The sequence below is a fragment of the Ixodes scapularis genome, unplaced genomic scaffold, assembly GCF_016920785.2.
Source record: "Ixodes scapularis isolate PalLabHiFi unplaced genomic scaffold, ASM1692078v2 PGA_scaffold2__306_contigs__length_199485367, whole genome shotgun sequence".
NCBI lineage: Eukaryota > Metazoa > Arthropoda > Arachnida > Ixodida > Ixodidae > Ixodes > Ixodes scapularis.
This window is the reverse complement of record NW_024609857.1, coordinates 138,233,259-138,377,437: the sequence shown is the minus strand read 5'-3', so window position 1 is coordinate 138,377,437 and position 144,179 is coordinate 138,233,259. Positions and strand designations below refer to the sequence as shown.

The following is a 144,179-nucleotide window of genomic DNA, read 5'->3' as shown; positions in this document are numbered from 1 at the left end:
TTACACGTTCCTCGGTTTCTCTAATAATTTGTTCTATTGAAATGCTAATGCTAGACAGCCGTTTTATAATAAACGGTTTAAAGTAGACCGAGATATCCAAAGACGGGACATTCACAATAGCAAGAACTGAAAAACTTTTTGTGCTTCTAATTGATCAAAGGTTGCACTCGTTTCTAGATCCGACACATGTTCACTACATCTATTTGCATTCATTCATTTATTCATTCATTCATTTGTTGATTTTTTGGGATCATGAACAGCTTGAAGCCTTGATAACGATGCACAATTAGCATACAGCAAAAAGAAGAATAATTTTACAAATTGACAATAAAAAACTTGAACGCTGCAAAATATGGTTATAGATTTGTAAGAGAAAACTTGAACGCTGCAAAAGATGGGTTAAAAATGTCAATGCAAGAATCATTGAAAGTATTATACAAGGTCTGAATACGTGTCATGGGGCAGGTTCGGAAGAATTCATTAACATAAAATGGAAGAAAAATTCGGAAAAATCTTCTCGGAACATTAATATTTATCGATGAAGTTAGGTAAGGGCAATCAATGACTCCGTGAAGGTATTTGAACAAAAATATGAGATCTCTGTCGCGTCGTCTGGCACTCAAAGTAGAACAATTGTATCGCTCTAAAAGTCTTCTATATTCAAAGTAAACAGTGCAGCCAACATAGCGGTCGTAAAAAATTCGAATTCGAAAAAAACGTTTCTGGACATTTTCAATCGACTCTTGGTGCGTACGCCCAATAGAATTCCACACAACTGAGGAAACCTCTAGCTTAGACCTAATTAATGAAAAGTATAGCTGCATAATACAGGCCGACATGGAAAACTCACGTGTAATTCTGAATATGACACCTAACGTACGGAAAGACGCGTTGACAATGTTATTGACATGTGTATTAAATGACAAAGAGTCTATATAAACCACAAGATCACGAGTGCAATCCACCCTTTGCAATGGGGCATTGCCGAGTTGGTGACAGAAATGAAAAGGCTTTAGCTTCTTAGCTAATAACGTAACAACAGTCTTAGTGGGATTAAGTGTCAGCCTGTTGAGACTACAACAATTACTCACTGATTTTACATCATCCATTAGTTTCACACAGTCCTCTACAGATACTATCTGCCTAAATAACTTGTTGTCATCGGCGTATTGCAGGATTTCTGAGTGTAGAACACATGAGCGAAGGTCGTTTTCTGAAAACATTAAAAAGAACTGGCCCAAGAATGGACCCCTGCGGAACACCAGACAGGGTGACAAAAGGCCGGGAGAGATGACCGAGGATCCGTACAAAGTTCTGTCTATCGGACAAATTATTGTGAAGCAATGCGCATAGTGTAGTACTCATACCGTACGATTTCAGCATTTGTAAAAGTAGCGAGTGGTCAACCAAATCAAATGCCTTACACATGTCAAAATATAGTGTCAACCTGACCCCGCTGGTAAACAATAAGCGAAACGAAATTAAGAAAAGACACAAAGTTTGATTCCACTTTTCTTCCGCGCACAAAACTATGTTGTGAGGGCAAATCTTATGTTTAAAAAAGATCGAAATATGTTCCGAAAGTACTATTTCGTAAACCTTTGCAAATGGACATAATAATGAAATGGGTCTATAATTTTTTGGATCATCTGTTCTTTCTTTCTTATGTATCAGCACGGTTATCGCGTATTTCCAAATCGGAGGAAAAGTGCAAGTCAATAATGAAAGGTTAAAAATATGCGTTAGAATGGGTGTGAAAATGGAAGAGCATCCTTTGACAATAAAACTCGGGATACCGTCAAATGCGACCGATAACTTAGGTTTTAGTTTTTGAATTGCAAGTTTAATGTCAGCGTTTTCAAATAATTGAGTTGATAGGCAATCGCTAGTACTGTCACCAACGTCAGGCGCAGACAAACCATTCCGGCTGCAAGAATATACAGGGTGTCACAAATGAAAATTTACACGGTCTTTTTTACCGCAAAAATAAACTAGGCGTCGCCGAACGCTTATTCTTCACCCATAGGCAGAGGTGGAGGTCACAACCAGGTGCCAAAGTTTCAGCCCGATCCGATAACTTAATCAGAAGTTATGTGATTTTCTGAAATTTTCAATGGGAAAATGGCGGCCGACGGAGTTTTCAAACACATGGGGCTCTATGGCACCAGAAACTAAAAACGGGCAAAAATGGGCTCCATTTTTCCATTAAAATTTTCAGAAAATCACTTATAACTTTTGATTGAGTTGTCGGATCGGGCTGAAACTTTGGAATTTGGTTGTGACCTCTAGCTCTACCTTTGGGCGGAGAATGAGCGTTCGGCGATGCCTAGTTTATTTTTGCGGTGAAAAAGACAGTGTAAATTTTCTTTTGTGACACCTTGTACAGAGGCAAAATAGCTTGCAAAAACGTTCGCTACATCTTCGGGTTCACTTATCGGAATTCCAGATGAGTCAGCGATGTTTGTTGTCGATGAAGTTGTGGCTGTACGGTTCTTGACGTACCTCCAGAACTGCAATGGGTCACGATATAAACTGCGCTCTGCAGACTCATGGTGCACTCTCTTATCGCTCTGCAACAACGACTTTGTCTGCGCAAGTGATTCGGTAAATTTGGCGTACCAGAACGCAGAGTCAGAAGCCTTATATTTTCTATGATAATGCAATTTGGGTCTTAAAGCTGATCTCAGTGTGATACCCAAGAATACATGATACCCCCGCTACTCGGGAATCATCGCATTCTATATAATAAAATTAAAATAAACATCACTATTTTGTTTCTTAGCAGTGTTTGTAAACAACCCTCAGAACGTCCCCGCGTTGTGCTGGAAGAACCAGTCACACATTCTCGTCGCTATAGTTTCTTGCAACGTAAGACATGCAAAAGAAACTTCGCCCACACTGAAGAAAGAAGCAGAACAATAGCCCTCCTTTAGTAAAATACTGCTAAGTGGAAGAAAGTAACAAAATGGAGAGCTGCACTAGCTGGTCAAGTCAAGGATAATGTAGATTCAACAGCGGAAAACAAGGAACACTAAGGAGACCGTATTGGAAAGACCAGTTCAAACTGGTACCAGTTTCAAACTTGGTTACTGCTCCAGTTTGACCAGTTCCATAATGGTTAAACTGGCCAAGGTGGTTCGACCTGGTCACACTGGTTGACTGGTCATGGCGGTTGAACTGGTCATACTGGTTGACTGGTCATGATGGTTCAACTGGTCATGGTGGTTAAACTGGTCACACTGGTTCGACAAAAATATTTTCGTTTGGTCACACCACCACTGCGCTTGGGAGATCTTTATTATACACAAAGGTAGACACAATACGCCTACTACAGGCATCAGCTGAACATATATTGAGCGCATATACATACACGGCACATACAAACATCAACACAACAGCACACTAACCCGATCACTACTACCGATCTCTGCGTTTCCGTCTTTTATACTGGTTGTTTTGAACGTACGGAATTTGTCGGTGACCGCCTAAGTAATAAAAATATTCCCAGCATGTCGATTTTTTTCAGCAATGATCTACCTCTGAGAGTATTTTAAACGGCTCAGGGGATTAATCTCTTAGTAAAAAGTAAATGCTCGATCATGCCGTAATTATTTAAAAGTAAAAAAAACAAAGTGAGAAAGCTAATAAATAAAGTGAGAAAGAGGAATCAAACTGGTAACCAGTTTGGTCAATCTGGTTACCAGTTCGACCAGTTCGGCCAGTATGGTGACCAGTTCGGCGTCTGGTTACCAGTTCGGCCAGTTCGCTGACCAGTTCGGCGAATCTGGTGACCAGTTCGGCCAATCTGGTGACCAGTTAGATCAATATGGTTATCAGTTAGACCAGTCTGGCTACCAGTTGCACCAGTTTGATTTCCTGTTAGACCAGTATGACCAATCCAAATACCAGATTCACCAGTCCAAATACCAGTCTGACCAGTTAGATTTTCAAACCGGTCTTTCCAATAGGGATGGCCAAACCCAAACGAAGACCCGGAACAATTGCTCCCGAACCTTGCCAGCACCACACACTGGATCCTAGCGGCGAGGCCCATGGGTAAGAACAGTAAGACGGCCCTGGTTACCTTTGAGGGCAATAGAATTCCACGGCGCGTCTGGTACCACAACATCGTGAGGCGGGTCTTCCCGTACCGGCCCAAAGCGGTCGTATGTACCCACTGTCATAGGATCGGCCACAAATCTGACATCTGCCCCAACACACAAGAGCAGCGATGCCCGGATTGCGGACGCGAACATATAATTACCGACGGTGGTTGTGAACAGACTACCCCACAATGCCGAAACTGCGGGAAAGCTCTCCTGGCCACCGATTCCTCCTGTCAAAAATGGAAAGATGCAAACAAGCAACTTCGAATCAAGGCTAAGCCAAAGCGCAAGTCCACGAATACCAAGGCACCAGCAGGGCAGACGAGAAAATCGCAGACCACCCCGACGCCGAAGGAGAATACTGCGGAACAAAGTCGGCCCAAATCAACAACCAAGAGGAAGGCGACAAACTTGGGCCCTCCGCCTCCACCTCTAACGGACGAACAGTTCCCAGCGCTGCCACAGCACGTAGGAAGTGAATCAAAACCAAGCAAAGGCCAGGGGATCATCGGGTAGACCAACTGGCCGACGAGATGAGGGAGGCCCTTAAGGCACCAAGAAAGCAGACGCCGCCTCAGCATCAAGATAAGCCGGCACCAGGGCGACAACCGGGCCGAACCACACACACCGATCAACAACAGGAGCGAAACCAGAGCCCAGCCAAACAGACCACGAAGAACCGAAACAAAGCCGTAGCATTTACCTCGCAATCAAGCCAGGCAGATATCAGACCTAACTTCACCCTGGACGACATCAGGGACATCATAAGACAGGAGATCAAAGAAATTCTTCGGAAAGAACTCCCGAACATGATCAACCCTATTGTACAGGAGGTTGTCCTTTCCTTACTGCAAAGGCAGACGACTAGCCTGGCAACAACCAACATTAATCCACCAAGCAGTACTAATCAACATGGGCACAGCTAAGCCCAAGATGGTGATCCGGGGCCCCGCTCCACGGCCCCCTTGTGTTGTACAGTGGAACTGCCATGGACTCGCTGGCAAAGTGAGTTAAACAAAAGACACAAAACCCGCGGCACTGTTACTGCAGGAAGTCGGGGGGATAGACAGGACTATCATGGGGTATAAAGCATATATGACACCGACCATTAAGCATGCTGTGCGAGGGAAAGTTAATCGTTTAGCGGGCACTTCGGTGGGCAAAAGTCAGGCGGTAGTACTCGTGGACTCTTACCACAGGCGGAGATAGACATGTCTCACTGGTGTAACAATTATCATGAAATAGTTGCGGTACTAATAACGATCGGTACACGAAGACTGGTGGTAGCATCCGTGTATAAGCGTCCAGGCTACCAGGTGTGAGGCAATGTAGCAGCATGGGTACCATACCTCAAACTTGCGGCGGGATCAATTCCCATCATAATCGGAGGAGATTTTAACGCTCCACACACGATGTGGGGTTACGATCGAGACACTCCGAAAGGTGATGAGATAGCTGCTGCGATGAAAGTGAACGGCTTTCGTCTCGCGAACGATATCAACGTGCCCACGCGCATTGGCATGCATGCGCGGCAAAGAGACACTACACCGGATTTGACCTGGACTACCCGAAATATGGACCTCCAATGGCAGCTTGGTAACGACTGTATGGGCAGCGACCATCTCCCGATAACTTTCTGGCTCACGCAATTCGTGGGAGTACGCAAGCGTGTGTACAAAAGAGTAAAATGGGATGACTTCAGGAGGGCCCTCCAGGAAAGCACACTGGAACACGGGGGACTCACTGAGAGGTTTCAAGCAGCTCTTAGAGGTGCAACCCAGGACATTAAGGTCAAGGAAGGGGACCCGAACCCGAAATCCCCCCTTCTTAACTTATGGGCCTCCAGAGTCGATGCCTTGGAGAAGTACAAGAAAGGAGGAAAGACCCCTACACTGCGAGCCAAGCTCAATCGGGCATCGGCAAAAGCAAAACTTTACACGAATACCCTAGCAAGGCAGGAGTGGCAGGACTATACAAGCTCCTTCGACGGCAAGACTGGCCTGGACAAGGTATGGCGAACTTTTCAAACCATGCAGGGCAGAAAGAAGACACGGACGGCGGCGCAGAACATCGCGCTGGCGCTACAGGTGTGCGAAGACAAGGTGGCAGCCGACGCCGGTGACCTCTTCTTCCCGCCCCCAGCGAACCCAACACCCGCCGAGTGCTACGAGATTCTAGATCACGATCCTGCGGACCCAGCTGGTGCTCCTTTTACCATGGGGGAGTTGATCTCAGCACTCAGCAAATGCAAGACCCGAAGTGCTCCCGGCCCAGACGGCATTACATATTCGTTACTGTGGAACCTTCCCGACAAGCTCACAGCAAAACTTTTAGACTGGATAAATCAAATCTGGAGTACGGGTCAGATCCCAGAAGACTGGAAAACATCATGGGTGATCCCCATTTCCAAACCAGGCAAACCCATGACGACATTCGCCAACATACGGCCCATTTCGCTTACGTCACACGTCTGCAAACTGACGGAACGAATGGCACTGCACAGAATCCAAACCACCCTTGAGAATAACGGGACCTTTCACTACACACAGACGGGATTCCGGCGGCACCTCGGTACCCAGGACAGCCTCTTAATGATCTACAACGACGTGCTGGAGACACCTTCACGAGTCGATCCACGAGTCATCGTCGCTGTGGACGTAAAAAAGGCGTTCGACTCTGCGTCGCACAAATCTATCATCGAAAGTGCAGCGTCTCATGGCATCCGGGGTGCACCGCTGAACTTCATCAAATCTTTCCTCCGAGAAAGGATATTCACCGTCAAAGTCGGGAAGACCGAAGGCCCGAAGTCGCCATGCGGCGTCGGGGTCCCGCAAGGTGCAGTCCTTTCCCCAACACTGTTCAATCTCGTCATGGCTGACCTACCGCGCCACCTTGCCGAGATCGAAGGTCTCGGCTTTACCACCTATGCAGATGATATTACCATCTGGACAAAAGGTGGAGCGGTGGGAAGGCAAGAGGAGGTACTACAAAAAGCTCTTGATACCATCACCAACTACCTCGACTCCGTGGGGATGGCTCCGGCGACCGAAAAAACACAATATATCGTTGTAGGGAACTGGCGGATCCAGGCTCAGTCAGAGACCGAGAACATCCGACTGACGATGGAGGGTGAGGAAATCCAGAGGGTCAAGAACATTCGTATTCTGGGCTTGTTCATTGATGAAAACGGAAAGGCGTCGACTTGCATGAAAGGACTGTCCAAACCTGGAAAAACACACTCCAGCTCATTCGCCGGGTAGCCACCAAGAGATGGGGAGCCGCAGAGGGAGTGACACGTGCCCTAACTCTGGCACTCCTTGCCTCAAAGGTGCTATATGCCTATAACTACAACCTACCTACGCAGACTCAAGAACTCCAGCTAGAGCGGCTTAACCGAGAAGCAATGCGCGTAGTCAGTAGGCTGAATAACGGTTACGAGTTGAGCTTGTTGGTACATACTTGTAAATATATCAGCTTGAACTTTAGAAATAACTAGAACACAAAGACAGAAAGGACAGGATATGACACACGGCTGACTACCAACGATATTTTAGAGTAAACTTCTTCCTTGCGCTTTTGCTCCTTCCTTATGAGTCCCAAGTGGAGCGCGATAAACCTATTATATAAATGGCCCTATTCCACTAATACAGATCCCTTCCGATATTTACACTTATACAAAAAATATACAAATCATTTACACAGTATTCCTAGCAAATTATTGTTTTTGAACTAACCCGCCACATGCTCGTGCTGTTGTTAGGGCGTGACAATAACTACGGAATGTCACGCCCCAAATAACAACAGCACGAGCATGTGGCGGGTTATTTCAAAAACAATAATTTGCTAGGAATACTGTGTAAATGATTTGTATATTTTTTGTACAAGTGTAAATATCGGAAGGGATCTTTATTAGTGGAATAGGGCCATATATATAATAGGTTTATCGCGCTCCACTTAGGACTCATAAGGAAGGAGCAAAAGTGCAAGGAAGAAGTTTACTCTAAAATATCGTTGGTAGTCAGCTGTGTGTCATATCCTGTCCTTTCTGTCTGTGTGCTCTAGTTATTTCTAAAGTTAGAGCTGATATATTTACAAGTCAGTGGGCTTCCGAAATTCACAAAAATTGAAGACTTACATATTCACTCCAGACTTAACACCCTTAAAGAACGAGCGGAAATGCTGAAAATGGCCCAACTCGATCGTCTTAGTTCCACGGAACCGGGAAGGGCTATCCTCCGCCACGTCGGCTACGACACGGACAGCCTCCCTCAGATTCCGCTTCTCAGCCTCGAAGAAACAACAATCCAGCTCACCACACTCGCCCCGCTGCCCCGGAACATGGGCAAGGATTACGAAGCGCGGCGACAACATCGGGCTAGGGAACATGAAGTCTTTGTCAAAGACTGTACAGTCGACACAACTAACTTGTTCGTCTACACGGACGCAGCAATTGGCAAAGACGACCAAGCGAGCATTGGAATACATATATTAAATACCATGACCACATCAAGCCGCCGAATCAATGCAGTCAGCTAACGCTTTCTGCTTTTTCTTCGTACAGGTTGGTCTGTTTCCCTCTTTGCATTGTAAAAAGTCCAACAACCTCTGTCTGCTGGTGTTCCCATGCCCACAAGTGCTCTTTTTATGTTCTTGCGAATGTATTTCGGGTCTGAAGCTTCTCCTGTCTGGTGATATTGAACTTAATCCTGGCCCAGATAAGAAAGAAGTTCAGACAAAAGAGATGAGTGAGATGCTTGTTTTACTGAGAGGCTTAAACGCTCGTCAGGCAAATTTTGAAGCTGGACAGAACCGAATCATGGGGGATATTCAAGCTATCAAGACTGGGCAAGAGTCAATTGAATTAATGGTAACCGATATTCAAGGGAGGCTTAGTACTGTGGAAGCAAAGATAGCCAGTTTAGACATTTTGGAGCGTGAGTTGACAGATGTAAAAGAAACTGTAACCTTCCCGTCACGCGAGAACGCCAGTCTGCGAACACGTCTTGATGAATTTGAGGACAGGTCTCGAAGAGATAATCTAATATTTTACGGTGTTCCCGACTCAAACTCTGAGACCTGGGCTGTATCTGAAAGCAAAGTGCGTGACATCATTGCAAACGAAATGAAGATCATCGTTCCCCCTGAGGGTATCATCCGTGCACATAGGCTCGGTCGTGTTTTTAACCCCAGTAAATGTCGGCCAATTTTAGTGAAATTCTCATTATTCAAAACGAAAGACCATGTTTTTTCCTCCAGAGGCGAACTGCGCGGTAGTGCCACTTCCGTCGCAGAGGATTTTTCCCCTGCCACTCGTCTTGCTAGAAGAAAGCTGCTCGAATTTGCTAAGGCTCACACACAGTCTTTTAGTCTACGCTATAACAAAGTGTTTTTTGATGACAAATGTTTTTCTTACTGCGCGGCCAGCGATGCCGTTTGTGAGGTCCGCGATTTTATCACGCCGAGCACGAGTTCCATTCGTGTTAATGCTGACCCTGTGGTTGATTTGTCAACGTCATCACAATAACATAACCTGATACGGAACAATCCTAGTCCTTATCTTTCAGTGCTTTTCACCAACATTCGAAGTGTTCTTCGCAATCGTGATGACTTGTCTTCAGCCATCGATTCTTCACTCGCCGACATTGTTGTACTCACTGAAACTTGGCTATCTAGTGTTGTACGCGACAGCGAAATTTTTTGTTGCGACAAGCGTTTCTCTTTTTATCGATGCGATAGGCTATCTAGGCGTGGTGGTGGTGTCATAATCGCGGTAAATGATTGCATTGAGTCTTGTCTTATCAACATTGTGACATCTCTTGAGTTTATTGGCGTGCGCTTGCGTTTTAGCCATAAACAGGTTATTTTGTGCGCGTGCTACCGTCCTCCCAATGCCACAGCAAACTTTTTTTATAGATTTACACGATGCTCTGAATACAATTCGTACAAGGTTTCCTGCCTTGCCTTTGTTTCTTTTGGGCGATTTTAATCTCCCCGGCATTGACTGGTCTGGTCTATATCCTACCATATCTTCAAATTCTGCTGCGTGTTCCGAGTTTTTAAGTCTCTGCTCCGATTTTTCGTTAGCGCAGATAGTTACTAGGCCGACTCGTGTTACGGCAACTTCTGAGAACGTGCTGGACCTTATTCTTTCTACCGCGCCTGATCTTGCATCCTCTCTTACGTATCTACCTGCCATCAGCGATCACTGTTTACTTCACTTTCACCTAAGCGCTCCTGTATCTGCCTTTGCAAAAGCGAAGAATAACTCTTTTCTTGATTATGGCAAAGCTGATTTTGAGGGTATAAACCGCGAGTTAGCGCAATTTCTTGACTTCTTCCTATCCAATTTTTCCGAACGCTCTGTCGAGGTTAATTGGACAATGTTCAAAAATAAAGTCAATTCCCTTATCAATTCTTTCGTCCCACGTCGCTTTCTTACTAATAGCTCCACGTCCCCATGGTTTAATAATGCCTTGAAAAGACTTTCAAATAAAAAGAAACGCCTGTTCCGCACTGCTAAGCGTGCAGACACTGTTGAGAGCTGGACGGTTTACCACAACGCAGAAAATTTATACAAAAATGCAATTAAGGACGCCAAACAAACTTTCTTCAGCCAAACCTTGCCCCGTCTGCTATCAACTAGTGTCAAAATGTTTTGGAGTGTTATTAATGGCAAGAAAGACAAGGCTATTTTGCTTTATAACTCTGATGGCCTTGTTATGTCTGACGATGACTCTGCGAAAATCCTTAATGAGGTGTTTGTTCAATCGTTTTCTAGAGATGTAAACTGCTCTATTGTTACTTACCCTAATCATGATTTCTTTCCAATGGACCCGCTTGTGTTTGAGTTTGATGGCATTGTTAAGCTGATTGACAACCTCAAAGTGTCTTCATCATGTGGTATTGATAATATTAACACTAAGTTTCTAAAGCATACTAAAATTTACAGTGCAATTTTTCTTACTAAGATTTTTGAGCAATCTATTATTACTGGTGTCCTTCCTGAAGATTGGAAAACTGGCAAGGTGGTTCCACTTCATAAATCAGGCGACAAACACTGCCCCGACAATTATAGACCCATTTCCATAACCAGTACTCCTTGTAAAATGTTAGAGCATATTATTTATTCACATCTTGTTAAATATCTCGAATCCAACTCTTTTTTCTCGTCCTCACAGCATGGCTTTCGTAAATTTCTTTCTTGCGAAGCACAACTTCTCGTCTTTACTAACGATTTATTTTCATTACTTGATCATGGATCCCAGGTTGACTGTATTTTTCTTGATTTCAGCAAAGCATTTGATAAAGTTTCTCACCAACTACTACTCTTCAAGCTTAGCAAACTCAACCTCGACCCTCAGATACTAACTTGGATTGAGTGTTTTCTTACAAATCGTTCGCAGTTTGTTCATGTAAATAACTCTAATTCTTCAGTGTCTTCTGTTACTTCTGGCGTCCCTCAAGGCTCCGTTCTCGGTCCTTTGTTATTCCTCATATACATCAATGACTTGCCGTTGTGTGTCTCATCATCGCTTAGTTTATTCGCGGATGACTGCGTTATTTATCGTAAGATTACTAATGATTCTGACTCTCTCCTTCTTCAAAACGACTTAAATGCTGTTCTTGATTGGTGCAAGCTGTGGTCCATGACACTTAATACTAAAAAATGTAAAACAATGAAAGTGTCTCGCCGTAACACTACGCCTTTTATCTATCATCTTGATAACGTTTCTTTAGAATGTGTGACCTCATATAAATACCTCGGTGTGCATATTACTTCTAACCTCTCCTGGCATATTCATATTAACCACATCATTGCTAATGCCAATTCTATGTTAGGCTACCTAAAACGTAACTTTTCTCTAGCACCAGTTTCTCTCAAACTAATATTATTCAAATCTTTGGTTCGCTCAAAATTAGAGTATGCAGCTTCAATCTGGGATCCTGGTCAGACGACGCTCACTTCTCATCTCGAGTCAGTTCAGAACCGCGGCGCTCGTTTCATACTTAACAATTATCACCGTAGAGCTAGTGTATCATTCATGAAATCTCTTCTCTCCTTGCCACTGCTTTCTTTGCGCCGCAACTGTTCTCGTCTATGTCTTTTCTATAAAATATATAATTCTAACCCCATTCTTAAAGAAAAGCTCTTCCTCGTCCCACCTTACGTTTCTCCACGCATTGATCATCAGTACAAAGTCGGCATTCCTCATTCTCGAACCTTAGCCTATCACGAATCTTTCATTCCTAGGACATCACCAGAGTGGAACCACCTTCCGGCGTCATTAATATTATTACCCTCGTTAGATGTGTTTAAAAGTGCTGTTACTAATTATTTTTGCGAAAGTGACCCGTGACCTATTCCATGTCTTCTATTACTGTTTGTTGTTGTTTTTTCACTCAGTCCCCTCTGTAACGCCCCCAGGGCCTTGAGGGTATGTAAATAAATAAGTAAGTAAATAAATAAATAAAGAACAGAGTACGAAGGAAGCAGAACCACAGGCAATCCTTGAGGGTGCACGTGAGGCCGTGTGTCAACAGAATGCATACACGGATCTGTTCGATTTTATATGGGTCTTCACCGATTCCAGAGACGCCTACGCTGAGTGCCAGGACGTCAGCTCATACAACACGACGGTCCGCCAGCTGAGGACACTCGCTCAGCTTCTCGCACTCGATGGGCGAACACTTCAGGTTGGGTGGGTGCCGGGTCATTCCGGCATCCACGGAAACGAAGAGGCCCCGAACGCGGCCAAAGCAGCGCTAGAATCTGCGCCGGTGCTTCCAAATCAGGACCAACAGGGTGTCAGTCCTGAAGGAGAAAATAATGTCCTACCCTTCAACCCAGGCGCATTTCTGTCCCTGAAAAGGAAGCATCGAAGGGAAACCCTCGCTGCCCAAATACCACCAGACCCTCACGGAACCCTACCGACACGCTTCAGTCGGGCCGATAGGGAAATCCTGCGGCGTATTAGAACCCGCACCGCCATGACTCCGGCTCTTCGGTATAAGTTTGGCCTCACAAGACGACGAGGACACCCAAACGACCCGCCACCCGTTGTCGCAGGGGAGTGCGACCGGTGTAAGTCCGGACAGCAAGCTACGCTGGGGGGGGGGGGGGGGGGGGGGGAGGGGGGGGGGGAGCACCTTGTCTGGGGATGCACAGCGACAGAGCATATTCGCCGAAGTGTCATCCGCGGACTACCACATCAGCTTCGTCCCACAAACTTCCAAGAATGGACGACTCCCGACGGCGAACAAGCAGACTGAGAGGCAGTGCTTCAATCCCTCCTGAAATTCATTCGGGAGGCAGGCATTCGCCACCGATTTTAACATATTTTCATCCGACATCATCCCCATCGCTCATCTCCTCCCACAAATGATCTGAGATCAAGGTGGTGAGGGCATCAATAGAAACAAAACGTGAACAACAACAACTTATGATATGTTCCATGGCTAGAGAGACACCGTAAAGCTCTGCAGAGAAAATGCTTGCCCTACCATCCATTCGCAAAGCTTTCGCGAAGGCACCAGAATATACGGCACAACCAACAAAAGATTAAGATTTCGACCCATAAGTATGGAATTAAGTATAATCTCTATGTCTCCTGCAATGACTGTAACTCCTGCTGCAGGGCTTGAGGGGAAATAGCCCTTTTATTATACTTTGTGAGTGACAAGTCGCAGAAGATCGGCCCTTCGTCCAACGGAGCAACTTTTTCTTTGTGCTTTAGTACGGCAACATCATTGAGTTGAAACTGGAGGGAGGCACAAAGGCTTTGAATGCGGAAGTTAATAGGACGTACAATAATGGTTTGTTTTCAAAAAGTTGCGAGAATCGACAGGTAGGGATGGTACTGTAGGATGGATGTTGCGGGTTAGAATAGACCCTGAAAGCGTAAGAAAGGCTAAGGTACTCTCTACGCTTCTCAAGAGACATCTGAAAGGTGTCTGCATACAAACTCAACACAGGTGATGTGCGAAATACACCCGTAGCCAGTCGGAGCCCCACGCGGTGAACCGGATCCAGCATCTTTAGTATAGATAGACGTGCAGATCCATACACAATTGCACCATAGCTGAGGCGAGACCGAACTAAAGAATTGTAGAGTCGCAGGAGGCAGCGCCTGTCAGACCCCCACGAGTTGTGGGACAACACCTTGAGAATGTTTGATGGCTTTAAGCATTTGCGCTTCAATTCCTCTGAAATGAGGTACAAAAGTGAGTTTCTTGTCAAGAATTATGCCCAGAAATTTGTGTTCCTGGTGAACAGGCATGTTAATGTGGTTTAAATGCAAGGAAAGATCAAGGGACAATCCCAGGCGGGGCGAAAAGGAAACGCAGACGGTTTTTTTAAGAGAAAAGTGAAGCCGTTTTCATCTGCCCATTTGCTCATCCTACTGACTGTAAGTTGTAGTTGTCGTTCACAGCTGCAGAGGTTGTAAGACGAAACAGAGATCTGCACATCATCCACATACAACGAGTAAAACACAGATGGTGGTATCACACTCGCAAGACTGTTAATTTTTACAGTAAACAGAGTAACACTTAATACTCCTCCCTGAGGGACTCCTCCCAGAGCGTGTAGAACCCAAGCGGACCTGAAACGTCTCGTCGTTTAAAAAAATTCTGTATACACTGGAGCATGCGGCCTCGTCATAGTTGTGCAGATCCCGAAGAATTCCATACCTCCATGTGGTATAATAGGCCTTTTGCAGATCGAAGAATACCGAGACACAATGCTGCAGATGTACTTGTACAAATGCTTCACGGATAAAAGTCTCCAAACGAACCAAAGGGTCTGTGGCTGATCGTCCCTCCTGAAATCTACACTGATTAATGTCGAAAATATTTTCTTCCTCCAGAACATACACCAGGCGCTGGTTGATGACCCTTTCATAAGTCTTCCCAAGACAACTAGTGAGCGCAATGGGACAGTAACTCGCTGGAAGAGAGGAGTCTTTACCAGGCTTCAGAAGAGTAATAATCTGGACGCTTTTCCAGCATCGAGGGAAAGCAGCTACTTTCCATAGAGGATTAAAAAACATCAGAAAATTACTTAATGATGCTGGAGACAAGTGCCTCAGCATTTCGTAATGAATCCTGTCTGGACCTGGTGCAGACTGCTTTTTTACACCAAGCGCCACTTCCAGTTCGCACATATTGAACGGTCTATTGTAAGCTGCCCGGTCATATCCTGACATCGAGATTGATTGATTTTCAGCAGTAGACTGAAACTTCTTAAGCCTTACACTAAAGTTGAAAGAACTAGATACATGTTGGAAGTGGATACCAAGAACATTTGCCTGATATTTGAGAGATACGGCAGGCAAGGGAAAAAGACGGATCCAGAAGGGTTTGTAGTCTCCTCGGACTTTTCGCAGGCGGTCCCACACTTCCTTTGATGGAACGAGGCTTTTTATTGAAGAGGCATATTTGGTTTATGAAACCCCTTTAGCTTGTATTCGTGTCAAATTCGCGTTAGCCCTAATTTTCTTGAATGCAATTAGGTTTCGATTGGTAGGGTACCGACGAAAAACTCCCCGGGCTTTATTCTGGTCCTTGCGAGTGGTTGTGCACTCCTTAGTCCACCACAGTTTGCGCCTCTTAGGAAGATGTTCAGATGTTTGAGGAATAGAATTCGAAGCTACACTAATTATACATTAATTGACATAAACTGTCGCATTGTCGGGGCTCATAGTACGAAGCAAAGATGGATCAATCCCAGCCTCTAATTCAAAAATAGACCAGTCGGCATTTTCTAACTTCCACCCGGGAAGGCGAATCGGATGGAATCGGTTTAACGCTTTCTTAAGTAAAGGAAAAATAATCGCTGCCAAAAGGGTTGTTGAAACCTTTCCATGAAAAACATGGGAGTAACGATGGTGATGATAGGGAGAAATCAATAGCTGTAAAAGTGTTATGGGCGGTACTAAAAGATGTTGCTTCTTTTTGGTTCAAAAGGTATAAACCGGAGATAATAAAAGTTGTTCAATGACTCCACCGCGAGAGTCCTGTCAAGGACTACCTTGCAAGGGTGGTTGGAATTAAAATCGCCAAGAATTAAGAAGGGCTCGGGCAACTGACCGACGAGTCCCTGAAGTTCTTGCAAACGCAGCGGAGTGTTGGGTGACAAGTAGAGCGATACAAGGGTAATGAGGTGGTCACGAAGAATTCGAACTGCAACTGCCTCAAGTGGAGCCTGTAGAGGGACTGGAGCCCAGGCAACTCCACTCTGTACTACCACTGCTACACCACCCGAAGGGTTTGAGGAAATGCGGTCCTTTCAGAAAACCTGATGACAATGTAGCACTTTTGTGTGGGTGTCCCTTAGATAAGTCTCCTGTAGGCACAAGACCACAGGACGGAGCTTATCAAGAAAAATATGTGTGCCGTCAATGTTACGAAAAAGGCCGCGACAATTCGACTGCAGAATTCTAAAATCGTGGACCATTGTAAAGTTTTTAATAAAAATAAAAATAACTGTCAAGTGTAAGCAAAGTTTCTATGACTTAAAGTCTATCTTTAGACGCGGAGCTTTGTTTGTTTTTGGTGGTATCATTTGGCCTACCTGTGGGGCCACCATAGGCCGGAAGTAGAGATTTGCAACTCGAGTGGGGGTCTGTCCTCGTCGGACCTTGACCCACTGTCGTCCATTGGCTCAGCTAGAGCAAAAAGGGGCTCCTCCTTGGAGGCCTGTAACCTTGACGGCTCCTCCGGTTTTCGGGATCCACCAGGGGCGGAGGGACCAAGTCCCCGACCTCGCGGTGGCTGGAACGGAGAAGCAGGGGGCGCAGAACCCTGTGCAGGGAACGCAGACCCCTGTGCTCGGGTGGATCCCGACGGACCGGCATCCACCCTGTCATCCCGCGATGGAGCAGTCTGCACTGCTCCAGAGGTACTTTTCTTCTGCGACGGGGTGGCCTCCGTCTGCTCGGTTGATGAATCCGAGCCTTTCGCACGGTTGGGGAGGGCACCTGCCTGGGCAGCTGAGATAGCACGCCCTGGAAGTTGTACCCTTAGCTTGAGACCAAAGGACTTAAGTGGTTGTGCAAGGTCCCCATAAGACACTTGCTTTCCCACAAACGCCATAGGCGGTACAGGTCCCTGGAGCAACACCTCGGCAAAAGAGCTTCTCCGAAAACCCAAGCGGTGAGTCATTGCTTCGGGATAGGAGATGTTTTCCATCACCTTCAGAGTCAGAAATTCCTTTTTTCTTTTAAAGTGCTCACATGGCCTAGAATATGCAGGGTGCTTGCCTTTACAATTTACACATTTCAGGTCTTCATGACAGTCGTCGCCGTTCTGCTCAGAGCTACCGCATCTGGCACAAGTCTCACGGCCACGGCAGGACCGTGAACCGTGCCCACAGTTTTGACAACGGAAACAACGGACAGGGTTAGGTATGTAAGGCCAGACCCTAAAATTCAAGCAGCCCGCTTTCACGGAAGAAGGCAGACTGTTAAGCTCAAAGGTAAGGACCAGGTGTCGCGTAGGAAGATCTTTGTCATCCCTACGGATGGTGATGCGCTTTACAGCAACAACACCCTGGCTGCATATGCCTTCAAGAATCTCTTCCTCCTGACTCTCCGTCATGTCCTCCTCAGATATTACACCCCGAATCGTGTTGAGTGTACGGTGTGCAGAGACGCTCACTTTCGTGTCAAGGATATGGTTGAGGCAGAGCAGCGCTGCTGCCTGATTTTTCTAAAATACTTCTACCAAAAGGACTCCAGAAAAAGTCGTTTTTTGCATTAAACTATTCTCCTACCAAGTCTTTTAAGACCTTTGCCACAAGGAAAGTTGAGAGTTTCGACATCGATTTCGTCTCAACTTCGAAATGTACAATGAAAAACTTAGTAACATAGTCAGTGTTGCTCTTGTTTAAAGGTGGTAGATGTGCATCGGTGCGGACCCTTTTGGAGACCCGATCCGATATGGAACCCATAAGACGGGAATGGTGTTCGTAAACTGTGGTGCACCGCCCACCACCGAGCCCAACAAGGGAATAGGTAGCGCTTCATAACAAGAATGGCTTGGCTGAAGACGTTACTCTATTACCGCTCATTCACATTGGAAGCGGATCCGCGTTCGCAGAGCGGTTGTAAACGTGGTTGTATAAAGATCCAGTACAATTGCACGCTCACTCGATGACATCAAGTGCGCATGCAATTGTACTGAATCTTTATACAACCGCGTTCGCAACCGCTTTGCGAACGCGGATCCGCTTCCAGTGTGATTGAGCGATTAGTGCTGCCAAGTCTCTATAACCGAGTGTGGTTCTGGACAAGCGGCCTGTCGCCACCCAAGGTTAGCCCTTGCCGCCAAAGGAGTTGAAGAAGGAAAGGGAAATGAGAAGAGTGAAAAGAAGTTGAAGACAAGGGTGAAAGGAGGGAGGGGATAGCTAAAAGAAGTGGCGACTAGACTGAATTATCCTGGCCGGGCCTTACCAGGACCCCCGTCTACGGGAAGCGGGGGCCGAAGTGGTGTATTGCCTCACCCGGGGGGCCCCGAATGGTCCAAACCTGCCCTGGGCTCGGCTCAACCACCAGGATGCCTTTTTCCTCAGACACGGGAAAGTCACGCACAGCCAGGGCAAACCCGCATGGCTTGGGGTCTTTGTAGACGACCCGTTCCACGTGGCAGCTGTTATATACCAAACGGATCTAGTTCGTATATTATGCACGTGTCATCTCTTGTATTTGTGGGCTCATCGTTGACGAATTGTTCCAAGAATAATGTCAATGAATTTACGCACATATTTTATACTTCGCGGAATTTAAGCGAAGAAACTAGTATTTTCCCGTTCTCAAATAATTGAAGTTAGATAAATAAAAAAGTGAGCTCATTTGTTGCGTGAATGAATTATTTATCAGAATATTAAACAACTCATTAGACCAAAGAAATGCACAAAAAAAAGTTGAGAGTGTGTAAAGGTTTAAAATTAAGATGTACTGAGTGACAAACACAACAGTATTAACACACAAGGTTCTATTTTCAATATGTACAGGAAAGCTCAGAACTAGTCTGCGCCTCTGAGCCACGGCGACTCCAAACACGAGCGTCACGTGTTTGGGACTAGGATGCCTGAGGAGAGGATGCGCCTGGTTTCCCGGTGTCCCACGCCTCGCCCGCGTCAGCTCCCTGCTCTCTGGTCACGTCTGTAACGTGACCCGAGGGGGAAGAGGGCACCGGCCTCGCGCGACTGTAGCGCCTGCTAACGCTACACGCTGATAAGCATGAACTCTGAGAGCCGGAAGCGTCCGTGCCGGCAGTCGCTTGTTTCTTTCTTTGCTTATGTCCGTTGCTGCTCAAACTTTGTTCTTCCTCCGATCAGCCGCCTTACCCTGCGGTCTTATTACAATGTCTCTTGACAACGTATTCCTAGTGTAACAAAGCTTTCAGTGTTCGAAAGGTCCTACGCGCCTATCGGCAACCAGCAACTTTTCAAAGAAGTCAGAGAAATTCTCGTGGTTTTATTCGGTTCGGCAAATGACAGCTTGTGCGCCCCATCGTGTTGAATCTTGACGGAGGCCTTCCTTCTCGTTTTTGTGCTTGTGTAGTTGTCCTGCAGTGTCCGTGTCACCACATATCTCGGATTACATATTTCAAGTCCACTATTATTATAGTAAGTGCACTGCAGCCTACCTGGTAGCAAGATTGACCGTTCTTTTATGGGTACTCTTCCAGAATATCTATAGAATTAGGCAGTGTCAATTATCCCGGCAGTGGCCTCCCATTAGATGTGTAAAATGATGTCAGAACTACCGGTAGGATACTGACTATCTTGTTCTCTCGGCATTTCGTGGAAACATGTTTCAAAAACAGCGTTTCCTGGATACACGTTTCATTCATAGGCGTAGACTATGGGGGGGGGGGGGGGGGGGGGGCAACGGGGCTCGTGACCCCCCTGGTGAAATCTGGGGGGAGCAGAGCCACCCCCCCCCCCCCCCCCCCTCCGGGCCCGGGTCAGGGTCCTTACCGAGACGCTGTTTACGTGCCATGTAACGAGCTTCTCGTAGCGTCATGTAAACAAAATAACGCGCACATTGCCTTTATTGACAAAATAAATGGGAAATGGAATTCCAGCGTGTGGTCGTTAGCTACAATCTCCAGTTGTCGCAAAAAAAATAACGCGCAGCCCCCCCCCCCCCCCCCCCCCCCCCCCCGGGAAGATGGAAAGTCTACGCTACTGGTTTGATTCACACGTTTCATCAACATTAACATACCACCGACACTAGTTAAACGAGTTGGAGGCTGTAGGGACATTTCGTCGCGCTTGTATCACTGGCCGGCGGACCCGTTCACTCAGTTTGACTGCGACAGTCTGCGACGGCTCATTACAAAAATGTTATCCTACCTGGCAACCCGTATATGTCATTTGCGGCGACAGTCTGGGGTGACTTATTACAAAAAAAAGCAAATGATAGCTCTCTATAAAATAAGCTTTGAATGAAACAGCGTGTCAATGAAACGATCTGTCGATGTAACATCCTTCGGTGAACTGATTACCACCGCCAATCAGAGGCACCTTCCGGTAGAGTTTCGGGGAAATTATTTTCCTAGCTGCCGGGAGCATAAACACTAAGCCTAGATTTACTTTTTTTGGAGTCTTCTCGTTTTTATAAAAGCTTAGTAGTGCCTCTTCACAGTTCACAGATCGCTTGCACGTCTGTACTTGTTTACACTCTTAAGGCGCATTCCCACCGGCGATGTAAGCAGTCGCGCGATGCGACTAGATCGCATCGCAAAAAAAGCTAGATGGTCACACCGGCGTGCGCGATGAGCGAGTCCAACGCCTTCGTTGGCGAGTCGTTTCTCGAAAACTCTCGCTCCGAACGCCGTTCATTGGCTCAGCCGCTCCGCAACTAGATCGCATCGCAAAAAAGTCGGGTCGAGTAGCTACTGCTCAAATCGCGTCGCTTTTTGCCCGCGATAGTCGCTTTTGCGATGAAAGTTATCGCGCGACTAGATCGCATCGCGGGTGGGAACGCGCCTTTAGTCCGGTAACGGCTATTTTGGCGTGAAAAAGTGCCTCTTTTTTAACGGCTACTCGCAGCGTTACATGTCACGCCAACATTGGCGTTACAAAAGTCACGGCAATATTGACGTGACTTCTGTGGCGCCGTTTAGGCGTTACAATTTTACTTCGGTAACGGCTATGTTGGCGTGAAAAGGTGCCACCTTTTTACCGGCTACTGGCGGCGTTACATGTCCACGCAGATATCTGCATTACAAAAGTCACGCCAATATTGACGTGACTTTTTTTGACGCCGTTCAGGCGTGAAAGGTGGCTGACGCTTTTAGGCTTAAATTGACGTAAAAAATGTGACCCCTCGCAACAGCTAATAGCCAAGCGGTCGCAACAAAAATTGGTGTTACAATCGAAAATATCGCTGTGCGTATATAGCTCATCCAAAAAGCAAGACGGCGGCATTCGATGTCCAATCTGTTCAAAAATGCTGATGTCGCTAAACGCTTTCGAACCCGAAATGCGAACTGCAAAGGGACAAATGACTAAGTATTATCCCCGCATGCTTTGCGCTTCTTGAGCAAAAAGACATCACAGTGTCTTGCAATTGCTTGTTTTTTTGTTTTGTTTTACGGCGGTCGGAGCACAAATAAGATACTATACCAGTCTAAAACAAAGCCCGTGCGTCAACTTTCCCGCACAACACTCAGAGAGCCAATTACCGCAACTTACGGAGGCGGCTCAGCGAATGACGATGCCGAAACACATGTTTAAAGCAAAAAAAAAAAAAGAACAAAAAAAAAAGCGCAGTCTGAGTTGTGACATTAAGCAATGCAAAACGTCACGCTTGCATTGCTTAAAGGGACCATGAAATGATTTTAAAATCTAATTTCATCCACCGCACGTCGTAAAAGGTGTGAAAAGAAACACAAAAACAAAACTAGGGAGCCAAAAAAAATTATTTGCCATAGAACTTTTAAAAGAAAACTGGACTCTTTTGCGATTTCTTTCCTTCGAAAGTTCTGCCTTTTCACTACGATGCATCCGCAGAAATGGAGCACGTCAGCCGAATCCACGTCGCCTATTGGGTAAGAGCCTACCTCCCCAGCACCGCGATCGTAAACAATAAATAGCCGGCGAATGTTTCCTAAAAGTTTTGTTAAATAATATTCAGACCCACATTCTGCAGCATAATTAGAGATGTGTGGCGAAAATTGCCAGATTTGATAATGCTGAGAGCCAAGCGCCATCTATCGTGTGGTAAACGAAGCAACTACTGCGCGTGCGCAGTAGGGCAGGGCTGGCAGGGCCGACTTCAGAACGGTTATTTCCTTTGGTTTCCTTCCTCTCAAAACTCTGACTGACTGAACGTTTATTTTTCTACGGATTCATCTCGCGCGTGCCGACTTCAAGCAGCAAGAAAAAAATGTACTTAAAACAGACCACGACGAACAAGAACGCTGGATCCACAAACACCCGAGAAGAGCGACAACTGCCGCGAATCGCGCTCCGACGAAGCTCTCAGAATATAGGCCTAGCAGGCACTCCGACTCGGCGCAGCGTTGCTTCGTCGCAAGACCGTCTGTCTGCCTGCGACCGGCTGGCGTGCTGAATGGAATATGCCCGCGCTACCGTTGTGGGGTACCCTTGTGGACCCTTCCCGTATAATAGTTTGATCGCTGACCTCAATTTTACGTTAAGAGGTGAGGTCAATCTCTTCCCCTTGTTTTTCGAGGCAGTGTTGACGAACACTCGTCGAAAAGGGACCCTCGTCGATTCTCTCTTCTTGTTTTGTGTGATATAGAGCTGCAATAAACGCTGTATGGATTACCTTCGTAACACGGTATGTACACTTTGTTATTGGTATGCCATTTTTATCCTGACAGACTGCACGTCACTGTCGAGCTGTAACAGTTCGTGAGAGGTATACGTGCAATACCGGTCCAACCTTTCTTTGCCGAGTGTCGCGTCAGTATCGAGTTGCAATCGTAAAAGATCGGTCCCGAAGCGCTTACCAACAGCGCGAATACAGCACTTCCATCAAACGCGCCCGTCCGCTCCGAGTGTTAACAGGTATTTACGTGGCTCTTGCTGACACTCGTAGTTCAAACGTATCTTTTTTAACGTCGGCTCGCTCCTGCATCTCCGAGACCGCCAAAAACGCCGCGGCAATTCGTTTCCATCTACGTCGCTTTGCAAACGACTGACACTGGCCGCCTTTTGCCAACAATGACAGTTGGGTTGACTTCTGGAGTCTTCACCGGAAGACTCGCTGCTCTTCCCAACAGGCATACCGGTGTATGGGACTAGTCCCATGCTGTCGCTGTAGCGCAACATATCTCGTTGAATTTCGCTCAGCTGCGATGCGGCGATGAGAGGCGCCGATTCAGAAAATACATCGGTGACATCGGCGCAGTAAAACCTACCGGCGCACCCCAACTCGTCGCCGCTAATGCTCCCATCTCCTACTGCCGAGAGAAGTTCCGGTTCCGGAAATAGCGTACGTCACGGCTTGTTTTGCGGTCAAGAAAAAGTCGATATTTCATTAATTATTTGTGTAGAAGTTAATAAACCGAGACGAAAACGGATGCCTGTTCGGCATTCAGTGAACATTGACGGTTTAATGTAAAAGTTATCTGGAAAAAGTAAAAAAGTCATTTCATGGTCCCTTTAATGTCACAACTCGGACTACGTTTTTTGGTCTTAACATATGTTTCAGCATCGTCATTCGCTGAGTTGCCTCCGTAAGTTGCGGTAATTGGCTCTCTGAAGTGTTGTGCGGGAAAGTTCACGCACAGGATTTTTTTAGAGTTGATATGCAAAAATCGTATGGTCCACTCGAAATAAATTAACAAGAGTCGAAAACCAGAATAACTGAGTTTCAACAGTTTATTACAAACGTTAAAAAAGTTTTAATTCCATGATTAGTGGTGACAGTGGGGCACATCAAGGCAGTTTCGTTCTTTATATGTATGAGATGCATACGCCTTTTGTTTTTAAGGGTGAACAGAACGCAAACAGGAAACGGCGTTCTATTTCTGAAGAAGGTGGAGTTTCTGAAGGATGTTGCGGAGCCTCAAATTAATCCAACGAGGTTCAAAGTCTTCGGCGTGTTTAAGGACAATTTGTAAATTTTAAAAACGGCCAAGCGCTCACCTAAAAACTCAAGACGCCCATGGCTTGCAGGCGCGTGACCACAGTATAAGCACCAGCCGAGCGGAGATGGAACGTTCCCATTTCCACTGGGGCCACCTCTCTCTCTCATAAACTCCTGACGGTCGGAACCTTCATGGCAACAATGGCAGCGCACTACGCCACGAATGATTGCGGACGTGTACATCGGAGTGCAACTCTTCCTTCCGGTCCGTAAGTTCGGAGACAAAGACAATGGCGAGGCCGCGAGGCACCGAATCTGAGTCCGACACTCCGTTGCGCGCCTTGTCGTGGCGAAAAAAGAAGCCGTGGGCTAGTCCAAAAATCGCGGAGTTGCCGACTCCACCGCCACCTCCTTCCCCCTGTAAAAGGTATAATGGAGAGGTCCCTCTTAACACGTTTCGTCATGATAGCCGTCGTTAAACCGTGTGCTCTCGCGCCAGACCTTCAAGGTCAACCGTGCTCGGGCCCCGGGGCCGGTGCTTTATGGGTTTGTTTTGCTCGTAGCACCGCCAATGCACGCTGCCTCCGGCGTGACTCGAACTTTGAAATTGTACGTTTATTATTTTTGTGCTCTGAATTTAGCCGTTACTCGTTCTATCGGCGTTACATTATCAGCGTGACAAACAGCTTGTAACGCCAATGATGTGAGGAGCTCTTAATGTCACGGCTATAAATGATGTTGTAACGCCTAAGTGGTCTAAGATGACGTGGAAACGCTGGACCGTCATGGCTACTTTCAGGGTCACTCTCTTTTCATGCCGAAATACACTGTATGTCACGCCTAAATAGGCTGTAGCCGTTTCATTAGCCGTTACCGCACTAAGAGTGTACAGAATAGGTTGTATGTAATAAACTTTTAGGAGAATTGAAAACAATTTTTTGTGTCCGTTTTCCTGCCTATTTGTAATCACATGTGCGAGTACATTTTAGAGCGCAACTCTTAGGCGCCCGTTTCTGGCATGAGCGGCGTCGGCGTAACCGCGCGGTGCATTATGGGCAAATTTCCCCGCTAACCTAGGGGAAATTTTCCCCGCTAAATATAGCAGAAATTTTTTCCCGTTAAATTTAGCGGTAAAAATTCCCCGATATGTATAGCGGAAAGATTTCCCGCCAAACTTCACGGAAATGCTTCCCCGCCAAATTTAGCGGAAAATATTTCCCCGCTCAATTTAGCGGAACAATTCCCCGCTAAAATTAGCGTAAACATTTCCCCGCCCAGTTCAGCCGAAAATTTTCCCCGCCAAATTGAGCGGAACGAATTTTCCCGCTAAAGTTAGCGAGAAATATTTCCCGTTAAACTTAGCAGAAAAAATACCCGCTAAATGTAGCGGAAAAATTTTGCGCTAAATTTAGCGCAAAAAATTCCCCGGTTAATGCAGCGGAATATTTTCCCCACTAAATTTAGCAAAGAAAAAATAAATATATTCCCCGCTAAATTTAGCGGAAAAAGCTCCCGGCTAAATTTAGCGGAAATATTTTCCGCTAGATGGGAGGAAAAGAGGAGGGGACTGTAGAGGGAGGAAAAGAGGAGGGGACCTTCCCCTTTTCCTCCTCAAGAGCTGCGCTCTAATTCGGTGTTACAGGGGACTGTAGACGTCTTTCATTTTTTTTCCTGCAAGTTTCTTACATGTTATAAATATGTTTATCAATTTCGGGACGCCTTAAATAAATTCAAGATATCCACTCTTCCAGACGATAACCATTCAGGGCTAACTAAGAATTTGCCGGAATATCCGAAGGGCGCTTTCAAATGTGTGGTTACGTGCCAGGTCGAATGGGCAAGCGCATCAAACGGGTACCGCATCAAACGGGTACCGTTTCAAACGGACACCGTTTCAAATGAGAACCGTTTTGAACGGCTACCCATATCTCATGATCACGTTTGATCTGAAAGGGTCGACAAGTTTGCAACCCGTTTGATTAAACGGTTTTCCCAGTTTGCCTCCCGTTCAAATTTCGAATGTTTTTTTTTTTTTTTTTTTTTTTTTCAGTAGGGCAGGCCACTTTTGCCCCTTCGTTCCTCTACCTTTCTAGAAAAACAAGCTATTTCTTTTTCTGGTGCTCAGGGTGTCCCTTATAACAAGCCATTTACACGGTGTGAGCTTGAATTGGCTCTTGGCGTCAAAAAAGAATCTGCGGCTGGGCCGGATAGGATTCAATACGAGATGCTAAGGAGACTGTCGCCTGAATCTTTAAACAATTTACTCACATTTTTCAACTAACTGTGGGATGCTGCTTGTTCTCCTGACTGTTGGAAAAAGGCACATATAATCCCTCTACTGAAACCTAACAAAGACCCCTCCTTACCGACGAGCAACCGCCCAATTCCATTGACCAGCTGCAAGGGCGAAACATATTAGAGGCTCGTTAATCGCCGTCTTGTACATTTTTTAGAGGCGGAGGGTGTGTTTGATAGAAATCAATGTATCTTCCGAGCGGGCGGCTCCGCGGTAGATCACCTTGTCCGCTTGGAAACTTTTATTCGGGAAGCATTTGTCCATCGCCAGCTCTGTGTTTCTGTCTTTTTTGACCTACGAAACGCTTAAGACATGAGATCCTTCGAGACTTCTACTCATATAGTGTCCGAGGTCGCATGCTTCGCTGCATTCAAAGTTTCTTGACGGGTTGAACCTTCCAAGTGCGTTTGGGCTCCGTCCTGTCAAATGTTTTTCTCCAGGAGAATGGCGTCCCCCTAGGGTGGAGTATTAAGCGTTACACTCTTTGCTGTGAATATTAATAGTCTGGCTCAAGTTATACCAGTATCTGTATCCTATTTTCTGTATGTGAATGATGCGCAGATATAGGTTTCCTCTTGTAAATTGTCCAGCTCTGAACGGCAATTGCAGCTCACAATCAATAAGATGTACAGGTGGGCTGATCAAAATGGCTTCAGGCTCTTTCCCGAAAAGACAGTCTATGTTCCCTATTCACTCCTACGTGGCCTGTCTCCAGATCCAGTATTGCACTTAAATGATTTTGCTATATCTGTAAAGGAGGAACACAAGTTTCTAAGAATAGTATTTGATAAAAAAACTTACTTATCTGCTTTTTTTAATTTTTATTGAAACTGTATTTCGATTTGTTGGTGACAACAATTATAAAATAATTTTAGGTGGTGATTTCAATATTATTATGAATTTTGTTTCTGCTCGTCAAGTTGAATTTTCTACTTTGTTTCAGTCTTTTGGTTTATTTTATATAATCACTTGTCCTACTTGTGTTACTTCATTCGGTGAAAGGTTCCTGGACTTACGTATCACAAACATAACTTAGACTCGACTCTCTACTGGTGTAGTGTATTCTGATATCAGTCACCATCTTCAATTTTATTTTTTGCTGATTTAGATTATTTCGGGAAGGCCCCTGAAGTCGTTAACGTTCAAACACTAGATATTTTCAGGTACTGCGTGGCATCTAAAATTTATATTGTGGTGCTCTCAAGGAACTCGGCTGATGAAGCGGACTATTGCTTTATTAATCAGTTCGATTCTATATATAAATATTGTTTTAATCCCAGAAAGGTAATATATCTAAAACGTCTACGAAACCATGGTTAACCAAAAATATACTATGAATTATAACCAATAGAAACAAGCTCCCTGCGCGTTTTTGAACACTATATAAAGACCTATGTGTGTTTCAAACTTTTAAAAACTGTCGAAACAAGATAATCAGCATGCTAAGGAGAGCGAAATGTTCATATTATTACAGAATGTTTCGTAATGAAAATAGAAGTAACGTAATTTGTAAAAACACAACATCAGGGGTTTCCCCAGGAATTGAAGTCAGGGGGGGGGGGGGGGGGGTCCAGCAAGTACGAGAGCGATATACACTCGGCGTTTTCACACCTCAAAACAATAAGTGCACCAATTTTGTTGAAATGCAGGTGCAACCAATAAGATACGTTCTTGAAATCATTTTACCTTGTCTCACACACATCTTCAATTTGTCGTTCTCGACTGGTGCTTTTCCTAAAGTTATGCAGATTGCAATGGTGTCTGTTTTATACTAGTACGGGGACAAAGACTTTTGATAAGAATACACGGCATGAAATATTATCCTCATATTAACATATTTCTTGGTGTGGTGCATAAATGTTTTTTCTTCTGTTTTAAATATTGTAATTATATCCCGCTGACTGATCTGCCTGTAGAGTAAAGGGCTTCGTCAAGCTGCACTTTCGCAAGCTTTATATCCTAGCAAATCGTCCATTTTCTATATGGGAGTAAACGAAATGGATTTAACAGTTGAAGTAAATTTTTTCCCAGATTCCACCATGATCATTCAGAGCTCCGTTTAAGGGTTCTCTCAGAAATGCAGTTAGAAACATTTTGCTCAAAATAAATGAACTATTTTTGATGAAGTCAATCTGGAGAATAGCGCACCATCTGCATGACAGCAACTCATTGCTACCCGGACGGGGTTGCCGTTCTCTTCTATGTTCCGCGATTTAGCCAATTACGGGTCGTGGATTGCCCACGAAAATACTGGCCCACGTTCCCCGGAGAGACATACAGGAAGGAGGTAAGAACGAAAGAGCAGAGAGAAGCCAACCGCCAAGGTAGCGAGCTCACGAAGAAAGCTTTCGGCGCTGCCATCGCTCTGTCTAACGCAAATCAGCCGAATGTCCTGCATTCCACCTATACTCCGTGTCACTGCTTGTGTGCAGTGCAGGCGAAGGCGACGCCAGGCGAAGCGAGAGAGGGCGCGCACTCGGAGGGCGGGACGGGAGAGGAAACCAACGAAGAGCGAGAGGAGAAAGGTGGAGCACTAGGAACTAGGCTGTCAGAACAAAAATTGAATCCTTAATTAGGTTTGAATAAAAAACAAAATGCCCTACGTTTCGGGACCAGCTCCGTTCCTTGGTCACGCGTTACTATAGGTTGGACGAATCTTCTTTGTCGTCTTCATCGATGTCATCTTAATGGTCTTTATCTTGATCTCCACAAAGAATATCTAGCGCTGGAACCCTGTTCGGAAGGTTGCGCCCGTGTTTTTCCAAGAAGCGACGAAATCCTGAGATATATACGCTTGGGAGAGTGGCCGATGACTTGTTGGCGTTTTCTTTTGTTGCTTGGATATACCAAGGTTCCAGGTGCAGACGTCGACGTCAGTGTTTTTCCGTGGCCAGAATCTCGCTCTCGTCGAAAGACACGCTGCTGTGACGAAGTTTTTCGGCGTGTTCAACGAGGGCACTGGTTTGGACGTCGTTCTTCTTCACGACTTATTTGTGGAGGCGGATGCGTTCGAGGAAGCTCTTCGTTTCTCCCACATAGGCTGCAGGAGACTCCGCACATGGGATGCGGTAGACGAGAGCTTGAGACTTCTCCTTTCCCGGTCTGTCTTTGGGAAGTGGAAGTCGGAGACGGAGGGTTGTCAATGGTCTGTGAGTGACCGCGATTCCATACTTGCGAAGGTTGCGTCCGATGGTCTCGCTAACGTTCCTTATGTATGGCAGGCAAATACGGCTCGAAGGGGCCGGGACCGGGCAGAGACCGGGACGGTGCAGCTTCTTGTATATTGGGTTGATACATCGCATAGTGTATCCGTTGTTTTGAAGATCGGCCTTGATCTTGCACACCTCCTTTGGAGAGATTCTTCTGTCGAGCATACAGGCATGGTTCGTGCCAAAACCGACTATCTTTCTACGCTACGTTGACGACTACTTTTACGTCATTAAGACGACTGAAATCGACCGTCTTTACCAACACCTAAATTCGGTCGAACCCGCGATCCAGTTTAAAGTTGAGCGCGAGAAAGATAGCGCTCTCCCGTTTTCGGATGTCAGTGTGAACAACAATTTAAACAAGCGTACTTTCTAGATGTACAACAAGCCTACGCACACCAGCAGGTGCCTTGACTTCAAGTCTTACCATCCTACATCACACAAAGTGTCAGTGGTCAAAAAAGTAAACGTCAACAGATCATTGGGCGCTCTCCCAAGCGTGTATGTCTCAGGACGTCGTCGCTTCACGGAAAAACACGGGCGCAACCTTCCAAACCGGGTTCCACAGCTAGATATTCTTGATGGAAATGAAGATGAGGATCATTAGGATGATATAGATGACGACGACAAAGAAGATTCGCCCAAACCATATATAGCCACCCATGACCAAGGGAGAGAGAGAGCTGGTCCCGAAACGTGGGGTATTTTGCTTTTATTCTAACTTGGTTAAATATCAAATTTTTCAGTCAGCCTATTTATTTTCTAACCAGACAGATCTTTATCGAACAAGTTTACATTCAAGCACTAGGAACGTTAGAGAAGACAGGTTTCTCTCCTCGTCACCAGCCTTCCTAGTGCTTGCGCTTTCTCCCCACGCCTGGCGTTGCTGCCCCTCGTGCCGCACGATACTACTGTTGATGTTCTCGTCCCCGCGCGCTCTCGTCTCATTCTCTATCCCTCTGTTGCTACCCGTATATGAGTTGTTGGCTGTAATCGACACCCCCTTTTTGCTGGCGCACGTGCACACGACGATCCGATCTGACGAACTTGCACGCCGTATGGTTAGACTCGGGAAAGTGCGCAGTCAGTCCGAAGAGCGCGAGTTTCATTGCGCGCTGAGGCAATATCTCCTAGAAGACAAGCCGTTTCTTCTTTATTCCCCAACCGTCATCACTAGTGATCCATGCAGCGCCGCCTACAGGTATCGTCAGCATCGCCGCCAGTGCCTACTTCGCGGCGTCACGGAGCGAGCACCACGCCAACATACGGCAACGCCAAGCCTCTTCCGGTCTTGCGGCGACACTCGTCGAGGTTTAGCGGGCTTGCCGCTTCGGGCGGGTCGGAGATTCACTAACGATGTCGTCATACGCAGACCTTGCCTCTGAGGTGGTATTGACTGAGAACGTTCGTCGGAGACGAAATGCGAACAAGGCACGGGTGCGGAATCGATAGAGAGCGGAAAACACCATAAAAACCTTAAGGATCGAGCTCATGAGGCTGTGCAGTAACGACAACGACGCAACAATAATAGCGAAGTACGCAATCTGCAAGCTGCTGCGGCTATAACACACGTTACAAAAGTAGGCTTAGGAGGAAGTCGGCTCAAAAAAAAAGAAAAAAAAGAAAAAGAATTTGTTTTTCTTTTATGTTTTGATCCAGATAATGTTTTTGAACTTTCGCATTCTGTCCCCATCCCCGGTGGAACAGGTGTTCCAGCTTTCTCCGATTCGTAGTTTATTTACGCTGGCCAGAATTCGGGTTTCATTTGTTTGATCGAACATGGTACATCAGTTTCCGCCTCGGCCTCTTTGCTGGTACACACATTAAGAACAACAAAATGCAACGGAACTTGTTTTTTCCTAAATTTCGGACGCAAGTCCGCATTTTAGGGCAGCATCTGATAAACAAAAATATTCGTTATGTTAAAAGGAAAGCTTTTAATTTTTGTATTACTCGTATGTTTTTGCCGAAGAGAGGATATCGCCAACGCAACATATTTCGAATACGCGGCTTTTTTTACGACGACATGAAGACAAGGAAAATGCGTATAAGGGTTTCAAGCTGACTTTGACGGGCTTTGAAGAAAAAAATTCTGGATTGTTGTTTTGAAAGTTCACTCCCTGGTGAGTGTCACTCAAACACCTGCGGTTTCCTTGTCACTAATGACAAGGTTTCGAAACAAAGAATAACAGAGGAAACTGAAAGGTTACTGGAGCGAACTTGTGGCCAAAACAAGAGGAAAAGAAACAGAAAATAACAACAAAGCGTCGCGGGCGTCGAAGTCGGCGTAACAACAGGATCGAACGCTGGGGCGGGACTGACTGTGGCTTCCCTTGGTGAAAAGTCGTTCAAAATTAGTATACTAGAAGTGCATTGAAGTATACTAAAAGTATGCTTTCAGTGTGGTCTTCGTAATGAATTTATATTTCAATTGTACTTAAAGTATACCTTCTGTAAAAATAGCGGTGGACTGAAAGTATACTCGTCCGTAAAAAACTAGTATATATGCAGTAGAATTGCAGTGCTCGGGGTAAAAAAGTAGTTCAAAATCAGTATACAGGAAGTGCACTTAAGTATACTAAAGGTCTACTTTCAGTGCTTGCAGTAGGCGTACTCAAATGATAGTAACGGGTATATGTATATATATATATTTATATCTATGTTGTGCACTTTTCGACATCAGCACAATAATAACGCGATAGATAGGCCGATGTCATTTTCACAGAATATTTGAGGGAGCTTGGCGGACATTAGATGAGTAGATGACCGTTACAGTACGTTGTCTGATTAGCTTTTTTAATTAGGGATAAATTTTACATTTATCGCACACACTCTATTATCTCATTTAAATCTCTGTAGACTTTTAACGCCACCATTTTTGGACACTTGTACGTATGAAATGCAGTTGTCAGCATACAACCTGATACTCGATGGAATTTCATGCGTGATATCATTATTACATATTATTAAATAGTAGAGGGCCTAAAACATAGCCGTATGAAACACTTGAAGTTATTTCTACATACGATGAAGGAGCTCCATTTATGATGACACGCTGTTTCCTTGCGTCGAGATAATTGGCTATTCACTGCACAACATTTGCATCGATTTTTAGACTACATAGTGTATGCAGTAAAAGGATGTGACTACCTACATCAAAAGCTTTCCTGAAATCCAGAAAACCACAATTAGTTTGACAACGTTTATCAAATGCACAGGCAAGGTCGTAAAAAATTTCAAACAGTTGCGTGTTACATAATATCCCTGCGCGGATGCCGTGCTGAACTGAGGATCAAAAGTGATTGCTATTTAAATGACTTATAAGGTTAGAATAAATTATGTGTTTCATGTTTTTTGCACCTTTGACTCGCTAGGGAAATGGGGCTGTAGGTGTCCACACTATTGCTGCCGTTCTTATGTTAGGAAACTACATTTCTCAATTTCAAATCATCAGGCACACGTCCACTTTCTAGCGAATTCGTAAATATCAATACGCACGCCGCTATAATATCAGTAGAAGGTTTCTTTATAATATTTACAATTCCATCCGGTCCATGAGTTTTTTTAAAATATTGTATTGTCTAGTATTTTTTTTACGCCGTTATGATCCAAGGTAAGATAATTCATTTTACTGCTAACTTTATCAAAATTCTAAGGTAGGGATGTAGCCGCAAAAAATTAAAACAGACGTTAAGTGTCTACCGAAAGCGGCTGCCTTAACGTCATCGTCTGTTACGAGATTATCATCAACCAGACGGGCAAGGACGCCAGCCAGATGTTTACGTTGTGATGTTACATACTTCCAGAACTCTCCGTGACAGTGCTAAAGGTCCGTTCACACTCTTGCGACCTCTTAAACCTGGGTTCCTTAAAACTTCTTAAACCAGAGAACACACCGGCGCCATCTATTGGGAAGCAATGTAAACTCGGCGGTCCGGCATATTTTTTTTTTTTTTTATTTCTCGCGCATTATTCTTTTTTTCTTGGCTCGAAAATCTTTTGTCAATGTTATAAACGAGCCTTTCTATGGATATTACGCACATTTGACCTCGGAAATCCCGCAAAACCTTCGCTCTTGTGAAATGCAGTTCCAGGGTCACCGCATAGATGGCACCACAATGCCAGTGTGTTCCCTCGTTCTAAAAAAAAAAGTTTTTTTTTTTTAAATAGCCTAATTGGGACAAGCATGTCAAAGAACAATTTTTCCGCGAGAAAAAACATTTTTTACAGCAATATTTATTGCGTGACACTCATTTTAGTTTGCGGCTATTTCGTCCGTTTTAAATCGCGCGCCACGAAGTTGTGATTATGTGACGTCAATCCCAAAAGGTTCTCATTGGCTAAGAGTTTGATTGACAGCTTAGATCTTGGTTGTTAAGCCTTTGTTATATGTTTTACAATTTCCTTTTGAGCGGCATATTTTTACGTTTAAAGAATAACCCATGTGATGAGAGTTATTATTCTTTACAAAAGGTTTACAAGACGGGCACTTCCGTTTGGATTCATACAAACAGAAGCTTCGCCATTCTTTCATGGCCGCCGAAGCCTCTGCTCCCGCCTGTCTCGCCTACCTCGACTAATCGTTTCGCCGAAGTGATCAGTGTTTCGTCGTTTCGTACTGACCCAGGTACTTCTTGAAGTGAAGTAGTGTGTGTTTAGCAGCTGTCGCAGGTGTTAGTGATAGGAAGCGACGCGGGGTTTTGGCTTTCATAGCGCGGTTCTTTCGTCTTCCTCTTTGCTTGCTTAGCGTGCTTTTTTTTTTTTTTTTTTTGTTTGTTTTGCTTGTTTGCGCGTGCAAATGCTGACTTTTCGGAGATGTCAGATGCGTGATCCCGACAGTGAGCCTCCCAGCAGCCATGTCGCCCCGAAAGGAATGCTATTTGGCTGGAGGCAATCGGGCGTTCGCGTAGCGACCAGCGTGTCTAGTTACGTTCTCGTCATATCGCTCTGGAGGCCGTCGAGATTCGCCCCGTGTGCACCTAACGTCCGCGACTAGACAGAAAATAAAAAAGCACTATGTCCACTACGTAAAAATGGTCTCAGTTCATGCATCTGTAGGCAGGTACGAAATCGTGCCCAAATTTATTCGCACCGCACGATGCAACACGAAGCATAAAAACGGCAGATTTAGGACAACTATTCGGAGTCCATTGTTCAATTAAAACGACGTAATTTTGTTGAAAACGCCCGCAGCTTTTCACTCACGGTATGCGTCGGGAAACTTCCACATTTTGAAACAGAACGAGGCAGATTTACTTTTAAAAACGCTCCCAGCGTCCTCCCGGACCAGTTTGACTGGATCAGCTGACGACGACGGGACTTATCTGGTTGAACGTCAACCCCACAACAACCAATTTGCGCTCCGTGTTAGCACCGCACACACCACGAACGTTTCAGCTCTGTCGCATCGCCGTGTTGCACCAAACAGAACGAGATCGCCGAAACCAACGCAGCGCTGTCGTGAACCTTGGCTTGTGGTTGCGCACTCGTGGATTCTGTGACTCCCTTCGCTTTCAAAGCGCGCATGACGATTACGAACGATACTTTCCGTCTTCCGGGAACGTCACAGGGGCACTTCTCCGGTCACGTCTTCGCTACATGTGCTCGCAAACCGCGTCAAACCATAACAACCAAAACAATACCGCGGCCTGGCGTAGTTGCCAGATCTTGCCGGAAGTCGAGTCGCTGCGCCGTTCAACTCCGCAACGCAAGGAGAGTGAGGGGCGGGGCGTACTCCTCTTCCGCGGGGGTCGAAAGAGCGGGAGTTTCAAATGTGGAGAGGTTCTGACTCTACTAAATTACGTCCTGTGGCGTAAATATTGATAAAAAAAAATCATTTTTTTCGCGGAACATTTGTTTTGTGACATGCTTGTCCCAAGTAGGCTGTTTAAAAAAAAACTTTTTTTTCTTTGCAGTTACCCTTTAAGAGATCTCGTCTCTCTCAGTCGTAATCGGTCGCAAGAGTGTGAACGGGCCTTAAGGTTTATTATCATGTTTTAAAAAAAGTATTCAAATTCTGCCTTCTTTTATTTTTGCTCTGGCTATCTTTGACAATATGTAAGCTGCTTTAGGATCAGTGAATCGTGATTGCTTTTATATCGTGCCAAAACACATTTTTTCCTGTTTATTCACCGCCTGATTTCCGAATTCATCCAAGGCTTATCTTGCTTACATTTCGAGCTGAATATATTCGTTGGAACATAAATATCTACCAATTCCTGTATTTGTTTTAATGATATTCAACATGGTGGTCAATCAATAGACACACTCTGCACTTCAAAATCAGACAGAAATCAATTCTATCAAAACCGATACAAGCGTAATCCTCTCTCTTGAACATGTATGTCTGTTTCGGTGGGCTTTCGTATCTGGGCACTTCCGAACATTTCAGGGACGCTACAACTGCTTTATGGTCGCTTCTTCCTCCAACAATTCAAAGATATGTTATCGATCTGATTATATCACAAAGAAGGATATCTAAAACATTTGAAGGACTGCCGCCATCTTTTGTGGGTTCAAGGGGCCCTGCAATTACTTGTTTTACTGGTTTTTAATTTGCACCGAACCTGAGCGCACTAAACGTAGTAACTTAGTGAATTTTTTTTTCTGCAATTTCGCTTATTTTCAAAGATATAGGCAAATTAGAATTACAAAAACAAGCAAAAAATAACCTCCTTCATGACATCCGTGGTTGCTTGAATGGCCGGGAACTAGAAGAGGGTTGGTGAGCTCAGCAAGTGCTCACGGCTGCCGCACTTCGTGTCGACGGCTCGAAAGGGCGCCACTAAATCATGTTCTGGATAGGCTGTATGAAGCGGGCAGCCAGGGCAGCTCGCATTGCATTTGCGGCGCAGTGAAACACTAATACGGCATGACACTTCATTGGCCAGAAACAACAGCAAACACGGGGAAAAGATCAGTTCAGAACGGAAGCCACTTCGCGCTGCCATGCTGCGAAAAGGCTAAACTGTAAGCCAAACCTGCGTCGAAGACCTTCGGAACGCTCGGAACCGGTTGGATCCTCGAGTTCGTAAACGACCGCAGCGCCGCCGCGTACAGAAGGGACCTTTCACACGCTCGCCGCTTCTCGGAGCCTGATCCCACTATTCCTTTCTAGTATGCGCCGCCTGTTTTACCGCTTGGTGGCGGGTATGTCGATGGGTCGTTTCTGTTTTCTGGACTTTATAAACTGCATTTATTTCTTTTCTGATCTAAAATACTGAACGAAAACTACTTTCATATGTAACTGAAACGGCTCGCACCACTTATATTTTGTATTTCGACTAAAAACAAGCTTTTAGAGGCTCTGACCAGTAGTAAGCCCTCGACCAAATACCTCACATTTCGGGCACTTTCGGTGCCGTAGGTCGCCCCCGTAGGTGCAAGATGTTTCCGCGTCGTCCGGTTAAAATATAACGCACTGATATTTAGTTACTCTCTCCATGCCCACCAGCTTGCCGGAACCCCAAGAGACGTGGAAACCGCAAAAGAAGTAGACGCTTAAATATGATTGCAGGCCTTTAAGTAACAAAACATCGAAAACACTTGAACGACTAACGCCAACTTTTGTGGGTTCAGTAACAAACTGACACAAATCGGAGTCATTGATATTCTCCAAAAGTGTTGCATAGAGCGACGACAATTTATTAATCACGGGACGGTGATCTCTCCAAGAAACATCTGGTAGATTAAAATCGCCACCCATAGAAACATAACACGGCGCAAACAACAGAAAGTTCATTAAACACTGTGGTTAGGGGTTGAGCAGTGCACGAGGGGGCTTATAAAATGAATTAACAGGTAAGTATTCTGATCAGGAAAGGAAAATTTTAGATTACACCATTTCACAAGACACGCTGGTAATATCTACAGGAATGCTCTGCAAGCTTTGACAAACAAGCGAAAATACACCACCCCTGTGTAATATCTATCGTTGCGGTAGACATTAAAGTTCAGAGGGAGACAGTGTTAAGAACATATGGGTCAAGCCCTAAATCAGTTCCAATAAGAACGTCCGGTTTGGTGACTGAGGTAAGAGTAGCCAGGTCATCAGATTTCTATCGAACGCTAAGGGAGTTTATAACAAAATAAAATGTAATGTTATTGACTGACCCTAACAATGTCACAGAAAGAGTTTGTAATTGCTATCGATTACATTCGACGACGGTTTGGGAATCTATATCATTGATGCATGAGTTTCGCCCAATCGAAAGTTTATTCAATCTGAGCTTGAAGAGCAGGTTTTTGTTTAGAAAAAGATCGAGTCGTTTCATATGCTCCATCCGGACTTGAGGCGAGCGGTTTTCACTACGACTACACAATGTGTTTTTAAGCTTCGGACTCCCAAGCAAACGCTCTTGCTACGTCTTGAAAGACAAACATTTCACTAATATTGGTCTGCTACGTTCATCACTGAAAGCGCCCAGCCTATGAACACGCTCAATAGTGGAAGGTTTGAGAGTACAACCGAGGCTATCACGATACAGTTTTATAACCTTTTGTTCAAAAACAGACCATGATTCATTCTCGGAATCTAGTACATTATAAAAAATTAAGTTCCGTAGAGACCGATTTTCGATACTATCTTGCAGTAAGGCATGTTGTGACACTTGCTGCGATATATTTTTTTTTTTTTGGCGAAGTCATCAGCACGCAGGTCCTCCCTTAGCGTTTTGATTACTGTTAAGTCGGTTTCCATAGCCCGTACTTTAGACGATAATAATTCTATTTTCTCATCCACTGTCTGCTTTTTGGCTTTTACAATGTTAACTCCGGTAAGAGAATCAACTGCCCCTGCTCAATTTTCGGAAGAACCGACATCGATGCCATTTTTTTTGCAATTTGTTTTTGAAATTAACTACAACCTTGGTTACTTTCGACATCTCCCGAAGCAAGGAGCAGCAGTTTGATAGTAGACAGCATTAAAACACAGCTGATTGATCCATAAAATATGCAAGTACACAAGGGCGTTTGACAGTTGAGGCACGGCATCGACCATAGACACAATGAACACTCACGGCGATTCGACTCCCGCTGGAACGTCCAGTACAGTAGTAGCGACCACTGCCCCGATTAAGAACTCTTGTTCCCAATCGCCGAGTCGATATTTCGCAAACGTTGGATAACATCGTCTCTTAAATAGTTAGACTAAGCAGTCCCAACCCTTTCAAGTCGACCGCGGCCATTATCCGCGACATCCTACACACCCCACCGGTGGGTCAGCAGTACGAAACTTTCCGTACCGAACTCATAAGGTGAAGAAACGAGTTTAAACCCCGACGTCTCCAGCAGCTGCTGACAGCTGTTGAACTGGGTGACAGGAAACCCACCATGGTTGGGCAGAAATTCAATTTAAAGTATATGAAAATACAATGGAACAAACAACTAAAATACTGATACTGAAATACATTTATAAAATTGTATCGCTATACGTATCAAAATACATTTAAAAAAAAAGTATTATGATATAAAATTTATTTTGGTTGTTTTGGTGCACCACTTAGAGCATACCAAGAACAAAACGAAGCATGCTCTTGTATAAAAAGATTTTGTTTTTAAACGAGCAAGCGAGTTCTCACTGCATGTTTCAGCATCAGTTAATCTGGAATCATATTTACCGCAAATACATCTTGTATTTCGGGAAGCAGTAAGGGAACCAAGTGATTTTTTCTTCGTGGTTCGAGCATGGTTTCATTTCGGAATCTTTTATCTTTCTGAGACAAAGTCCCAGGGCACCCAAACCAGTTTTGTTTCCTCCCAAATAACATCAAGGAGACTCTATAATTATGTCCATACTGGTTTCCGCTTTAAGCAGTGAAATATATAACGTCAACGTGGAATGAATTTCAAGAAAGCCGTACCCTTTTATTTGTTAGTTCGGCGCGCCGACAGCGCCTTCAACTTTTAAAATTGACTGATATCGATCGCCAAAAACGTGGCGAAATATTTGCTAACTTTTGCACAATAAAGAGGGGCGTCATGTGTGATCAGAAAAGAGACGTCCTGACTAAACTTGGTCTTAACCCTCTTTGTGGAGGTCAGCATTTATTTTAAAATTCTAACATAGTGCATCGGCCGTAATTGTATACCGATACCAGGAATATATCAGAAAATTTGTTTGGATACAGAAATACAAAATACAGTTGAAAAATTGTATTGCGGTACAGAAATATAAATACATACTGTATTTCTAAAATAATATCGCAATACGTTTGTATCGCGATACTGCCCAATCCTGTAGCCCACACAGCTCCTCAGACAAATAAAACAACTCCACGAGACAATGAGATAGCAACGCCAATGTCTATTTTGCGTGAACGTTTCCTAGGGCACCTATCTCATCAAGTGCGAGAAACATTGACCACTATGACCACGGAATCACTGCATTGGCTTTCGTCACAGACCAGATGATCGATGTACGTGCACTTGCCTGGTGTTTCACCTGTCCACCACAAGTTGGCGAGCCCGGCATCCCATGTTTTAATTCCTAACTTCGACACACAGCTTCAGAGCACATATTTCATGGGAGCCTATAACATGCATCGAAAAGAAACTCGACGACCTCAGTCACGAATTTCGGAACATCCGGCAACGTCCCACTAGATCGAAACACAAACAGCACTTTCTAAACTAAAACAAAGTGTCTGGTCAATGTCGACCACCAATACGACTCCCCAAACAGCGCTTCCAGTGACAGACCGGAGGGCGGGCACCATCTCTGCTATTATAAACGCCGCTCGAGCCTGCCGACCACCATGTTTCTATTTGGGAAACGGCATGGGCACTAACGGAAGGCGGCAAATCTTGGGAGACCCAACATTATTCAGGAGCATTTTCTTTATTTTTTACTCTACCAACCACTTAACAAAAATTGTTACGTTGTTGACACTGAAGCAGAGGATAGCATAGTTCACCTACGCCGCAAGATCGTCTCGCCAAAAGGCTCCAACCCCGCAAGTGGTCAGTGAATCTGCAATAAAGGCGTACGCACTAAAGCCGATAACTTTAGACATCGGATTCTAGCGAAAAGTATACTGAATCTCTGTTTTTGCTGAAGTTCGGCGGCCGAAAAATAGATTTCAGCTCACTCTTTATTTGCCATGATACCGGCGCACTGATGCCGAGATGGAACTTTAGGTCCAAGTGCTGGTATCGATGACACCTTCAGTGAATCCTTTTTCCCCACGAGCGCAGATCGATTCTCAGTGAAAACATATCACAGACAACGTTTTCTCCGTGTTTACGCCGAACAACGTTCAAGAGCTGATTCAGCACACAATTTCCCACCACATCAAAACCACAGGCGCTCTAATTTTCGTATGACCGCGATGCCTTCCGCTCCAACGACTTTGAATCGCCAAACACAAGTTTGAGCATATGCTAGAGCTTGGGTACGCTCGCCGATCTTCGAGTCCATGGTCCTCAGCAATAGACCGATGTCACCAAGCGAACTGCGCAGCCGCGCGCATTCCGGAAGTGGTGCCGCCGCCATGATACTTGTAGTCATCCTTTCTCGGCTTCACGGCTCCATACGGCTGCGCGTACCTACATCATCATAGATTATCATTTGGCACGCCCCGGTATCGCCTTGATTCTCTTGCATATGTTTTTACTTCATAAGATTGTGTTGTTTGTGATGCCTTACTTTCCTCAGCAAGAGCAGAAAAGCAGTTTCAGTCGTCTTATCGCTTTAGAGTCGCTTTGTCGTCTGCTTCGTCGTCGTCTGCTTTTTCGTCTTCGTGAACGCGTGAGCCCACTGCCGTTCACGTGGTAATCCCACTGCGGCCGTGGAAAAAAAAACAAAATAAAAAAACAACGGCGCTATTACTCGAGCATTCCGACTCCTCGGATGTCTCAATCACCTTGCAAACAAGTCAACATATAGTGCAATAGCAAATAACAAAAAATTCGAGGGACCATCGGCTCGGTGTAGCACCACGGAACAGCATCAAATGTGATGAAAAACTGAGCTTGGTGGTGCTCAGTCTTGTGCATAACGTTTGATCAGCCATCAATAGCAAACAGAATAGCAAAACACGTTTCTGTGTTTTGCTATTCTGTTTCTCTTTTTTTTAAAAAAAAAAAAAAAAAAAACCTTTGTTATTTGTTTTGAATTTCCCCTCATGTAATGCGTCCATCGGACGCCCTTGAGGTGAATAAAATGAAAATGAAAATGAAAAATGAAGTAAGAGGAGCTAAATAGACTTTCTCGGTCAGCGATAGTTTTCTAGAAGTTGTTTGATTCTGGTCGACAGCCTGTGCGACAGAGTTTAGATGAAAGATCGGGAGAAGCCTGCACACAAAGAACTGATCTACAGAAAGGCCATGCCTGACGCGCCGTAATAATTGGCATCTACCAAAAAGAAGCAACCATGCCAGATACCTGAAAGCTTGGGGTGGAGACGATTTTTCGTGCACAGTTTCCATTCAATTTTATTTTGTTTCCGCAAGATCCGAACGCTAACAGTCGCCTGATGGGGGAAGCTTTTTTTCAGCGGTCTCGACTGGTGCTAGTGCAGAATGGATCAGTAACGCCAGCCTAATAGACCACCACAAAATGGATGAGGTTCGTTTGTTACATTTTTGGCGGTAAGCACGTGTTGCACTTGAAAATTGCTTTATGTAATCTTTTCGCGTTGGTATGAAAAAAAAAAACTGAAGGCTGCTTCCGAAAAAGTTGTTTTATATCAAGTGGTGCATATCGGGAATCTCTGCTCTTTTTTAGTGATTGTTCTGATCTTTTGAAGCACAGTTGTGCTTGAAACATGTCGTCGCAATAACAGTTATAACCACAAAAATACAACGAGTAAGAGGTGTACTAAAAACGGCGTCCGCAAAGCAGTGCGGAGGTCCTATTTGAGATAGACCAACCCGCTATGGAGCAAACGGTCAGAGAGATTCCATCTTACGGAACACTTCGGCACGCTCTATGTCTCGTGCCCTGTAATCTTACATATTTTAGCTGACGTGCAATAATGGATATAAATTATGAAGCAAATCGCGAAACAAATCGTAAAACGCTATTTTACCTGCCGCTCTGTCCGGCTCTGTCGACCTTTCTTTGCCATGCTCCTTTCTTGCGGGAGGACATAATATCCGAGGCCTTTTTGCCTGGTGCTGTCTTTATAGCTCCGTGGCATACAACATGTGAAGCCATCGATTAAAAACAATGAGTCAACACCTGGCTAAAAGTCTCGCGCTAACCCGAAAATTTCCAAACGACGGGCGTACAATGCGCGCCGACGCGGCCGGAAAACTGGGGAGAACTACAGGTACCAGAATGCACCGTGGCAGCGGTGGCGTCGCGCAACTCCTCGTGAGATCGGTCTATTCACGTGAAGCTAAAGAAAGTGGGAGTCTGGCTAGCATGTTGACATTATTGAGCTCTCAATCTCGCTACGGCGCCTAATCGCTATCCCGTACCTCATTTTCAAGACTTCGGTGGACTACCACTAAGTGCGACGATGGTGAGCAAAACGACATATTTAAAACATTTCATCATATTCCCGTCGAGCCGGAAGACGTGCCTAAAACGGCAGTCACAATCCCGTTCGGATTGTATGAATTCCGGCGGACTCCCTTCAGTGTTCGTAATGCATCCCAAACATTTCAGAAGTTCGTAGGCCAAGTCCTTCTTCCGCTGTCTTTCCGATTTGCATGCCTGGACGACATCCTGGTCTTCAGCTCCACACCCGAAGCACATCCCACTCATCTTGAACAGCTGTTCACGCGACTGACTGTTGATGGCTTCGTGGAAAATGCAATGAGGTGAGAGTTCGGGGTCCAGGAACTGGATTCTCTTAAGCATGACGTTTTTTTCTCAAGGAATACGAACACTACCCGGCAAAGTGGCCATTATTTGTACTTTTCCGCGTCCGCCAACTGCCACAAAACTTCGAAATTGCTTGGGCTGGTCAACTTTTATCATAGTTTCATTCCTCACTGCACCCAGATTTCTCAACCGTTGTACGACTTGCTCCAACACCCACAAAAAAAAAGAACAAAAAAAAAAAAAAACGTTACACAAATGGACACCACAAACAGGTGACATGTTTACAGCTGTCAAGGAAGCCATTGCAAGCATCACCATGCTGATGCACGCTAGCAAAGACGCTTCCACCTCTCACATTGTAGGCGCCTCAGACACAGCTGTTAGAGTCGTCCAAAAACGACTCGTTGACAACACTTGGATTCCTATCGCCTTCTTTTTGGAGCACCTGAGCACCAAGATAGGGCGGAACATCACTTTTGGTCGAAAACTTCTCGCCGTTTATGTCGCTACACGACACTCTAGACACTTCATTTAAGCGTGAGAGTCTCGTTTGCCTACCGACCATAAACCACTTACATACGCCCGCATGTCAAACAGTACAGCATACACGCCTCGATAAGTCCAGAAACGGTTCTACATATTAAGTTTGAATAAAAACACAAAATAACCTACGTATCGGGACCAGCTCAGTCCCTTGGTCAAGGGTGACTATGGGTTATAAGAATCTTCTTTGTCGTCTTCAACTATGTCATCTTAATAATTTTTATCTTCATGTGTTTTTCCGTGGCCAGAATCTCGCTCTTGTCGAAAGACAGGCTGTGACCACGTTTTTCGGCGTGTTTAGCGAGGGCACTGGTTTGGACGTCGTTCTTCTTAACGTCGTATCTGTGGCGGGGGATGCGTTCCAGGAAGTTTTTTTCTTTTCCCCCACATAGGCTGCAGGGCAGTCCGCGCATGGGATGCGGTAGACGAGAGCTTGAGAGTTCTCCTTTCCCGGTCTGTCTTTGGGAAGTGGGAGTCGAAGGCGGATGGTAGTCCATGGTCTGTGAGTGGCCGCGATTTCATAATTGCGAAGGGTGCGTCCGATGGTCTCGCTAACGTTCCTTATGTTTGGCAGGCAAATACGGCTCGAAGGGGCCGGGGCCGTGGAAAGACCGGAACGGTGCTGCTTCTTGTATATTCGGTTGATAAATCTTATAGTGTATCCGTTGTTTTGAAGATTGGCCTTGATCTTGCACACCTCCTTTTGGAGAGATTCCTCCGTCGAGATACAGACATGGTTCGTGCCCAACACCTAAATTTGGTCGAACACGCAATCCAGTTCATTGTAGAGCGCGAGAAAGATGGCGCTCTCCCGTTTTCGAATGTCAGTGTGCAGAATAATTTAAACAAACGTACTTTCTCGATGTTCAGAAGCCTACGCACATCGGCAGGTGCGTGAACTTCAAATCTTACCATCGCACAACATACCAGGTATCAGTGGTCACGAAAAGTAAACGTCAACAGATCATCGGGCACTCTCCCAAGCGTATATATCTATAAGACTTCGTCGCTTCACGGAAAAACACGGGTGCAACCTTCCGAACCGGGTTCCAGAGCTGGATATTCTTGATGGAGATGAAGATGAGGATCTTCAGGATGATATAGATGAAGACGACAAAGAAGATTCGGCCAACCCATAGTCGCCCATGACCAAGGGACAGAGCTGGTCCCGAAACGTAGGGTGTTTTGTTTTTTATTCAAACTTGGTTAAATATTCAATTTTTCAGTTAGCCTACTTATTTTCTAACCAGACAGGTCTCTGTCGAACATGTTTACATTCAAGCACTAGGAACGCTAGAGAAGACTGGTTTCTCTCCTTGTCACCAGCCCTCCTATATAGTGCTTGCTCTTTCTCGCCTCGCCTGCGTTGCTGTCACTTGCACCGCACGATGCTACTGTATATGTTCTGGTCCCCGCGTGCTCTCGTCTCTTTCTCTACCCCTCAGTTGATACCCGTTGTTGGGTGTAGTCGGCACCCCGTTTTTGCCAGCGCACGTGCACACGACCATCCGATCTGACGAACTTGCACGCCGTATGGTCAGACTCGGGAAAATGCGCAGTGAGTACGAAGAGCGCGAATTTCAGTGCGGGCTGAGGCAATACCTCCTAGAAGACAAGCCGTTTCGTCTTTATCCTCCAACCGTCATCACTAATGGATCCATGCAGCGCCGCCTGCAGGTGTCGTCGGCATCGCCGCCAGCGCCTACTTCGCGGCGTCTCGGAGCGAGCAGGACGCCAGCACACGCAAACGCCAAGCCGCTGCCGGTCTTGCGGCGACACTCGTCAAGTTTTAACGGGCTTGCCGCTTCAGGTGGGTCGGGGATTCACTAACGATGGCGTCATACGAAGGCCTTGCCTCTTAGGTGGTATAGACTTGGAAGGTTTGTCAGAGACGAAATGGGGACAAGGCACGGGTGCGGAATCGATAGAAAGCGGAAAACACGTACCATGAAAACCTTAAGGATCGACCTCATGAGGCTGAGCAGTAACGACAACGACGCAACAATAATTGCGAATTACACAATTGGCAAGCTGCTGTAGCTATAACACACATTACAAAAGTAGGTTTAGGAGGAAGACGGCTCAAAAAACAGAATTCGTTTTTCTTTTATGTCATGATCCAGATAGTGTTTTGGAACTTTCGCATCCTATCGCCGTCCCCCGTGGCACAGGTGTTTCAGCTTTCTCCGACTCGTAGTTTCTATCCGCGGGCCAGAACCCGGTTTTCATTTATTCGATCGAAAACGGTACATCAGTTTCCTCCTCGGCCTCTTTGCTGGTACAAAATTTAAGAACAAAAAAAAAAAAAAAATGCAACAGAACCTGCTTTTCTCGCAATCATTGCATGTCAGTACGCATATGTATCGAAGAAATAGTCCCCAATTTAGGGCAGCATCTGAATTTGTCTTGAAGAAATAGTTCGCCATTTAGGGCAGCATCTGTTAAAAAAAATATTCGTTATCTTAAAAGATAAGCTGTTATTTTTGGACTACTCGTGTATTTTGTTTTTTGTTGTTGTTGTTGTTTTTTGCCGAAGAGGGGATATCGCCAACGCGACATATTTCGAATACGCAGTTTATTTGCGACGACATAAAGAGAACGAAAATCCGTATAAGGGTTTCAAGGTGACTTTGACGGGCTTTGAAGAAAACAAATATGGCGTGTTGTTTTCAAAGTTCACTCCTCAGTGAGTGAAACTCAAACACCTGCGGTTTCCTTGTAACGAATGACGAGGTGGCGAAACAAAGAATAACAGAGGAAACTGAAAGGTTTACCGGGGCGAACGTTTGCCCAAAAATAGATACATAAATAAAAAGACAACAGAAGATAACAACAGAGCTTCGCGGGCGTCGAAGTCGGTGTAACAACAAGATCGAACGACGGGGCGAGACTGACTGTGGCTTGCCGCGCGGAGCTCATTTTGCACACGCGTGAGCTTCTGGAACAATCGACGCAGAAGGTTCGCGCACAGAGCTTTCTAACCTCGAATCAGCAGCACGGTTCTCGAACATACCATAACATCACAATAAGGAGTAAAAAAAAAATTGTATCCGCGACCAGACATTAGCCTTGGCTTTTTGCGTGGAAGGCAAGCGAGGTAACGATAGGCCACGAGCGCGCTGCCTCCTTGGTCAGCTGCGGGCGCGGCATTATTCCCCCTTTTTAAAAGGTGCATCGTCCCGATGCTGCAGAAAACAGAAGTCCACAACAAAAGGATAGCAGAGTCGCGAGCCACAATTCAAAGTTCACAGTTCACTTTTAGACAAGAGTCCAAAGTTCTATCGTTCGTAATACAGCTTGAGCCGGACGACGTGCACCAGTTCGGGTCGTGGGTGTTGTCTTGCAGATGGGCGCGTTCCGTCGGGAAGAACTTCGTAGTTCAGATAGACGACAATCCGCCGGTTTCCTTGCGGCGATGTTGGGAACGGAACCAAGTAAATCCATTCCAACCTGCTGGAAGGGTGTAGTCGGGGCAGATATCGGCTTCAGGAGTCCTGCTGGCTTCGTCGGAGGCCTTTTACGTCGTCAGCACTGATGGCATAACCGTGTGTACAGAAAGACTGTTTTCGTGAGTCTCGGTCAGTAGTACTTGTCACGAATCCGGGCGAGCGTCCTGCTGTAGCCAAGGTGTCCACCTGTCGGGTTGTCGTGGCATGCTTGAAAGATTTCTTCTCGCAGGCTGGCAGGAACGACCAGCAGCCAAGCAAGGTTGCTCGTTCCGAAGCTGTTGAAGAGCACGCCTCGCCGCAGGACGAATCTTGACAAGTCTCGGGCCAAGACTCGCGGAACTGAACTTCCTTGACCTTCGAGTTGGTCGATCACGGCACGAAGTTCCGGGTTGTGACGTTGAAGATCTCCCAAGTCGGTACCTCTAACTGCGCCGAGAAAACGGGCGTCATCGTCGTCGTGAATACTTTCGAGAGGAGATTCGACTGGGGCCCTAGACAAACAATCCGCGTCGTTATGCTTGCGGCCAGACCTATGCACAATTGTTACGTCGAATTATCGCAGTCGAAGACTCCATCGAGCGAGGCGTCCTGACGGGCCCTTGAGGTTTGCGAGCCAAAAGAGAGCGTAACGTGGTGGTCCGTGACAACGCGGAACGGGATCTCGTACAGGTACGGACGGAACTTGGGTAACGCCCAGATGGCAGTGAGATATTCCTTGTCGGTCGTTGGGTAATTTTTCTCTGCCTCGGACAGTGCCCGGCTTGCGTAAACGATCACCCTCTCTGCTCCGTCTTCTCCTTGGGCGAGTAGCGCGCCGAGTCCGGCGTTGCTGGCGCCCGTGTGAACTTCCGTTTCCGCTGCTGGATCGAAGTGTCGGAGGATAGGGGGCGACTGGAGTCTTTCCTTCAGTTCGTCGAACGCTTGTTCTTGCTGCTCCCCCCACTGAAAGTTCACGTCGTCCTTCGTCAGATGCGGGAGCGGTGCAGAAATCTTGGAAAAATTGCGAACGAAATGTCTGTAGTAATCGCACAGCCCAAGAAATCTTCTTACGGCTTTCTTTTCTGATGGCTTCAGAAATTCGGCAACAGACGATGTGTTTGCAAGATCAGGGCTTACCCCTGAGCACTTACGACATGGCCTAGCAATTTAAGCTCGCCTTAAACGAACCGACATTCTAACGGCTTTAGTGTCAGACCAGCATTCTGGGTTGCCTGTAACACGGCTCGCAAACGTGTCAGGTGCTCGTCGAAGTCGCTTGCGAATACCACGACGTCGTTGAAATGAACGAGACAGCTTTGCCATGTCAAGCCGGAAAGAACGGTGTCTATTACGCGTTGAAACATGGCCGGTGCTGTGCACAGTTCGAACGGCATCACTTCAAATTCGTACAGTCTGTCCGGAGTGACGAAGGCCAGGCTTCTCACGATCCCGTCCGTCGACCTCGATCTGCCAGTGCCCACTCTGCAGGTCCATCGACGAAAAGTATCGGGCGTGGCGCAGTCGGCCCAGACTGTCGTCGATGCGAGGAAGCGGGTAGACGTCCTTATTGTCACGGTGTTCAGCCGACGATAGTCCACGCAGAACCGAAGAGTCCTGTTTTTCTTTTTCACCAGGACTACCGGTGAAGCCCACGAACTGTTTAAGGGTTGGACGATGTTGTCGTTGAGCATTTCTTGGACCTGCTTCTGGATGACTTCTCTCTCTTTCACAAACACAATACGGCGACTGATGAACAGGAAGCGCGTCATCATCAGTACTAATTCGATGTTTCGCTACCGTCGTTTGGCGCTCCTTTGACGACGCGGAGAAGACCGCACTGAACTCGGCGAGAAGGTCACTGAGTTGCCGTCGCTGGGGGTAGACAGGGTTGGATTGATGTCGAACTGCGAAGGCGGCGTTGTCTTGTGTGGCCACGAAGAGAGGTCTTGCGTTATTCCGGCGATTGCGGGTAAGTCCGGGAGTTCTTCGGCTTGACCCACAGCGGTGTCTTTCGTAAGGTGCTGAGCCTCCTGTCGGAAGTTTGTTAAGAGTGCAACAGTGCGTCCGTCTTGGAGCTGCGCGATGCCCTTTGCGACGCCGATCCCTCTTCTCAGAAGTAACTGGAGGCTTCCCTCCAGCAGAACCTCACCGCAGAAAGCCTCATCAATCCCGACGTGCACAAAAGCACTCGACCACGGTAAGTTCTCGTGGTTTGCGAAGACCTGGACTGCGAGTGGCGTCGCTTTGGGTTCCTCCAGTGGGGTAGCGGGTTTTCGTAGCGTCAGCCGGTTTCCTCCGATGTCGATGACGGCGGCATACTCGCGAAGAAAGTCCATTCCGAGGATAACGTCCCTCAATCAGTCTTGCACAGTGACGAACTTGACAGGGGACGTCTCCCTGTGGATTTCGACGCGAGCAGTGCAGATCCCGACCGGTGTGATGAGCTTCCCGCCGGCGGTTCGTATTTGAGGGCCTTCCCACGGCGTTGTCACTTTTCATGGGCAGCGAAAGAGCCTCCCAATCAAGACTTAGTAGTCTGCTCCGGTGTCAACGAGTGCCGATGCGTCGTGGCCGTCGATAAAAAACGTTTAGGTTATTTTTCACCGTTCAAGGAGCGTCGTTTCGATCTCTGGTGGCGCTCGGGTGGAGGCCCTGCGACCTTCATGGAGGATCTAGGAGTCGGTCCTCTTCGGCAACTCCACCTCCAGGGGTGGCCGCGCCTAGTTTCCCCGGAGAATGAGGGAGGGGGCGACAGGCTTTTATGTCGGGGTCGGCATTGGTGAAGTTGGACGTCGCGGGGACGGCGACCGGAACTCTCGGCGGGACGCAGGTTCGGGGGCTGAGGTCGTTGCAGATACTCGTCGACCTCCCGAGGGCGTTTGTCAGAACGGGGTCGCGGGCGGTTCAAGTGGAACCCACGCAGCCCGAGTCGTTGGTATGGACATCGGCTCTAGGTGTGGTCTGCTTCCCCGCAGTGGAAGCACAGAGGGCATCGGTCGGGCGGTCGCCACACGTCGGTCTTCCGGGGTGCGCGGGGCTCCTCGCAGGCGTACTGGACCTCGTCGTCGTGACGTCGGTCCTTCTGCGGCGCAGGAGATTGACGTCAGGGCGGCGCAACATAGCCGCGAAGAGGAGGCGGTGGCCGTCGGGCCACTGCGGCGTAGGTCAACGTGGGTTCCTCGGGGACTGCCACGACGATGGGAACTTCTGGTTGAATGGCTTTCTGGACGTCTTCCCGCACGACTTCGGCGATGGAGAGCGATGCCGAACGTGCGGCAGTGGGCAGCAGCTTCTTTAGCTCCTCCTGGGCGAATTAAAGGATGGTGTCACGGACGCCGGGGAGGGTGGTACCAAGGTCGGAGCCGAATGTCGCCAGAGTAGTTACTCCACGGTGTCGCTGGTAGTGTCTGGCGCGTGCGAGGAGGGCCCGTTCCATGTTTGTCGCCTTCGTGACGAACTCATCAACTGTTTTCGGTGGATTGCGGATAAGGCCGCCGAATATTTCGCTCTTCACACCCCTCATCACGCGTCGCAGCTTCTTCTCCTCTGTAACCTGAGGATCGGAGCGGGCGCTCTGGCGAAGACCCTCCTCGACGAAGCTAGTGATGCTCTCATTTGGGCCTTGGGTCCTTATTGGAAGAACGTCTTCGGCCCTCTCACGTCGGTGTTGGCTGGTGAGCGTCTTCTTCAGTTCTTGCTTACACACCACCAAAAAGCGTCGTGCTTCTCCAGTCAGTATCTCGCAGTCCCTTCGAGCAAGAAGTAGAGGTTTTGCAAGCAATGCTCAACTTTCCACCCATTATGGCTTGCCACACGTTCATAGTGTTGCAGCCAGTCCTTTATGTCCTCGTGGGCGTCCCGTGGAAAGGCGTCGGAGTCCGGCGTGCGACGGTCAGGTATAGGACGGCAGAAGCGGCCGGCGGCTGCGATTGTTTGGCCATAGTTGTCTTCTTCGGCTTCGGGCCGCTCAGCAGCAAACCTAATTCAGAATCCTGTCCCTGGATGCGACGGCTGGTTCTAGGTTTATGTTCCTCGTAGAGTGGTCTTCTCATCGGGCTTGAAATCGAACTCTCACCGCGGGCCCTTTGAGGGGTATGCTGCACGGACATGCGGTACCTTGCACCTCCACCATAATGTCACGAATTGCGAGGTGGCAAAAAGAAAGAAAAAAAAAACAGAGGAAACTGAAACGTTTAATGGGGGGAGCGTTTGCCCACAACAAAAAGGAAACAATAAATAGAAAAGCGTCGCAGGCGTTGAAATTTGCGCAAAAGCAGGATCAAACGCTGGGGCGAGACTGACTGTGGCTTGCCACGTGAAGCCCCTTTTGTACACGCGTGGGCTTTTGGAACAATCGACCGTATAAGGTTCGCGCATAGAACGCTCTAACACCCAATCAGCAACACAGTTCTCGAATTTACCAGAACATCACAATACGGAGCCAAACAAGAAATCTGTATCCGCGGCCAGGAATTGAACCTTGGCTTTTTGCGTGGAAGGTAAGCGCGATAACCGTTAGGCCTCGAGCGCGCTGCCTGCTTGGTCACTACACTCGCGGCAATATATAATAGTGTACAGATATGCAATTGTATCAAAGCAATAGTCCGCAATTCAGGGCAGCATCTGATAAACAAAAATATTATTATCTTAACAGGAAAGCTTATAATATTTGTATTATTCGTATGTTTTTCCCGAAGAGAGGATATCGCCAACGCAACATATTTCGAATACGCAGCTCATTGTTCGAGCCATGAAGACAACGAAAATCCGTATAAGATGTTCAAGTTGACTTTCACGAGCGTTGAAAAAAAAAATCTGAAATGTTGTTTTTAAAGTTCACTCCCTACTGAAGGTCACTCAAACACCTGCCGTCGTGGTACAAGTTTCAAAAAGTGAAATGCGTTATAGCACGTTTTAAAAGGCCACGGTCTCTGACAGCTCTTTCTCACAATGCTGTCTTACAGAGCCATCTTATAGAATGATTGTCAAGAAGGTCCTCTATATAAACCACACTTTATCCTTAATCTCACCACTTCGTTTTTGAAGGAGCACGATACCACTGTACTGAAGGAGGCTCGCATCACATGAAGTCATGAATTTGGTGCGTAATAGTTTGTAGCACACAGGAAAGGGTTCATACGTTTGATGGGGTCATATGTGAAAGTCGCTTTCCGGATTAACGTTTTCCCCCCATATCTTGTAATCACAATTAACCTCTTCACTCCAGGTGCGAATTCTAACATAAGTGGCTAGGTGTTATGACTGTAAGGCTCAAAGTTGTTAATTAAATACCATCGAAGATGCTATTCTTGTAATGAAGGGGAGGCCGTTTGCACACAAAAGAAAACCCTCTGAATTACACAATTAAAAAAAATCAGGTCACTAGGAAAAGTACATAAATTAGGCGTTGGAACATTTTTAATAAATAATAAAATTAATACTAAATATTTTAATATTAAAATCATTAAAACAATTCTATTGACTGATAAGAGCCGCGGCTCTGCAGGAAGGCAACATTTTGTACCATGGGGTCCCGTGGTGCCTCGTATAGTGATTGTAAATTTGTGATATTTTATGATACAAGACGAGGACTACTACTTCTGATTGTCGCGAAAACCGCTAACCGAGTTTCGGAAGTTCGATGACGGTTCAGGCGAGTCAGTCAACGAATTGAGGTGCACCCGCAGAGAGAGCTAGATGTAGCTCTACACAATTACGGAGGTAATGCTAAAACAAACTTGAGAGCTCGCTTAGACAGATATCGCTTCTTTGACCTGGTGGGCGCTCTGTGTGCTGGCGACGGCAGAATTGTGTTGAGGTATGGCTGCGTGGCCTCCCGGGGGGGCGTGTTCGGGAACACGGCGCCACCGTGTCTTGAGAAGTGCACCGGCAGCATGCACACCAGCCTTCAGCGGAGGTGTGGGACTTAGATGGAGCCGGCGGCAAATGCCACGTGGAAGTCTCGAAGAGCTTGAGTCCGTCACCCGGCGGCTTTTCGTTTCCTCGCTCTACTGCCTCTGGTGGGGTCCCGATTTACAAACTGCTTAAAAAAGATCGGCGGCCGATCTAGGAATTCGATCCTGGGTCCGCTGTGTTTGAAGCGGGCGCGATAGCACAGAGCTAGGCCATTTTTCTACAGCGATATCTGTATAAGCTCTTCCTACCACTTGAAATGACGTGCTTTGTTGATGTTTCCACGAAAGATCGTAGAGTGACTGTCCGGGTCATATCTTTGATATTTCTGTAAGAAACATATGTGAAAGTCATGTTCTTGGAAGGAACATTCAGCCATGCGTGAACGCCGTTGCAAATGTTTTCCCAGATATATAAAATTGAGATGCTCAAAGCGTGGACGTTGCCGAGATTTCACTGTGGTAATTTGCACACCGCCAATGTCCCAATAAAACAGGCACGTAGTTATTTTTTCAGTTATTTTATAGACAATTTACAACATGCACACCAAATTATAAAAACAAACACAATAATAAATTTCTATGCAAAGCAAATTACGAAACGCGTAAAACAAACACGTTTTAGATACACTCTCCTAAATTATTTATCAATAAACGGCTTTATGCAAAGCGTCTCAAAATATATAAAAATGTACGTCTTAAAATCTAGCTTACAAATATGTATAAAATACTTGCTTAGCCATCATTGTAGATTTGTTATTATTGTCGAAACGTCATTTCTCTAAAAGTAGAAGAATTGCACAATATAAAAATAATCCATGTTTTATTTCTTCTAAACTCTTCCTAACTCCTTCCGGTAACTTTAATTAACTTGTAATGGTAAATATTGAGTAGCATATGACCTCGAAGTGTGAAGTCTGGCAACAAACCTTCACCAAATTAAGCTAGCTTTTCTTCGTTATATTTACTTTGCCGCACGACGTCGGCTTTAAAAATATATTTTTATAGAAGCGGAAAACTCTGTACAACTGCGCTGCTCTTTTACAGAGAATAGAATAACATCATGCTGTATGAACGTCGTGACCTTAAAACCATGGTACTAAGAAAAATAGAAAATGGACAGCACAACCCACAATTTGAAGAACAGCTGAGTTCACTCAAACGCATCAACAAGAAAAAAAAAAAACACACAAACGACCAAGAAAACCGACCATGACGTCGCGAAGATTTGACCAAACGTGGCTTGACATGCTAAATGCCCAAAACACTAGATACTCTTCGGATTATGAGCATCCGCCGCCAAGCACGCGCAAAGATCATCTCTGTCAAGAGTACCAGATCCGTCCAACTTCCTAATTTCGGGGCGTTAGATTGATATGTTCCCTAACCAGCTCGTTTGCGTGCGTTCATTTCTCAGAGAGTCATACTGTCCCAAGCTTTGTTTTACCTTTTTGTTTCCTTGCGTTTCCTTCTAAAGGCCCAGCCCCTCCTCTTATCCGCAGGGACGTCCGCCGGAACTCCAAAGGAGGTCCGGCGGACGTCACTGCCGCCGGCAGTTGCGAACAGTATGAATGGCATATCGCCTTGAAACAAAAGCGCGCACAGAAGGAAGGTAAGTCACAAAGCAAACAAAGCGGTGGAAGTATTTGTCATGTTCTCTCCAAATGTGAATGTCAGAGTTTCTTAATGCTACTCTCCAGGCTCAAAATGTTTGGCTAGCGGGGTCAAACCAAAGCAGCAAGAAAACGTCCTTCTGATCACCAACTTATATCTGCACCCTATGTGCGTTACGTTACACGTCGATATTTTGAAATGGTAAGCCTATGTTGTTTCTTGCCCACGTCAGAATGTTAAACCCCAAGATAACGACCCCCCACCCCCCGCTATACCACTCCCTTCGTTTTGTTTGCTCGGTTACAGGACTTCCTTGTTTGCGCGTTTGAGTTTCAATGCAGTATGCCATTCATACTGCTCGCAACTGCTGGCAGCAGTGACTTCTGCCGGCACTTCTTAGAAAATAAGATGAGGGGTGGTCCTTCAGAGGGCAACACAAAGAAACAGAAAGATAAAACAAAGCTTGGGACAGTATTACTCTCTGAGAAGTGAACGCATGCAAACGAGCTGGTTAGGAAACGCTGGTTAGAAATCTTACACCGAGGAGATGGTTTCTCGTAGTTTTGTCGCAGATTATCTTTACGGCTGCTTGGCGCCGGATGATCGTTGTCGGGAGGGTGCCTAGGGTTGTAGTGATTCAGCCTGTCAAGCCGCATCTGGTCCAATCTTCGCGACGCCATGTTCTGTTTTATTTGTGTTGTAGAATAAACTTGCTATTAGTCAGATGTTATGTTCTGTTGTCCGCTTTTTTTATTGTATTAGTCTCACAAATTTAAAGTATGACGACTTTCTAGACTCTGTAATAGAACAGCACCATTTGGACTTTGCCGGTTCTGGAGAATACGTCTTTGGAGCTGACGTCGTGCGGCAAAGTCCTTATAACGAAGACAAGCTAGCTCAATTTGAGTGAAGGTTTGTTGTCGCTTTTCTCAATCGGAGGTGGTATCCTACTCAATATTTCGCCATCCCGAGTTAGTTCACGTAACTGCAAGGAGGTAAGGTGAGCTTAAAATTAATTGAAGATAGAGTTTTTTTTTAATATTGACGTGCTATTTTGCTACTTTTAGAGTAATGACTTACACTTTTGCGTTAATAACAAAACTGTAACGATGGCTAAGCAAATAGTTTTTTTTATATATTCGTAAGGTCTCTTTCAAGACGCAAGTTTTGATATATTTTGTGACGTCTTGCAATAATATAGTGGTAGGCAAATAATTTAGAAAAATGTCACTAAAACTTGTTTTAGTGTACAGCTCTAAGGAGCCCGTTTCCAGGTTGAGCGGCGCTGCCGTCGCTGTCGCCATCGGCGTAACCGCGCGTTGCGTGATGGGACGTTTACTATATTGACGTCACACGTGACGTCATGTGTGACGTCACGAAGATCATGAGTGACATCACGAGAGTCACGATTGACGTCACGAGGGTTACGAGGCTCACGAGGGACGTCACAACGGTCGCGAGGGTCACGAGGGTGACGTCCCGTGTGACATCAACCTTCTGACGTCACGCGGGCATACCCTCTCCTCTGTACCCTCCCCTCCTCCTCCTCAAGAGCTGCGCTCTAATTCGGCATTACGGAGGATTGTAAATGTCTTTAATCTTTGTACGTGTTACGAATCTTTTTTTGTTGCATAGAAAGATAATTGTAATTTTTAATATTTCGGGTGCCTGTTGTAAATTGTGCATAATATAAATGGAAAACAAAAACCTACGTGCCTGCTTTTGTGTGGCATTGGCGGCAATGCCAATTAACGCAGTGAAATCTCGGCAATGTCCAGGTTTTGAGCTTCTCCATTTTATATCTCTAGATAAAATATAGCTAGGGAGTTCACATATAGCTGAATGTTTCTACTAAGAACATCGCTTTGGCATATTTTTCTTACAGGAAAATAGAAAATATGACCCAGACAGTCATTGTACAATCCGGCGGGGAGAAACCCAGTTTCAGATGTAAATGTGGTAGTCTACTATCTTATACTGGAAAGAGAGAAAGAGAGAGAGAGAGAGAGAGAAAAAGGAAATACTTTATTCATATAATTAGGACCCGAGTGGTGTCTGTTTTTAGTTGGCTGCGTTTTCGGGGAACGATGTGGAAGCCTCCTGGTTTGATCCCGTCGACTTTTGTATCTGTTCAAAATGGAGGGTGCCGTGAATCTGTTCGACCAGGCTTGGCCACAACCTGGCTTCAAGTCCCGGAGGTGGACTGATCGAGCTCAGCCAGGCATGGGTTATGTGGAAGGGAAGAAGGATAGGGAGAAAAAGATAAAGGGATTCGGTGGCTCAAGGCCATGTCCAAGTACCTTCATTATCTGGGTACCCTCGGTGGACTTGGAAGGGTGGATATCCTCGGCGTTTATGTATGTCGTGTTCGAACATTTCGCACGGTAAGGAGTGCCTTTGGGGTTGGCGGAAACAAGCGGCGTCACGTTCCGAGATAATGTAGGATAACGAAATAAGCTGGCGGCAGTTTACGCTGATAGCTTGCAGTCTTGCCCTTCGCATCTTGCTGTGGTTGGTGCGCTCTTACTTGGAGCTATAGATCTCGGGCCATGTTGGAGGGTTTCCGACGGGAGTGTCTTGGCGAGGGGGGGTATGTGCTCGTTCAATGTTCTCCATACTCTGATGGCTTGGTATCCACTCCAGGAGGACGCAGAGGTGGTCGTGGTTGTGCATATGTGTGTTGAGGGGTCCCTGAAGGTAGTCGGGTAGGTTTTTGGCGAAGGCGTGTAGGGTGCTTTGGCAGTCTGTGCGTATTCTGACTGTGTGTGTGGAGTGTTGGTGCAGGAGGATGGCTTGCGCTATTCCTTGCGCCTTGACAGTGGTAGAAGAGGGAACGTTTCTGTTACGAGCATGACGTAACCTCATGATCTGACTAATGCAATCCTGATATGTTTTGTGTGCCTTGTGCCAATGTAGTATCTGTTGTGCGATAGCTCACGTAGGTGGTTGACCCACCCCAGACGCTTGTCTTTGTTGATTGTTTGGTTCATATATTGGGGGATCGGTTGCATTGTGATGCGGGGTGCGGTGTCCCAGGCAAGAGGACTCTAGGGATGGAGGGAGGGTGCTCTGTGGAATAACCGAGACTTTTTATATTGACACTGCCTTGGTGTGGAATGGTGTGGTGTTGGTGTTAGACCTCGTGGTGGGCTGCCGTTTTCTCATCGACTGTATTGTGGAGAGCAACGTCCGCAAGCGCAGTGTTTGGTATGTAGTTGGGGACCTCGTGTTTGGTTCGTAGACAATTGCTTAGAGCTGTTTAATTTTTTGTGATTTCTGTTTTGGTGAGTTTAGATTAGGATATGCACATATGATGCGGGCATATATAATTGCTTTCAAGTGTTCCCGCAGCTCATATTCCGTCATGCCTTGTTTGTGACGAAGGACTGGAGTGTTGTGAATTTGAATAATGTTTTTGGCTATAGCAGAGTACTCCGTACTGTGGCCGGTTTGTTACAATATTAATCTCAGAATACGGATGTGCGGCTTGCGGAGGAAAGGTATACTCTATTGACATGAAGGAAGATAAGACTTCTCTATTCGTCGGTGGCCTTGTGCAAGTGGTTAAGGACGACTGTGAACTCCGATTTCTCTGGGGTGCACTGAAGTCCAATATAGCTCGCGTTGTCTTCCATGATGTCCAGCCCTCTCTGGAGCACTCTTCGTGCACGCCTTGCTGCTTGTTGTGCTCCATAGCGTGATGTTGTCAGCGTAAATTCTAAGACTGTGATGTCGAAGTTGTGCAAGCTTATGGTGGAGAATATTCATTACCAAGTTGAAAAGTGTGGGTGAAAAAATGGAGCCCTGTGGTGAAGGGGTGAGGTTTGCACGGTTGGCCGTTGTGATCGATAAAGCGAATTATTCTATGTGAGAGAAAGGTTTGGATATAGGGGACCATGGCGTAAGCCATGTATTTTATGGGGCTTGGTACGGGTTGCCTCGTCAGTGACACTGCCAAATGCTTCTTTTATATCTACTGGCTCTATCGCTCTGAGTTTTGCAGTTCTGGGAATGTCGTACTCCTCCTCTAGAATACGCTTTACTACGGCCTGTATTCTGAAGTTCTTGCGGAAGCCGACCGGGGTGGGGGCGAGCTGTTGGGTGTTTTTCTCATGTGCCATCCCAGCCGTTGAGGACCAACTTTCGTATCAGTTGCCCCTCGCATGATGTCATGAAAATAGGTATGAGGTTGGCGTGTGTTTTAGCATGTTTGCAATATTTGGGAGGGAGCACCAGGTGACCTTTTTTACATGCCTATGTCATTTCTTCCGAAGTACTTACCTGGTTAATATATTCGAAAAATTTGTGTTGTTTGTTATCAGGGACGTCGCGAAGCATGCCGTATGCTATTTTGTCCGGTCCCGGTTTTGTGTTCCGCTTAAAATACATGAGGGCCATCTCGAGTCGCGGCTATTTTCGTTGCCGCAAGGAAAGCATCGCTATCTGAAATGGTAGGCCTTCTGTGAAGTAAATCGAGCACCGAATATGGCGTCGAACGTATTGTATGGCACTGTGTTCAGATATGCTGACACTACTTATAAACCAAGCTTGGTTTCCACACAAGAACTCTTCGCCAGTCAGGTCATGTCCAATGCGAAATGCTTCTGTAATGAGCCTCATTGTGGCGCCAGTGTTTTGTCGCATGCTTGTAATACTGATAGAGACTGAACGAGAGGAAGGAATGAGAGAGTGACGGGACATCAGAACGCCGAGCTCTGGTTGTAATAAACAATGGGTAGATGTAAAGCTAGCTGCCTTCGTCTCTACTAAATGTTTGAACACGTTCGAACGCCACACCCAAAACGCAGGCGTCCGGTGCTTCCTATTCGCTTCCGAACAGTGAGTGGAGAAAAAAGCAGCCAACTTTCAATTTCCTCACTAATTGTTCAAAAAAAAAAAACTGAGTGTTCTGACGTTCCCGCATGCTCTCATCTCCTCCTCTCCATCTGTTTCCGCTCATATATACGAATCAATCAGTACCGAGGTTTGTTCTAAGACCGGCCGGAAATATCCGTGCCTTAATGTTGCAGCTCAACTAGTGGTGGATTTTACCTTGGAAAATACCCAGGCGCTGTGTGTTTGTTCACTCATCCCAGATGTGTTGTTTGTGGAAACTGGAGCTAAGTCAACGGGCTCGTGCCGCACGACGATGCCGGGTGCGCGAGAAGCGGATGTCCGTGACTCGGGGTCATGTAGAGACAATTTTGCAGTCTTCCGCGTAACCATATTTGAGGCGCATATGCGGAATTGCGTGCGAAGTAAGCCCACGAAGGAAACCTGGGCGCGCTACTGTGCCATTTCAAACACACAATACGAAGTTTTTTTTTAGGCAAGACGCACACACGGATGAAAGCAGTGAAGGAAAGGAGCCAACGGCGCCTCCATGGCCGACGCGATCGCATGTTCTCCGCTTCATTGGTGCGAACGCAAAGAAAGAAACCAGTTGACATAATGAAACAAACTAATTAAGGAGCCTACGGCAGCTCCGTAGCTGAAGCGAAAGATTATTCGACGCGTCATTGCTTTACGCTTAAAAAAATAAACAAAAAAAATAGAAAGAAAGAAAATGAGAAAGAGAAGAGAAAAATGGAGCCCACGGCACTTCCATGACTGACACGACAGCATGTTCGCCGCGTCACGGGTGTACGCCTCGAGAGACGTCACTTCTATGACCATGTTCTCGTCATTTTTACTCTGAACGTTCCAGCCCCTTCCAATCGCCAAGAAAGACATATGTTGCAACCGTTTATAACGAAGTCAGTTATAACGAAATAGTGGCTATAGCGAAGCCATCACGATTTCTCATTTGCGCTTGCACTTATAAATGTATTTGAATCTGTTTTTAGCAAACGAAATTGAGCGTCTCCCGCGGATATAGTGAAGAAAAAGTTTGTGATAATTTAAAGAATAATAAACCTAGGAAAATTTTTAAAGTCGCAGGCCGCCGTACTTTGCTGCCGCGGCCGAGCAACCACTCATAACGGTCCGCTGACGTGATGCGAAAGCATTCGGCGACGGCCTCTGCGTCGTCGTCTGCTCCCCGCTCCTTATCTGGGAAGCGGCGTTTAGTACACGGGATCATGAAAACGCAATAACATGTCAACCGGTCTTGACCCATGCCAGTTCTATCGCCTTCTAATGAATTTTATTATAATTGATGACGTTGTTGTACTGCAGGCCATCAAACAGCTGAAGATATCTTGTAGGTCATCATAAAAACAAATTAGTTTGAAAGTTTTAACAAACTTTAAGCACAACTCCTCTAGTTTCCCCTGCGACGCATTCTCGAAGTTACACGGGTTCCTCAAAATTTCGTGTGATTGGAATATCGTAACGCATGTCCACAAGACGTGTGAGCTCTAGCTAATCAGTAATTACCACCCTATTTCTCTCACTTGTGCTCCGTCTAAACCTTTATATGGTGTACTATAATCACGAAAAATGAACTTCTTAGACTCAGAGAACCTTCTAATTAAATATTGAAACGGATTTCCTCAGTCATACCAGTTTGAAACTCAGTCAGCATAATGTATTTCGGAGACTTATTGAAGTTTCGATTGCAATGCTTAAACTTACCAGATTTTCATTGACACCTCTAAGTTATTCGACCAGGTCCCTCGTCAATTAGTTTTAAAAAACCGTAGCAAAATACCATATGCATAATCACCTTGTTGTCAGCTGGATCTCTGAATTCTCCATTAAACCCACCACATTTCTATCATAATCTGAAATATCAGACCTGCAGGGTAACTTCTGGCGTCTGCAGGGAAGGGTCAATGATCCCCTTTTATTAATTATTTGTGTAAATTACCCGTCAACATTTCTCCTCACTGCGGTCGTTCGTTGACGACCGTACAATCTTCATACCTATCATTTATACAATGACTAGCAATCTTTGTAGGACGATCACACATTAATAACAAAGTGGTGTTAAAATGGCAAGTGGAGCAATCGTGTTTTTTTACTTAAAGTATGTCTTAACAGCGAAAAGGCACAGTGTAAACAAATCGACTTCTTAGATGTCGGTGTTCATTTTATTACAATAAAATAAAACGTGTGTTTTACTGATAAAAGGCATAGTAATATTTTAACCTACGAAAGCATTTTGAGCTTATTACTAGAAGCACAGATTGTCCCTTAAAGTGTCCGGATTTATTAGCATTTTCTCTCCAGATTTGTTACCGGTGTATTTAATATTGTTGTCCCGGTTTTCGCAACTATAGTAATAACAAAGGGGACTATATATACTTTGAAGTAAAACAAATCTTTAATTGGTTGGTTAACGTATTAGTGGCACTTACATGTTTTAAAAAAGTTCGATCTGTGTCGGCCTGATTTCCTATTAAAAACTCCCCCACAGTATCTCAAGACTAGAGTCAAATACAAACACACACACACACACACACACACGCCCACACGTACGCACATTGCATGCGCACGCGCACAACTTTCAGCACAAATGTGTGTCTTCAGGTGTTTTCACACGAGCATCGTAATTTTGAACTTTAAAGAGCGTCTTACCACAACCTTGTTTGTCAACGAAAAAAAGTAGTGGAAAATAAATTGATCCGAGGGAAAATTAATTCTCTGACTAATTGCCATTTACTCGTAGAAAATGTATGTCAGGCTCGGCAAAAACTCGAGACAGTTGAGCAGTTGACTTTTGAACCATTATTGAATCATTGGATATTTCGATCCGTAACTCATATCATGATTCGAAGGATCGCTTGATTCGCTGGACAGCTTTTCTCGGCTGTCACGTGACTGCTGGGTGTTTCGACTAGTAGCTCTTCTTATCAGCAGTATCTGCGCTGTGCTAGCAGCATTTGTGGTGTTGATGATACTGTGGCTTTAGCTCACACTCTCTCTCTCTATCTCTTGCTTGAATTTGTTGCAGCCTTTTTTATTTTCGTTAGTTTACTGTGTAAAAGAAAAAAAAATGTTGTACCGTGTCAAACTGGTCTAAGCAATAAAAAGTGCGAGGATAATCACTTGAGTCTCTGATTTATTACAATCATACTCCTCCATATGGCTATGTTTTGGTTTAAACCGGGAGAAATTGTACCGAGGAGCACTATCTCACTTCACTTGAATTTTATCGTAACCTGGGGTCTAAATGTTGTTTTGTATAACAATAGATAAAACGGCCAGTGTAAAAAGAAGATTAGATCGGGTTCGTATCATTTTCTGCTGCAATACTAACGGATGACTTAAAGGAAAGCTGAATCACTTTTCAAGAAACCTGAGTTAGGAGCGGACTTCTAGGTGTTTTCGTCCCGCGAATTCAGTTATCGAACTTCCCTTGAACAGAAGTAAACGTGAACCACATTTATTTTGAAGAAAATACGTGGAGCATTTGCCGCCGGGTAGGCGGATATTCGCTCGGACGCCTGGTATTTGACCAGAACGTCGTGACGTCATCGCCAACATCCCCAAGCCAGCTTAGTGGCAAGCAATGGTTATCTGACCCCGCTGTTCACGTCGCTTTTGCTAGTTTTTCTCTCCACTCTCGCGCTTTGCGACTCTCGGCGCGCCGCAACGGGCAGGTCTAACTCGAAATTTTACATGGCTATTACGTTTCTCTTACTAATATGGTCGAAAGAAAACTTAACACAGTTAATATTTTAAGTGTCTACATTACAATTTTAATGTTTTTTTTTCAAAATACAGGACGTTTCGAGCTTCTCCTTAACTTTTTGTTTGTAGAATGTTCTTAGACTAGGTAACTTTAAGTAACTTCAACGTAATAGTACTTTGAAGTATCAACATATAATTTAAAATATTAGCATGCAATATAAAGCAATGACAAAGATTATCACGTTATAAAGCGAGGCCTAACAGTTTGCTACAAATTAATTAAACTACTTTATGACCTTTAATTTCTAAGTGTCACGTAATGATTCTAAAACGTATCCAAAGACATTACCATAAATTAACGCTAACATGATAATCATCTTTTTTTTTATATTGTGCGTTGTCTTGCCCCGAACGTTCTTGTTAAACAAAAGTTTTTGTTTTCTCCTAAACAGGGCAAAACCGTGTTTCATCCTTGGATTCAAGTCATTTGCATCTTGTTGATTTCACAAGATGGCTTTGGCGATGAAGCTTCACGGGAAAAGTCCGAAGTTCACAAACCCGACCTTGTGTTTGGTCTTTTCCGACATGGCGATCGAGCGCCCCTTATGACATATCCTACTGACACGAATCGAAACAGCAGTCTCTGGGAGCTTGGATTTGGGGAACTTACACAACGGGGTATAAAAACTATGCTAGCACTTGGGAAATATCTAAAGAAGCGATACAGTGAGCTCCTGAATGGTGACCCCAAGGCAACATACGTTCGAAGTAGCCCCAAGCCACGGTAAGCCGGTTTATAATAGTATTTCACACGGCGTTTTTTTTATACTCTAAAGGACAATCTCTGAGCCGTTATTTACTATAGATATATGTATTCCATATACTTAATATTAAAAATTTTTTGGAGAAGTTGTTGCCACCTCTAAATTTAAAAGACGGCAAAAGGAATTCCTGAAAACCTCGACATGATACAGACCGCGCAAGAATAGCTTTTTCATACAATATACTGTCAAACTTAAAGTAGATTAAATGTATTAAACCAAATAACACTTTAAAAAATACACTCTTTAACAATGAATAATTCTTTAGCACATAACTATGTCCACTGCATAATCTTGCATTTAAAAAGCCTGTTGCACACCTTTGGGCGTTCTATAGCCCTCCTTTTATTAATTTTAGTGCATTCTTTACTGGGCCTATCTGTTCTGGCAGATTTGGCGAAAGCGTTCAAAAATTGAAGTACAAATCAGTTTAAAGCAGGTTCCCATTTCTGTTCTATAGCCCTCATTTTTTAATTTTAGTGCATTCTTGACTGGGCCTATGTAATCTGTCAGATTTGGCGAAAGCGTTAATAAATTGAAGTACAAATCGGTTTAAAGTAGGTTCTCATTTCTGCCACAGTGTAATAACTATAGCGTCGAGAGCGTGACTCCCACTGACAGCTATTTTGATAAGAATATGCCAGGATGACGACCGTTTGACTCTAATTTACCGCATAATCTAAACTTTTTAAGATCGATGAATGGACGTTATAGAGCAATTTATAACTACAAGAAAAAAAAGGTAACATTACATGCGAGCCACTAGAAATAGCGCCACCCATGAATCGGCATTTGCTCAAACAAGGCAACGCTGAAAACCCCCAAATATAGCCGGAAAAAGGCTAAATTGGCAATGCCAATTCCCCCCGAATGATAGGAAGCAATTATAAATTGAGGTTACGTTACCCGCATTTTTAGCATACGTTCTTCAAGGCACTCCGCGAAACTTTCCCTAGATTGTCATTTTGATCTACAGCTTCTACCAAAAAGTTCATTTTTATAAAACAAAGTTATACACTCTAATTATGAACAAAACCTTTCTATATCTCAGATTTAATAAATGAAAACACATTTCTAACATATTGCCGGAGTTGATAAATGCAGTGATTTTTCGCGCATGACTAGCGCGCCTCGGTCATTTCGGTTCTGCATGGGGCTCGCGCCTGGCGTTCCCTCGTGCCCCGCGCACTTTCGAAGAACTGCGAGCACATCAACCGGACCGGCCGGCCACCTGCTTTCGATCCTGCTTTGGGGTCCGCTTATTAAACCCTTCTTGGGTTCTATCACCGCCGACGTCTCTTTCACCTACGTGACACCTGAGGGAGGTGCAGATAACGCATGCCCCGGACTCCTCTAAGCAGCAGAGATAACAGTCCTCGCCTACCGAGCTCCATTGGCGCGTCACTCCCGTACACTGCAGAAGCCGCCGCCTCCAAGGTATGTCCCCGGGGTGCGGATATCTTTCTGTTAAGAAAACAAGAAAAACAGCAAGGCCAAAAACCGGGAAGAACGTTCACTACCACTACCCGTCATGTTCCAACGACCGCGGGACTACCCTTCTTTTCACGGGCTTCCGCAAGAAGATGCCGACGACTGGCGGGAACAGTTCGAGCGGGTGGCTGCCTTTAACAGGTGGAGTGCTGAATAAAAACTAAAACATGTTTTTTTCGCGCCGTCATCAGCGGACAGTTTGCAATAGCACTAAAAAATGACGACCCACTGGGACGGCACTCTGATTCGTACAGCGGGAGGTCATCTTTGACCTCCACCGGACGATGTACAGTAGGGTTACAATCCGCAATTTCAATTAGTCTACGACTTTCCTCGTCTTGCACCAGTGCTTGCGGGCCTTTATCCTGGGTATGGATTTTCTTCTGGAGCACAGCGCTGTCATCGGTCTAAAATCAAAATCGGTCACATTTTCTACAAAACACGCCGTAATTCCATACGTCTAGCCGACCTCGCTTACGCTACTTGGCGAGCATGTTACGGTACTACCCTGCTCAAGTATTCTTGTCTTTGTCACAGCTGCCGTAGCCACAGATTACGAGGGAGTCGTTGAAAGCAACAAATTTCTGCTGCTTCATCGAAAAATCTGGCTTTTGAGGGGAGTCGTTCGCCTTGAATAAGGTCAAGCGAATATCTTGCTAACAAACTTTACTTCGGTATGCCAACACCTCAGACGGGGCTGAGGTGTTCGTGTTGGTATACCGAGGTATACCTCACTTGCTTTCCTAGAATACACCGCCGAGGTCAGTAACGCTCTGACCCTGTTCGATACACCCTCGACAATTTCCGTGACGGAAGAGGCTGCTCCCGCATTCGACGTGAACCCTTTGCTGTCCCCGAAAAAAAACAAGACCGACTGCAGCACCTGCTTCAACGATACCAGGACGCCTACTCGTCGTCTTCAACAATCGGCAAATCCCGATTGCGAAACATTAAATCACAACACATGAGGATGAACGCTCCCTCCGACAATCTCCTTATCGAGTTTCATTCAAGGAGCGCGATGCAATTCAACGTCAGGTCAAAGAGATGCTCTCCGACGACATTATTGAACATCCGAAAAGCCCTTAAGCTTCGCCTGTCGTTCTTGTGAAAAAAAAATGGCATTCCCAGGTTTCGCGTTGATTATCGCCGGCCAAACAGAATCACAAAGAAGGACGTGCATGCTCGGCCCCGAATCGACGACACGCTAGACCGACTTTGCCACCCCAAGTACTTCTCTTTGATGAACCTCAAGACGGGATATTGGCAGTTCGAGGTCGACGTGAGGGACCAAGAGAAGACAGCTTTCATAACCCCTGACGGACAGTGCCAGTAACGTTTCAAAGAGTTATGGAGACTGTGTTGGAACAGCTGAAATGGCAGACCTGCCTCGAATATCTCGACGATGTTGCCGTCTTCTCCAGGCACTTCGATGCGCACTTACGGAGACTGTGAACAGTACTCGACGCAATTGACTCTTCAGGACTAACGCTTAAGACGCAGAAGTGCCGCTCGTTTACGAAAAACTCAAATTTCACGGACACCTAATTAGTGGGAGCGGAGTTCATCCCGATCCCCAGAAAACTGCAGCTATTGCACGCTTCCCGCAGCCAGCCGCCAAGAAAGCCGTTCGTAGGTTTCTAGGCATTTACGCTTATTACAGACGCTATGTGAAGGACTTTTTCCAACTTTCGGAACCCATCATACGCTTTATGCACGATGACGTCGCGTTAACCTGGGAGCCAAAGCAGGCAGATGCATACCGGGAGCTAGAGCAGTGCCTACAGTCGCACTCGTTACTGGCCCACTACGGCGAGAGCGCTAAACAGCAGTTCATACCGACGCGAGCTCTTAGGCCTCGGAGCCGTTCGTGTTCAGCACCAGAATGGACTTGAGCAAGTTATCGCCTACGCCAGCCATTCTTGGCCCAAGGCCGAAGAAAACTACTCCACGACCGAAAGGGAATGCCTCGCCGTTGTATGGTTGATTTTCAAATATCGCCCCTACCTATATGGCAAGCCTTTCAAGGTAATCAATGACTACCGGTTTGTTTGCTGGATCGCCAGTTTAAAGGAACCCTCCGGACGCCGCGCACGCTGGAGCGTGAGGCTGCAGGAGTTTGACGAAGGTACTAGCACTCTGACGCCGACTTCCTTTCGCGTGCACCCGTCGACCCGCCGTCAGAAAACACGGACGAAGAAAACACGTTTCTAAGTGCGATCAGTGCTAGTACCTTCGCTCAGCAAAAACGAGCTGATCCAAATCTAAGCAACCTTATCGACTACCTCGAAGGCAAAACCACAGCAGTTTCAAGATTCTTCAAGCTCGGGGTATCCGCATTTTGTCTGCGAAATGACATGCTTGTAAAGAAGAATTTCGCCCCATAACAAGGCACAGCACCTACTCGTGATTCCCTCAGCCTTCGGCGACAAAATCCTCCAAGCGGCGCACGACCAGCCAACGTCGGGACATCTGGAATTTACGCGTAGCTTCGGAAGAATCCATGAACGCTACTACTGGCCACATCTCACTACGAACGTCACTTCCTACGTACATACTTGCCGAGAATGCCAATGCCGAAAAGCGCCGCCAGTTTGACCTTCAGGACCGTTGAAGCCTATAGAGCCGCCCATGCGGCCCTTCCAACAAGTAGGAATGGATTTGCTCCGTCTTTTCCCTACGTTTGCTTCCGGTAACAAACAGATTACCTTGGCTGCCGACTGCCTCACCCGTTTCGCCGAAACGCAGGCCCTTCCCAAAGGCACCTCTATGGAGGTGTCACAATTCTTTACATGCGATCCTCCTTCGACATGCTGCTCCCGAGGTCGTCACCACAGATCGAGGAACAGCCTTCACGGCCGAGCTCATGCAAGCCATTCTGTACTTCAGTCAAAACGCCAACCGCAGGACAACTGCCTACCACCCCCAAACAAATGGCTTGACTGCGCGCCTTAACAGGACACTTGCAGTCATGTGTCAATAGACGTGGATGTCGAACATACAACGTGAAACGACATTTTACCTTATGTAACGCTCGCGTACACACGGCAACGCAAGAGACAACAGGAATGCCGCCATTCAGTCTCTTATACGGAAGAGCGGCCACAAGTACTAATACACTGCATTGCCGAGCGCAGCTGGCCAAGGAGGCAGCGAGGCCGTGGACTTACGGTTATCGTGCTTGCCTTCCACGTGAAGTGCCAGGGTTTGATTCCTTGGAGTTACTCGTGCTTTATTTATTCTTTCAGTTTAATGTTCTGGTGATTTCGAGAACATTGTTGTTTGTTCTAGGTCTGAATGTTCTACGGGTCGAACCTTCTACGCCGATTATTTCAGAAGCCTACGCGTGCACATAAGTGGCTTCGCGTGGCGAGCAAAAGTCAGTGTCGCCTCAGCTTTCGATCCGGCTTCGACGCCCGCGACGCTCTGTGGATATCTTTCCTTTTCCTTTTATTTTGGCCACAAGTTTGCCCCATTTAACGTTCAGTTTGCTCAGTCATTCGCCGCTCCATCACTTGTCATTCATGAGAATAACTAGTCAACTACTTTTCAGTCGTTGAGTAGTTCTCCGCCTCAGACAGCGTCCGACTCGTGTATGCAATGACCCGCTCTGCCCCGTCTCTCATTTGGACTTAGGGTGGCAAAGTCGGTCTAGCGTGTCGTCGATTCGGGGCCGAGCATGCACGTCCTTCTTTGTGATTCTGCTTAGCCTGCGATAATCAACGCGAAACCTGGGAATGCCATTTTTTTTTTCACAAGAACGACAGGCGAAGCTTAAGGGCTTTTCGGATGTTCAATAATGTCGTCGGAGAGCATCTCTTTGACTTGACGTTGAACGCCAAGTCCGGTGTTACTGGCGTCCGTGTGGATCTCTGTTTCAGCGAATTGATCGAAATGTCCAAGGATCGGGGGCGTCTTGAGTCTTCGTTTGAGCTCATCGAATGACCGCTGGTGTTGTTCTGTCCATTCAGACTTTACGGAGTCCTTCGTAAGGTGTGTCAGCGGGGCGGACAGCTTGGCGAAGTCCCGAACAAAGCGCCAGTAGTAGGCACAGAGTCCGAGAAATGTTCTCACGGATTTCTTCTCAGGCGGCGGAGTAAACGCAGCTACGGCGCGGAATTTCTCGGGGTCAAGGAAGATACCTTTGTTGTTCACATCGTGGCCAAGGAACTTTAGTTCTTCATAAGCGAACCGACACTTTGTTGGCCACGAGTGTCAGCAACGCAAGAAACCGCCGACGAAGCTGTCAGGACTTCTGCATCCAATATCTCTCCCGTCCAGGCCATTGTTTAATGCTGTTTTACGTGCGATGTAGCAATTGCAGTTATGCCAGCAGTTACGAAGGCATGGCTAGATTATTTTAAAGGATTTTCGGCATTCTAAAGGTTCATTGATTAGTTCTCACTTTTCTGTCAAATGGCTTCTAAGCTAAACACGAAAAAGATCGCCCGGAACCCCCTGTATACAGATGCGGGATGGCAGAGTGACGTAGTCGTTTCGAGAGTTGCGTTATTATCACGGGAGTGACTTGTCGGCGTAGGACAAGGACCACAGTCAGCTAGAATAACCAGTACGTGGACAGCCTCCTCTACCTCCATGTAACCTCATCAGACACGGGTGCCGCGAACTCTGCACTTGGGCAAACGCCGAGCACCCTTCGACTTATCGACTTGACACGAGGATCAGCCGAACGCTGACGTGGCACCCGTGTCAGTGTCTACCCTTGACCTCCCTGTTGTGACTTGAAAATGTGAGTGCACGTGATTTGATTATTTTAGGCGTTGTTGCATGGACACGTTGCCGAGATGATGACTAGCTGCGCAAAACCACTACGTCGCGTTTGTGTGCATTATTGTGGCCAGAAATTTCGGTGTTTTTTTCTTCCTCCAATTCCAAAATCGGGTGAAAAAAAATCAAAAACTTACCCATTACTACTTTAGAGCTCATTAGCATTTCGAAAATTTTTGACATGGTTTACACACTGTTCGTAAGTGCCGTCAATGTTGCATCATAAAACTAAATATCAAATAAGTTAAATACCAAGTTTTACTTAATTGGCCATCGTATCGTGATGGTTTTTCCTCATTAATTTCTATCGAAACACATATACATGATAAAAACGATTCCCGTGCAGCTCTCATTCATTTTTTTTTTGTTTGTTTGAATTAAATGTAAGCACCCTGTTAAGATAGGTTCAGTGTCTATCCAGGCTTTGAACTTTTACAGGTTTGTTTTAACAAAAGCCGTGTAAGCTACAATAGTGTTGTCCGCATAGGTGATCTATACGGTCAGAGGGGCAAAAATATGGGTGCATAATCGTCACATAGTAGGCTAAAACAGTGACAGTTGTTAGCTATATTTTTAATTATTGAAGTTAATGATACCGTTACAATAAAAAACGTGCGAAGCGTCATCAAAAACCACTAATCAGTAAATTTGAGAAAAATTTGGGGTGAGTGGTAAGCACGGTGATGCGCTAAATTTACTACTTGGGAACACGCGCCACTAAATTACAGTTAGCACGAAGAATAAAGGACAATTAGTGAAAAAAAAACTAAGTGCACAAGCGGGCTAGTAGTAGCCAGACTTGTACGTAGTTCAACTACTCTACTCAAGTTACTGTAGTTTAACTACTCTTCTGAGTAGTTTAGTAACTTTCAACTCGGTAATTGGCAGTTTGCTTTAATTATTTTTGAGTAACTTTTACTAAAGTTACAAATTACTTTCAAATTTAGTGGTTGTTTTGCCTATCAGCAAACATTTCTACACAAAAGAGATAGGATGTTCGAAGATCAGCTGATATTTGCAAAAGGGGGAAGCATGTGGCGTAGGAAGGGGGGGGGATAGAAAATTATTTGGAAAGTTCGATAGCCTCCAAAATTTTTACAAGCCGCCCCCCCCCCCCACTGCGACAACAGCGGGGAGCGAACAGACACGACGCAAGAGAGACCAAGTAACAGCGGGATTTGCGCCGAACACTGATGTTTTCTGTGTCCGGAAGCTAAAGGAGACTCGACCCTTTTGAAGAAAGGGCTGATCCACGCTTCTTCCCAACGTATAAACTCTCGCCCACTTTAGAAGGTACACACACTGCATCCTCACTCAAAGGAGGCAACAAAATGCAGCACCTGCTCTGAAACTCATCTTGTGGTCCCGTGGTTTGTGCTGTGCTCGAAGAATCGCGTGCTAAAGGGGAACGCAAAGATTTGCTTCTTTCGTTGCCTTTCGTTTCAAAACTCAGCATATGCAGATCTTCAATGATTCATAGATCGTTCTAGAAGCCTGTAGTAATTCCCCCAACGTTTTTGTATAAACAATAATAAACAATCAGTGTGGAGAGGTACTCTATGTACATGGTACTTAGAATACCACTGTTTAGAAAAATTTTACTTTGCTTGATGTAAATTTTCGGAACATGTACTTGTATTTTTCGAGGAAAGTAAAACTCCCGACTTCAATGTAAATTCCGCGAATTCGAAAATAAAAAATGGCGGTATCCTCGTGTGAAAACGCACTCCTTCGAGACGTCATCTGGTCATTTCTCTGAGTGAAGTAATGGCGGCTGTAAGACCGATGGAAGTACGTGCCTTTAAGTTGATTGTGTCAAATAGCTCGTCAGCGAAAGTAAAGCAACTACCCTGCGGCGACTTGGCTATATATTATATTTCCTGCCATTTCCATAAAACACTGATGCACCTCCGATTACCCCTGAAGCAATGCATACCTGTTAAAAAAATTGTTCGGGGAATGAAAGGGCATCTTGAAAGGGCATCATGAAAGATTGTATGAGAAGTGCTTGTCCTTCACCTTGAAATATATTGTATTTATATATGTTACTTCAAGTACATTGCACTCGGTGTACTTCTTATACTTTACTTGAAGTACATAACCCCTCATTTACTTTGTCCTTTACTTCAAATACTTTTTATATGTACTTTACGCAACACTGTAAACAAGCAAACACTGTCTAAAAAATCAAGCTCAGACAGTGCTAAACCTCAAAGTAGAAATGACACATTCGCAGTACATCATTGACCAAACAAACAAGAATGTACAAAACAATTAGGCACGCGGAAGCGGAACCAGCTATTATTGCATTTCTGTGAAAAAAAAAACAAAAAAACAACAAGCCGATTCATATTTGGCTAACACAATTTCGCTAGCGGATCAAAGCCTCTGTACTTTCTCTTTACCATAAAAAAACATATAAAAGTAACTTTAAACGTGACTTCTAAAGTAATTCACTACATTTTTACGGTAATTAGTAATTTTCTCAATTACTTCCTACTTGAGTAAGTTCTACTCTACTCAAATTACGTTTGATGTCAATACTCACTATCTCAACTTAATTACTTTTTTGAGTAACTTGTACATGTCTGGTGGTAGCTAATCATGTCATTCAACGCCTGAAACTGTAGTGCAGAAAAGGAAAATAAACAAATAAACTTTTAGTTGAAGGAACGGACATAGAGTTGTTCGCTTCTGTGTCTGTTCCTTTGAATAAAGATTTTTTTTTTCATTTTCTGCACGACAGTTTTAAGTACTAAACGACATGATAAAGGACACCTTGTAGAATGGACAGTACAAGAACTTATTAGGACAGGCGCAAGGCTAGTGTTGCGAAAACACTCGCACGCTTTTTCCGTCTGTTATCATCCGCGTTTTCGCGCCGCTAGCATTGTTGCAGGAGTTAGCACACCGACGTGCTCCCCACGCGCCCCAATTCTTTCTCACGTTTGCCGATATAGTGGTATTATATGACGATCATCAAGTTTGCATTTAAGGCCATATGTTTGTTTTTACTGTTTAAATAGTTAATTACCATATTTTAGTTATTTATCCGACTCATCGTGGTGGCTTCAGGAGGTTTTCAAGTGGTGTTAGCACGTTCATGGTTGTCTAAAATGTTCTCCAGTTTACATTCATCAACCGTAAATAGCTTAACTTGTGAGCTAAAGTTATGCAGTTGTCATTGTTGATCAGCATAAAAATCGGCGAAACTGGCCGATCGAAACAAAGATCACTCGCAGCTGTATTAAATAAATATTCTTATTCTTCACATAATTGTTTTCAGAAAAAGAAATGCTCGCGATGCCATTGAGGTACTACGGTGGCATACATTAAAACATGGTTTGAATCGATTTTTAGTGAATGCACGAATTCAATTTCCAAGTCTGCCAAGCGAAATGGGCCCAGTGAACTATGCGCAAGAATTCAGGCAAAACAATGGGGTGTACAGAATATCAAACTTCAACATTGTGCCTGGAGGTTTCAAGCGAGTTGGTTGTTCATGTTTGGTGGAACCAGTTGAACTTACGAAAAAATTCTAGATATTAAAACAATAAAAATACAATCTCTATAAATTTTTGGTGATTTCAGCTGGTTCCACTAAACCTGCAAGCGAGGTCAGGTGAGGCACATACATATACTTTAATATATGTTTCAAAAAATGTGAATTTGGTCACTGAAGCTCTGAACTGCCACCAAATATTCCACAAACTATCCGAACGATGGAGGTGTACGTGGGCAGGTACAGCAAGACAAAACACATGGCCCCTCTTTGTGACAATATGATTATGCGGTGGACATTTTTCTGTGCATGGAAGCGACCTTAGTGAAACAGGAGATACCCCTTTTAAGTGATTATTCGTGTAATGTTCTGTTTTTAAACTAGACAACTAATAAAACCGCTCACTTTATAGGGGAAAAACTCTAAATTGGAGACACTACGGCCCACTTCTAAAATTTGAGAGACAATGAAGCCGAGCAGAAATTTTGTTTTTTAATAACTGTCAGGCATATTTGTACGATGGGGAGCACACCTTTCATTAAAATATGCCAACTAAAATTATTCCAGAATTTATTTACTAACAATTTAGGTAATTGCCACTTCACAGACGTATCCTAAGCTGCATCGCAGTCGATAGAGTTATTCTACAAGAACGATTTCTTAATTTGTAGTGCTTTTATTTTCTCTTAGAAAACAATGAACCTGCCTACACAATGATAATTTATTTCCTTTGGGAAACATTTTATCAAGGGGTGTGAGTAGTACAGATCAACCAAACATTAAGGTATTGTAGTATTTTCTCGGGATTATAAGCAGAGAGGCATAAAGTATCCGTTATTTTATTAAGAATAGCAAAGCACAACAGCATCATTATGCCATTAAGCGATTGCGATGCCACCTGGCCCTACCAATATATCACGCAATAAATGGCGACATTAATGTTCGGAGGGCATAGGGATGTAACTTTTGTTTTAATTCGCGAAATTAGTAGTTTTTTTGTGAATAGGGCATGAATCATGGTTTCATTTCATCGATTATTATAATGGTGGAAAGCTTGACGTTGTTCCTAATTGTCCAAACATAACCCCAGTAACAACAATGGGAACACTGAGTCTTCTCGCCAGTGCAGTTTTGCGTTACAGCCAGTGGGAAGGTGTAAATGATGGCTGGGAGAGTAAAGGAGTCATTTTTAACCACCGCATTCCGAAGGTACCAACCTGATGGCAGCATCTTAGATACGAGTTATGGGGAAAAACTCTTTTTCCAGCATTAAGGAAAAAAGAATCGTCCTCGGCAGTGAGACCTTTCAAGCACGCGCCACTCACTGCGTGTCCTCAAAAACAAGCAAACACAATAGGCAACCGGAATGCAACATGCTCCCCAAGAATTTCGGTCGTTCGTTTTTTGGGTACCTTAGGTGAATCCTGTAAACGCAATCGAAAGCAAGGACTCGCCTCTTGTTTTGGGAGCGTACCATAGAGGACGCCGCAAGCCCAACTCTCGGGCGGCTCTGTTTTTTGCTTCGGAGGACGCTGTTAAAAGTCCCAGGAAGGTTGTTCTAATTTTTTGCAAGAACGTTGTTACGTGTTAAAATTTCACAAGGATAGTTAATCTACCACTGGAATATATGTTTGATGAAACTTCGCACTCGTTGTACGCAGGCGCTGATTTCTGCACCAGAATTTACAGCGAGTTTCACGATTTCTGGCACGTTACGTATTAGGTCAATGTGCTCATTCCCTTTCCTTGCCTTGCATGATAGCTGCTTCAACAGTGCTGCCTTTGTGCTTTATGAGCTTTACCCGGCCAAAGCGCCTCGGAAATTCGACAACAAAAAATGGTTTCCATTTCCAATAACCAGAGTCGTCGAGGGTCACGATAAGTACACGTAAGCAATGGAGTTTCATTTTTGTTTGCCGATGGCACTAACTTTTATCTAAACCTTGGTAACATACTTCAAGCGTTATAAATACTTAATGAAATAGATCACGCTGATTTTATAAAAATAAATGGAAAGCAACAAAAAGAATAAAGACAGGACAAGGCATCATCGCAAGGCATCATCGCAACCGGCGTGGCAGAATTTACGGTGTTTATTCTTGCTCTATCTGTGTTCCTTTTGTTGCTTTCAGTTTCTTACTGAATTGAACAGCACTACGTCGGATATTCTATAATTGAATTTCATATAGAGTTATGAAAACACATAAAGGAATGCGCAAATTGATTTCGCCAAATTATGCCTCTGTCAGCCGAATTATTTACCTTTCATTGCCATGACAGTAGCTGTGATCAACGTAATAGAACGCCGTATAATCGAGTATAGCTGTAATTTGATGCCATATGTTCGACTATTTGTAAAATTGAGTTAAAGAGGGTAATCCTAAAATTACGAAATTGGTTACATTAATATTTGAAACATTATTACAGGCAAGTTCAGTTTAGCACGCCATTACTTTTCATCCGTTCAAGTTTGTTTTTGTTTTTACAAAATTTAATATTTGGCAAAAGAAAACTGACGCGGCATGGCCGGAAAGAGGCGAACAAAATATAAATTTATTTAGCCAAAAGAAACATGATAACATCAGAACCAGGTCGCCGCCGCTCATGGGTTCGCGCCTTCGTGCCAACAATTGCGACTACTTCAATCGGGAGGAACGCTGCTTATGGCTGTGCAGTACCGCCCCTAATTTCCTCGGAGACACTGTATGAATTATTAAGAAAATTAGACCTGAGACAATCTGTTGTGTACATTTAGGTATGCGGTCATGTTGTTTTTAAGTCATTTGGTATGCGGACGTTTTGGTAAGCTTTTATTTTGTCACCTGGTTTTACGGGCGCGTATATTATTCTTTGAAATTCAATTATAACGCAAATACTTCTTCTAGGCTAGAAGTGTTCTTGATGGGTCTAGGACAGTTCGTCGAAAGCCCATTTGTTGACAGACAACTGGTAGATAGACAATTCGTTGGATCGGGCAATTCACCCCAGGCGAATTCGTCGAACGGGAAATATGTCGAAGCGGCCGGCCTTTTCGAAAAAAAATGTTCGTCGAAAGAGCCACAACAAAGTTGGAGTGATATGCTTTTGAGCCTAGAAGGAAATCTCTTCACGATTCGCCGACTTTCCAATGCAAACATGATTATCGACATTGACAAGAGCGGCGATTTACAAACATAAACTGCTTCCACGGTGTAGCCTTGTTGTAAATTCGTGACTAAATCACGTCGCTAAGAGATTATGTAGGTCAAAAAGAATAATTTCAAGTGAGCGTTTTCTAGTTTTCGTACGAGTCTTGTCTTTACGAAGTTGTAAAAAAAAATAATTGCGAAAACAGGTTTTAGTACCTTCTTGCGATAGCCGTGCCTTGGAGGTTGTTCGCCAACGTAGACTTGCAGACTTTTTTGCTGGCAAATTCAGTACGCCCTGGTGGCTGTACCAACAGGAAGGTGGTGTTGGATGTGCGCCTGCACGCGTATACCAAGTGTACGTATAACCATCCAGGATCAGAAGATTAGCCCTTCCTCGGTATTTCCAAATTGCATGATCATAGAGTCGGGTGAACGTCTTCACGCAGAGCCCGACTTTTATCATTTTGACCGACCCAAATTTTCACGATTCATTACCGGACCCTTGTAAATCCTGAGAACTGAATTCGTCGTCCTTTGTTTTTTTTTGGCAAAAAGGGTCCCATTGTAAGGCCTCAACGTCCCCGGGAAACTCTAGACATCCTGTGCAAGTCTTTTTGACCGTTCGACCTATAGTTCGACGAAAAGGAACTTTCGCCCCATTCTCCGTTCTGCAAATTGGCCCTGAGCGAATTGCCCTATTCGACGAATTGTCCTTCTTCGAGTTGTCCGTCTACCAATGGGCTTTCGGCAAATCGGCCGGATTCAGTTCTGGATATGGTCTAAATTTCTGCCCTAAATTTCACATATGGCGTTCTTCGGTAGGCGCCGGATCAGGCATACCATTAGAGGTTCTCGTCATGTTTCGCAGTCTTTCTTTTCGGGGCAAACATTTTGTACACTTTGATTTAGGTGTACAGCCAAGCTCTGGCTTACATTTTAGGTTCTGTGTTGGGGAGCTTAATTTTTTAACTATTTTTTTACTTTCTGTGAGCTCTGCCAGGCGAACCACGTGCATCAACATGTCTCTTTTCAGCGAGAACCTCGCCATTGCCGCGCTATACGTTTACACAAACGTTTGCGCTTCTAAACTTGTTATTCACCTATGAATATGCAAAAGTGCTGCACGGTGCCAGACATTAATCCGGCAGGGCGTACTCTGCTCGCGTAACTACTTCCAACAGCCGACGTCTGTGAACCCGGGCGCGAAGTGCAGTAGCAAATTTCAACACCCAGGAATTCATCTCACGAGACAAGGCTATGCTACTGCCGCACCTCGGACCCCTAGATATTGGTGCAGGCTTGTGGAAGAGCTGTAAAACCGGATAAAATGAGTTGATTTTCTTTACGACGCGTATACATTACTGAATCTAATTCAGTTCCACCCTTTTTTTTTGTAAAAACTTTTCTGTAAAAAAAAAAGTAAAACTTAAAACTTAATCGATTCAGTAAAACCGGACAAAAGCTGACCCGGTTTTCCACAGACCCGGACAAAAGCTCACCTCATTTTTTTTTTTGCTACCCCGGCGAAGCACGGGATGGGATAAAGGGAGGACGGGATGAACATTGCACCATTTGTAGGAGAACTGGCATCCCATCTCATAAAAAGTGTCGGCAGATTTATTTATTTATTCATAAAAATACCTTAAAGGTCCTTCTGGGAAGGACATTACATAAGGGGGGGGGGATAAGTACATCACATATATCACACAAAAATAATAAATAAAAAACATGCAAAGCAGTGCAAATATATAAAACATCGTAAATCAAGCAACAAAAATAATATCTTCCACAGTATTGCCAACATAAAAGAAATCGTGTCATACAATGCCTAAATGGCTGCTGATAAGCCAACGAAAGCTATCAGGGTTAATCTCGGTGACGATGCGCTCTGTTAGATCACTCCATCACACTGCTGTTTTGGGAAAGAAGGAATACAAAAAAGAAGTGCGGCAGGTGAAACGGTCAATCTTACATGAGTGACTAAGATGAGGTGTAACGAAATGCGACTGATTTAGGGTGCGTTGGTTAAGAGATGGTGCATAGTAAAAGGCATAAGCAAGAAAGCTTGCGTCTTAAGGCCAGTTCTGGAAGGTCGGCTTTCTGTTTTAATAAGGTGAGGCTGGAATGTCGAGAATATTCAGAAGAAATAAAGCGCGCGATATGGTTTTGAAAGGCTTCTATTTCAGTGATCAAATATGCTTGGTGAGGATCCCAGATGCTCGATGCGTACTCACGTTTCGGCCGAATCAATGAAAGGTATGCAGTTTTCTTTAAGTGAGGAGGAGCACAACGAAGTGTATGCCATAAAAGACAGAAAAGCAACATTTTGGGACCAAAATTTAGGTCACTAAAACTGAGTGGAGCTGATAAGATAAAGCTTGCTTGACTCAAGGTATGCCAGAGCACCCCTATGCCACGCCCAAGAAACTTCGCGAACCAAAGTTTTTGAACTCAAAGAGCGACCGAGGCAGCGAGGTCACCCTTCGGTGACCTTCTTGGGGTTCAAGGGTTCAGAGGTTTAGGGTAATATTTGAAGTGAATAGCTGGGGAAATTAAATTCTTTCCGTCTTTGAGTGTCGTAAATGTATTTGGAATCAACGATTATCTCAGGGTGTTGTGAAAGGGAAACTGAAGCAAAACTGTAATATACAAACCATTGAGTTGCGATTTTTTGCAAAAAATATTTTGAAGGAACGGGAGTTGGGCCTTTTGGACAAGTACAAGACAGATGACCAATTTAGAAAGCTGTGCAGGATTTTGGATAGGCTGTCGTTCCTTCCACCACATATTGTGCACGAAGGACTAACCTATATCAGGGAAACGTCAACCGGTGACATCGGCGACCTGCTGGACTACCTTCATTGCCCGTATGTCAACGGCCCCTTCCGTTAAGTTTCTGCCCCTTCAGCGGCGGCACCGAGAGCGAACACTTCCCTCTGCCTGACTGTGCGCCGACGACAGCCGGAGTTTCCCCCGGAACGGTAGAATATGTACGACGCCACTCTTCAAGATAAAGACCGGAGGAACAACACCTGCAAAGGATGGAATGCCGGGTTCCAGAAGCTTGTCGGCCACACCTATCCAAGCATCTAGAGGCTGACTGAATGCCTACAGGAAAATCAGGCGCTCGTTGCCACGCCATTGACTCACGGCCGGAGAGGTGAACCCCTCAGAGAAGCGGGTGGAAGAAACCACTCTGCGCCTGCAGAATCGCCTGAAAAATATATTCCAGGGGTTCCAGGTACACCCAGATCTACAAAGACTTCTGGAGCTAGTAAGGAACTGCATTCGCTTCCATCCAATCGATAAATAAACTTGTTTCTAGTCTAATTAAGAACTATGCGCCTGCAAGATTTAATTTATCGTTGCCTTTTCGTGTCGCACGCATGCACCTAAGTTGTCCACACTCGTGTTAAGACAAACATGAACATTTCTCCCGGTGAGTTTTTGTCCGGATCTGTGAAAAAATGGGTGAGCTTTTGTCCGGGATTCGGATATATCATCAGTGCGTGTTCAGGGACACAGATGAGGGGAGCACAGACAGCAGAAGGCTATTTAAGGACATCCGCGTACACATCGGAAAGGGGGCCTCGGTTCGCATTGCGGGCAGATGCGTCACTACCAATGCGCCACGACTCTAAAAACTTTCGTGGGTCCCACCTTTGTTCTCGCACCATGGTTACCGCGCTCTGAAAATGAAAGTTGTGACCTGTTTTCTAGCAGTAACCCTTTATACTCGTTTTCATCTCAATCAAAAAGGAAGTTTTGAGCATTGGTCATACTCCGCGCGAAGTATAGTTTTTACAACAAAAGGTTAGGGCACAAACGAGCTGGTGGTGGTTAAAGATTTGACTAAAACCCCGAGACTGAGACGTACCTTCTCGTCCCAGTCCCGGGAGTTTTAGTCAAAAGTGCTTACAAGACGTGGTTATCGGAGGAGGAATCGAAAGTTTTAGCGTTTGAGACGTGCACGTCATGATGAGATAACATATATCTACTCTAAAATGCTCCTACATATAGTTTAACTCTACAAATAAAGGGGAAAATCGGTAATGCTCCGCGAGGAGCCGGACTTTTTGTTACTGCGGTTCTTTAGGTGAAGGCGGAAATAGTTCAGTTCTTGACCTCGTTGCATGTGCGGCCTTTTACAAGTCCCTCTTGTCATTTTTGCGGCGGGTGTTTCGTTTCCGGCCCGTCTCACCGATGAAGGATGAGTCACATTCCTGGCAGGCCACTTTATACACCACACCACACTGGGACACTGGAGGGGTTGAATTCTTTGGTTTTAAAATGAGGTCACGCAGCTTGAGGTGGGTCTTGAAAGCTGTTCGTATGCCTAGGGGGAGGAGGGCACGGCGAATAGATTCCGAGCCAACCTCTCACGAATGGAATGACTACAACACAACTTCGTAGTTATCTGTGTTTTCACTCCTGCCTCGGCGCATCTGTTTCCACGTGTTTTCAATAAATCTTCCTGGGTAGCCACGTTTCAAGGGGATTCAACAACAACTGCATTTTCAGATGTGCGTAATTCCGCGTTTGAGAGGATGTATACAGATCGGTTCATTAAGGTCTGTTCAACACACCGCTTATGTTCCAAAAGGTGGTGAGACTCAAAACGTTACCGTAGTCGCATTGCTTGCGGTACACAGTTGTTTATACGAGACCGCCGTCAATTCGGCGAACAGTTAAAACCTACAAAGTTAGCGCGTTGTTATGCTCTACTTTTCATGTGATTTGAACAGACAGTTCATTGCTGTACAAAGGTAAGTAGAAGTCATTCACACGATATCGGTTAAAAATAAGAAAGGTGCCATCTACGAAATGCTGGTAGGATGTAACTGGGCATATATTTATTTGAAACGCCATTTCTTCCGTTACTTGACACGCGGTTTAACAGCGATTATATATATATATATATATATATATATATATATATATATATATATATATATATATATATAGAGAGAGAGAGAGAGAGAGAGAGAGAGAGAGGCATGTTGGCTTGGAGGCCGAAGGCCTAGATAACAGATGCAAGGGGGCGGTAGAAAACAAACCAGGAGGATTTTATTCGACGTTTCCACCTGAGGCAGGTCTTCATGAGGAATAGGGTTACAAGAAAAATGTCGTTCTATTTATACAGTTTTCAGAAGGGAGAGAGTACGCATACAACGAAAGTGCATAGGGAGAACAGATAAGAAGTACACCACTTAGAATCTCACACAAAAGGAGATAAGGGATGAGCGCTAAGACGGAAGCAACCGCACAAAGTCAAAAAAAAAAAAAGCAAAGACGAAGGTAGGTGACTAACCAAATGACACTTCGCGATTTTTCCCCTTCTTTCCTTTTTGCGCGCACAGAACACAAAGTGAGGGACGAAATCTAAGGCGGGGGAAGCTGCACACGGAGGTCGCCGAATAAATAAGGTGACACATCAAAAGTGGTAGGAACTACGGAAATACAGGATGTACGGGAACTAAACAACACAACAAAAGAACGAAAACGCACTGTCCAGTTCTAGCCCTAAACTCAGTACCACAAAATTCTAGGTTCAAATGGTATATTGTTTATGGTCGTTATACTATTTATTGGCGAGCGCCTGAATCGATGCAAGTGTTCCTGGGCTTCTATTTATTCCTTCCCTTATTGTGTTAAACCGGTATATGAGATATGACTCGCGCTGTTCGCGCTCCCGATTTGATTTGAATCCAGACTCTAAAAGTGTAACAGATAATTTATCGAATTTGTGGTTCTGGAGGGTGAGATGTTTTGAAATTGGCAGGCTCGGCAGGGTTTTTGCGTGTGATCTGTGATTGTTGAAACGTAGCCTGAACGCTGTCTCGGTCTGTCCTATATATTGTTTTTGCACACCTCACACTGTATCAGATAGATTACGTTTGAAGAGTCACATGTAAGCTGCCCTCGGATTTTCATTGAGAACTGGGAATGCGTTCTACTGGCCGTGTTCGTTTCTCGCATGTGTTTGCATACCAGGCACCCTGCTTTCATGCACGGTCGGCATCCGTTATTTGGTTGAGACGAATTCAGTCGGGAGTTAACTAGGCTGTCTCCAAGGTTGCGTGAACGTCTATAAATTACCCCGGGAGGTGATGGGAATGCACGTTTGAGACGTTCGCTTTGTTCTAAAATGTTGTAATGTCGCCTTAAAATATTATTTACGTTGGGGAAATTCACACTATAGGTTAGACATAAATTCGTGTGCTGCTCGTTGCGCTGAGGAGGGCGGTCCTCAAGAAGGTCAGCGCGGTTTAGTTGGGCGGCTTTTTGAATTGCGTCGTTAATGACCCGCATAGGATATTTTTGTTTTTCCAGTGCGTTCCTTAGGTGATCAGAGCTCGATTGAAAGTCCTCTTGCCGTGAGCATACACGTTTGAAGCGGTGGGCCTGGCTGTAGGGTATACTATTCTTACAATGACGGGGATGGTCGCTTTTGTAGTGGAGGTATTTTTGCCGATCCGTTGGCTTACGATAAAGATTAGTTGTAAGCTTGCCTTTTTCTAATATTACAGTGGTATCCAAGAAGTTGATACTGGTCTGTGAATACGCGTGAGTGAAGCGGATGGTTGGATGTGCAGTATTGTACTGATTTATAAAGTCTAGGAGCTCCTCTCCTGTGTGCGGCCAAATAAGAAACATATCATCTATAAACCTTTTGTAGATCAGTGGTTGTAAAGAACAGTCAGAGAGGAATTTCGTCTCCAGTTTGCCCATAAATATGTTGGCTTAATTAGGTGCCATCTTAGTACCCATCGCAGTGCCGTGAATCTGCCTATAATATTCTTTGTTAAATTCGAATGAGTTCAGTTCTAAGACTAGGTGCGTGAGGGTGGCAACGCCGTGACTATCAGGGGTGTCTACTTGTCTGTGTTCGTAAATTTCAATTAGAGAGGCTATTCCGTCGTCATGTGGGATATTGGTGTAGAGAGATTAACTCTCGGATAAGCTAGTTAGACATAACTGCATAAATCAACGTTGCAGGTGTACCTGAGCGCAGGAATCGCCCCGAAGGGCATGTCTCTCTCTCTACTTCCCGCAATTACAAACCTAGACAAAAGTGACCAGTTAGAATGGCAAAGCGTCCTACTAGAGGCTTCACTCAGACTGGTAAAAATTGCAATTAAACACAGTGATAAACAGGTAAAACAATTGACAACCTCAATCTCGGCCACTTTACGCTCAAACACCACATTATCGCAACAAGAAGCTGACGCATTAACTGAATTTAAGAGAAAGAAACGCACGGAACTTGAAACTAGTAAGCTACGTAAACTTAAACAAGACAAGGTTCCAAACTTAGGTTTAGCTCTTCCTTCAATGCCAAGCCAAAATAGTGCCAATACTGAGACACCCACCTCTGTGAGAACTAGCCCACAAGGCGACACCCTTGATACCGAGAAGCTAGACGACATAGCCATCGTAAACCTGTCGGGCGTCTCCATAACCGCGGATGAAGAAAGCCTTCTATAAAGGGTCTTAATTTCTGCCCGGCAACCGGTCATTTCGACGAATTTCAAATCCATAAAGACCTGGTCAACTTTGCGAGATGCCTACGGCTACGCGAGTACTTTCTCGATAAACCATCCGTACCCCAGAAACCGTATTCGCGACCTACGAGTGATTGGAGGCCTCGCACTCAGCGTGACAATTGTCTGGACTTATATATAGCTGCCGTACAACGGGATATTTTGCGGGAATATCGCAGTCACGCGAAAAAGAGGAACAACTTAACGAGATCTCAGAAAGAATCCCTAAAATTACTAACGGCTAGGAGTGATATTATAATAAAACCCGCAGATAAAGGTGGGGCAATTGTCATTCTTAAAAAAGACGACTACATCCGGGAAGGCCACCGCCAACTAACCGATCGAATGTTCTACGAGCCATTAACGGGCGACCCTACGGCAGAACACCCGCGAGTCGCAATATTGGCACTAAAGGATCTTCTAGAACAAGGGAAGATAACTGCAAATGAATACAATACAATAAAGCCAACTCAACCTTCTTGTGGTCGCTTCTACATGCTCCCAAAAATTCATAAAGCCGGCAACCCAGGTCGACCAATCGTGTCAGGATCAGGTACAATAACTGAACCGATATCGCGATACTTAGACAGTTTAATCAGGCACATACCCTTAACTTTCGACTCTTATATCAAGGATACCACCCATTTTTTGAGAGAAATTTCTGATTTGCCTGTACCGGAGGGGTCGTATCTCGTCACCCTAGATGTATCATCTCTCTACACCAATATCCCACATGACGACGGAATAGCCTCTCTAATTGAAATGTACGAACAACACAGACAAGTAGACACCCCTCATAGTCACGTCGTTGCCACCCTCACGCACCTAGTCTTAGAACTGAACTCATTCGAATTTAACAAAGAATATTATAGGCAGATTCACGGCACTGCGATGGGTACTGAGATGGCACCTAATTATGCCAGCATATTTATGGGCAAACTGGAGACGAAATTCCTCTCTGACTGTTCTTTACAACCACCAATCTACAAAAGGTTGATAGATGACATTTTTCTTATTTGGCCGCACACAGAAGAGGAGCTGCTAGAGTTTATAAATCAGTACAATACTGCACATCCAACCCTCCGCTTCACTCACGCGTATTCACAGACCAGTATCAACTTCTTGGATACCACTGTAATATTAGAAAAAGGCAAGCTTACAACTAATCTTTATCGTAAGCCAACGGATCGGCAAAAATACCTCCACTACGAAAGCGACCATCCCCGTCATTGTAAGAATAGTATACCCTACAGCCAGGCCCACCGCTTTAAACGTGTATGCTCACGGCAAGAGGACTTTCAATCGAGCTCTGATCACCTAAGGAACGCACTGGAAAAACAAAAATATCCTATGCGGGTCATTAACGACGCAATTCAAAAAGCCGCCCAACTAAACCGCGCTGACCTTCTTGAGGACCGCCCTCCTCAGCGCAACGAGCAGCACACGAATTTATGTCTAACCTATAGTGTGAATTTCCCCAACGTAAATAATATTTTAAAGCGACATTACAACATTTTAGAACAAAGCGAACGTCTCAAACGTGCATTCCCATCACCTCCCGGGGTAATTTATAGACGTTCACGCAACCTTGGAGACAGCCTAGTTAACTTCCGACTGAATTCGTCCCAACCAAATAACGGATGCCGACCGTGCATGAAAGCAGGGTGCCTGGTATGCAAACACACGCGAGAAACGAACACGGCCAGTAGCACGCATTCCCAGTTCTCAATGAAAATCCGAGGGCAGCTTACATGTGACTCTTCAAACGTAATCTATCTGATACAGTGTGAGGTGTGCAAAAAACAATATATAGGACAGACCGAGACAGCGTTCAGGCTACGTTTCAACAATCACAGATCACACGCAAAAACCCTGCCGAGCCTGCCAATTTCAAAACATCTCACCCTCGAGAACCACAAATTCGATAAATTATCTGTTACACTTTTAGAGTCTGGATTCAAATCAAATCGGGAGCGCGAACAGCGCGAGTCATTTCTTATATACCGATTTAACACAATAAGGGAAGGAATAAATAGAAGCCCAGGAACACTTGCATCGATTCAGGCGCTCGCCAATAAATAGTATAACGACCATAAACAATATACCATTTGAACCTAGAATTTTGTGGTACTGAGTTTAGGGCTAGAACTGGACAGTGCGTTTTCGTTCTTTTGTTGTGTTGTTTAGTTCCCGTACATCCTGTATTTCCGTAGTTCCTACCACTTTTGATGTGTCACCTTATTTATTCGGCGACCTCCGTGTGCGGCATCCCCGCCTTAGATTTCGTCCCTCACTTTGTGTTCTGTGCGCGCAAAAAGAAAGGGGAAAAAATCGCGAAGTGTCATTTGGTTAGTCACCTACCTTCGTCCTCGCTTTTTTTTTTTTGACTTTGTGCGGTTGCTTCCGTCTTAGCGCTCATCCCTTATCTCCTTTTGTGTGAGATTCTAAGTGGTGTACTTCTTATCTGTTCTCCCTATGCACTTTCGTTGTATGCGTACTCTCTGCCTTCTCGAAACTGTATAAATAGAACGACATTTTTCTTGTAACCCTATTCCTGACGAAGACCTGCCTGAGGTCGAAACGTCGAATAAAATCCTCCTGGTTTGTTTTCTACCGTCACCTTGCATCTATATATATATATATATATATATATATATATAGACCGGAGTTGGCCTTTGAATAAGGAAAAAATCGTGCAAAGGTAATTATTTTTTTCTTTTTTGTAAGGAAGACGAATATCTCGTTTATAGCTGATTAACACGAGGAACCGAATCGAAATTTTAATCCGCGGACCGTCTGCCACATGACTGACACTTCCCCGATTCCTGCGACCCCCGCCTCGTCCGCTGACGGGCGGACTGATAAAGTCGAGCAACTTTTCACTCGCGGATTTTTGGCAGGAGATTGACATGAAAAGCGTTCAGTGTGGCAACGGTATAATGTTTTTTGTTCTTTTTTTTTGCTTTTGGATGATTAAACAAAAAATGGCGCATCGTTGTGTTTTGTAGGTTCGCTGGTTCATTTTGTCGTGCGATTCTTGGTTCCAGGCGCAAAAGAAACTGCAGAAACTTTGACCGGCTGACGCGGCGCATGTCCCTGTACTTTTGCGGGTCCCTGTCAAGAACCTTTCGTAAAAACTCGTCTAGCACGTCGCAATTTTTCTTGCACGTTCAATCATCCTTTCACCGGGCAAGATCTGTCTTGTCGCTGTGGTGTGCTTGAGTGTTGTGCACGAGCGCGGAGTGCGTGAAAGCATCTCGAAACGCGCCTCCGCGATCCCAGAACTTCGTCGCTTCTACGCCAACCCTCCTCGAACAGAACCTTGCCTGTGGCAGAGTCATGCCTTCGGTTAGTAAAGCTAGTGGAGCTTCGCGGAAATCCTATCACAATTCTTTTTTGTGTCGATCTGCACGTAACAGAGGCGTACGATTCTTTATCGTGGTGACGAACGCCGAGTTCTTTTTTTGACAACGGTGCCACAGGGCTGTGTTGGAGTATCGTGGTACTGTGGGGTGGCGAACAGGTTCAGTGCGTCCTAACTCAGGTGTGCTCGTCGTCTCCTTGGTGTGGATGCACTTGGGAGACGGACGAACCGCGGACATGTCGTCACGTGATTGATCCGTCCGCGGATGAGTCCGTCGTGTGAACCGACCATAACACTGAATGTACGAAGTAGCTGCTTACAACAAACAAAAAGTATTTTATGGACTACACCAGATTAAAAAAGCGATGTACTGGATGAAAGTCAAACCTGGAACCCTAGGAGTTGTCATCAAGCCAGCGAGAAGAGTTATAGTTGCCCGCCGAGGGAGATTGAAAGCGGAGCAACGGCGAAGGGAAGCCGACAGGATCATCTTCAAGGTAACAAAACCGACCGAGTGGCCCAGATACATTGCTGTTGTTAAAACAATAATGATCGGAGTATTCCTGGAAACATCAGATCTGTCGGCATAACTATGATTGAAGCGTAATGATAGCAATGCCGACTGAGGTGTGCGGTACGTGCTTCGTTTGTTTTTAAGCCAAACATCAGTTTCTGCCTTGTTCTGGATTGTGCAATTGACCTTGTCACTGGAAATGCATCGGCGCAAACCAGGAGGAATAGGACATGTTGAAGCAAAACGGTACGAGTGCTTACAAATGCTCAGATTGTACAAGGGGTTACCGAGGTTCATCGGATGCTACGCTCGACAACGAGGATGACGCGCGGGACTATGCGCACCTGCTTCAACCGCTTTCACGTTCGAATTGTGCTAGTGCTGGTTCGACGCCGGTGGCAACGACCAACCTTGTTTGACTGTTCAATAAGCTGTAATCGAAAATTAACATCCGGCTTACCTTTATGCGCTCCGAAATTCGCCGCCTGAAAAGGGGGTGCTCGAATGCCTGCCTATTGTTCTGGAACCTCAAACTCCGATTACGACGACCGCGGACGATGCGGAACGGATGTGGCGAACGGCATCTCCTGCCGGAAGACCTACGCCAGCATTGGGAGCATTACCCAAGACCGCACGAAACATTGGTGCAGCCGCCTCGTTAGCCATCCACATGGCGTACGACACTGTAGGCGACCTCTCTGCACCGGTTACCGGTGACGGGTGTAGCACGATTGCCCTGCCTGCAGAATCCCTGTCGCAAAAGCCCCGTCTCATTTACCCCACCTTTCGAAAACCCCGGAAGGAGAGGGGTCTAGTCCCATTTTTGCGTGAAGTAGTCTGTGCCCAAAGGAGGTCCATTCGAATTGTTTCAAATGTTTCTTTTTTGCATCCTTCTAAGGAACTCTTTTTAAAGCACCGTGTAATTCCTATTGAACAGCTGCACATGTTTCGGTTGTTGGTGACTTGTAATGTAGCCTTAATGCACAAAAATACTTTTTTTTTAAATTTCTGCACTGTTATGTTTAACTAAGATCATAAATACGTTACCCGCAATGGCAAGACCTCGAATGTTGCAACATCCCGTACTAATTATGAATTTACATTTTTAAAATATGTATTGCCATCTTTGCTAAGTGAACTTGAAGCAAATAATGTGTGTATATTTGGAAAGTCAAATCGAATGTTAGTAGAAATACTAATGCAATCTCATTTTCTATGTGATAGCGTGTAGCGACACGCATGAGTTGTAATATTGTTTCTATCTGAGTGGCATATGTCTTTTAGCTAACTTTCTACATAAACAGGTATAATGATTGAAATGGTGTGCTGGTGTATATTTGATTTTTTTTGGTCTAGTGTACTTTTATTTTGCGCTTTTTTTCCATCAAGGTGTGTATGGGAACTAGGGCCTCGTCAAGCTGTATTAGCAGCTTTTTGTCCTCTCTTACACCTTCTTTTGTTTCGTACTGAAAGAATAAAAATAAAAGATTATTATTATTATTATTATTATTACTGTATGAAATTCACGGGTACGCAAATGGCTGTCCCCAACCCCCCGACCGGCTGGAAGAATGGGGTGGTCATTGAATATTTATCTCTCTTTACTAACAAAGAACAAAAGTAATGATTACGAGAATGGACCCCAAACCACCCTTCTGCCTACGCCACTGCATGAAATGTTTTAATGCCGTAGCATTCTTTAGTAGCCCCTCCCCCCCCCCCTCCACACATACAGGATTTCTTGCACTTTCTGGCCTCCTAATGCGCAGTTGATTTGCGCGGTAGACAATTTAAACTCACATTTTCGCACTCCTTCACATTCGCACCCTCTTCAATGGACCTGACGACCCTGACGTCGTCCTCCACGTCATCCTACGGGTCGTCCTAGACATCGTCCTTGATGTCTTCTAGGACGTCGTCATAGATGTCGTCCTTGAGATCGTCCTAAAGGTCGTCCTAGACGTCGTGCTTTACGTCGTCTTCTAGAACGTCATCCTCGACGTCGTCCTTGAGGTCGTCCTTAAGCTCGCCTTAAAGGTCGTTCTAGACGTCGTTCTTGACGTCGCTCTAAACGTCGTCCTAGAGGTCGTCTTAAACTTCGTTTTTGATGTCGTTTCCTAGCACCTCGTTCTCAACGTCGTCTTAGACGTCGTCCTTGAGGTTGTCCTAGGCGAATGCTCTCGCAAATTATGGGTAACCAACAAAACTAGATCCTGCAGCCATCTTTTTTTATCAAAACGCTCGGGGCATTTTTTGTAATGCTGCTGAGTTTGTCTAACATTTTAAGCCCATTTGAGATCATCAGCCGTATTCACCAGTCGTGACTAACCGGCGCTCTTTTAGAGTTAGTACTGCGTCTGAGTAGTCACCAACTAAGAGAAAAAGCAGCGACGAAGTCTCGACTAGTTCTGCGGTATTCGCGAGCGTAAATCGAGCGGGTGACTTTATCGTCAGAACTAACAAGCGGAAGTGACATGAAAAGATATGTCCCGCGTACGCGTACTCAAACGCCGCTGCGTAAATGCGTATTTTATCGTATAAAACTAACACTTAAATGTTTATCAGGAACAAAAAAAGTTACAGTGCGACACTAATTGTCAGAAACAGAGTTTTACAAAGAAAAATAATTAAAAAAAAACGTAAGGGAGAAACATGAGAGCCGCATTGCCAGCGACATAAACAAATATAGAAGCGCCCTTAAATGTGTTTTTTCTCGTCATCCAACGCGCTGCTGAGATCTCTTTAGCGGTGCATCTGACCGTTGAACATGGCTATTTACAAAATTGTTGCTCCTCCAATTCTTTCTAGATGTGTCCCCCAGCGTTCCGAGACAGTAGTGCTTCGTTAGCGCTGGCGGTCAGCGGTGATACAGTTGGCCATGGCGCTGGGCCGCTATGCAGAGGGCAAGTTCGTCTGCTTCTTGCGCAGGGGGTAGCGGTGAAGTCAGAACGCCGAGCCCTGATTGGCTGATCGTGACCCCCTATCTGAGCGTCGTCTGCTCCTTTGCAACGTCGTCTGCTCACAACGTCGTCTGCGTCTGTCTTACCTTTCCTGCTACGTTCGAAAGTGCAGAGGCAAGATTCACAAAACAATCTTACGCCAAAAATGTGCCTAAGACAAAACGTGAGAACAGATTCGTATTCACAAAACGAAATTATCGTAAGTTTTGCGCAGGTTACGACGGAATCCTAGGACAGCCCCGAAGCTGCATTACGCACTACTTACGATCAAATCAGCATGGCCGACAGCGTCGTCAGTTACTTGGTCGCGACGACTAACGGACGTTTATTTTGGTACGTGCTCTTCTCACGCGTCCCGACTACAAGCAGCAAGAAAAAAAGTAAAAAAAAGTACTTGAAATAAATCACACTGAACAAGAACGCTGAATCCACAAACACCCGGGAAATGCTCCAACGACCACTATTCTACTGACCCCGACCAAGCGAGCTCGGCAGATAGGCCTAGCAGGCACTCCGGCTCGGCGCAGCGGTGCTCCGACGGTCCTTGGCCAATACCGTCTGCCCACGACCGGCTGGCGTGCTGAATGGAATATGCCCGCGCGACCCTTGTGAACCCTTTCCGTATTATACCTTGATCGCTGACCTCAATTTTAGATTAAGAGGTGAATCTCTTCCTCTTGTCATCTCCTTGTTTTCTGAGGAAGCGCTGACTCTCGCCGGTGAAAAAGCTGTGAATCTCCGACAGACGCAGGAAAGGTAAAGCTGCCATCGTTTTGACTAGCAGACGTAAAGCAGACGACGTTAACTGCGCCAGCCTGCCGACGCCATTAAAGAGTGAGGAGTCTCGCCGCACACGAAAGAAGGGAAAAAGTATTTGGAAGGGAACTTGCGGACGCTCACTCATGGTTCTTAGCAAACAAACCTTGGCGCCTCGGGACACCTCGCCAGTGAGTCCTTCGACGTCTCTACTTGATGCGCGTCTGCTAGTTGTTCGACAAAAACAACGTACCGCTCGAGTTATTTCGTCTGCCCTCTCTAAAAGGTGAAGTAGAGCTCGCTCGTAAAGACCTGCACTTCCGAAAGTCGCAGGAAAGGTAAGACAGACGCAGATAACGTTGCAAAGGAGCAGACGACTCTCAGATAGGCGGTCGCGATCAGCCAATCAGGGCTCGGCGTTCTGACGTCAGCGCTACTTCCTTTCTCATGCGCCGAAGACGAAAATGAGCCCACTTGCGAGGCGCATGCTTTGTTTCAGCTTCCGTCCGAGCGCAGCCAAAGGCTGAGGGACGGTTCGCAACTTCGAGAAGAGCATTCCTACGCACCACGAAGTAGTCCGCAAAAGTATTTTTTGTATAAATGACTGTTTTGTGCGTAAACATTCCACAATATTCCAGATGTGTACTGCTGAGTATGATTTGCAACTAAAGAAATTAAATATCTGAAGTTTGTTTTTATTAATATATCTAAATGCATGTGGTTTGATGAAAAAAGTACATCCCTTGGGCAACAAGTATGCAGCGCTTGTTTTTGTTTCGTGTGATTTCGTTCCCATAATGGCCGAATCATGTGCTTCGCTGCTTTCCTGACCGAGTCGCTTCAAAACGTCCTTTCGCGAAGGCACGTTTAGGAGTCAGGCTCAAGAGGTCGTGATGAATGTCTACTCTCAAATTCGGCAGGAGGCTCCGGCCGCGTCGCACCGCCAATGCGTTGTAAACAAGGAAAGCGTCCGGGGCCACAACAAATCATTGATACGCGGCGAAATCAGGGCACCCCCTTACCTGCCGATCACATGGAACGCCAAGAAGCATAGTGGAAAGGATTGCGCATCAAATCCTTGTATATCCAAACAATAGAAGGAAACATAGACGGCCGGGCCATCGGGCACTTTGCAATGTGTACTTACACTGTAAAAAATTTTCACCCCATTTTGCGGGCAAAAGTTGCCGGTTCAATATTGCCGGTATGGTTTGCCGTAATCTAGAAACGGGACTGTCTGTAAAACCAAGGCATATAATTCCGTAAAATGACGAAACGTCCGTAGTTCACTTTACAGACAGTTATCCGTTTTCCATTTTACGGGTACAAGTTGCCGGTTCAATATTGCCGGTATGGTTTGCCGAAATCTAGAAACGGGACCGTCCGTAAAAACAAGGCATATAATTTCGTAGAATGACGGAACGTCTGTAGACCACATTACGGACAGCTATCTGTAGGAAATGTGAAAGCTGTCCGCACTAAATACCGAAGGACTATACCTTTCCGAATTATATAAGGCCAAAGCCTCGAGCCATCCGTACCACCTGCACCTCCGATACATGAGGCGACTAACCTGGCAGAGCTCTAGATCTGCCAGGGGTGTCACCTGACTTATCAGAGGTGCAGGACTGGTGCGGATGACTCGTAGCTTTAGCCTTATAGAATTCGGAAAGGTATAGTCCTTCGGTATTTAGTGCGGACAGCTTTCACATTTCCTACGGATAGCTGACCGTAATGTGGGCTACAGAAATTTCGCCATTCTACAAAATTATATGCCTTGTTTTTACGGAGAGTCCAGTTCAAAAAGACGTAAATGTCAAGTGTTTCATTACTTAGTGCAAAAAGCTTCCATATTCAAGCAAGCCTAAGTCACATGAAGCTCTTGGGGTAGATTGGTATGGAGAGTTCATAGCTCCGTCATTGTAGATATGAACTTGAATAATCTTTCATCCTTAGCCAAAAAGTTCATGTTTTGCAAAAGAGAAAGAGCACACAACCGGTACTTCTCACTGCCAGGATTTTGTTTGTGTGAGCTCAGCTGTTCCTATAGATGACAGCTCAACAAACGAACCAATTAAGAAGTTTCGCCACAATACCTTTATTGGAAGAAGGCATGCCTTGCTTTAACTTTGGAGAAAATTTACATTATAGTTGTCCTTGTGCTGGCCATTTAGATGCCCCTCCATGCTTGTGCTTGAAGTTGTCATTCAATTGAAGACCTCCTCGGTATCTTCATGGTGCATGTAAGGGCAGCTTGAAATAAAGAGCAGAAGAGGATTTGCATTCAAACACAATCGCAACAAATTGTATATGACATGCATGGTTAAAGTAAGTAAGCAACGTGCTTACCAACTAGCCTAGCTCCTACTAAACATGACATATAAAATAAACCCCCCATAAATTGAACCAAAGTAAAAATTTGCATTGATTTGAATACCGAACATATCAAGTGCTTGAGAAATAAAACTAGCCAATTAAAATTGCACAACTATTCAGTGATGTTAAGCATATTGGATTGAGCCAGATCTCCCTTAGTATATACAGTAGGCTCGCGATAATTCAAACTCGGATATTTAATACTTCTGGTTAAGTCAAACCAATTTCAAAACTTGGGTTGACCCGCTACGTTTTCAATGTATTTATAAGCCGCTTAACTCGAACAATGTTTTCGTATAATTCATACTTTTTGTTCTCGCAGCACCATTGAGCGCACTTCTTTCGGAGCACCGGTGCACTGCGGAGAAGCAACACCCGTGGAGCTTGCTTCCGCTGGTGTTGCTTTTCCGCAGTGCACCGGTGCTTGGTAAGAAGTTTGTTTAACGGGGTTAAAGCAGAGCAGAACCGTGTATAAACTGTTTTACTAAAAGAGTGCGAGAGATAAAAGGGGAAAGGGCTATCGGCGCTTTCCCCCTTGCTGGAGCGTTAAAGACAGTGAAAGCCCCAGAACACTGGCTTTCCCTGTGTTCGGTGTAAGCATTGCCCGAACTTCGTTTGTGTTTTGTTCTCTGTTTTAAACTCCCAAACTTAATTAGAGCCACGGGCTTGGATGGCAACAGTCCCCCGGTCATCAAGACACCATTGCTCAGTTATATGGTGCACGAATAACGACAGAAAGCGTCGAATACTGTCCGAGAGCCTGTGTAGCTTGCACGAAATCCGGCAAGGCGAGTGCGACTGCAGTGTCTTTAAGCTCCATCGCTTTCCACATGACCCCGATTTCCGGCAGTAGTGGCTTGCGTCCCTAAATCGAAAAGACTTTTCCCCAATGCCATCCTCTCGACTGTGCTCGGAACATTTTGTGAATGGAGTGGGCATCACATTTGACGCTGTACCGTCGATGAACACGGGGTGCGCTCACAAGGTGTGTGCAAGTTTTCTCCTGATATTTGCTTTCAGCTTGTAACATTTTGGAACTGAATTTATTTTAATATAGATATTTCGAAGTGGTGACATTGACTCAATTTTATTATCTACAGCACTTAGTTGAAGGCTGATTTTCGTCGCCAGGTGTGGCTGGCGATTGTCAAAAAGTTAGTTCTATTGCTTTGCCTGAATCCCAATCTCCTGCGCAATACCAGAGAGCCATGAGCCCATGCTGACCGTCACAATGCGACTAGATTCTTCTTATTTTCAAAATTAGTACATAATGTAGCTGGAAAGAAACCTTCAATTTCTGTTGCTTAAAGTTGAAACATGCTCATGCATCACTGTTTATAAACATAGAAACATGCTCATGCATCGGTGTTTATAAACGTTTTATTTGAGGATCCCGTGCCAACGAGTGTGTTTTTTGTCGAGAACTGAAAACAGCAAAGTCGAGATGGGCCTTTTGCCGGAGCGAGTCGGTCAATGATTCAACGATTCGAAATTGATGCATGAGCATATTTCAACTTTCAGCAACAGAAATTGAAGGCTTCTTCCCGGCTACATTATGTACTAATTTTTAAAATAAGTATCTAGTCGCATTGTGACGGTCAACATAGGTTCATGGCTCTCTGGTATTGCTCAGGTGATCGTGATTCAGGAAGACCAATAGAACAAGCTTTTCGACAATTTTCAGCCACACCCGGCGGCAGAAATGAGCCTTCAACTCAGCGTTGTTGATAAAATTGAGTCATTGTCAACACTTTGAAATATAAATATTAAGATAAATTCTGTTAGAAAATGTTACAACCTGAAACAGCCATTATCTCGAGAAAACTTGCAAGCATCTTGCGAGCGTACCCCATGTTCATCGACGGTACAGCGTTAAGTTCGGTGTGCGCTCCATTCACAAAATGTTACGAGCACGGTCGAGAGGATAGCGTTGGAGAAAAGTCTTTTCAGTTTACAGAAGCAAACCACTGCCACCGGAGATCGGGGTCATGTAGAAACAGTCGCACTCACCTTGCCGGATTCCGTGCAAGATACATAGGTCCTCAGACTGTATTCAACGCTTTCTGTCGTTATTGGTGTACCCTAAAACCGAGCAATGGTGTCCCGATGACCGAGGGACTGTCGCCATCGATGCCCGTTGCTTGAATTAAGTTTGGGAGTTTAGAGCAGAGAAGAAAGCGCAAACGAAGTTAGGGCAATGCAGATGCCTAACACCGGGACGCAAATAGAGGGCTTGACAAGATCTCTTGGCCAACCAGAAGCCGAAAAGAATCTCCTAGCCGTAGTTTGGGATCGGAGGGCAATGTTAAAGAGCACCTCATGTTTAAGAGAAAAAAAAGCCGCTCACCTGATGTGCATTTCTGGAAACAGGCTTTGACTAGCAATAAATTATTGCCTCAGGAATGAAGTGCTGCTTCACTAATGGTTCCTGCACAAACAATTCAAGTGTAAGAACACAAGCCCCAAAATTTTCTTGCCATCCTCCTCCGTCTACTTTTTTGTGCATCTAATTAATTTCATCCCTTGGCAACTCCTAAAGATTTCGAAGTGCTTATCCTACGTCTTTCTCTTAGAGCCTAGTTCATGTTGCAGAAACTTGGCTGAGTGGATAAGCTGGAGCGTTCATTGTTCATCGAGACACTTTTTCTTTCACCCCATCCTGTTCTTGAAAGCCGAAAATCCTCTCCCTTGACCACGGTCATTAAGGACTTTTTACAGATCATACGCAGGAGGTTGGCATTGCCAAGACAAACTCATGTCTTTACTTTGAGCATGGAATAAATGTATGTCTGATCTACGGAAAGTTCCTGTTATACCAAGGCTCGTAGTATTCCGTTGTCAAAGGAGCAGGCATTGTTTATAAAAACTTCGCTTCATTACATTGTTTCTGAGAACAATTGTTCTTTTTTTAATAGGGATAAATTAATCCTATTAGGACAATTGTCAAATAATGGCAGATTCACGCGATGGATTGAATCGCAATTTTCATCCGTGGACCGTTTGTCACGTTACCATCATGTCGGCTATTCCTCCGATTTGCACCTCGTCAGCAGACGCCCAGACTTAAGGGCAAAGTGCCCTTCCATGCCCAGATTTTTAGCGGGTGAGTAAAGGCCCGTTCACACTCTTGTGACCGAGTTAGACCGAGAGAGACCAGACCGGTTTTTAAGCCTCTTGCGACTTCTTAGGACCAAGTCCGCTGCATCGCATCCGGTCCTAAGAAGTCGCAAAAGGCTTAAAAACCGGTCTGGTCTCTCTCGGTCGAAGTCAGTCGCAAGAGTGTGAACGGGCCTTAACAGTAAAAGCGTTTACGGTAGAGCACCAACAGCAGAGCAATATTTTTGGTTTTTGAATGAGCCAAACAAAGATAGTGCACTGTACTTTGTCCATTCGCTGTTTCATTTTGTCGAACCATTCTTATTTTCCACTCGTGAAAGAAGCTGCAAGAACTTTGCCCAGCCGACAAGCCGCAAGTTCTGGTACTCCTCCGGATTGGTGTCAAGAAGCTTCATTGAAAACTTGCCTAGCAAGCTGCAAGCTTTACTGCATGTCCACTCAGTTTTCAACCCAGCCAAGACCTTTCTTACGGCTGTAGTGTGCTGAAGAGTGGTGCACAAGCAAGCAGTGCGTGAAGGTATTTCCAAATGCCCCTCCGCAACACCAGGACTTCATCACTTAGACGCTGAAGCCTCCTGGAGCAGGACGATACTTGTGTCATATGGTTAGTAAACCTAGTAGCGCTTCACGCTAAGCCTGTCATGATGCTTTGTCTTGCTCGGTATATAACAGCAGCACACAATACTTTTTCATAATAGCACAGTGATCGTAGTCGCAAACATCACTTCTGACCTTGGAAAACTGTTCCACAGTGCGATGTTGGCATTTTGCGGAAATGCAGGGCCGGGAATATGTTCAGTTTGTCCTCGCTGTCATCTGCTCGTCTCCTCCGTATGGATGTGCTTGGAGGACTGATGTTCCGTGGACGTCTTGTCACTTGATCAATTTATCTGCGGATAAGTTCATGTGAATCGGCAATAAGTGGACAGCGGAGTCTGCGGTGACTTAAAGGGGTTATAACACGAAAATTAAACGGATCTATTATCCTTGAAATGGATTGCTCATAGACTGCTTAGTATATACACCAAGTTACGCAATTTTAGAGCTCTGGTAATTGCACTATTCAATTTACGAATTTGTATCATTTTCATCTGGCGACCAGGCAACACTGCCCAAGTTAGTCACATCATGGTGCCCATAAAGCATGTGACCATGAACGCTCTTTCATTCTAGGGGCCCCCATGATCGCCCAAGCTCTCCTCGCCGCGGTACAATCAAAACCGCTCGCGCAACTCGGTAACCCAAATGCTTTTCTCGCTCTCGCCGCCGGCCCGTTGACCTTCCACCCTGCATGCGCCTGCGAGATATTCCCGGGCGACAGTGACCACAACGAGTTCGTCCGTAACTCGCCGTCACTGGAGTTTGTCGCCAGCGGGTCGCAGTCAAAATGAACAGCTTTCAACATCTCTTGATAGCAATCATACTCATCGCTGCTGCAATCAATGTCGAACACTCTGACAAGGCGAGGATGTCGTAGACGTAATCATCACAAACCGCATGCTCGTAACGTGGAAGGTAAACGAGAAAACTGAAGCTCGAGACGCCAAAATAGCCAAATCTGTCAGTGCGTGCAAGGAGACATCGCGCTGGAGGCTGGCTACAAAGCCAGCCTCCAGCTCTGCTTGGATTCGCCCCTCCGAGGGATTCACATTTAAGTGGATTTATCCACGAAATTATTGCGCCATTCTCAAAACAAATCTAGCAGGGTTACAGGAACATACAATGGGTCCTAGCAGTATAGCTATCTTATATTGTATTTTTGGCGTGTCATTTCACGCCAAACATTTTTGTTGACGTTGCCTGCACGTCATAAAAGTGTGTCTCGTATCCAATTAGACATTGTCGAAGGAACGAGGAAACTGCATAATAATGTCGCACACTGTTTACCTTAACCGTTTCTTTTTTCTTCAGTTTTTGATCCCAAGTTGTTTTTTCTATATTTATTGCACGTACAGCCCAAGCTGCACATGTCTCCACAATCATTCGCCATCCTTAAAAATGTGTACAATAAAAAAAATACATGCTGCCATCTCTGAGCAGCACCGCAAACTATGCTCGGAACAAGCCTGGGATGTCCAAAAAGAGCCAAGGGGCGAGGTATAGTGCGCGGATGAGTTACGCCCATCCTAAACGGTTTAGGAACAACCCTAGGTGGACGAGCGAGGCTCGTCCAAAATGGGTTAAGGTGCACCAACACCTTCCACGTTATTGAATCTTATTAGTAGTATATGATCCTAAATTACCAGACTAGGTTACAGAAAGTAAAGAGTAAGAGGAGGACGGGACGTCATACCTTTTCATGTTCTCATTTTTTTGCCAGTCCTGTATTAAAAGGTTTTCATAGTAAAAGTGACGGTTGTATTTTATCTACCCTTTTGTTTCTCGCAAACTCCTGCCTACCAACTCAACCAGCAAAGTAATGCCCCCCCCCCCCCCCCCCAACACACATCCAACCCACAATAGATATTTTTGGATACAAGATGACATGAATGTGCTGTGCATGTGAACCAAGCTGAAGGCAAATTTGCGGTCTGAGGGAATAAAGAGTTACAAAACTGACAAACATGGCAGTAGCATACTTTTCACTTTTGCACATGTACAAGAACCGCTAATTTCCATTAGAAAAGCGGAAAAGCCCAAGGCTATCAGGTTACTCACCGACAGCAACTACCAGGAAGAGGAAGGGGGGGGGGTCATGATTGTGAGGGCAGCTGGTCTGTAATGCTTGTGCTTTCCTGAAAGTTGCAAGTAAGACTTTTAAAGAAAAATGACCCACACTATTGCAACAAAATATTCTTTCATTTTATTTCTCATACCAAAAAGGTTGGCATGAGGAACTTTGCCCAACTGACACGACGCAGAATCTGGTACTTATCTGCGTCGAAAAGCTTCTGTAAAGACGCGTCTACCACGCCGCAATCACTTTGAATCTCCAATCAATCTTTCACCCAGCAAGACCTTTCTTGTGGCTGTGGTGTACTGAAGGCACAAGTGCAAAGTGAGTGGAGGCATCTCCAAATGCCACTTAGCGGGCCCAGGATTTCACCGCCTCCACGCCAAAGTCTCCTCGAGCAGGACCATGCTTGTGTCTCTGCCATGGTTTGGTTTAGTTAGGCTAGTGGCAATTCGCACTAAGCCTATCATGGTGTTATGTCTCACTCCGCACGTAACAGTGGCGCACAGTTCTTGTTCAAAGCAGCAAATGTCGATTTCGATCTTGGACAACAGTGCCACAGTGTGGTAACAAACATGTTCGGCTCGTCCTGGCTGTCATTTGCGTGTCTGCTCCGTCGTGTGGATGCGCTTGGGAGACGGACGAACCGCGGACATGATCAATCCGTCTGTGGATCAGTTCGTCGTGTGAATCAGCCATCAATGAAGAGTGCTGTTCATTTTGAACTTGATATAAATAGCCCTTTTGCAAAATCCCCCAAGCACGAAGATTTAGGCGAGACTGTCCCTCGCCTAGCCGCTCTGCCTTGAGATTGCATTGCCTTGTCGCTTGCCTCCTCTTAATCCCCTGTTTTTCGATTCCATTACCTGTCCTTATCTATTCCAATGTATATTTTATTGCTTCTAAGCATAGGCGTAGACTTGGGGGGGGGGGGGGGGCATCGAGGCTCGTGCCCCCCCTGGTGAGATCCGCGGGGGTTAGAGGGGGGCAGGGCAGGGCCCCACCCTCGGGTCCTGCCCTGCCCCTCTAAGATACAGCGGTGTGCTGTATCTTAGTTAAGTAAGCAGCAGTCGAAGGCATACGCTACAGTGCGAGTAAATGGAGCGAGCGTGGGCGGCCAAATCACAGCGCGCTCGGCTCTCGCATCACGATAGTGGATTCAGAGCTGTGCCTATCCCTATGACATGTGCGCGGCTGTTCATAAACGGCTCCGCGGGTCTAATTGAACCAACACAAACAGCTAACAGTGCGATAGGAATCTGTAGCAATGGTAGTACTCATACCGGGAAAGGACGCGCGAAACGGCGTGTTGTCCGTCGGCACTCCCATCGAAAAAGGCAAAATAAAGACACAAATACTATATATATACAAGAAATATTGTGCACAGAAGAGAATAGAAACCCTTAGAAGCGATAAAAAATACACTGGAATAGATAAAAATACGTAATGGAATCGAAAAACCGGATTAAGAGAAGGCAAGCGACAGGGCAATGCGATCTCAAGGCAGAGCGGCCAGGCGAGGACAATCTCTCCCACAATTCCTCGCGGGCGGGCCGGGACGCTCGGGAAAGTAGCGAATCGTCTATTAACTGAGCAGCACCTTTCTGTAGGATGGCTAACCCAACCTAAAACCCCTGGATATGTTTGTGTTAGTTTCTTAAGTGGTGTCAAAGTGCCAGTGCACGAGGCCCGTGGAGCACTTGGACGCAAATGGCAGTGTAGCCCTGAAATGAAAGGCATTTGGAAGTGAGTTGCATGTGTCTCTCGCGTTCATACAATTCAAGCTGAATCGTATGTACGCGATTTAGCGAACGACGGCAATGAGCGACGGAGAGCTCTCATTGCTCGGTTTTTGGATTTCTAGAAAGCTTTGTTCATCGCCTCGGTCGCTTGCTCCCGTCGCTTTCATGTGGCTTGCCTCGTCGTGCAGCTGATCGAGCGATAGCAAAAAGGGTCGCCATCACTTTTCTTGTTGCTTGCTAAATTGCTTACATGCGTTTTATACTTTATAGTTGTTGGCACTTGCCAAAATGTGAAGCATGCATTTTATTCAGGGCTTTGCCCTTGCTGACTCACAGACTGCTGGGATAACTTTGGGTTCCAGTGAAATACGACCACGTGATTTCTCCCTTTGCTTATGAGCTGAGGAGGAAGTAGTTTAAAACACTTTTTTTTTTCTGTTTCTTTTGACACTAGTCAATGCGCGTTTTTTTTTTCTCTCTCCTAACCTTTACAGTAAAGTACTGCCAGAGGGTTAGTAAATAAGTGCACCATACACAGAATTTTTTTTATAAGAAGTCAGTGCCCCAGTCGAGAGAGAACTCGTTTTTACTCTTCGCAAGCAACATCCTCAATACAGACCTTACTTCTAAAGGCGCACGTCACGCAATGTTTCGAGTAGTTTCCGAGGAGGAAAATCGAACTTGAATCTAACCTCGCACACTGGAAGCGAATACAAGCGCCATCACACTAACGGGTACCTTTAGCAGTCATGGGTTCCGCAAAACACACCGCCTAGCTGTCTGGTACCAAGCCGCCACCCGATTTGCAGAAATCAAGCTCCCTGATACACTCACCAAGTGTCTCGCTTGGCCCCCCTTGCCTCCGGTGGGACCTTTTCCTTTGGTTGCGTTCCCGCAATCTGAGTGCCCGTGCACTGACAGGTCGGTTCCGTGGCTTCCTTGGCAAAAGCTCGAGGGTCATCCAATGCGGAAAGCACCTGTGCGACAAGGAACCGCACACGTTCGCTTTCACGCCGACTGCACACAAAAGGATCACGTTATAAACGCTCCGAACAGAAAGGACTCAAAAAGTAAAACGAGTGAGCGAGCACTCACCAATTAGACTCATATCCACAGCTGGTTTTATAGACACGCCGGCACCTAGGACACTTCCTTTTTCCAAGAACGTTCTTCGATGTTTGTTCCTTAAGTCTGAAAGCGCCCGAAAGTTGCGAAAGTTTTGAAACTCGCTTCGTTTTTTAAAGTTTTTGCGTTTTGTTACGATGGCGATGGCGATGCGGCGATGCTCGTTGGTTCCGAGTTCCGACCAAGTTTATTTGACGCAACGTGAATTTGCTTGTTTTATTCGACTTAAATTAAAACTTTAAGATATAAAATTTTTTTTTAAGATTTATAAAATTATTTGTAATAAACCATGTCGAAGCGCAATGTGTACTAAACTGGAGCTTGGCTTCGTCAGCTTCGTTTCAATTTGACATGGCGGTGACCACTATTGTGCCGTGTACCGTGCTCGACCATTTGCTGTGCATTGGTTGTCCTGTTATCCACCTCTTGCGATCCTCATCAGCCCCAAGCATGCTGTCTAAGTATTGTGTCCTCGCCGGAAAGAATATCCAGTCTTCTTGGAAGCGTTGCTCGAATGTCGTCGCCACCCACGAACCGACTTGGCAAGCCTCACGTCGTTGCTTGGTTCCTCCGCGTTTCCGGCGATGGATCCCCCAGCCCTGGTCTCAGCCCTGCAGGGCGTAGCCGGTGAAAAACAATCTACGACAACGCGGTGTCTTTGGAATGCGATTGCTACGATCAGTGGCTCTTAAAACCTCAGTAGCCCCCCTTCAATAGTGAACAATGCGATGTGAACGCCCTTACCTTCAGTGTCCGGAGATTGCTGCAAACCTCCGACGAGAGCGGACGTCTTCTCCGGGCTCCGCAAAGCCCAGAGAACTGTACGCGAGTGTACGTGATCCTGGTATAAACATCGCCGCGCTCCGTCGGCCCGCCGCAGCACGTCCGCCGAGAGATCGGTTCGCTCGAGTCTCGTTCTGCGAGCGGCACGCCCGTTTCTGCTTCGAATATGGCTACAGCCGACATCGCCGCTTCGCAGCTCACCAATATCTCTGCGTCCATCCTGAGACAGGACATGAAAATCTCTCTAGAGCGAGACGACCAAGGTGGGAAATGGATCACCCCTGGAAAGCCCCGCAAATCTCGTCTTCCGGCCGACTTTGACCCCGAACTTCACGTAGTTATAGTGCATCTCCCAGTCCGTCCTGCTGGCGCAGCTGCGCTGCCTCTTGACAGTGTGCCGGCATTCTTGCAAGCCGCACAGCTCCTTGCTCATACATGTACCGACGTGTCGCTCCACCTCCGGCAAAATAACCGTCCTCCGCACCCATCACGAAGCGATCGTCAACTGGCTACTTCGCATCACCAATATCACCTTACAAAACATTTCCCCTCCCGTCCACTCCTACCTACCCCCGACGAGATCATCAATGATCTGGAGTCTTATCAAGGTGACATCCTTCAAGCAAGGCGAGTAGGCACAACAGGTTCAGCCATCATCACCTTCATCGGAACCCATGTCCCTTACACAGTGTACTACCGCCGCCTTGAATTTCGCTGCCGTCCCCACAAACCTCGAGCCCATCATTGCAACAGCTGTGTCGAGTACGGACACCGCACTCTGGCCTGCCCGGGCAACCAGCGACGCTGCCCCCCGTGTTTCACCACCCTGGCCCGCCCAGACGAACTCCATCCCTGTACTCCCTGGTTTGCGTTGCTTCAACTCGCAGTGTGGTTCTCAAGCAGGGCACTTGGTCCCGAATAAGCTGCTGCACCTTCACGCACTCCATGAGACGCATCCCTGAACAGTTCTAGCGGCATGTAAAGCGTGGATGCAGGATTCGATTTATGGCAGTCACCTTGACAATTGCTACAGTGGAGCACACTGCTTACAGAAAGGATCGTGCTAAGAACTGTAGGGGTGTGCTGGTCGTGGTACCTTTTCTACTACCCTTTTGGCGACGCCACGACCTGGAGCTGGAACCTCTCACAAGCATGGCAAGGGGCTGCTATACTGTGCATGCTACCTGGCTTCCGTGAAAGCTGAGTCCTATGACCTGCCCAGCGAGCCACTGGTGCTCATTAACACGATTTAATTAAATGTGTGCATACTAGACGTCTTCAAGTTGAGTCGCTCGGAGTGCAGTGTATACCATGGAACCATTTCCAGTGGCCCCAAATACTCGACAGTTCGACGGTACAGTGGGCTCAGTCCACTTGTTCTCAACATGTTTATTAATCGTGATCCCTGCAATCAACTCCACTGCTGTTACGGGCGACCTGATACTGGTGCCGCTTATCAGGTGGCCCCAGAAACCACCAGGGTTTGCAGAACAACATCGACAAGGTCTACTATAAACAGCCAGCTATGCTTCTTCGCACAGCCTGACGACAGTTTTGTTCAAAACGTGCAGTACACTGGGTTTTGTACTTAGCGTGTCCAGTAGACCAGGCCATAACAGACTTACGTGCCTTTCACCAGTGGCGTACCAACTTGGTTTTGAGTGGGGGGGGGGGGGGCAAACTTAGCCCCCTTCCCCTCCCCTCCTCCCCCCCCCCCCCCCCCCCCCCCCGGGACCGAGGAGCGGTACCCTTGGTATCCCTTGGGCGCTGCCAGCCAGTGTTTGCCCTGCCCAGTGGTGGCTGTTTTAGGGGGGCGGGGGGGAGGGGCAAAACACATGACTTGCCCCCCCCCCCACTCTAAGAACTGGGGGACAAGCGCCCCCCTTGACCACCCGGTTGGTACGCCCATGCCTTTCACAACCCTGGTCCTGCCACACCTAAAGTATTGCAGCTCCATATGAGACTCCTGTGAGGTTGATCTTGTAAGATCAGTTGAAAGTGTTCATCGAAGGGCAACTATACACTATTCTTCGGCAGCCAAGCTCACTCCGGATCACTCTCTGCTTTGACATTGGCTAGAATTCTGGCCCTCCAATGGACGACCAGAGTTGATCTCAAGTGTGGCACTCCAGCGGGTTGTCTTCTTATGCCTCCTAAAGAGCGTTGTGGAACTGCAAGTTCATGAGACAGCACTGAAGGGAGTTGTTTGCAAGAATTGGGCTGGTGCCTTTCAACCGTTTCGTACTGTAGAGCAACAGCCTTCCTTCTTGGTGTGGTCTTCACTGTTCTGGCAATCCCTTTATTTGCACTCACGCAGAACCCCCCTAACAATCATCACAAGCTCGAAAACATCTGTAGACAGGAAACTCGCTACCTTCACTCCCACTGAGGTAGAGCAGTGCCTATGTGCTTTAACGTGAATTGCAGACTTTTACTTGATTTCTATTTTGTGTTTCCCCCACTTTTATTTGTTCCTTTTGCAGGGTACTGCGCGTTTCTTGGTATAGTCTTTGGCCTCTTTACTATGACGAATTGCTCTTAGCAGGATTAGACGATAAAAGCACTTCTAACGCTTTTGTCCTCTACTATGGTACTCTTTGGCACACAACTGTACTATTTTATTCTACCTAACGAAAAACGGGTTTTATGTCCGTTAAGTAAGAAACGGACACACTGTCCGTCAGAATTACGACAAAGTGTTTGTAAAATTACGGAAATTTTTACAGTGTACATCTCGAAACTATGTCGAAGTGCCGAACAGGTGGAAAGCTCAGACACAGACGGCAGCGGCCAGCCTACGCGCTGACATCCCGTGTGCCTAAATTTCTGAGCGTGAATGGGCATTTTTTAAACCTGTAGCAGACGAAACCGTTGATACACTCGTAGCAGACAAAATACTCGGCGAGCGCGGGCGGCGCGCACGACCAACGGCGCAGCCGAGTGATACAAAAGGGCAGGCATAATCGCGTGACCTATTGCCGGCGGGTGATTCGCTCCGGCCACACGTAGCTTTGGCTGCGCTCGGACAGAAGCTGAAACGAAGTATAGTCACCCACTAAACACCGGCTAAACTAGCCCTACTCGATGACTAAGAACTGTTAGTCGACGTCTTAGTCGTGCGGGGCCACTAGGCCCTAACCACGGCCGGTGAATACCAAGCGCTCACTTAACGGCGACTATCGCTCGCCACGTGATCATTTTAGTCGATGACGCCGCTAGTCAGTGGTGAATACGGGTGCATATGTTTAACTGAGAACTGTATTTGCGCCGGCATTTCTGTAAATTGCTTTTTTTTAACTTTTACGGTGTTTCGCTAAGACAGAGACTATGCTAACATGGCTATGAAACTCGGGGGTGGTGTACTGACTCCTGTATATTCTTTAGTTCAGTGCCACCGAAGGCAAGATATCAAGTACTATGCTGAGTGTGTCTGGGTTAAATTTCCTGTCAGGGATGGTTTAAACTATTTAATCAGACACTACTATTATCTCCTCTTTTCATCGATCTAGAATTTATCGAATATATTGAAACACTAGAGAAAAATCTTGAATATTCTAAGTTTCGTGTTCATTGCCTAGGTGATTTCAACTTACCTGGAATTGACTGGGACACTGTCATTAATTTTTGCACAGCTGGCGTGACTAATAGAAAAGCTGCTTAGCTACATTCGCTTATACATTTTTAATTTTTATCGACACAACGAAATTAAATTTTTTTTTGTGGAAATGTTCTAGATATGTGCTTATCTAATGCACAACCTGAGTCAGTGCTATCAGCTGTAAACCCACTCGTACCCGCTGAGGGTTATCCTCCACCGTTCAAAACACAGTCCTGCTTATTATGTTGGTCACGTGTGAAATGTAGGTCAGCTGGGTGCTTATGCATTTAATATAGAGGTGGAAGCGAGCTGGACAAGAATAACGTTAATAATCCCTGGAGAAGGGGGACAAAGGAGAAAAACAAATTTCAAAACACAGCTGGGTGACTGGTGCGCGACTGAAAAAATCCGCCTGGTCCTGGTATCAAACCAGTGATCTCTCCATTTTAGGAGGAGCGCTCTTTTAACTGAGCTAACTATACTTCAGTAGAGAAAATGTGTTTGAAAGCTGCCTCCATTCTAACACCAACAAGGGTGAACGGCTTGCATTTTAATTTTATGATGATAATGCAATTAATGCAAATGCGCAAGAGAGCTGGATAAGAAAAACGTCAATAATTTCTGGAGAAGGAAAACAAGGGAACAAGGGGGACAAAGGACAAGCAAAAATCTCAAAACACAGCTAGGCGCCTGGTGCGTAACTAAAAAAATATGCCTGGTCCTGGTATCGAACCAAGGACCTCTCCATTTCAGTGAAACGCCCTACCAAGTGTGCTAACCGAAAGTTAGACATCAGTAGCGCAGACGGGTTTTAACAGTTGCCACCGATATGATGCCGATAAGGGTGAACGGCCTGCATTTTAAGGTCATGCTTGTAACGCAAATAATGCATAGGTGCAGCGAGACGCGGAGAAGAATAATGATAATTCCTGGAGAAAGGGAACAAGGAGGACAAAGGACAAAAAAATCTCCAAACACAGTTAAATGATTTGTGTGCGTTTGAAAAAATCCGCCTGGTTTTGGGATAGATCAAAGACTAAGAGTTTTTGTTGTTGTTGTTTTTTGTCTAACTCCTGGTTAGCTTAGTTGGAAGAGCGCCCCACGGGAAATATAGAAGTTCTTGTTTCGATAAAAGAACTAGGCGGAATTCTTCAGTCACACAACAGTCACCTAGTTGTGTTCGGAGATTTGTGTTTGTGCTTCGTCTCCCTTGTTCCCCTTCTCTCTTCTAAACCCCAAGCAGAGCGGCCCCTTAAAAGGGTTTGCCCCGCTCCCCCTACTTTCGAAAAAACTAATGAACCACAAAAATATCCTCGATTTCTTGTAGCTCACTCTACAAGTGACACTGTGCATTTGTCAAAAGTTTCTCCCTTTTTCATTGCAAAGCATTTAAAACAAGTTATTAGAAAATGTTATAAGGCAAAAAAGCTTGCCGGAGACCTCCCTGTTGAGGTAGAAAATCAGCCCCAGAGCACAGCACTCTTGAAGATGACAAGCCTGGGAGAATACCCGGTTACTGTCACCCCCCGCCGAACCATGAATACTGTTCGCGGTGTCATCTCAAAAGATGAAATTCTTGAATGCAGCGAAGACGAGATCCTCGAGAGCGAGATTTTGGGGGGTTTATGGCGCAATAGCTACGAGACATCTGCGCCAAACTAATTGAAGGTTTGTACTATAAAGCAGGTTTTACAAAACGGATAACCAAAAAGCTATAATCGGTGTAAAAGGCCAATATTACCAAGAAATTCTATTACTCGTTCAAAAGAGACCAGAGCATTCTCTCCCAGAAGGAGAGCAGGATGAAATGGGATATGATGTTGAAAAAATTCAGGAAAATGAATGCGGCGCTTGGGCTCAAGGCCAGGGCACAACCACAAGATATGCAAAACAGTGAGCCTATCACCACACTGATCGCAGACTGGTGGATCTCCCGAAAGCAGAAACCTGTGGGTTATAAAAGAGTGTCCGATTCTCAGACGGCACAACGACTTTTCATGAAGTCGGCTCTTGCATGAAGAGCTTTCCCAAACTCTCAGAGCCGGTTCGGTAACATGAAGCTTGTCACCGCACTCCATATGCCATTCCAATTGCCAAGAATGAAGAATCGAGGACTTCACCAAGGGCTTAATATCTTGATAGGGTAAATAGGACAGAGATTGTGGAAGGTTACCGGTAGACCCTGCAAGCTTGTCGGCTTCTTCATTGCCTTGTATGCCAATGTGACTGGGTACCCAACAAAATTTTATATTTTGACCTCCATGCAACGCAGTGTTAAGTGTATATCGAATTTGTTGTACAAGCATATTTTGAATATCTTTAAGAGAGCAAACTGCAAGAATCACACTTTGAGAGTCAACAAACAGGACCGCCCTCAGTATTTTCCTATTGATAATGCGTTCGATCGCCATTGATACCGCATAGAGCTCCGCAGTAAAAATGCTGGCTACACAATCGAGTCGTGTAACCTTGGAGAAGCGTTCAGAATGCACAGCGCGACTGACAAAAGAAGAGGTCTTGGCACCATCTGTATAAACATGAAGATAACCATCATACTTAGTTTGCAGTTCACCAAACTCTTGCTTAATTAGAGCATGGGAAATGCCGTGCTTGTTGAATTTCGCAAGAGACCAGTCGGATTCAACTCGCTGTGCTTTCCAAGGTGGAATACCGTTGACTTTCCTAACGAGGCCGACCTGGTCGAGAGGAAGGTGCAGAGAAGTGCGAAGATGTTCAATACGGAAGCTTAACGGTGTCACAATGCTTGGTTTATTTTCAAAAAGGCGAAAGAACCTTGACCTTGTAAGCGAAGAGTACGTCGGATGCTGGGGGTCGGCCAGAATCTTGTAAGCATATGTTAGACTAAGATATGTACGTCGTTTGTTCAGGGACAGCTCATTGGATTCTGCATACAGGACGGGCGACGTCCGCGGAAGGCTCCTGTTGCCAGTCGCAAGCCGAGATGGTGAATTGGGTCCAACATTTTAAGGGCACAGGGCCGAGCCGATCCATACACTACTGCACCGTAGTCAAGACGGGATCGTACAAGGGCATTGTATAACTGCAGGATACATTTTCTATCAGACCCCCAAGACTTGTGAGATAAAACTTTCAAAAGGTTTGTGGACTGAAGGCATTTTTGCTTCAGAGCTTTAAGGTGGGGAATAAAGTTAAGCTTTTTATCAAATATTACACCAAGAAATCGGTGCTCCTTTCTAACTGGAATACGTGTTCCATTTAATTCCAGGGATGGATCCAAAGACAGCCCGCGTCGCAAAGAAAAAGGAACACAGACCGTTTTTGAAGCAGAGAACTTGAACCCATTTTCGTCGGCCCACTTGGACAGTTTGTTTATGGCTAACTGCAACTGGCGCTCACAACTAGAAAGGTTACAGGACGATGATGAAATCTGTATATCATCAGCACAAGGAGAATGTGAAATAGAGGGTGGTAGCAATCGTGCGAGTGAATTCATTGTTAGCAAAAACAGTCACAATTAAAACACCCCCTTGAGGCACTCCATTTTCTTGAACAAAGGAATCAGATAGGGCTGAGCCGAGGCGAACTTGGAAAGTCCTGTCTGTCAGATATTACTTTATGCTTCGCAGCATACGGCCCCGGATATTACAGGCATACAGGTTCCGGAGAATCCCGTATCTACACACTGTGTCACATGCCCTTTCTAAGTAAAAAAAAACCGCAACATAGTGCTGCCTGTTTACAAATGCCGCACGTATCACAGTTTCCAGGCGAACTAAGTGGTCAAGGCTAGATCGACCTTGGCGGAATCCACATTGATAGTTATCAAAGACCTTCTGGCTTTCTAACATGTAAACCAGTCGCCTGTTTATAAGCTTTTCATATATTTTCCCAAGGCAGCTTGTCAGTGCAATTGGGCGATAGCTTGATGGTTGTGAGGGGTCTTTGTTAGGCTTTAGGAGGGGGATGATATGTGCGTGTTTCCAAGCCTGAGGGAAACATGCCTTTTCCCACGAAAGATTAAAAAATAGGAGAAGGTTTTCAAGGGATTCTGGAGAAAGGCGGCGCAGTATTTCATACTGAATTCCATCGGGACCAGGGACAGAGAACTTTGTCACATTAAGAGCCATCTCAAGCTCGCATCGCGTAAATGGTTGGTTATAGGATGCTGAGTTTCCTCCTGACATGACAAGCTTTTGTCGTTCCGCACGAGCTCTTAACTGTCCGAAGGTAACACTGTAGTTGGCCGAACTAGATGAATTATAAAAATGTTCCCCGAGTATGTTACCAATATCTTTTAGTGACGAAGAAGGAGCATTAAACGTTGGAATGGCAAAGCACCTGTAATCCCCATTTACTTTCCTGTATCTGTTCCAGGCCTCTTTGGCTGCGACAAAGCTGGTTAAAGTAGAGAAATACTTCATCCGCGACTTCCGCTCTGCCTGCTTCCTAGTCCAACGAGCCTTGGCTTTTCGTCGCTTGAACTCAACAAGGTTGCTTGAAGTGGGGTATCTGCGAAATCTGCTCCACACCCTATTTTGGTCCGCCCGGGTTGTGGCACACTCCTTATTCCACCAAGGTTAACATTTTTGGGTGTATTACCAGATGTTTGTGGAATGGACTGCTGAGCAGCCTTTAGTATCTGCTCAGTAACATAAAGTGTAGCGTTCTCAGGGGATATAGAAGAAAGAAGCGAAGGATCTAAAGCGGAGTGAAGATTAAAAAGCGCCCAGTCTGGCCTTGTCTAACTTCCACCTAGGGACCCGCTTTAAAAGATTAGGCAATGGAACGGTACTCTCTAAAACAACTGGATTATGATCACTTCCAAAAGGGTTATGAAGTACCTTCCAGGAGAAGCAAGGAAGTAATGAAGGTGAAGCATAGAAAGATCAATGGATGTGAATGAGTTGTGTGCTGCACTAAAAAAGGTTGGCTCTCTCCCGTTAAGAAGGCACAGCCCCGAAGACAATAAAAGACGTTCAATCACACCACCACGGGAGTCTTGACGGGTACTACCCCACAAAGGATGATGCGCGTTAAAATCTCATAAAATTAAAAAAAAGTTTGTGGGAGCTGTCCTATAAGTCCCTGCAGCTCTTGAAGGTTTAAAGGAATGTAGGTGGTAAGTATAAAGAAACAATTGTTACAAGGCGGTCCAGGAGCAGACGTACTGCAACAGCTTCCAGCGGCGTGCAGAGGGGAACTTGAGAGCAAGCAGCTCCACTCTGCATGACCACTGCAACACCACCAGAAGGGGTGGAAGAGGGGCGATTTTTTCTAAAAGCCTGATGACGTCTTAAAATGTTAAAAGAATTAGTGTGAAGATCGGTTTCTTGCAAGGCAAGAGCGATGGGACGAAGCTCATCCACGAAATGATTGACATCATCAATATTTCTTAAAATACCGCGACAGTTCCATTTCATAAAATGTAACTTCGTCATCTTATAAAAAAGTGTGTAAATATGTAAATATCGGGAGATAAAACTTAGCAAAATAAATAAAACTATGGAGAGCCTACTCAAGCTAAGTGAAAGATATGACCACAATACGGCAGCTATCGGGGCCATCACTTGGGCGCTACTGCAGGTTGCTTCTTTTTAAATTTACGAGAAGCTGTCTCCCATTCCATACCATCCTGGTCGGACCCAGGAGTAGACTGACTGTCAGCATCAGTTGGTATCTTCATGCCCTGGGAAGTGTCTGATGGATGGAGCATGACTGAGCTGGTCCGGCCTGGCTCGCGCGGGGGAAAACCCCGGCCACGACGGGATGGAGGGGTGGCGGACGAACTGGGCGAGGGGTCACCCAAGCTCGCCTTGACACCTCCTTTCACAGGAGCTGCATGGGTACCATGCTGCTCCTTCGGTAGGGAGACCCTTTCCAGCGAGCAGGAGCGAGAAACTTGCTCCCTCTCCCTAGAAGGGGACCTAGGAGAGGGGGCAGGCGCGGCTGCTGCCGGCCTGTCCTTGGATGGAGGGGCAGACTGCATGTTACCACCAGGGGCTGGAGGAAGCTGCTGCTGCCCCGGTCTGGGAGCCGGGGCCCTAAGATCGGCCGCCAAGATCTCGGGAGAGACCTGGGTGGCCCTTGACTCCGAGCGCGGTGCAGGGCCCTGCGCACCGCCTCAGCATAACTACCCTTCGATAAAAAAGAAAAACGCTTTTTTTCTTCTATGTATGTGACCTTTTCTTTGACTTTAAGGGCAAGAATATCTTTTTCTTGCTCAAAGAAAGGACAGCTGCGGTAGTAAGCGGGGTGTGGTCCACCGCAATAAGCGCAATGGGCCACGGCCTCGCAAATGTCGGAGACGTGGCCTTGGCTTCCACACTTTCCACATGTCTCCCTTCCGCGACAGCTGCGTGATCCGTGGCCAAAACGCTGACAACGGATGCACCGCTCTGGGTTGGGGACATAAGGGCGGATGCGGCAATTAAGGTACCCTGCTTTAATTGTCTCTGGTAGAGTGTGTCTCTCGAAAATCAAAATAGCATGCTTGGAGGGAATTTCTTTGCCATTATTTTAAACATTATACGTTTGACGGCGACAACACCAGAGCCTTCGAGGCCCTCAAGAACTCCCTCCTCACTGGTATGAAGGAAGTCATCCTCGGAGAGGACACCACGAATGGTGTAAAGTGTATGGTGAGGGCTCACCGACACTTTCAAGTCAACAATGTTGGTCATCTTAGAGAGTGCTTCAATTTGTTTCTTTTTGTTTCTTCCTCCACAAGGAGGTCTCCACAGTGGAGCTTCTTAGCCTTATATGAGAACCCTACAAGGTGCTCGAGAACTTTAGCTACAACAAAGGGTGAGAGCTTTGCAACTGGTTTCTGTTCATCCAGCGAATGAATGACAAAAAACTTTGTAAAGGCTTCTTCTTTAGATTCTTTTTCAATGGTTTTGTGTTCAAGGCAGCGCCTTTTAAAGGCGTGCCCTGAACGGGGTTTGGAGGGGTGGGGCGCCATAGGAGGGCAAAGAGTGTTCAGAATCCGCGGTGCACCGCCCACCACCGAGCCCAACAAGGGGTTAGGTAACGCACCATAACAAGAAGGGCTTGGCTGGAGACGTTACGCTAACAGTGCTGCCGGGAAACTATACCCAAGTGTGGGTCAAGACAGTGGTCCATTGCCAACCAAGGTTAGCCCTTGCCGCCAAAGAGGGGTGAAAAAGGAGTAAGATAAGTGAGAGAGAAGTAAAGGTAACAGGAAAGGTAAAAGTGAAAGATCGGAGGGGATAGTAGAAGAAAAGGCGACAAGAATGAATCATGCTGTCCGGGCCTTACCAGGACTCCCGTCTATAAGAAGCGGGGGCCGAAGTGGTGTATTGCCTCACCCGGGGGGCCCCAGAGGGTCCAAACCTACCCCGAGCTCGGCTCAACCACCAGGATGCCCTTTTCCCCAGACACGGGAAGGCCACGCACAGCCAGACGTGGGCGGGGGAACCCGCATGGCTCGGGGTCCGTGGTGACGCCACTAAACACCTGCTTTCACAGGTGCCCCCTGCGGGTAGACTAGATCCTCGAAGGTCTGCACAATAGTGCTGTTGTTGCCGTTCAACGGATAACCTGAAAACGTGATGGACAAGAAAAACCAACCCGACATCTGATACTCACATTTGAACTCCATGCTTTTCCGTCCACCGTGAAGTCAGGGTACTTGAACTGCAAAGTCCGCCCTTTCATTCCAAATCCTTAGCGCCCTACTGAAAAAAACCATTTGGCGCCCATATGAAAATAAACGGGTCCATACCGGTAACCGTTTAACCATACTGGTCACCAGTTTGTCAAAGGGGTCGCCCGTATGGCTCAAAGGGGTCCCCCGTATGAGCCATAACGGTCACCTATTTGGCAAACGGGTCGCTCGTCTGGGCAAATGGGCGACTCGTTTGGGCAAAGTTGTCGCACGTTTGCTCAAACCGGCGACCATGTTGCAAACTGCACCGGTTTAATCAAACGGCTCTCCGGAGCCCGTTTGATATTGAACGTACAGATCGGCGGCGTGGGCACGCCTAGCGTTTCAGCCGTGGCAGCCAATGTTTTCCGGAAGGCTGGGAGCGCCGGTTCATCGATTTCAGATCGTCCGCGTAATGCAAGTAATTATATTTATATTTCAATGCGCTGATTTTCGATTATACTGCAACTAAAACTAACACCTTTTTTTTTTTTTTTTTGTTTTACGTAAACGCCGATATTTTTGACAGACCTTTAATACTTTGTCCATCTTTGTTTCCTCAATTTACTTATTCAGCTCGAATCTCTCTCGCAGAAGACGCGACCGCGTGAAAGAATGTACGTCTAGACTCCGTTTCACTTTAATTCAAGACGCAGCGAAGGTAGCACGCATACACGCGGCTGCAAGAACATCGAGCATTGCGAGAGCACGCCCGCCGTTGCAGCACTCAAACTACGAGCTTGCGCTGAGTTCTTTCTTCGCTCGGGCGCAAGCCGAGCTTCTGGCAGCCCCGCCGCCATTTCCAAAGTTCGAGCGCGCGCGCGCGCGCGCGTTTGTTCTTCGGGACTACAAAAACGCATCTCCCTGGTATTGCCTGGAGAGAGGGAGAGGGGCTGTACCGGTGGTCCCAGCGCCTTGACCTCGCCCCCTCCCTCCTCTCTTGTCACCCCTGTCACGTGACCCACAGCAGCGCGTGAGCTACACGCTGATAAGCATCGAGATCCGGAAGGGCGCGCCTTGCAGCCGCTTTTTTCTTTGTCTGCTTGTTGTCAGTTGCTGCTCGAAGTTCGCTCGTCCTACCTGCTTCAATCTGTCGCCTAACCCTGCGGTCTTATTGGGATGTCTCGACAACGTATTGGATGTGCACCAAAGCTATCAGTGTTCGAAAAGACGCACGTGTATGTCGGCAACGAGCGATTCTTCAAAGAAGTAGCAAATTCTCGCGGTTTGGTTGGGTTCGGCAAATGACAGCTTGTGCGCCGCATCGTGTTGAAACTTCCAAGGAGCCGTTCCCTCTCGTTTGTGTTTGTGTGGTTGTCCTGCTTTGACCGTGTCGACAAATATCACGGATTACCTCTTTCAAGTCCGCTATTGTTATGGTAAGTGCACTGCAACCTACGTGTTGGCAACGATTGACCGTTCTTCTACGCGTACTCTTCTAAATTATCTAAAGAATTATGCAGCGCCTATTCGCGCGCCAGCCAGGAGAATAATTTCCCCGAAAGTCTACCTGTATAGTGTTCACAGATCGCTTGCACGTTTGTACTTGTCTACAGAAGAGGAATAAACTTTGAGGAGAATTGAGAACAATCTTTTGTGTCGGTTTTCCTGTGCACTTACAAGCACCTACGCGAGTGCATTTGTTCTACGTGTTTTCTCCATGTTATAAATACGTTTATGAGTTTCGGGACGTCTTAAATATGTTTAAGATAACCAACCTCCCAGACGATACCCATTTAGGGCTAGCGCATAATTTGCAATTTCGAAGGGCACGTTCAAACGTGTGGTCACGTGCCATGTCGAACGGGTACTCGTACCATACGGCACCCGTATCAAACGGCACCCGTATCAAACGGGCACCTGTATCAAACGGGTACCGTTTCGAACGGGTACCGTTTCCAAACGGGTACCCGTATCCCATAATCACGTTTGATCCAAACGGATCGACAGGTTTGATTCAAACGGGCGACCAGTTTGCCACCCGTTTGAATTTCAAATGGTTTTTTTCAGTAGGGCGGTGTTTTTGTTGCCAACGTTTCGGGCATGGCTCTCGAAACTGCCGCGTCCGAGACACGTGTGGAAGGTGCTGTGGTACTGACCATGTAGCGGACATCTGTGAAAATGAAGCCAAGTCTGTAAACTGTATCGGAGCTCACCCTGCTTTCTTTCGCTGCTGCCCAAAATAGAAAGAGGAAAAAGAAGTCCTGACTTTTAAACTAAAACATAACCTTAGCTACCAAGCACCCAAAGAACAACTTGCCTTTCAGGCAAGGGGTACCTATGCTGAGGCAGTGCAGAGGGGACCCCCACTGTCTACGGCATCTGTGGAGACACTGACCTACCCGGAAGACCCGTTTTCTCCACAGGGGTCCTTTTCTGAACCTTTGAAGGTGACGCGCACTCTGTCACCTTCATGGTCTAAGGGTGCTGTACCCTGCAAGAAGGGTACCACTCCCTCCAAGGTTCCAGAGGAGCCAACAGCAGCACTAGCTGGCACTTCTGGCAGATGTCGAGGGCTCCCTCCCCGTGCCGCCAGCAGCAACCAGAAGCCCAGGCGGTCAGAACAACGTCCTCCGCCCAAGGGACCAACGCTCTCGCCAGATGAAAGTACGGACGAGAGCCTACTACTCTTTTAAGATGACCAGTCTCTTCCTGAAACAGAGTCTCTTCCATTGGTCTCCTCTGAGGTTGCAGGACGACCAAACGACACTGCCAAGAAAAAAACAATGCCAGGTGCTGAGGCACCAAAAGCCCCTTAAATTTATATGTTTTAGCTTTCTCTGGTGTGTATATATATATATCGGTCGGACTTACTTTTAGAATACCAGTGTCTCTTTTTCTTCAATGAAACTGTAGGGCCTCCTTCCTAACTATGACGATGTGAACACGCTACTAGATGATCATGGCCCCATTACATTTTGCTTTCAGGAAACACATCTAAAAGCGAGCCACACGAACATATGAAAGTAGTTCCAGGTTTTTTGCAAGGACCGGATACAAGCAGTTCATTCATCTGGAGACGTTGCAGTTGCAGTGTAACGCTCAATTCCATGCAGCAAAGTGACTCTGCAGACTTCGCTAGAGGCTGCGACTGCCCGAAATTTGTTAGATCGTATAATTACAGTTTGTTCTTTATACATACCCCCCATTTATCAGCTAAAGTTTGAAGAGCTTGAAGACCTTGTTAGTCAGCTTCCACTAGCTTTTTTACTATTGGGAGAGTTTAATACGCACAATTTTTTGCGGGAGAGTGGCAGACGAGATCTCAGAGGGGCTCTTATTGAACACTTTCTTCTTTCCTCGGGATTGTGCCTACTTAACACAAATGAAGCTAGCTATTTTAGTTCTACCACTTATGCTTTTACTTCTATAGACTTATCTATCTGTCACCCTTTAATATTACCATTGCTTTCATGGAAGGTTATTCCAAATCCACAACGGAATGACCACTTTTCACTAATCTTAGAGTTTAACCATTCTCACGCCACTCTTTTATCACGTTCACCCCGGTGGAAGTTAAAAAAATCTGACTGGGCACGTTTTAAGCAATCATCTCTTTTAGCTGTTTCATCTTTACATCAACTCTCTATCGATGAAGCAACAAACCATCTCACAAAGCATATCTTAGAAGCTGCAATGATTGCCATACCGATGACATCCACCCATCTTCCTAAAAGGTCAAAGCCGTTGTGGAACAAAGACTGCCGAGAGGCTAAAAATAAACAAAACAAAGCTTTGCGATTTTTCAGGCGATATCCTACACCGAGCAACCTTATTATTTTCAAAAGATTGAGGGCACAGGCTAGGTACATCCGAAGGCCCGCTAAGCGGCAAAACTTTAGGGGTTATGCATCCCCTATTAATAGCAGTGCATCTCTGAAAGAAATTTGGGACCGAGTGCGTAAAATCGATGGTTCTTACCGGGCATTTTCTGTCCCTCTCTTAAGTCTAAATAGAATATGCCCTGCGAGTCTGGAAGAGCAGGCAGACATTCTAGGGGAACACTTCAAATTTGTATTGAGTTCTGAGCATCATACTCAAAATTTCGTGCGACACAAGTTACAGGCAGAAACAAAGACTGTGAACACGTCTGGGGCTATGAGAGAACCATATCTCTATTCACACTACATGAACTTCAGTCGGCTCTTCTTTCATCCAAGCAGTCTGCATCTGGACCAGATGGGATTCATTATGAAATGCTTGAGCATCTTCATCCGTCCAGCCTGAAACTTATTTTGTACCTTTTTAATAGAGTTTGACTCGAGGGTCACATCCCATCCTCTCCTAAGGTTGCTATCATCGTACCAGTGCTAAAGCCAGGCAAGGATCCCTCTTGTTCATCTAGCTTTAGACCCATAGCTTTAACTAGCTGCATTTTAAAGACTCTGGAGCGGATAATTAATAAGAAACTTATGTTTTACTTGGAGATGAACAGCCTACTTGATAAGTACAAGTTTGGCTTCCGTTCATCTTGGTCCACAGTCGATCATCTAGTTCGTTTTGAGACTGCTGTTCGGGAGGCAGTTGTGAACAGGCAACAATGCCTTTTTGTTTTCTTTGATTTAGAGAAAGCTTATGACACGTATTTAAACAACCGGAAAGAATAAACACAAATTCGGGACGAAAACTGACGCGCAGTTGTATGCGTCAGTTTTCGTGCCGAATTTGTGTTTATTCTTTCCGTTTGTTTAAGTGTATTTCAAACATGGTCCTTTTAATGTTAATCTTATGACACGGTTTGGCATTTTGGCATACTGGACGACTTGTTTAGTTTAGGTGTTCGAGGTCGCATGTTATCTGCCATTCAAAGTTACTTGGAGCACCGTAATTTCCCTCTAAATTTGGGGACAACACTTTTAAGATTGTTCATACAGGAAAATGGAGTCCCCCAGGGAGGCGTGCTCAGCGTCACGTTTTTCATCGTTAAGTTAAATTCCATTAATCGTGTACTACCGCCTTCAGTACAATATGCTATATATGTTGACAACTTGCAAATCTCTGTCTGGTCCTGTAACTTGTCGATTTGTTAACGTCGGGTTTGACTCACGGTAAATAACTTGATAAAATAAGCTGACATAAATGGTTTTAGATTTTTGCCCGGAAAAACAGCCTCTGTTTGTTTTGGTCAGAGTGGAATTCGCCATGATCTATCTTTGAATATGTATGGTACTCCAATTTTCATAAAAAGAGAACACAAGTTTCTGGGTCTTATATTCGATTCCAAACTCACTTTCATTCCAAATATTAACAGTCTTAAACTGAAATGTCTGAAATCTCTAAACATTCTTAAGGTTTTATCACATGGATCATGGGGCTCGGACCGACTGTGTCTATTACGCATATATCGCTCTGTCGTTCGTTCCCGGCTTGACTATGGGTGCATAGTGTATGGTTCAACCCGGGCATCGGCTTTGAAGATGTTCGACCCCATTCACCATCAGGGGTGACGTTTAGCGACTGGTGCGTTCTACACTTCCCCAGTACCTAGTCTGTACGTACAAGCTAATGAACCATCCTTGGAGTATAGAAGGTTCGCACTGGGTTTTATATACTCCATTAGGGTCCGCTCGGTTGCCGAGCACCCTGCTCGAGATAATATTGCAAACATTCGGTTCCAGAGAACATTAAAAAACAAACCCTCCATAGTTCCTCCTTTTTCAATTAGGAATTATAGTTCAGCAGAGTCTGTTGGGATGAATGCAAAGGCCTTAGTAGTCCAATATCCTCTACATATTGTCCCATGGGACTACAACAAAATTCACTGCGGCTTCACATTTTCGAAACATAGTAAAAAATATGTTCCAAAGGAAGTCACGAAGCAGGAATTTTTTAACTTTAATGTAAATACCAAGAGTATGCAAGTTTCTATACGGATGGGATAAAAACGAGTCCACTGTAGGTTGCGCTATGGTCGGACCATCCGTTAAGCCAGTAAGGTGGATCAACTCAAACGCCACCATACTCATGGCAGAGCTCTATGGTCAGCTACTGGCGGTCGAATACAGAGCCATGAAAAGGTTTCCTCGCTCAGTAGTATTCACTGACTCTTTGAGTTCTTTGAAAGCATCCCTATCGCTGGAACGGGTCACAATCCGCTTGTTTCTGAATCGCAGAGCAAGATTAGTTTAGCCGAAAACAGCAACATTCGCATAACTCTATGATGGGTGCCTAGCTATGTTGGCATCCCGGGAAATGAAGCCGCTCATTCTGCAGCAAGTTCTGCTAACGAGAAACAAGTAGACCTGCATAATATACCTTATAAAGACTATTACACGTCTTTAAAACGGTACATTTGATTAAAGTAGCAACTTCAGTGAAATACTGAAGCGCACAACAAATTACATGCAGTAAAACCTTACACAAGGGAGAGTGCACGGCATGGGGAGCGCTTCTACAAAGTGGTCCAGTGTCAATCACGAATTGGTCATACGGGTCTCACACATGAGTACCTTTTGAGTGGGGAGGATGCTCCAGTGTCTAAACACTGTAACGTGACTGTAAGCGTTTTACACATCCTAATTGAATGTCACATATATGATCAATACCGTCAGAAACGCTTCTCACAACTATATAAAGAACGTGTCCCACTGCACCTAGCCCTGCTTTTAGGTGATGAACCGCTCATTTCCGCATGATGGCTTATTTACGTTTCTCACCGATATCAGCCTTATACACCGGCTGTGATTTTATTTTCCGCCCCGAACTCATGAGCATACCTTTTACACTTATACAAATGCATGTTGATAGTCTTATCACATCACCAGCTACTATAGCTCTTTCTTCTTTCTAACCCTCTACTGCAATTGTTCAGACTCTTGGCACATGATAGCCTTAGATGCTCATGTGCCATTAACCCCCAATTAACAAATCAACCAATCGCTTGCACCTTGGCATTCATTGCATTATCATCATAACCTTCAAATGTAAGCCGTTCACCCTTGTTGGTGTTAGACTGGTGGCAGCTGTTAAAACCCGTTTGGTCTACTGCCGTCTTATTCATGGTTAGCTTAGCTGGTGGAGCGCTCCACTGGAAATGGAATGGTCTCTGGTTGGATACCAGGACCTGGCGGATCTTGACATTCGCGCACCGGTCACCTATCTCTGTTAGTAGAGTTCTGTTTCTCCTTTGTTCCTCTTGTTCTCCTCCTGCAGGAATTAGTATCGTTATTCTTGTCCAGCTGGCTTGCACGTTTGCATTAATTGCCTTATTTTCATGACCTTAAAATGCAGGCCGTTCACCCTTGTTGGCGTAAGACTGGTGGTGCTTTCACAAGCCATCGTTTGCTCTACTTACATCTAACTTCTCGTTAGCGTAGTTGGTAGAGCACTCCATTGGAGATGGAGAGGTCCCTGGCTCGACACCAGGACCAGACGGATTTTTTTCAGTCTCGCATCAGCCACCTAGCTTTCTTTAGAGATTTGTGTTTTTCCTTTGAGCCCCGTGTTTCCCTACTTCAGGGATATTTTGGGGATCCTTATTTTCTAGGAAATTATCTCGGCTTATACAAAGTTCTAGAGAACTATGAGTGACCAGTTGTCTTAAATGGCAGAACAGTGAACTCTGCTACAAAACAACTTTATCGCGATAGTAAAAGGGACCAGGAAACGATTTTAGACAATTTTTCTGAGTGCACATCTTTTATGGGATCAAAAACAAAATCCAGCATGCAGATTAGGAAGGCTAAACCCTAATTTTGGTGTAACGTTTTGGCAGATAAAACGAACTATATTACACTCTCTCCCTCGATTTCTCGCAACAAAGCTCAGTGTACGAATGAATGGAGTAATAAATGAGTTGTAGCGATACTTTCTGTTTAAATCATTCCTTCCTATGAAGGAATGATTTCTTAGGAATTTATATTACTTCGTTATCGTTTTACCGCGTGGGCGTCCGGACGTCCGGTGCAAGGCCTATACTTTACTATACTGAAATATTTGAAGCTGCACCTAACTCAGCTGCGACGTATTAATTACCTTGGCGTTGATCGCACGAGTGTCGCGGACTAACGAGTGCTACGAAGCAATCGCCGTTCATGGGAACCTCAGTAGGTCACGTCGTTTCAACTTTCTTGCGTTGAAACGTCGACGCAGAAACGTCGTTTTGACGAAACGCGACGCTTGACTCACGCAGCTTCCCCGCTCGGCTGGGGGAACTTACGTTTCCGGTAAAAGGATATACTTTACGTCGGGGCCGCGTGATTTTACATGTTGGTGGGCGAGTCCGGTCGAGTCGAGGATAAACGCAGACGTGAATTTTCATAGTTGTGTGTGTGTGTGTGTGTGTAAAACTGGAGGAAAACGAAAACAGTTTCCTAGTCCAGATTGTATGCACATTGAAGATTAATTGGCGTCCTTATTTAGAAAAGCTGCAAAATAATTTAATGGTCCGCTTAAATGTGCAACCCCACAATGCATGGCGTTTTGGCACTTTTTTGACGGTTTATAACTTTCTTTCTATGTGCCCTACGAATATAAAGCTAATGTCAAATGAAAGAGCTGGTTTTCAACAATAATTTAATGTATCATTATTGCGATAATTCTTAGTTGTTAGTTAATAATTTAGCTTTTAATAAACCACAGTCTTTAATATTGAAAACAAATTTTTCGAGTTATAACGTTCCATCGCCCACGATATTTTACGTGAGCGTTTAGTTCGATATAAAGAATTAAAACAGTACGCAAAAAAACTGTGCATATGTTGTATATTTTAAAATAAAAATAATGTTTAAAATGATATTATTTTATGGTGTCGTAAAAACGAATTTACGTCAACTAATCAAAATTACGAGACATAAATTTGTGAAGCATCCTTTGATATTACATTTTCCAGAACTTCCATATCGATATAATACACATTAAGGTTGTTATTCGACCTCAAGCTTTTCCCATCGAGTTACGGCAAATTGCAGTTTCTTAATATAAAATACAGATGGCAACACGTGATTTGCATTTTCCATCTTGTGCCGCTTGGTTCAGAATCACACTAACCAAAAGTGGAGTTGCACCTTAAGAAAGCTGTGAATGCTTTCGTTCCTAAACTGTGTGGGGGTGGCCTGTCAATACCACCCGATCAGGCCGAGTTCCATTCGCTCAGGGTGAGTTCCATCGGATTAGGCCGAGTTTTATTCACACGGGCAGCGCTAAATTTAGGAAAGGTTTAATTGATACTCAAGTATCAGTCTGATGATGACGGCCAAGGCTGTTGTGTGGTCCGGCTCTTCCGTTGGCCTCTGCCTTCGAACTCTTCGTGTCCTCGCCTGCCACGAGCCTCGCCCTTCGTTCCTCTTTTTCTTCTTTCCCATTAGCGGCGTCGTCCCTCCACGTGCCGTGCGGCTCATTGTCCTCCACACTCCCATCTCCTCAAGCCTCAAATTATTGGGGGCCCGGAGCATCCAGAGTCATTGGGTTGTTGGTGAAGTACTCATCCAGCTCGTTCACCTCCGCGTCGCTGGTGGTGGCCGACGTGGATGGGGCCGCGGTGGTCGAACGGAGGGCCGGCACCGGTGGGACCGGTGTGTGTTCGGTGAAGGGGCCAAGCGTCGGGTCTTCGACGACGGCTCCGTCGACGAGCAGTTGGTCAGGGGCAGGAGTCCGGCTTCCCGTAACTTGTCTAAAGCTGAAAGCTGCTGGAGTCAGGAGGTTTGGCCGACCCCGGCGAAGCAGTTGTATTTCCGCTGCGACGCCGGCTGGGCGGCCCATATTCTTCAAGAGGTCGGTATGTCGGCGGCTGGCCTCGTGCGTGTCCTGGTGGACGACCGAAGCCTATAGCACAGCTAGCAGGCGTCTGGGTAGTCGTCGGGTGGCGGGATATGGGGCAGCGTACGCCCCCGGAAGGGCTGCGGCACTTGGGTGTCCGGTTGAGACGGGTTCGGTCGGGGCTGGTTCCGACAGCGCATCCTTGACACAAAGTGGACGGCTTCTTGGCCCTCTTGAACCGTCCAGGTGGCTACCGTGTGTCGATGGGGGCTTGCGCCGAACCGGTTTTTCTGGTGTAGACAGGTCCCCTCCGCTTCGATGGTGGAGTCTCGTGTGCCGGCCTGAACCTGAACTTCCCCGGTATTCCGCGTCTCTGCCGCCCTGCCTCCGTTGACGTTGTCGAGGTCGAGTGTGCTCATCCCGCCTCTGCCAACGAGGTTGACTGCCCTGTTGGTTGGTCCGCCTCGTTTTTTGTCAACCGGATTGACCACCCGGCCTGCTGGTCTGGCCGGTCTGCTGCCGAACGGGTTGACCACACTCTCGGTCGGTCTGGCCAGTCTCCTGCCGAAGGGGTTGACCCCCCGGTTCGTTGGGCTGGCTGCTCCTCTGTTGAAAGGGTCGACCACCCTGGCAGTTGGTCCGGCTAGCTCCGCCGGAATCCCGGGAGGTGGAAGGTCGCTCTTCTGGATGGCGCCGCTTATGCTGGTTCCTTCGGGGGGGGGGGGGGGGGGGGGGGGGGGGGGAGGGGAGGGAGGGAGGGAGGGAGGGAGGGAGGGAGGGGAGGGGAGGGGGGGAGGGGAGGGGAGGGGGGGGGGGGCGGGGGGGGGGAATTTCCGGACAGAACAAGCTTTATTAACATCTTGAAAGGTTAGATCAAGTTCTAGGCCGGAGATTATAACGCCGCGCTCACCGACAGTTTCGCGCACAGTTCGGCTACCGCGCTTAGGATGCGTTGACGGTCGCACGCGAGAGTCACGCGGAACGGAGGATTCCTCGTTTTGTCCGGTAAACTCTCATTTATCGTCATCTCGATCACGAAAATGATACTTTTTCGAATCTGTGATGTGGACCGGACCAGAATTCTCGTTCGCATTTGGCCGAGCGAGTGTGTCGGTAAGACGTGACACTCGTGCCTTTACCACGTAGGGCCCTTCCCACTTTGGAGCAAGTGAGGCTGCGAATCCACTCGCTGCATTGCTCAAAGGATGGGTTCTCTTGAGGACCAGGTCCCCCACCTTGTACTTCAGGTGACGATGACTCTTATCGTACTGGGCCGCCTGTTCGATCCTTGCGGCATCGAGGCTCTCTCAGGCGTCGTGCAACGCATTCCAAAGGCGAACTCTCAACTTCGCCGCGTATTTAGGAAGAGGGCGCTCTGCTGAAACTTGGTTATTTCATAATCCTTTCTCCAGCGGAGACTGTAGCACCTTTTCCAAGTTTAGTAGCGCAGGCGTTTACCCAGTCGATCTCTTCACGGCCGTCCGGATTGCAAAACCCATCTCGACAATGTGTTCGTCCCAGTCCCCGTGTCTCTCTGTTAGTGTGATCAGCATGATCTTCAAGTTTCGATTCACTCCATCAGTGATATTAGCCTGAGGATGGTATGGTGTCGTCCTCTTGTGCTTTATGTTTAGCGCCAAGCAGGAGTCAGTCAACACTCTGATACTAAAATAGCTAGCATCATCGCTGATGAGACATGTGGGCGTTCTGAAGCGCATGAAAGTTTCCAACAACTTCTCCCAGATGCGCTCTGAAACCAGCTTCCTCATCGGGTGTAACTCCTCTTGTTTTGAAAAATGATCGGTTACCACCAATAAATACTGTTTTTTTCGGGGACTCTGGTATTGGGCCGACGATGTCGCAAGCAACCATCTCACACGGGTAGTGACTCAGTACAGGCTGCATCAGGCCTGTGAACTTTCCCCCTCGCGGCTTCGCTTTCTGGCAGGCTGGGCAGCTAAGAGCGTATCGGCCAGGTTGCAATGCGACATAACTTTCGAAAAGTCTTGCTGCCGCTGCCATGACCATTTAGAGCCGAATCGTGGAAGTATCCGGTAAACCGCCTCAGTAGCCTCCTAAAAATCATCACCCTGAACAGAGAGTCGTTCCCGTCCTCCGCATCGATTTTTGGGATGTAGCGGAGCAATAAGCTGTCTTGGCCCAGCAGGTTAGAATCAAGATGTTCGTTAACTTAACCGCCAGCGTTCCCGGTGTTGCTTGCCATTTCCGCAATTTTCCCCAACACCCGCTGACAAAGAACATCCGCTTTTTGAACCTCGACAAGCTCTTCTTTGCTCACCACTTCACCCCAGGGCCCAAGCCACGATCCTTTGTTCCCTCGCGCAGCCTCCTAATACTGTGACGAACTCCGGTTGTATTGACCCCTGCCCGCTGTCTCGCTTATGAGCGGTCGCGCGGGAAACTCGTCTCTCGCAATCCCCTGGTTGCGTCCCCTCCTTCCAACCACTATCATGGGGCGCCCGAGAAAGTGCGTCTGCAACCTTGTTGGTCGAGCCCTTTCGGTACTCAACAGTATTGGAGTATCGCTGCAGGGTGAGAGCCCACCAAGCTAACCTCTACGCCGCCTCTTTTAACCTTTGAATTCAGGTTAGAGCGCCGTGGTCTGTCTGGATTACAAAAGTGGTCCCGTCTAAATACAGGTCAAGATTCTTCAGAGCAAACATGACGGCCAGCCCCTCCTTTTCCGTCACGCTGTAATTGCGTTCTGGCGGTGTAATGGTTCGGCTGGCGAATACCACAGGGCGCAGCTGTCCGTCATGTTTTTGCAGTAACACCTCACCGACGCTGTAGTCACTAGCGTCTGTCTGTACAACGAACGGTCGGTTAAGGTCTGGCAGGCACAGGCTAGCTGTGGCTGCTATCGCCTTCGTGAGGGATGAGAAATCTACCTCTTGTTCTGGGCCCCAGGCCCATCACGAGCCTTTGTGGAGCAGCAGGTTCAGTGGCCGTGCGAGTCCAGCGCACCCTAGAATGAACTGCCGATAAAAACCGACCATTTCAAGGAACATTTCAAGGCTCTTCGCGTCGAGCGGTGGTGGATAATCAAGAATGGGTCTCAACTTATCCTAGTTCGGCCTCAAGGTACATCATCTATCATAAAACCCAGAAGGTTGACTCTTGAGGTCGCGAGCTGTACTTTCTTTGGATGATACGTTAACCCGGCCCGCCTTGCTCATCCTGCTTTAGATGATCTCAAGGTGTGCTGGATGCTCCTCGAATGACTTTGAAAATACGACGACATCATTCATGTATGCCATGGCAAAGTTGAACTTCGCGTCCGTCAGCATGATGCCAATCAACCGTTGGAAACTCGATGGCGAGTTAGAGATTCCGAACGGAAGGCGGATCAACTAAAACAGTCCCTTGTGACAGGTGAACGCCGTATTCTGGACATCTGCTGCAATCCAAGGTAGTGAAAACCTTCGCGCTACTGAATGAGTATATGATGGACTCAATAGATGGAAATGGATATGGATCCATTCGTGTCATCTCATGAAGTCGGTGGTAGTCAACGCAGAGGCGAGCGGTGCCGTCTTTTTTGGCGTTAAGACTGCCGGAAAAACCCAGGGGCTCTGTGACGGCCGCACGGTCCCTGTGTCTATCATTTCATAAAGAGCCTTATCTAGGAGAGCTCGCATGTGCGCACTCAGCGGTCTGGGATTACAACCCCATGCATAGCATCTCCTGTGCCAATTTTATGTTGTAAAATGTTCGTAAGTCCCGGCCTCTCGGTAAACATAGGTGCGTGTCGATGCAAGGCGTCTGCTGGCCTCCGCCGTTGTTCTGCGGACTCGTTGTAAGAAGCGACAATCGCTTCAACGTTTCCCGATACGACTCGCGCAGCTAATGTTCTCTCCTCTCGTGATTTAGCGTGATCCAGCCCTGACCGGAACTCGGTGGGGCGGCAAATGGGATAAGAGGATGTCAACGGATTATAGTTGTATCCGCTATTCTTCAAGTCTATAATAATCCCCTTTCGGCAGACGAGTCCTGTCCTAAGATCACAGGAATTTGGATGTCTGGCAGATAGAGAAAAAGCTGCCTCCTTCGTCTGCGGTCGAGGCTAAGGTGAAGGCGTTTGCGCTGTGCGCTTTAGCCGATCCAGCTGCTAAACACAGCGCGGTGGAAACTTCCCGCACGTGAAGTGCTCTTCGACGGCAACTTTCGTAGGCTCTGTCGCCGATTAGGGAAAGGGTTGAACCGGTGTCAATTAGTGCATAGTAAATGTTACCACCGACTTCAACGCACACGCACCGCCCCTTCTCATATGTCAAACCCTGTGTCCGTCGTGCCGACAAAGCACACACCAACCGGTCGTTGACCGGAACTCCAGCCCCGTTGGCAGACTGATGAGAGGCCTCGGCAGCGACCGGCAACCGTGAATCGGGAAGTCCAAGTAGTGGCGCCGGCCTCTCCCGTTTCCCTGAGACCCATGGGGGAAGCTGCCGTCCATGTGCACTGACGGTTGATGTACCCAAGCTGACTGCATTTATAGCACCTAACCTGTCCCCTGCAATTGTGTGCTGCGAACCCGCCGTTAGCACCACGCGATGCAGTGTCGCGCCGAGGGTCATTGTAGTTCTCGCGACCCTCGTCATGATTAACGACTCCGCGGTTGTCGGCTGCACCGCCTTTCTTACGGGGATCCGCCCTGAAAGAGCACGCGTTGGCTGCTGTTTGCTTCTGTTCAAAAGAAAAGAGATCCAAGGCGCGGGCACAGCAGTTTCACCACTCCTGTGTCCTGTAACAGCCACGTATGGCGTACGTGAGTCATCGCAAGCTCCCGCGTCTCGTCCTGTCCAGACGCACCTCGGCTTCAGAGATTCCTCTGCGCGTGGAGGGGGGAGATACTGCAACTCGGCGAGCAAGCTCGCATAAACGGTGCGCGCCTCTGTTGCAAGTGTTCCCAGATCAGCGAAATCACGTCCGCACAAGTAGGCTTTAAATCTAGGGTGACACTGGCGATCGCCCTAGCTACCTTCTCCGCGTCTGGCGCTGCAGGTTCGGCTCTGGAGTAGAGCTCCTTGAGAGCGTCGTCCGGGTGTTGAGTACGGCTGGCCAGCTTGTATTTGATCCACATCTCATAGTCGGGAGGCAGAAATTCCTCCCTGAACCATGTCCGAAAATCTGCAATCGAAAGGAAAGGCCTCTGGGTTCGTCTCCAACGCGCTGCGTGGCCCGTCAACGCGATTGGGACGATCTGTGTCAGGGCCGTTTCATCCGACGCGCCCAACGCGTCAATGAGCGCGTGTAGATCCTGCTGGAAATTGTGTGCCAATCCTCCGTCGGAGTAGCCCGAATAGGTCGGTTTCGGCACGCTCAACCGCGGGTGGGGCACGGGCGTAAGCGCGGGATTCACAGCTAGGGCCAAACCCATCTGTCTAGAAAACGTCGCGAACATCGCCGTCATTGCGTGCATTAGTTCGCTGACGTCTACTGTGTTCACCGCTGGAAAGGGGGCTCTAGCGCTGCCTCAACGCTCGCTTGCCCACTCGTGCCTTCTCCCGCGTCTGAAACGATATCCGCCACTGACCGGGTTGAGGCCTCGGGAGGGGCGGCCTTACTCGGAGGTCTGGTCATGGCGGCAGAAAGTTAAACACTGGTATCCAGCGGCGTATCAAAAATTCTAAAGAAAAACAAAGGGAACCTAAATCTAGGAGTCGCGATTCGTGTGACTTCCTGGGAGTGAACAGAAACAATGACAGACTGATCGGGCCCCACGTTGGACGCGCCGTTATGTGGGTCGCCTGCCAATACTATCCGATCAGGCCGAGTTCCATTCGCTCCGAGGAAGTCACACGGGGAAGCGCTACTGTTAGGAAAGGTTTAATTTATACACACGTATGAGTCCGATGAGGAGGGCCAAGGCTGTCGTGTGGTCCGAGTCTCTTATTGGAGGCGTTGCTCGGCACCGGCTATTCCCTAGTTCTCCCTCTGCCTTTGAACTCTTCGTGTGCTCGCCCGCCACGAGCCTCGCCCTTCGTTCTTCTTTTTCTTCTTCCCCGTTAGCGGCGTCGTCTCTCCACGTGCCGTACGGCTCAGTGTCCCCCACAACGTTTGACGCGCAACTCCCGTTCCCCTAGTTGGTTCTCAAGAGATTAAAAATAATCATTACGAAATAAACTGCACTATCATTGCTTTGCAAGAAAACTGGGCTATTTTTGTGGTATCCGAATTTCAGTATTCATTGTTGTCGCGTTAACAGACTCCACATACAAGACACCCGTTTGCACTTAAATGACGCTGAGCAAAGTCTTATAAACAATTCGAAAGGATCATGGCGCTCTGCAAAGCAACACTTGCATGAAAATAAAGAATATATGTGTCTTTGAGATAATAATGGGTACAATTGTTTGCCAGTCAAAATAGTGAATAGTTTTGCTGACTTTTTATTTTGTGTTTTCTTTCTCCAATGAATAGTTCTTTTGATACCATTGATGTTGAGTGTACAAGTTTTCTGCCTCGCTTACTGTTGGCGCAAAAGAAATCGTAGAAGCAATAAAAGAACTGAAACCTAAATTACCGAGCGGTGTTGACAACATATCTATTTTTAGTATAACAAGGTGGTGTTCTTTACTTGCACCTGTTTTGATGCACAATTTTAACTTGTCACTTTCACAAGGAGGTCTTCGCTAGCTTCGGAAAGTCTCTGTAGTTGTTTCTATATTTAAAAACGGTGAATCGCCATTGGTTAATAATTACCGTTCGGAGTTATTGTAATGCAAATTTGCAAATTCTTTCGAAAATGGAATGCAGAAGCGTGTTTACTTTTACCTTAGCCCAATGACATACGCACCTGAACACTGTTTGCTTAAAATCAAAGTCAGTTGAGTCAAATTTACGCTCGTTTTTTATTTACTCAGCACCAGGGGTGTTAAGTGGAGGTTCAACAGATGCAATGTATTTCCTGGCGCGTGGTGTCGTACTTACCTGCTCGGTCGTCAGAAGTCCGTTCGCATTTCTGAAAGCTACTCCGAGGAGTTCATTTCAAGTTTTGCTGTACCCCAAGGATTCATCCTGGAACCACCTTTGTTTATTTTGTCTATAAATGATCTTGCTTTTTGTATCACGCACCCGATATTATTTTGTCTGCTGATGTTGTTAAGTCTTTCATAAGTGTGATGACTCTATCTGGTTGTTCCGGCCCCGTCTCCAGGCTGACATAAGACGTGTTTTTGAGGAGTGTGCCAATAACCACTTGTCATTTAACCCTAAAAAAAATAAAACGAATTGTGTTATCCGCGGAGCGCGATGTATATACTCTAAATATTTTATGTAATCTGGAAGAGGCCCCGATATGTAAAGTTATTTTTAACAAGGATCTTGGTGTATCCACTGATGGTTCACTTCAAATAACTACGTTTTATAACCATGAATGCAGCACTGAGATTGCTGGGAATGATTTAACAATGGACCTTTTCCACATACCGACGGCACCAGGCGGTGGCTGCACGAACTAAAAATCGCGGAAGTGACCTACCTGCGCTACCAATCGATAATGGGAGCTACGCTACCAGTTTCTTCGCTCTCTGAGCAGCGGCGCCTGCCCAACGCGACTTGAAAGAGGGGCATCCGTGGCGTTCACCCAAACGTCGTGTTTTCCTTTCCGTCGACGTTCGTTTTTTGTGTAACACAATTATATATATGCTGCAGTTACGTGTTCTACTCGCTGATATACAGCCTCCTTCCGAATTTCCTCGATTTTTCGTTCCGACTTCCGCCGCTTGGCATCGGGCGCTCGCGCGTGCGCAGAACGCTTCTCGGAAAAGGTCCATTGTGTCGCCAGTTTTTTACACCCAGCTCATAGCACTTGTTTAAGACATTGGTGAGGCCACGATCAAAATTTGGATGAATCGTTTGAATTTGTTTTACTTTATCACGTACCGGATCTTATAATCAAAAATATGCAAAAACGAATCGTTGCAATTACGTATGACAGCTATATTGAAGAATGTATTTTTCCCATTATGAAACGTTACTTGTTCGATTTGCGTGGTAGAAGCTTGTCGTGGGGGGGGGGGGGGGGGGGAGGCAATATAAATTTTTTATATTTCTTGGCAAATTTTTACACGGGGAGTGAATTCAATTTATTTGTTGAGTTTCTCAGACTTTCATGTTCCGCCAAGGGTCGACAGCATAATGCAGTTTTTTTCACTTATCTTTTGTGCCTTCTGTGTCTTCCTTACCAATAACTTAATTAACAGTTGATCGAACCCATTACATTTTTTTTTGTTTTCACCAGTTTATGTTTTATGTGAGAATGTAAATATCTTGTATAGCCTATTCAGTTTCTCTTATTTATAGTTTATATTTTTTGTGACATGTATTTGAATGTTCGATACCGAGCTGTGTTTTAGTGCGCTTTGTATTCACGATATTCTAAACTAAAATTGTTTGTGGGCATGCAAAAAGGAAGCTTTATTTATAGACAAAGGCCAACTCAAAAAGCACTACCCAAAGCCCACGTTAGGAGCTATGGCGCCGAGCGTCAATGGAGTAAGACACTTTCTGACATCCCACATGGTCACTTGAGTTTCGGAAATTCAGTTCTTGCATTGCCTTTTAGCATATTGACGGCTTCGACAATATTTCAACATGTAGTACATCAAGTGCTGGATGAACTAGAAGACGCGTTCTTCGTATGAATGGCATTCTAGTTTTAGAGAAAAAAAAGAACAATACACGCACAGTTAAAATTTGGGAAGAATACCGGAGTGTTAAAAATAACAAAACATGAAACTCTGCGAGAAAATGTACGAGTTTCTGTTAGAGCGCACCCAACACCTATGCGAGCGCATTAGCGAACGAATAAGAATGGGTCCCAAGATACTTCTAATTAAACTTAGATGTACCTGAATCTAAAAAAAACAAAATATCGATCTGCAAGTCTTCTTTGGAATGGTTAATTTCAAGGCGTGATTTACCCAAACGTGTCAAAAGTTACAACTTTGCTGCAAGTGCTTAGAAAAAATGTCTAATTTTTTTTTAACTACACGTGAAATTCTTTTTTAAAAAAATTAAAAAAAGAGACAGCTCTAGAATAACATACTTGTCGCTTTCTTTGCAGCGCCTGTCAGACAGGTATAGGTGCAGTGATTTACAAAACAGAGAGCGTCTATAGGCGGATGCAACCTGAGAACAATCTTTTAGCTCCACCCTCAAGCGCATTGCGCCCATCTGAAGTGCCTCCGCCGTCGAGAAAGTAGTTCGCTAGCATCGTTGCTTTTTCTTCCTCCAGGAAACGTGTCTTAAACTACTACAATATTTATTTAATTCATTCAGGACATTTAAATAAGTTAGAATACGTTTTTGTCAACGAAATAGCTGTATAGTAAAGAAAGAAAGTCATGTCCAATATACCGTCTTCCCAATTCATTTTCTGTCCAAGATACTGTCTAACATACCGTCTAACATACCTCTCAGCAGTGCTAAGCCTCGCTCCCGCTTTGAAATTTTCGTTGGCGATAGCGTCGCTGGATTCTCACGTTGTCGCGCAAAAACTGCTGCAAACGCAAGCCGATACTATTAAGATTTCGTAGCGTAACCTCGGGCACGTAAAACACGGTGCAAAAAAGCAGAATAATTGTCACTAGAAACTAGCGTCGCGTTGCTAAGGCCAGCAGCCATGTTGAGCTTTTTTTTTTTTCAAAAGAATCGCGATTGGTTTACGGAATCGTGACGTCATGAAAACGATTGGCTGGCGTTTCTCGGCGTAGGATTACATTTTCCTCTGAGAGGCATTTGCGGTTTTTTCTTAGCTTGCAACCGACTATAGCGTATTTGCGAAGTTCCCCCACAGAAACCTAGCAGCTACAAGATCCGTGTAGATTAAAAACAAAAACTTACAATCGACGGTTGCTGTAAAACATATTGAGATTGCACATTTGAGAGCAAAATATTCTTGCTCAGTCGATTTGCAGACCTCTAGAGTTGATCTTCAATAACACTTTGTATGTTTCCTCAACAAATTAGCTTAAACCTGCAGAAATGAGAGATTACGTCGATAAGCAACAGAAAAACATTTTGCTTTATTGCCAACGCATTGTCGCTGTTTCCGACCACAGTCCAACTATAAAAGAGTCTTAACATTGACACGGGTACGTTATTGATTATTTTTGTTTTCTGCATAAGCGTGAAGTGAACATTGAGCTGGAAAAAGACAAGAATGCGACAATGGTGCAGCTCCGGAGCATATAAGCTAAAAAAGGGGAACGGCCGGAGCAGGGGTGATCCCTCGTGAGGCACTTCGAGCTTTGCCCCGTTCTGGAAGCAAAACAACTAGAATCAACCCATTGTGTACCCGAAGGCCTGGATTCAAGAAGGTTATTGGTATTTCCGGGATTTTAAAGCGTCAATTTGACGGGTGGCGTATTGTAATCGCCATCTTCCAGGCGTTGGTGCGGAGTACTATCTGGTAGTAAAAGTAATTACGAAAATTTTAGTTTCACAAGTACTAGCAATTGCAGGGTTAAGACGAATCTTCCACACCCATTCGAAACCTGACATTTGAAGGCGCAGTTGATATCAACCGTGCGGCAGGAGTTGCGCTTTCAGTCCTCGAACGCCAATAACACACCTTCCTCTTATCCATCGATAACGAAAGTGTTGGGTTTGCAATGCGTGTTTGTGCTGCAAAATTGTTACAGAGATAAGCGGCCGGCGGGAATAAAGGGACGCCCGTTCACAGTATGAAGCTGAATGATTTGATAATGGCAATATCGTGCGCGTTTGCCTAGAGCGCGATGATGTTGCGGACCACTGCCGCAGCGTCGTCATCACTATTGTCACACTACCCCCTCCCCCTCCTACCCGCCCCCCTTTCTCCACCCATAAACACACACCTTGAAATAGCAGGACCCAGCTGATGAATAAAGAAAGCACGAGGTGAAGTGGTGAAACAGACACGCAGAAACATGAAACAAAAATGGACGGTCTGCTACCGGCCTCGAAATAAGAGGTCCCGTTGCTGTTCGATAACTGGCATGTGCTCTTCGCAGAGTTACTGATCTCAGGAACAGCCACAGCTTCACCCTTGCACGCTACAGGCTGTGGAACTTAACGAATATCGTCAGAATATTGGGCTGGGGACACTGCTGGGGATCCTTGATTCTCGCCAGTGTCTGACGTCACAATCGTCTCTTAACCTTAAACAAGAACGAATTTTGTTGAAGACCTTTGTAAATGATCTGAATGCGAAGTCGTCTCGTAATTTTCTGCTCACGACATCGATGAATTCCCTTTTTTTTACCAGGTTGTTGTGCCTGACGGAAATACAAAAGTTGGCGACAAAGGTGCTGAACACTACTGGCCAGTCTACCGGCATGTCACAGTTCCTGATAGAAGCGGCACAGCAACTGGGTCTTGACCTGAAGGCTCACGTAGCTGCAATTCCAGATGCCCTGGACGCCGTCCTCGTCCAGAAAGAGAATGGTTTACAGGTGCCAGCGTGGTTTGAGAACAGGATCAGCACCCTTTCTTACATATCTCGAGGACTCTACGTGCTTATGGCTCAAGCTTTCATCAAAAACATGGGAGGACAATTCCTAAGGTTGGAACGCTTAATATTGTACACACTTTTTTTTTGTCTCCCTTATGCAGTGTATGTAATGCACGCAAAGACCCAAAAAGCACCAAAAAGGCTTGCACTTTATTAATATTGATGAAGAACTACAGGGACTTTCCTGACCCCCTTATAGAAAATAATGCGTACTCATTTTTTCGTGGAAGACATAGGCCGGGAATACCTGCGAATTATTGATGTCTCCCAGCGAACGACGAGCCTTGGAATACCATTCGGCCTAAAAATGTGATGAGCGTAATGGTATTGAGGTCGTGAATAAGAGAGAGAGAGAGAGTTGAAATTTTATTAGGCCCAAAAAATAGGTCCTTCTAATTGTCTTTGTCTACATCACGTTCTCAGATCTAATTGTATTTAATGTTCGCCACACGCTTTCAAATATCCTTTGTTTGCAGTGCTGGTTTCTTGGTGTGAAGTTAACACGATGTTTTATTAGATAGTTAAGTTTCTAAAAATGTAAAGCCTTCATGTTACGCACACAAAAACAGTTCTTATTATGAAAACCCTTAAAGTTTATTAAATTTAGGGAGCACGATTATGCGGAAACTATAAGTAACCCTGAACTTGAAATTGTGAACGGATTGATTTTTTTTATAAGTTATTTTTTCATGTCTTTCGGACAAATAGAACTAGATTTACAAAATGCATGCTAACACACTTTAATTTACAATACACGCGTGGCTATAGGTAGTGAACTTTCTTGTGAAAATATCGAACAAAACACTCCTCATGTCAAAGTTTAAGAAAAGACAAAAATACGTGTTTTTTTTTTAGTTTTCGTTTAAAGTTTAATTTTTGTCTCATTGCGTTGATTCACATGAGCAACAATAAGCCCAAAAATTTGAATAAACTAGCTTTAACAGAGAGACTGGTTGGGGTTACATCTATTACAATATTCCAATTGTGTGAAAATTTCGCTTTCGGCGGCTTTAACATCACAAGAGAGAGTGTGAATGTTACTAAACTTTCTTTATTTAACTTGTCAAAGATTATCAAACTAATCAGCAAAAAAGTTAATTTAGTGAAAACACAAAACGTGTAACATGAACGTAGAACTTGAAGGTGAACATTTGACAGATATTTGTCTGGTTGGGACAGGGCTAATTAAAAGGGGGGACGTCCAACATAGCTCATTTAGAGACCCAACGTCTTGAGGCACACTCGGATTCTTCTTGACAGATGACTGGCGATGGCTGCTGAAGTGCAGTATTTTGAGTTTTTTATTCTTCTTCTAGAATTGTGAATTTCTTTATATGTTGTTGATAAAGCAGAAGCCGTCGAGTAGAATCGATGGCCGGCTTGGCTAGCGAACACCACATTGGAGCATATGGAGTGAAAGCTCGCGTTGGGGGGGGGGGGGCGTTTCAATCTCGACCACTGACCTATTTGATGTTGATGAGCATTGTACCAGCGTGCGGTCGTGTATCACTGGTGCATGATGCACGTTAAAGACCCCAGAGTAGCAGTCGTACTGCACTGGATAAATTACTCATCAACTGCAAGTTACAATGTTGCCAGGCTGTGGCACACTAAACTCCCGCTGCATAAACGACTAACAACTAATATGCTTTGTTATCGAAGCCCGTTGACGTAGGTTGGTGGTAAACTAACAGTAAAGTTCTGTTTTCTAGTTTGGATGTCCCATGAAATGAAAAGTTGCGGTGGCTTAGCTCGGCCATGCCAGGATATACGTAGCGTGAGCTTATGCGCACAAAATGAGAGGCGCTATCAAGCGGCTCCGGTGCAGCGTCCGACTTGGCTACTGGGCAACGGAGGCGCACAGCGGGGCACGCGACGGCGCCAGTGCGTCCGCCGCGGCTATGACGTCACTCCTCTGGAACGCGCAGACTGGCGAGGCGGGCGCGGCGGCGGCGGAGCTCGCGGCGGCGGCGTCTCCGACGCGCCAGCTGTGCACCTTGTGATGTCACTGCTCCTCGCGCATGCGCAGCATGGAGCACGGCTCATTATGCGAGCCACGCGAAACTGCTAAACCTCGGCCAGTGTAGCTCACGCCACAAAATCATGCACATGCAAACTATCACAGAAACATAAATATGCCCCTGGGTGCTTTACCATCCGCCTATGTCAACGGGCTTTGCGATGCATGGCTTGCACGTGATGTCATCTAAAGGGCACTCCGATGTCCACCAGGGAAGAGGAGAAGAAGGAGCTCCCTTCTTGCCAAAGCCCTCTTTTGCATTTCCCATATTTTCCCCGACGTCGCTATTTTCCCCCCAGGTGATTATAAAAGATTAACCTGTCACTTAAACTCCCCGAAAAAGCAGCATCTCTCTCTCACTCGTTTTCTTTCATGGTGGCCAAAAGTACGCGTTGTGACGTCAGTGCAAACCATGCATTGGGAAGTAGATCCAACCGTCGCTCCCCTAGTGGCTAATTATAGAACTACATCGGTAGGGGCGACCAGTGAAACTATGGACAACAACAACATTGATGACCTGTTTCTGTTTCGATGTAGCGCTCGGGCTACGTAGCCGAAAGTTTTGTCAGTGTTCAGCTGGGGCTCAAGTTCAATCATTGAAGCCAAATGCGCACGCAAGTGTCATGGGTAAGTTTCTTCATATTTATCCACTGCGCACACGGGAAAAATGGGCACAAGCCATCCCCAACCTTTGCTCCGTGTGCGGTCAAGAATGACGAAATAAAGAAACCTGTGCACACGCTCTGTGTTGGTAAATACACAACTTCGGGGAAAACGAGCTGGCCATAGGGATTCCTATAGTTCGTTCTCGTCAATATCAATAGACCATAATGAAATTTACCATCATAGAATAAGACGAAAACAAAAACCAAACTACTGCTCCTCAACGGCCATCGTTACAGCAACGTCACAAGTTTGGGAACTCGAGCGGCATTCATCGGACGAGCGCGGGCCGCTGCGGTAGCTGACGAAATAATGGCGCTGCTGCCGCCGTGAGATTAAAGCACCTCTAACCTGGGAAACGTGGCACCATTATTGTTGTGAAAATGCTCGAGGCACGTGCCGCGCGCTACATCTGGGAAGAACATGGCGTCTGAAATCCAGCTCAGTGCTGGGCTGTGCCGCAATGATCTTCCCAAGAGCTGCACGTTAACGTGCATCTTGCATCGAAGCACCTTGCGCTATTTTTAAAACATGAAGGGGCTTTACATGAGATCGGTTGCCTCCGCGCAGCTTCGAGCGCTCCACCAGATCCGCTGCGAATCCTGCGCTAGCTTTGATGAGGACGTGCGATTGAGGACTATTGATGACGTGCAAGTAATGACGATTAACGTTGTCGAGCTATAAACTGAAATCACACACACACTTTTTTATGTGAGCGTGAACATTTTCCCAGGGACCGCGTTCTGCTATACATTCAGGTGTACAGCATCCTTCGGCGCGGTAAAGATCTGGCGCTCCTCGTAACTTTTTGACGCTTGTGAGGCGTACCCGCTGCGATTGTCGGGAGCGCAGCAGGTCAGCATACTTTTTCATTGATTAAAGCGCGACCCGATTTCCCGGCACCAGAAAATAAGGCTTACGAGCCTACGACGAGCCACCGATGAGACGAGCGAAAACACGAGGAAGGACGACGACAAGGAGACACCACCAAGAGTCGATCCGAGGACAACCACAGCGCCACCTCTCGCGCGCTCAACGAAATGGCGCCAAACCGGGAGGCGTTTCCAGACAGATCCCATCTAGTAACGTTGGTTATAGTCACCCCGGAAGAGGAAGCTTAGTGGGCCTTGAAACGTCAGGGCAATAGTTTGGGCTTGGTTGGACGTCCCCGTTGCCGCTTTAAATAAAGATAAAACTGTAATATTAATGAGAAACAGGCGTCGTGGTGACTGTTTGTTCCATGAGATGGACATATAAAAGCGGGTTGGGGGGGGGGGGGGCACTTAATATTTCCTGATATGACAGTTTTGTTCAGTTATAGTTTTTAAATGGGGATATGATTATTTCAACCGCACAGGGAATTCGAAGTCATGCTTGCACATAATACTATTTTGAAATATCAGGTTCCCTCCTGAGAAATAAATGCCGCACACTACGCGACGACCGGCTTGGGAACTATATAATGGTAGCTAGAAGGAGAGGTCAGAATCGACGCGAGAGGGAAGGGCCAGCTGGATGCAGCGGTGGCGCTGCTATTGACAATAAGATGAGTCGTCCGCTTGCGTTTGCTTTCTGGATGCTTACTCGGATGCTTTCTGCTCCGTTTTTTTTTTGTTTTCTTTTTTGTATTCGTGTGCATTATGTAAATCCCCATCACAATCTTAGACCCTTCACAAGGAATCATGACGTACATCACCAATCGCAGGTTCTTAGCAGCCTGATTGCTGTGAATATTTACAATCGCCATCACTGATCCCATTTCATATGCAGTCCAGTGGATGTTTGTGTTGTTGGTTTAAAACAAAAGTAACTTCTGAAAGCAGAGAGTCTCGCCATTTGGCGCACACACTCAAAACGCAATGACGTCTGGGACTTTCTGGATTACGTACTTTGCCCAGTGCTTGCTTGTGAGATATCCTCTCATACCTTCCAAGTTTTTGTGGCAGAGGCACTGCCTCACTGGCGGGGATTGAAGCGGTGTGCTCGTCTTCATGAATGAGGTCTTGAAGGCGGGATTGCATCGGCAGTCAGGCAAGGGCGACTCCGGGGAATCTCCAATTTCACCGTTGATTACGTGAGTGCAGGTGCGATCAATGTATCTTTCACCGAAATGTTCTGCATAGACTACGGAGTTCTTTTAGAGTTCTTGTCAGCTCTTGGGATTGAGTGCTGCCAGACCTGACGGCACTCGGTGTAGCCGGAAACGGCGTAAAGGAAAGCTTTTTTCTCTTTCTCGCAGAAAAGTACCCCATGGTAGATCCGGGAGCAAAGCGGAGTGTTTAGCGTTATGCCATCGCGATAGTCTGGACGCTTGAGGCAATCTTTCCGGAAAGAGCACCACAAACGAGTACTTCTAGCGACGCGAGTGAGGCTTTCCCGGAGCGGCGTCAGCAGATGACATCCCAGAGTCAATCAGTGCTCAACCTTTTGTCGTCATGACGCACTAGCGCGTTGGCGCACACAGAGCAAACGGCGCGATGCTGTCACATTCCCCGTCTAGTCACCAGAACAATGCCAGCACAATAGACTACTTCCAAAAATCTCTGAATGCAACACTGCGCACAAGGATTTATGTGGTGCATCTCAGCACTGCATGAAAATAAAGTCGCCACTCAGTTGCATTGCACCCATTCATCTTCATGAGGGCTCCCGTTGGAACACGGACCTCCGCGGCCGTAAGAACCAGACTAGACTTAGCGTGGCGTTTGTGTAAGGATTGCCGCGTCCTATACATTTCTGGTGTCTTGGCTACTCGCGAGTTTTGACTGCAGAGTTGTTTTTCAATGAACCATCTCTTCAGAAGGATGGGCAGGGGAAAAGCGCGATCTTCAAGATAATAGTTTAATGCTCTGAATGGGGCTTCAGAATTATCTATCCTGCTGAAAGGGAACTAAGGAGTGAAGGATACTTTCAGTTCCTGGTTTAGTAGGAATCCCTGCGTTACCTTAAAGCTCTTTTAGTTACGTTCAGAAGATGCCCCACTGAAACAATATAATGATTTGTCACGGGCTTACTTTTTTAGCCAGTTGTCTAAAAATGTGTTTCTCTTAAAATTACACTAAAACTTGGGCCGACTTTCACAACACAGCGGAGTTAAATCTCATCATTCCTTTTTTTTTTTCCTCAGATCAGTACAACATTTGGAAACTGTTTTGAGCAGTTGACGCGACATAGTGAGCGACGTACCGATGTCATTAGGCACTGCCTGCTGCCGGTTGTGGAAGACACAATAGGATTACAAAACGGCTTACCATTTCAAGGTTTTTAATAACAACGTTCACTTGGAGTAATAATAATAAGCATAGTCTAACGTTTGCAGTTAAGGCATATAGTTGATTGTAGCGATATAGGAACATTCAATATGTATTAGACACTTCCAAAACTGTTCATCTTTTCTGGAATAAGGTGTCGATCTAATATTGTTTTTCAATAAAATTATGTTTTGCGACCGGTATAGGAGCTTTGCCTTTGGTTGTTATAACAATGTCTTGCGTTTTCTATTTCTCTAGGGATATTGCCTCGTTTCTTGAGGAAAAGTACATCCATTCATCCGAAAACCTCAAGAAAGATCATCTCACTCCAGGCCAAGACAAGTCAAGGTGGAACGCCAAACTCCACTTACTTTCGTACCACGACCTGAACATCATCGCTGCGCTGATGGCTCTCGACTCTACGTTTTCTGAAAAGCCATATTATGGCTCATTAGTGACGTTCGAGGTGCGGAAAGTCGCAGAAGAAGCTGATATCACAGTTTATTATAGAAATGGTACCCAGGAAATCAAGATGTTTAATCTGCCAGGTTGTTCTTATCCTTGCAAGGTGAAAGATTTTATTACCCTTGTGAGACAAAGGTTTCCAATTGATTTTACACCGGAGGTGTGCGGATATCCAAAAGGATATGTGGTACTGTAGCACTGTTTTTGGCAGTGCATCGTAAATATACATTCGGAGGCGAGGCTTATAGATAATAAACTTTGTTCTCAACCTTAAATTTCTTCTGTGTGTTCCAGCAGTGCACATAATACGCAGAAGTTTCTTGAGTTGAACTAAACAAAATAGTTTTGCAGCCGCACTTTGTTTAAATCCGTGGCCACTTCTAGTTAGATTCTCACGGCATGGACACCATTAAAAGTGGAGGGACAATCACTAATGGGTGCCTGTGTTGGTGGTAAACCCGCGCAAATGAAAGGCCATAATACCTGACCCTCTTCAAAGACTCATCAGTGTTCTAAAGATGCGCTAGCTGGATGAGTGACTAAATATAGTTTGGAGTTGAGATCTTTGACCTGAAGCCCTTCTATAAGTTTGCTTAGAAACTTCCGGGGTCGACTCATACAGCGTGGTCTCTTTTATGTCCGACGAAACTAAATGATGACTGTTAAGGCCTCTACCTAGAAGTTTTCCGAAGAGTGTCTGGCTTTTTCTGCCGTTTCGATATTTTGCCTAAAGCCGAGAGGAGACTGAATAATATAGCCCGATATTTATGAATATTATTATTTTAAAATACTACGATTCCCCCACGGTGCTGTGATAGGAAGGTAATTTTTATACGGTGGGTAAAAACAAAACACTAGGCACACTGTAGAAAAAAAAAAGAATTTTGAAACAGGAGCAAGCAAAAACTTAACTAGATTAAGGCCGTCGATTCGCAACTGGGTCCAAATCGCGTACACTGTAAAGTGCTTTGAAGCCACGCTCCAAAAAGGAAACATACATAGCTGCTATAGATTATTCCAATTAGCGCTCTCTGGAAGGCAACCTTTTGTTCGACAGCAGCGCCCTCTCCATACATCCGGGATATTCAGCGGGTTCGGCGGGGTAAAACG

The 144,179-nt window shown here is 45.9% G+C and overlaps 1 protein-coding gene and 1 pseudogene across 1 annotated transcript; both read left to right on the top strand.

The window, feature by feature from the left end:
* Positions 1-8,291: 8,291 nt before the first annotated feature.
* On the top strand, positions 8,292-12,922 carry LOC115331050 (annotated as a pseudogene).
* An 11,685-nt stretch (positions 12,923-24,607) lies between these two features.
* On the top strand, positions 24,608-143,265 carry LOC115318729 (lysosomal acid phosphatase-like). The gene is made up of 5 exons (XM_040221932.1): positions 24,608-24,721; positions 63,978-64,309; positions 75,890-76,015; positions 136,425-136,721; positions 142,863-143,265. The coding sequence occupies exons 1-5, from the start codon at positions 24,608-24,610 to the stop codon at positions 143,263-143,265; spliced, it is 1,272 nt and encodes a 423-aa protein (XP_040077866.1).
* The last annotated feature ends 914 nt before the right edge of the window (positions 143,266-144,179 follow it).

Bases quoted from the DNA above. Each gene is read 5' to 3' on its own strand.
- LOC115318729 (XM_040221932.1), top strand. From the start codon at position 24,608: ATGGAGAGGTCCCTCTTAACACGTTTCGTCATGATAGCCGTCGTTAAA. The intron at 24,722-63,977 runs GTTTGTTTTGCT...TCTCCTAAACAG, and splicing joins CCGGGGCCGGTGCTTTATGG to GGCAAAACCGTGTTTCATCC. The intron at 76,016-136,424 runs GTAAGCAATGGA...TTTTTTTACCAG, and splicing joins GAGGGTCACGATAAGTACAC to GTTGTTGTGCCTGACGGAAA.